Below are 144,179 nucleotides of genomic sequence, written 5' to 3'. Positions count from 1 at the left end.
GCTGGAACAGACAGAGCGAGAGAAAGTGAGAGAGTAAATAAAAAACATAATAAGAGTGAAGATAGTCAGTCCTGATTGCATTTTTGCTTCACTTCATTTCATGAGCATGATCTCTGTGCAGTCTCCGCAGAGTGTAATATTGGTCCAGCAGCCTAAAACACTGCACGTCACTATGGAAAATCTATTAAGCCCACAAAAACTAAAACAGCTCTACCTACCATTACGAATGTAATATATGCAAATAACACGCTTTAATTCCAGCCTCCCATTTGTATGTCTTCATTAAATGGTGATTGTTTTCTGCTGTCTCATGGTTCAAGCTTGATTAATTGATTGGTACTAATTCAGCAAAACATTAGAAAAATTATTCAGCCACCTCTGATGCAGCACAGCCAAAAAACACACAATGCACAATATGACAATACTGTGGCAGCTCTCTAATTATAAACAAGGATTTAATAAAAAAGGAAATGTAAATGAGCACCTACTTATGTCCGGCCATTCTTTCAATATTTTATTCACTCATTTAATGACATCTTTTTTTTCACCATGCTTCTTATTTTCTTTTTTTGCTTCCTTGTACATTAAAGTTTTTATCCTTAACACTGTCATTTCCGCATGTTGGCGTTCTACATTTCTGCAAACTACTGCTTTGTAAGTGGTGTAGTGGAGGGTAGAAGCAGGTAGACGGGGCATAGCCACCTTCAGCCAAAAAAACATTGGACTACATAGTAGAATATACACATTTCTACCTCACTAATCTACCTATCTGACTGGTAGTACACCCACTTCAGCAACTACTACAATAATGTTGTATATAATAATGTACTTAATACAATGGATCTTTACAAAAGAACTGCAGTTAACCAACACGTGCTCAGTCCGAACTCGTCACATGGTGCTGCTCTTTCAGGACCTTCCACGTCGACCTATAATGTTTCAATTATCCTTGTGCACCAGCGCTTTACGCTCTTGGACACCACCTAAAGCATATGGTGGGACGCTGTCATGGTGGGATGACGCAGTTAATGGCAACTAAAACTCAGGTGACAACAACATGATGACTTACTAAAAAACAACCACATCCATCATGCCCTGCTACTTCTAAAGTTAAAGTCATATACTTCTTCACATTAGAAACACTAATATGATGCATATGAAACATACAAATGTAACACATTTGTGGTTTGGAAAAACGTACAATGTCAACATTTCAATTTTTTCTTGTGACTGGGCTGGGTTTTGTTACTATTTATCCTCAGCATATTTAGTAAAACCAATTAAAAGTTTATACATTCAATTATGACATCTGTATTAGTTTTGCATTTAGTGGCAAACATTTTGCATAGTACACCGGAAAATATTTTTATTTATAATTTGATCTGTTGACCATCTTTACTAAAACCATCTTTACTAAAACCTTCTCAGCCCTCAGTTTATTTGCACTGTAACTGTAACTGTAAACAGCAGTTTTATCTGCTCTATAAATCTTTGTGTTCCCGGTGGTCAATACACTGAATTCTCGGACATTTATTATTAAACAAGCAATTGATTCTACCATCAGTAACCACAGGTTATCATGCCAAACCCACCAGCCAATCCAGCTTTAATGAAAGACAATTTAATTCTTCATTAAAATGACAAGAGCTTTTGCTCCTCAACATGTTCTACTGTTTGTTTGTTTGTTTGTTTTTTTGGCTTTATGTCACACAAGAGTTGCAAATGCCAGTGTGTTTAGCTCAACGTCAGTCTGCTGTGAACTCCAGGGTAAAAGAAACTCATACCCTTATTGTGTGCATGGGGGACGTTGAGAAACATCGGTCACAAACGAAGGACAGAAGGTCCAAGTCTAGAAGACATCACCTGCCACTCCATCCTGTCAAAAGAAAACATCCTTTGCTTTACTCTTGGAGGTCTGTAAACACTTACAAATAAATGCAATTTAAAAAGCAAATGTCTCTCCCGAGACAACACTAACATGAAAGGATTAGTTTCAAGTTTCAAGTTATTTGAATTATTTGCACAACAATTACAGGGAAACAGTCATTGGCAAAGAAAATCCACAGATCTCAATCTCCCTCAAACAATGCTCATTTAAATATGTATCAAAAGAAAAACAGCAAGTAACAATAAGGAGCTCTTTTTGCACTTTTATTCTGAAAGAGGTACAGATTTATTTTATTCAGTGTATTCTGTCTTGTTTTCTTTTACTTGAAATGTAAGCCTAAGAGAACTAAGAGTTCTTTAGTGAGGATTAATATCATTTTTGGTACATATTGCTATTTGTTTTCCATACAAGTGCAATTTGTATTGCTGTTACAAGTATGTTACTTTGAAAGTTGATAAAAAAATATTGTTGAAATGAAATGGGAATGTATATTGTTTGTTTTATTGGCAGAACACATTTGGGACATCATGGGGTTTGGACTTTTGCTAGGAGAAAATGTTAGAAACTAGGGGCCTTTGAAATTTAATTGAATACCCACTGGTGTAGGATATCTCGTTGCCATTAGTGATCAGGCGATGAAAGTCATATCGTCAGCAAACTTTATGATGGTGCTGGTGCTGTGGGTGGCCATGCAGTCGTGTGTATAAAGGGACATAATGAGACGTGGATAAATAATAAAGTTTAAAGTTAAAGTTATCTGCTGTTAAAGCAGGTGAGCAGGCAATGAAAGGGTGTTATTTTTAGTATAATGCATCAAACAGATCAGTTTAACATTTGACTGAAAGTCGACATCTGTTGAGCTTTTCTCTCAGCCTTGGCAAAAATTCACAGATACTTTCTGAGCCTTTTTTTTCTCACCCAAGTGTAATTCCCTCTCCATTTTTGTTTGCTTGAGTGACATTTGCTTTAACAACCACCTCTCTTATCACCAAACACATCAGATGGAGAGAGGGACATGTTCAATGAGTCTCGCTTTGATTTCAGTTCCGTCCTGTTCGTTTGATTCCCTCACTCAGCCTCTCCAGACAATAAAGATGGGAGAGACGGCTGACATTTGTCCACAGAGCTCCTGCCATACTGAAGAGCAGGTGTACGGCACTGTGCAAAAACAGAAGGGTACCTTCAAATACAACTCCCAAAACCTCCAGACCAGATAGTTTGGCGATAAATGTTTAAAACGAGGTCTTGTTGGAAGAAAGCCATGCATACTCGTCGCACAAGATCTCTCTCTCAAGAAATCTTTTCTACAGATAGAGCTGTCAAGGAAATTATTCAAAGTAAAATAAGAAAAACAGCGAGGCAACCTTTACTACAGCATGATGAGCAGAATTTTGATCATTCACAGAGGGAAACCAGACAGACAAACAGCCTCTGTAGGTCATATAGATCACTGCCGTGGCACAAAAATATATCATTAAGTCAAATCATGTTTGATAGCAAAGTGCACAATCCTAAACTGAACTGAAGCCTATAGAACAGTGGCACTCAACCTGCAAGCCAAATATGGCCCCTAGAGTGGCCCCTCAATTAAAAATATTCACACTGGGAATTGTTTTGTGCTTTTAATACACATAAGATGCCAGAGTGCAAAAACAGTATCAAAATAGACCTTTTTTATGAAAAAAGTGCCAGTGGAAGATCCCCCCACAGAGGTTCTGGCTAAGCCCCTAATGTGCTAAAATCCCAAAATGTACCAAAATCCCAGAAAGATCCTAAAATCATCCTAATTGTCCTAAAATCCTAGAAACATTCTAAACCCTAGAAATGTCCTTAAATCTGAGAAATGTCCTAAAATCCGAGAAATATGCTTAAAATCCTAGAATCATTATAAAATCTGAGAAATGTCCCAAAATCCTAGAAATGTCCCAAAATCCTAGAAGCATCTGCAAATCCTAGAAAGATTATAAAATCCTAGAAATGTCCTTAACTCCCAGAGATGTCCTTAAATCCTGGAAATTACCTAAAATCTTACAAATATTCTACAGTCTTAGACACATTCCTAAAATCCTGATGATGTCCTAAAATCCTAGAAACCTTCTCAAATCAAGGAAATTTTCTAAAACCTTAGAACACCCTAAAATCCTACAAAGACCCTTAAATCCTAGATATGTCCTAAAATCCTAGACACATGTATGGGGCTGATTGCCCCTGGCCTTATGTCATTTTGCTAATTGTCCCACAAGCAAAGCAAGTTGAGTATTTCTGCTATAGAATAATATCCTCATCAGATCGCTTTCATGAAAGAGCAAGAAATGTCCAAGAACATCCTGGTGCGAGGCAAAGCCACCCCAATGAGGCACCAAATGACGGTTTCATTTTTCAAACCACAGCCACAGCAACGCTTCCACATATGGAGGGTGGAGGCTGGGGGGCTGGGGGTAGGAGGAGAGTGTTATTGTATGTTATTTTTCCCTTTGAAGTACTGCGATTGCCTTTCAATTAAACTCCAATGTTATCAGTGCATTGCAGCACATTTATTCCTAATGAGCTGCGACTACTTTGGATTTACAGGGCAAATGTGGGAATTTCATTGGCGGAGGGAACCAATTAAGATGATATGTGATAGAAGGCTGGCTTTAAAAGGCCTGATGAAAAACATTGTGATTGTCAAACCCAAAACTCCAGTGTGGCTGCGCAACCTCCGTGATTGGTTGTTAAGGTTGAGAAGAGAGACTAGAGTCCATTTGAAGTTTCCTCTGCACAGCGATGACTTCCCCTCCCAATATTATTATATCGGTCAGACACTGCGAGGGGTTTTGCCTGAGCTGATCTTCTGTTATTAAAACATGAAAGCCCAAAGATCATCCTCCAAAGCTGTAAAGACCAGCAGAGCTTTGTTTGAGTCCGTCAGCCTTCAGACATCTGCTGAGGTGACAGGAGCCAATCTGGGTCAGCCCCACTGAAGTTACATAAAATGGTAATATTCTAACACTTATATATATATAACAATAAAAAAAACCCTGACAATTAAAATTTGGTTGTAAAAATATTACATTTTATTTTTAAGGGAGGTTTTCAAACAAAGCACTCAGTCTACGGTACCTCTTTACTATTTACTTATTACTAATTCATAAACCTAATATTTTTCCCTTGCTTCTTTATTCTAAAACCCATCCCTGTACATTGTCACAAAAGCTTGAGGTCAAAGTAAATTTGACTTTTCAAAAGAGAACATTTCATGAATAGCTAATTGTCAATAATATGTACAAATCCCATGTTAACTAGTGCATTATCAGCGAGGACAGCATGTTAAGACTACGTTGCTATCCTACTTGGATCTTTGTCAGGTCAAAATGTTTGAAAAGATGAAACCACACCTGTATCTATACATATGCACACCGATAGGCTGATGAGCTCTGTGGTGGCAGCAATTAAATAACAATTTATTAGATAAATTATTATTAAAGGAAAGAAAAACAGTGATGTCAAGGCCAGATTACGCCTACGATTATTGATGTCTCAATTGATAAAAACATTATATCAAGATTCTTTATATCAAAATACTTTATATTAAAATCCATCAAACATCATTAGAAACATATGTATGTGCAAATCCCATGTCAAATAGATCAGCTTACAATCTGTAATCACAAGTAAAATATTGCATTGTGAGTTTGACTATCTGAAATGTTTGATTAAGTTTGACCATCTGGAATGATCAAAGACAAATATTCAGTGTGTTCACGTACAACATGGCAACTGTCAGATGGTATGACAGGATGTTTGTTTTTGCATGCGCCTCGTCTTGACACAGTCTGGGCCCAGATGTTACATCATGGACTGAAATTTTGTGAGCTCAAGAGTTATGATTTGAACCGAGTCACTGTTGCCAACATTGCGAGAAGCTGGAGAAGCTGCTGTCCGGCTACACCTGAGGAAGAATAATGTTGTGAAGCTGAGAAAGAGAGCTCTGTGTGAGAAATGCCTAGCAACTGTTTGCCTCCTCCCTGACTGCCCCTATCTCTCCACGTGATTAATGCCAGCTATGTGCTGTGTGCAGTCACCGCTCACTGCCTCTCAGGCAGCCACAATTGGTTAGCGACAAAATAGAGATCTAAAAAAGGTGAACGCATAAAAAACAGATGTTGTTCTTCCCTGTAGATGTAGAAAGTAACACTGAAGTCTCATACTTGGTAGCTGAATATGTTCACTCTCCAGGGTAAAGTTCAAGCATTGACCCAAAGCTGGATGTGTTTAAAATAATTATATGAAGAAAATAGTCTCAAAACTGATGTAACGGACAGCGTGTAAGGAATGATGGAGACAAAACTTCAGTTGATTTGGGATAACTGGACACCTGGGATCCCAAACTACATCACAGTCCCATTTAAGCCAGACATAGAGGGGCAAATGTTACATTAGGACCTCATTAGCGGACAGAACGGGGCAGTCAGAGAAGTCAGCTGCCTGCCTCATTACAGAGGTCAAGCCAAGCTTCAGGAGTGTGCGTACATGTGTGTGTGTTGTTGTCGCCTGCCTCCACACATCAACATGATGCGTGCGCTGATCTGTGAAGGAGGTAAGTAATCCAAGTGTGGCAGGCATGCACATAAAGGCTGGCGAATAGATCATAGCCATTACCTCGATTGATTATTCACTGGGGTCTGACAGGCCGACGGACAATCTGTCACGAGGTGCTTCATCTTGAGCGCTTCCACAACTAACAAAACTTTGTAAACCTAATGTGCCCAGAGCTGAAAGCCTCACCTTGCGTCCGTATTCTATAATAATGAGCACACAGAGTGGGATCCTAGGTGTTAGCTTCATGCATGTCTGGAGGCATGTCACGGGCGCCCACAGAGTTTCTTCAGCCAGCCCCTGTCAATACGTTGCTGTCCAGGTAAATGAAACCAATTAGGAGCCCCCCTGCACCTCCAGTCTGGGGCTAATTAAGTCCACACAGCAGAGGTGGATGACTTGCTTTTTAGAGAGACAGACAGGGAAATAGTTACACTGGTGAAAATCCTCCATTGTTTGAGATGCACTAAAATAACCTCATTAACTGGGTACCTGCAAAATAGAATTGAATTGCGTTTTGTAAGATCTCAACATAATTTTATTTTAAACATTCAAAAAATTAACTAACCCTATCAACAGAGTGTATAGAAATGACACTTTTGACGTTATGTCGAACATACATTTGTGCTGTATTTCACAGATGTCCTCTGCTAAGCAGCCAGGGAAAGGCCGTCCCTTTTGCAATAATACATCCTGGCCTGAGAGGCAACAGTGAGTCACTGTAGCATTTTTTGTACTGCTAGACATGATGAACAAGTTGAGCCAGTTGGAGCATAGAGTCAACAGACAGCATGTAAGTCACAGTCTCAGTGAATTAGTTAGGTGCAAAAAACAGAGCAAGAAGCTCCAGGAAAACTACCGTTATCCCCATCACCTGGAAAGAAGTAACATTTCACGGCAAAGAAAAGATGTGATGTAAGAAGAAGCAAAACTAGAGTAAATATTGCTGTGGCTTTGCAATGCTGGAGACAGCTCTTGGACAGTAAAAAGATGCAGTATGATGCTGAACTTATGATACTTTTGGCAGTAAACACAGTGATGTCTTGGTAAGAAACAACTGCTTTTCTTGGCACTATCCTGGCTGGAAACGCAGCAGTGTCTCTGTAAAAAAAAAACCAACCACTTTTCATGGCAATATCCCTAGTGGAAATGCAACAACAGGTCACTAAAAGACATCCATGTTGAAAACATGGCAATAATTTACTAAAGACAACCTGCTTTGTTGTTTGTTGGTTTTGCACAGTGGTCTGCAGCTTGGCAGATGTCTTACCAAAGTGACACATTGTCCACCATCCCCTCCACATTTTGATAACAAGGGGTGCTCCAACATAATTTTTTAAACATTTATATTATGTGCATGAAACACACAAATGTAACATTTCCGTGGTTTTCAGAAAAGAACCTTACAAACATTTTCTTTGGCGGCTTTGCTGTTTATGGAATATAAAAGTTGAAGATGCACCACAGCATTTCTGATCAGACTCTGGTTTGAAGCCAGAAATGTAAAGTGCTTTCATAAACGTAATATAAATTCAGTCAGTACTGAGTAATACTGCCTGACATTTGAAAAAGTTGCAGTCTTTTACTTTAGGAATCTTGCAGTAGACGAGAAGAAATTACACATTAGTCATTCCGTATGATGGGAAAAAACTGCAGTAATAAAAGCTTCATCTTAACGTGGGAATTTTTCAATAAACTGAGGTTTACATGCAAATTCCGGTAGTTCCATCTCCTAGAAATTAAGATTGCATATTTTTAAACTGTTTTCATGATTATGTTGGGATTAGAACGTAATCACTATCTGCTATAGACAACAAAAGCACTTTGGTTAAGGCTAGGGAAAATTGCCCTTTCGGTTAAGTGTAAATAAAAAGGTAACAGTAAATTTTTCTATTTAATTATTATAGCATGCTGAGCATGTTGGCTCTCAGATTTCAACATCTGTCTTCTTCTACCACCCTTGTGTTTCTGAGGTTGCTCTCTAAAGATGTGTTTGGTTCCTATCATACCACACGGCAGCTCTCATGGAGAGGGACCTGCAGTTTTTCCAGTTTCACTGTGAGCTGGAGATCAAAAAGCTGTCTTGTTACCTGGAAAGTGAACAAAGAAAAAAAACCCTCAACATTTGAAAAATGTTTAAAACATGTGACTGCAAAGCTGTGGATATAGAGTAAAAATAATTCATTCAAGATTACTTCAACATTCATTCTGAGGTGTTTTCATACCTCTGGGCTTCAACATTTGCATATCTAGTTGGTGAATAGAACATTTGTTTCCATGTTTAATCTGTTGTCCCAGCATTTAGACGTTCCTGTAGTCTACAAGAGAAACATGAGGACATGGCATGATGGGAATAAGTAATCCCATCTATTCAAAGTAGAAATAGCTTGTGATTTCAATCTCTGCCTTAAGGTGTTTAATTCACCTTTATCTCCAACAGATGTTACAGAGTGGCTGCAGGGTCTTTAAAAAGTATTACAAAGTGGTAAATCAATTTACCCACAATTAGGTTCCTTTAAAAGTAAGAAAAAGTCTCATATTCTTATGTATTGCATGTTATGGCTTGTTTTTATCATGAATAATTGTCCAAACAGGTTGTATGCTAAAGTTTGAGTGAATTACATAATTGCGTTGGCATGCAGCAGGATTCTGTATCGTTTATTTTTGGTGTCCTGCTAGATTTGACGGCATCTAAAAAAGACAAAAGATTGCTGCTCAATAACTTAATGCAAAGGTACCTTAACGTCCGGATGCTATGTGACTGTCCCCAGCCAATGGGTAAATGCAAGATTTCGGGCAAATGATTATTATTTAAGTTATGGCTACATGGTAACCCTAAATTTGCAAAACTATTATAAGCTGCTTCATAATATTCTTGTCTCAATGTTGTGGTTAAGCCATGGATGGGATCAGGTACATAAGCACTTGGTTATGTCAGGGAAAGATAATGGGTTCGGTTGACACATCAAACTTGAAGTTTTGCGGGGGTGTTTTTGCAAATCTGGGGTTACCATCTAGACACAAACCAAATGTTTGTAGGACAAGGAACCGCTGTGGTTCAGACTCCTTGGGCCCTTTTGTGGAAATAATAATGAGGTGTCATTTTACTGTTCTTTTGTTGAGCCATGGCTTGCAAAGGCCAAGGGTTTAGGAGAAATAGTTTATTTTTAAAGGCAGCTGTAAAACATGACTATTAAATAAATATTAATATTGGATTCTGTTTCAACAAAACTGCCATTCAAACAAATGAAGTGAGCCACACAAAATACTGTTGAGAAAGGTTATGTTCCAAGGCTCGACTTTTAATATTAATGTTTTTACTAATGTCAGTTTTACTTTGGCTCTAGTATTGTTTGTTCAAAGTATGACCTCATATCCTTTCAACCCTATTCTATCACCTCATGTATTCCTCAGAAGGAAAATAGCCATTCAATAATAAACATTCATAACCTGATTGAAAAAAATTTCACAATTTGTTGTTGTTTGAGAGAAGCAAGACTCAAGAATCTTCAGGTCAAATTTAGTAAAAGGCATCATCTACTGAATATTTAGTGCAAAAAAGCTCTGCCCTCAAATCGGACATGTGTGTCAACAAGGCCATACGAATTGATCCAACATTCAATCTCATTTCAGCTCAGTTTATCTGGGTTATGAGCTGCCTGATGTATCTGAAGTATCTTCAGCTGTCTGCAATTTAATGCTGGATTGGTAGCATATACCAAAATTATGTGAGGTTGTTTGTTTAAACAGCTCCTGGCAGTTTTAGGTTGTCTGATAATGAGAGCCATGAGACTCAATCATACAGCCCACATGCAGGCTGGAACTAAATGAAACGCTACATACAGATGCGCACGTGGGCTCAGCACAAGTGACTGACAAAATGCACATCTTTTATCAGCTTTTAATTCAAAGTTTATACAAAATTTAATGTTATGTAGTTATTTATAATAAGCTGAGTGTCTTGTCATGCATTGTGAATACAGGACAAGTCTCAAAGTTTCTCTCCTGGCATTGAATAAACCCGTAACAATTCATCTCTGTTCCTCGAAACTACATATTAAGTTCTTTCCATGAAATAATCTCTTCATGGCTTTAAAATGGCTTCAGTGAAACGCTACACCTTTGCCTCATTTAGTATGCAGTGATCTAATAACATGCAAATAAATCCATACCTCTATTTTCACCGGGTGTCTGCCTGCAGCTTGAGCACACCTGCTCACCTTCAGCTCTTCTCATCAATCTGTACAATGTTAGAAACATAACGGTGATAAATAACATGAGCCTTCGGCTTGACTAAATTATCAAAGTGCTGATAATGTGTTGCTAATGTTAGATTAACCTTGTTATTGATTGCAAACTCTGACAAATTGAAGTGAATGTGAAACTTGGCCAGCAAAATACCAATCCCTAGCTTCTTGCATACCTCTTGTTTAGTGAGTTGACAAGATTGTCATGTGACATATAAAACCCTAGCTGTCAGAATCTGTATTTTTTTTAAGTGTCATTGGTACACTGCTGTTCCAAGGCTGAAATACACAGCCATGGCGTTGACTGCTTACTTGCCTCATGATATGACCTGCAGCATACAAAAAAACACCACGTGGACCCACTCATTCTCATCCAAACTCGTCAAATATCGCTGCTTGGTCAGTAACATCCACATTTGTGTCTGTTGCTGATGTTCCAGGATGGCATGTCGGTTTACTCTTGTTGAATGCATTCAGTCTTTTTTAAAATACATTTTAGTTTTCACAGGAAAAGTACAATTTAAGCTCATTAGATTTATACAATATTTTTCAAAATAAACTTGCAACATCGGTAAAACACCTCCTATTGATGTTTATTTTCTCAACATTCAAATGGAGCAAACGGCAAGCTCTCGGGTGAAAGTCCACGGTTTGTTGGACCCATCTACCTCCCTTCCCTCCTGCTCTGTGGGGACGCTCTAGCTCCTTATAGAATGTAGTTACAGGCCAGACTGTTTTCTTCCTAAAGTAACCAGATACCAATGCTTGTGAAATGCCTTTGGCATAAGATCCTGTGCCAAAAGCTGCCTTTTGTATATGTATGATTAGCTGCTTGACATTGTCAGCTGAAAACTATCGTGGTAGCATGATGCGCAGACAGTCAGCATCACATGACAGAACCTGTCATGTCCACATAACACACCAGTGGATGGCGTCAGGTTGAAACACTGCTAGTAACAACATAATACAAGTACCATGGAGGTCCGAGGGGTGTTGGATGGATCCATCATACTCCGGATTTCTTGTGATTTGTGAGTTTTGTTTTTTTTTTTCAATTTACATCACGGTAGCAGCATCCTAGAATGTAAACAGCAGGTGCAGAAGGATATCTAGAGCATAATATGTAGACGTGGAGGTTCACTGCTAAGAGGCAAAATATGATACTTGGGAAGAGAACATGTTGTACCGGCAGCCTTTGCTCTTCGGTGTCTCACGCTGAAATCGCTCACCAAGTGGTAAGATTTGACAAGTTGGAAATGCGAACAGGCTCTATGGACATAATAACAAGTTCAAAAAATTGACTTTTACTGGAGGAGGTCTTTAACTTCCTTTTATTTACCTTTATAGCACACTGAAACCTTAAATTCATAGTACCACTTTAAATGAAGGGCTAATGATGCAAATAAAGTTTTGTTCATTATTGTATTATGCTCCACCTATGTACCTGCATAGCCCCATAAAGACATTTAATTCACTCATACAGTAGTTACATGGTTATTTTATGATTATGTCTGGCTATAAAAGCTCTAAGATTAACCTTGCTTCGGCCCATGTGCATCCAAAGCTCTGCACAGACTATTAAGTTTGGCTGACACTGTTTGTGTTGTAATTGAGGTGTGGTGTAGCACAGAACTGGAGGGGGGACATGTTCCACCGTCCCCTAGATACTCTCCATACCTTTAATTAGCATCTCCCTGCTTATAATGACACATGATGTTAATACAGCTCAGTCAAGGTGCTGCTTGTTTCCTGGGGGAAATCATCAACTGCTAATTAACTTAATGCCCGAAATACACTTATATTTCTCATCATCAGCACATTAGGTGTGGATACACACAGGGACAGTGGACTTATAATCCCCTTTAAGCAGGTGAGGGGAGGGCAGAAAGTAAAAAGGGCCTCTGATTTGATCAAACCCCAGAGAGAATAGAGTGGGGAGAAGTGCCATCATCAGTTAAAAGCAAGTTTGGGAGAAAGTCATGGAGTGAGTTGTTAAGACTTTCTGGGCCAAAAGGCAAATTGAAAGTAGAGAATGGGGACAGATTAAATGCCAGTGTCTCTCAGGGTGGTTGTTAGTGAGTGAGGAAGTGCAACATTTCCTCTTTGCTGAGGGATGAATAGGCTAAACAGAAAGTGCGTACACAACGTTCACAACAACACAGGTTTTATCAATAACCATTGAGCCATATTGCTTTAACAGCTATGACAGTAGATTTGCACTCGTCCTGCTATTCTGAAACAGCCACAATAGTCTTATTTTACTTGATGAATATATAGATGAATGCCACTGAATTTTGTTAATCCAATTTCCTGCAACAAGGAACATCCTCTTGTTTTAGCATCTATTTGAAGTATATGAAACTTAGACATACGGATGAATCTGGAGCCTCTCTGTGGCTTTTAGATTGAGACAAAAACAAGGCGTGACAGAATAAAGATCACTTTTATCTCAAAAGCTGCCTTTGCCAGAGCTTTTGGCGTAAGTGCGCCATGCCAAATGGCTGCTTTCGCATGCGCATGGAACGCCACAGGACCGCATCAGCTGGGAATGCTGCTGGACAAGATGGGTCACGGTTCTATTATATGCCAGCAGATGGCCTGGCACATTTACATAATATGCGCATGGGCAGCGTGGCTTTAAAATGCAGCTGGACAGAACTTATTGCATGCGCATGAAATTTAGAGTCACCAATCAACCTGACTTGCATGTCTTTGGACCGTGGGAGGAAGCCGGAGACCCCGGAGGGAACCCCCTCAGACATGGGGAGAACATGCAAACTCTGCACAGAAGGGCTCCCATCCACGGACCGATCCATGTTCCATCCCTGGTTTGAACTAGGGACCCTCTTGCTGTGAGGCAACAGTGCTAACCACGAAGCCACTGTGCCACCCCGCAGAAGGATATCTAGAGTGTATTATGTAAATGTGGAAGTCCACTGCAGAGGAGCCTTCTTGAAGGTGTGTCTTCAACTGATGATGCGCTCATTTTTATGAACCAACTAAATGTTTTTCTGTCCACCTTGATGGTTTTATTGTTCTCATGCCAAGTTGTCACATATATCGCGCTTTGTCAGTGGACTTTTGCTTCTCCAAATTATGCTCAAAGTATCCTCCTGAATCTGCTGTTGGCATTCTGGGATGCTGCAATAAATACCAGGGTGTCAACAAAAGCACATGGTTGGGATTTGTCTACAATGGCTCAGATGGTTAAGTTTAGGCAACAAGGGCAGGTGGTTAGATTGAGGAAAAAACATCATAATTTCGCTCTACATTCATAAGGGAAGCAAACACTTGACTCCGAGTGAAAGTCAGGGGTTTGTACCACAGAAGGTTCTGTCCAGCTGTTTTATAAAGTGACGCTGTCCGGCTTCGTATTATACTGCTGCAAAATGTGGCTTTTGGCATCGGTATATTACTCTGATTTCACTGACAAAGCAGTGGTATTTGGCGACCTGGGAATGAGAATGGGCTGGTAAGGCGTACTTTGTCTCAGTTCCAAAGATGGTCCTTCAAGGCACAAGTCGACACTGGGCACAATTTGGCACTGTTAATGAAATGCAAATCAATGCTGCATGGTTCGACTTGGCACGGCCAAAGGTGCCAGTGAAAAAGCCATATGGGACCTCAGAGCAAGTGCCCTTTTTGCCCAGTTAGAAATCCAGTGTCATTCATCCTTTGTTATGATCTGTGGTCATCAAGATACATTGGAAATCATTATAAATATTTGTTATTTAATCAACAAAGTTGTCACCTTGAGCAGGGCAACAGTCTGGGGTGGATGAGTACACTATATGCAAGCTTGGACTTAAAATAACTTATAGTGGACTATAGTGGACTTAAAACGAGCAAAGAATGCTAGATTTTAAGATGTCCGGACAGCATTCAAGAGCCATCAGCAAAAAAAAAATCCTCTCCTCTCTCCAGAAATCTAGATGTTTTCCCTCTACTGATGTCCAGCTACTTTTTCTTCCTCTTCTTTCCACCTACTTCACACAGCCCTCTCTCTCACACCCCACCCCCAGCCCATCTCCTCTTCTCTCTGTGGACCAGCAACCCCCCCCAACCCTGCTGCATCCCCAGCAGAATGAGGCTTGTCAGAAGAGATCAGAATGACTCACCTCAGGAGGACGAACGCTCACATCATCGACCCAGACGCAGCCGGGGATTCTGGGTGTCCATCAATGGCTCAGCCTCCACACTGAGAAAACAGCACAGGCATTTACTTATTAATATGTATAGGCCTCTGTGCCTGTTTACTGCTGCACCCGCACATCAGCCTCTCAGTGCCCTGTACATATCACAGCAGCTGTCTAAATGATGATTTAATATAATTATTACCAATGATACTGGCTAATCTCCTGATTCACTAATGTCTCCGGGGATAAGGGCTAATTTGGAAATGGTTGGAGGTTGGTGACGCTGGGAAACATGAAGGCGTGGATCTTGGCTCATCTGTGATTATTCTGTTGTAGATGGCTGAAGATTAAAAGGGCATCTACAGATGGATCATTAAAGTACACATTCCAGTCTAATCACACACAAGCTGAAACACTGATTTGTTAATACGCCTATATGAAATGCAAGCACTCTCTAATTAAGGACAATATGGGAGCAGACGGCAATTAAAGACTTATTTATAACTCAAATAACAGTGTTTTGAGCATTCAGTTGTTTACACCTTTAGTATTGGTGAAATGCAACTTTTAGAGTGGTTAAGATATGGTTCTGTTTTCAAAATAAAAATATACTGGTTGAGGTTTGGTCTCTGTGGATAAATTTTAATTCACAGCCAAGGCCGACTGTTGGTCTGAGACTGGAGGTGAATCTGAGCTTTGCACACCTACTCACCTCCCTGACCTCCATACTCTCACTTTTCCCTGCTGTGCTATGAGCATAACACTACCTCTGCTTTGGCACTAAATGTTGGCATTGGGCAGAGTGTCCCACATGAACTATCCCCAAAAAATACTGGGCTTGTTTCCAGTGCTCTATATTCCCTCCATGTCATTTATTTCAAACTGAAATGTGTTACCTTCCCATTGAAACAGACTGCAGGGCTCTGCGCTCTCTCAGTCCCACATAGAATAAAATATAAAAATGCCTTTTTAAAACATCATTTTTGTTAAAACATCTGCAGTAGTGCAGACATCAAAATTAACTATGTATTTAAAGGGTCTCTGTATGAAATTCAGAGGGGTATGCATTGTTTGGATATGGTTCTCAACATTGAGGTAGCCAGGCTGTTCCCATGTATTGTAAATGTGTTGTCCCTACAACCTTTCAGAGATGCTTGGATTACAATGCACACAATGGGAGTGTGACTTGATTATCTGTTCAGGGTGCCACTACAACACTATATCTTCACATAGCAAAGAGTGGTTTGCTGTTATATTCATGCCCTGAATGTCACATAAAGAACCCTTACCTGCACTTGAATCAGTGTGTATGTTTGAAAACAGATCTACAGAGAACATTAGATATGTTTTGGTGAACTAAAATGGGATTGACAGAATCTACCACTTAGATATGCAATGGCTTAGTCAAGGGGTTCTTTTCACTAAGATTTGATACTGACCATTTTTTTTCTTTTTTTATTATTTAGAGCAATAGAAAGGTTTGAGCCTTGAACAGAGCAACCCTGAGTGATTGGCAGACCTCCCTTTCTCAGTTGATCTCAATGGCCATCAGAACATATTGAAAAAAAAGCTTGGCTTTTGTTGCAAATGTACGCACACATGAAATTGTGAAGCTCTGACTTTTTGAGGCCAATCAGTGACAGCAACTCTGTGGGATATTATCTTCCGTTTCCCAAATGCCAACATTTCTGTGAAAATGAGGAAATGTGTGACTGCTCACAAAACTTTTTTTTAACCAGTGCTTTCAAGATTTGGCTGCCATTGAGAAGGACATGAACCTGTTGTCAGAGCCTTTCTCTGCTGATGTGGAAGGAGGAGGATGTGCACATGGAGCTTATTGAAATGTAATGTGGTGATGTTCTTTGAAGTCTCAGCCATCAGACTTCTACAGGGGTTTGGAAAAGTCCAGATTTCTCCAGATGAGGCCCAATGCCAAAAGGATACTGAGTTATTTTGACTCTATATGTGTGTGAACATTTTTTTCTGTTGACAGACTTACGCCTGACCTGACAGCAGTTCTGAAGTCCAAGGCCCAGCAGCATGGGTCCCATAGGAGTGATATTTTCTGCTAAGTGAAATTTAATCGTGATAAAATCATTTGCTGATTTGAGTGTACAGCAGTCATTAGATGAAAAGCCTCATGGCCCAGGACAACATACGTTCTCTATATTGCACCTGGTATGACAGCCCTGCCTTATATCCTGTACAATGGGCTGCTCGACATTCATCTGTGATGGGCTTCATCATTTAATTTTTACACTGATCATTGATTTGTCAGATCTAAGAGAGCCACACTTGCCATGAGCGAAGAAAAATAAAAAGAAAGAATCTCTAAAAGCACTTTGGTGTAAGAGGCAGAGGATGCGTGAGTGAACCTGACTGACCAAACAGTGAAACAAGTCATGCATTGAACATTTGACACAACTAAAATAAGAACCTACTGACGAGCACGTTGACCCATGGCTTCAGTCTGCATCAACAACAGATAAAGAGGCTGCAAGTAGCGACCCAGACACAAAAAGAGAAAGAAATTGAGGAGAAGTTTAGAGTCTTTGTGTACACAGCCCAGTTGCCCGAAGAGAATGTTAGCATTGTATGTTTCTGGATATGTTATATTTATATCGACATTTCTGAAGTTATGTCATAAAGGAGCTGACTTAGTCTTCTGGAGATGGACAGGGTGTTGGGTGATGCACCTACCAACCTGTAGACCACTGTTTGACACCAACAACCAACCAAACCAGTTGGGTTTTAGCAAGTCATCATTGCGTTTCCAGCGGCTTTTTAACCACCAAGCAATGGGTTCTTTTTGGGGACCTGTCACTGTTTTTCCACCGAGGAATTGTGCCGTGAAAAGAAGCTGATTCCAGCCATGATAGTACCATGACAAAGCAATTGTTTTGACTGAGACATTGCTGTATTTCCAGTCGAGATAGTGCCATGAAAACCAGTTATTTTTTCTGAGACATCACTTCATTTCTTGACGGGTTAGTGCTATTAAATGTAATTTAAAGTTGTTTTTTTACACAGACATTTCTGTGTTTCTTGCCAGAATAGTGCCACAAAAAGTGATTGTTTTTACTAAGGCATTGATATGTTTCCATGGGATTGTACCATGAGAAGCGTTTTTATTTATTTATTTATTTTTAATTAACTGCAACATGACTGCATTTCCAGCTGGGATTGTTCCAGTATGACAAAAAGCAGCTGTTTTTTTTAGCAAGATATCGTTGGGTTTTCAGCCAGGATAGTTCCATGGAAAATGATTGTTTTTACAAAAACATCACTGAGTTTCCAACAGGATTTCCAACCTTTTCCAAACCTTAAACAAACTATTGTTGTGTCTAAACCTAACCACAGTTTAGAATTTTATATTGAGGCTCTTACATGTATGTGAGGTTAACAACAACAACTGATCCTCAAAAATGTGCATTATATTTTTTCTCACCTTGTAAATATGACAAGGAAGTCTTCCTATGTTTACTTGTTTGGCTAATTTGGGGTTATCCAACACTGAACCACACTGCCATCTTAACATCCCAATAAACACGATAACCTAAAAGCAGCTGCACCTCACAACAACACAAATCCAGCAAATCGCAGAGGAGCTGCTTAGTCATGACCTGTCTTGCAGTAACTGCGACGAGGCCAGAGGCCATGTGACTCTTGTGAGGCTGCAGTCAAACTCGGTGCTCATCAGCTGAGTAATCACTAACACAGAACAGTAAGCTGGGCCAACACTCCTCCTCAGTGCAAACTTGTAAGACGCTGCAATCAGCACTTGACATCAGAGACACTTGGTTTGGCGGGTTCAGCCCCGCTTCGAAGCTTTTTCCACTGCCAGGTTTTAAATGGTGACCAAAAACATAATGCAATGGTGTCAGCTTGCCTTCAGATTGATTTCAATTTTTTATTGATAACTTATAAAACTTTATAGGCCTCAACCTCCAGATTTTTTTGAAAACTGGTTTTACCCCTTCTTCGTTCCACACAAGTGCAGTTTAAAAGAAAAACAAAACTCTAAATTGAAAATGCAGAAACATACTTGCATTGTCAAGAGCATGACAAATCAACATGTTTGGCTTTTTGGCTTTAGAATTAAGGTGACATAACCCTAATTCTAAAGCCATGAAAATAAGACAGAGAAGATGAACCCTCTAAAAATTATTACTATTGCTATTATGGCTATTACTGGAAGACTCCCTGTAGAAGTGACCTTCGTAGTGCACTACGACACCTCTGTTCCTCAATATAGTGCAAAAGTAACTGTACATTATGTATAACCATGAAAAAAATTGTGTTAGCAAGGTCAGAGACAGCACCAATTTGGCCACATCTTCCACTGCGCGAAATGTCACCTGTGACACCTTTGTGAGGCCTCACAATGGAGATAACAACTTACACTCTGACAAACCCCCAGGAAGTGCGCTGCGTCTCGCCAACAGATGTGCATAACAACCAAGCACGATGTTATAACTTCATGGTCAGTCATGTGATGCCATTAGGCTCAAAAATACTTTTTGTCTTTGACTGACATTGAGATACTTGTAAATGAGGAGCTATATTTTTTTGAGTGTTATAACTACCGCTCAGTCACTTGTTTCACTATCAGGATTTAGTCCATTGTGGTCATGGGGTGTGAGTGGTGGTGATCTCCACAGATCACGGTGAGAAAAACTGTTTTCTGCTTTAAATCTCTTTCATAAACCCATTTTTGCAAATTTTGTGTGAATGAGTGATTTGATAATGATTTTACTCCCTGGGCATATCTTACTTCACCTTTTTTTATGTTGTAATTCTTTTCGATTTTTCTGTTTTAGTCGCTTCTGCTACCTGACAGTTTTACTACTTTGTGTTTTGTAAAGCAATAACCTTGCTTTTGAAATTGCAATATAAACAAAGTGTATAAAAATAATAATATTAATTATTATTATTATTGACATTACATGGCATTTCCCTAGCTGTTTACATAACAATAAAGATTGGCACATAGACAGATGTCATTGATGGTATTTTAAAAAGTTGTTCTGTATTGAATAACTGCAATAAAACCTAAATGTGCCTGTAGGGTAGATTTCAAATATTTATATCCAATTTTATGTGAACATTACAAAAACACTGGTCTTGAGGTATAAAATCGAAAAGCCTTAAGTTCTGCTCAGATATGTATTAAATCTAATATATATTCAGGAGCACATATTAAACCTATGGGTGGTACATGCGTGCGGCTCTTAAGGTGTCATTTACATATTTTGCTTAATATCAAGCCCTAGGTGAAGTGACAGATGTATTGCTGAGTGACTGATTAGACTGTGGGCATGAAGTGAGACAGCTCTCTCCCATTAGAATTAACTAATAGAAGAAACAAGTTTAAAATGTAAGGGATTAATTAGGGTCATATAAGGTTAAATTCTCATTTTCCTTAATTCATATTAAACAGACTGTTTTTGTTTCTCATTTTTTCGACCTTCTGCTCGCATAATACAGTATATAAAGAACATGGAAAAAGTAGCAAAGTCACATCTATCTCAACTTGGAGATTCAGAAACATTACAATGAAGATTTGTTTTAATGTTGTTTGTCCATAACCATCACTGTTAATCCTTTGAAACATGAAAAAATTTGATTTCTTAAAAAAACACAAATTTAAAAAACAGAGAGAATGTCAATGAAATTAAATGAAACAACGAATGAAACAAGACATGTCCCAAAAAATTGAAAGAAATTACTAAAAGGTACCTGAAAATAAGCACAAAAAAAGAAAAAAAAAGAAAAAAAATGGCCCCCCAAAATTCCTCAAAATTGAAAAAAAGTCCATAATTTTACAAAATACAAATATAGTTTTGTTAAAAATGTCCCCTGTTTTTCTGATTATTTTTTCTTGTTTTCCATCCCCTTTTAAAAACAAATTTTTAGGTAATTTTTTGTCATCTTTTCCATTCCCTTTGCTATTTTTTACACTTCCGGAGGGTTAAATAGCTTCTGAATGCAGTGCAAGAAAATTATGTTAAGCCAGGTTTCAAAGGGTTGAAGTAATGATGCAGTTGCTGACATGTTTTTTTTCTTCACACAGGAGATTTGTGTCATTGTCAGACTGATGTAACTCCTCGTTAAGACGTCGGGTTTATGGTCAACATGTAAATACCTTGAAACATGCCTCGAAACCATGCACTAGAAATCTAAAAGCAATGTATTCAAGATTTTGCCCCCTTTTTTTGCTGAGGATCTACTTTGTTTTTGCTTCTCCTGTGGTTTTCTAATAGTTGTGTTTAATTAGACTCTGAGGGAGTTGGAGCTGTGTTGTGATTTGGTCTTCTGTCACTGTGGTGAGGCAGTAGTGGTATTCTCCAGGGCAGAGAGGGGGGGTGTTATTTTATGTCAGCTGGAGGAGATGAATGCCTCCTCTCCAGCCATGCATGCCAACAGCCGTTGTTTCAGACCATTGATAAACGATCCTCTCTTCTCCGGGTGCAACCCCCCCCCCCCCCCCCCCCACCAGCCTCTCCGTTTCCCCCCAAAACCTTGCGACTCTCAGCCTCTCTGAGGAGCCCATCATGTAGATTCATGAGAGAATGGTGCCCATGCAGTATATGATGCCACACTTACTTTTGCATACAATCATTTGCTGGACATATTAGTACTTGTATAGTTGAGTGCTTGCTCCAGCTTTGCTCGTAAGGCCTGAAAATTTCAAATTTCATGGACATGTTGGTTTTTGAAATTGAGGATGGACGCATGAGTGGCGACCACTAGCAGTGCTTTTATGTTGGATGTTGTATTGTTAGGTGGATTGTGGATTTCCTGACATGAAAGCCCAAGGGGGTCAGGGTTAATGGTGCCTTACCACAGCAGTGTTTATCTTCCACTGGAGCAACACAAGAACCCATTTCACACATGCACTGCAAACCTGAAATAATTTAGACTTCGCTCAATAGAGCTAAATGAGAGAATGCAAATTCCGAATCAGAGCAATTTGACACTGAACGTACTTCAAGCTGCAAGCTTCCTAGTATGTGTTAGGGCTCAGTGTTTTTTTTTTCCATTGTCTTTTTTTCTGTTTTTTCCCCCCTCTCTATCATGTGGATGTGTCTGTCCATTGTCTGTTCTGTCTCTGTAATTTAAGCAATATTTTCAAAATGTCGGTAAAACACAATTGCAAGATGAATGCATTTTCATTGAGTGATGTTATGCAACCTCTCTTCTCGCAATAACATTCCAAGAAGCATGAGGATGGACGTTCAAAATATTAGCTGGTTTATTTCTATTGCAGCCACCACTTTAGCTGTTATTATTTCCAATCGAAGGTAAGTGTGTTATGCGAGCAATAATGAAAAGAAGAGCCCCTTTTAAGTGGGAGCAGCCAAATCTGAGGGATTTCTGGGAGGCCATATACCACAATATCACAGAGGAATTGTGGATTCAAAACTTCTGGATGATCAGCTGAACTTTGGAAGAGTTATGCGATGCAAAAACACCTCTTGTGACACCTGCTGCATCATGCCCAAGGGAGCCAGTTACTACCGACAACTCAAAGCCATAGCACCATGTGACCTACAACAGCAAAAAAAAAATAGTGTTTCCACTGCAGTTGTGCAAAATATTGCTTTTTCAAATCATCTGAAATACCACCTCATGCGAGCATAAAAACTCTTTTGCGATAAATGGGATTTTTTTTCCCAAAATTGACATAATTTTATGTGGTATGTTTTATATTCCCAGTTTTTAATTTGCACAATTTGAGAGTTGATGGAAACCCTTGTGTGTGTGTGTGTGTGTGTGTGTGTGTGTGTGTGTGTGTGTGTGTGTATTGTTTGTCTGGAGCTGGGCGGAGTCGTGGAGTTTGGCATGCTGATTATTCACACTTGCAGGTTATCACTCACCTGCTGCTGATCATGCAATCAAGCCACCTATTGCAGGATAAAAGGAGCGGCTCATTCCTGCACTCTCCTCCAGATTGTCTGTTATCGGTCAGTGGTACACTACCAGGTTCTCTTTTTGTTCTTACGCTCCTTTTGGTTGGTTTAATTATAACCAAAATTCTCTGTGTGCCTGGAATTCTGTCAGCAGCTCATCTCCAGCCTTACCTGTTTGCCCTCAACTCTGTCCAGCTCCCCCTGCTGCCGACTCTGCGCTCCTCTGTCCTCCTAAAAACCTGCACACAACCTGCAACCCCTAAAAATACCCCAGAATTACTTACCTGAATTTCCCCCTCCTCCTGCAAAGAACTTTCAGCCCTATTCCTACTCTCTTGAACACAGTGCTGGAAATCTGTCAACAATGAATCCCTGCAATGCAGAAAAACCCTGCTCAACCAAGCCCTTAACCCCCTCCAGAAACTCAGACTGAGTCAATTCTTATCTTATTTAATAAATCACTTCTTGTTGCAAATTACCTGTTGTTTCTGTGTCTCTGTCTGCACTGTCGTCCAGCTGAAGAAGCTAACTCTTTTTAAGCAGAAGGTCCAAGTAATGTCCGATTAAGCCAACGTGAGAACAGAGCAAGTAATTGTAGGTATGTGAGTGACAGCTCACACAAAACTGAAAGAAAGCAAACATCCGAGTGTGAAGAAGAATCATTCAATCAAATTTTAGTCTTATAGCACCTAACTCTGTTAAAGTGCTTTACAGTTTGAAGAAACAAAAACAAGATCATAAATGGATCCTAAAAGTGAGAATAAATATAAACCATAAAATTATGATAGCGAGACACTACATTAAAGCTGGATTAAAAAAGGTTATTAGTGTACATTTAAAAGTATCAGTAATTCCAGCTCCTCTCAGATCCTCCGGCAGGCTGTACCAGCATATGGAGCGTAATGGCTAAAAGCAGAATCACCATGTTTTAGTTCTGCTCTGTGGAAGAGCTAAAAAGAAGAGTTGGAGGATCTGAGGGGCTTCATAAACTAAAAGCATCTCTGAAATGTGATATTCCAAGGCCATGCAGTGACTTATAAACTAATAAAATAATTTTAAAGTCAATGCGAAAACTTGCTGGAAGCCAGTTTAAGTTTTTAAAAAAGGCGTAATGTGTGCTGTCTTTCTGGTCTCAGTCAGAATTTGTGTTGTAAAATTCAGAATTAGTTATAGCTGATTAACTATATTCTTCAGTAGACCAGAGAGGAGAGCGTTACAGGTTATAATAGTTGTTGGCTAGTTATAATAGCGTGCAGCAGTTTCTCCGTGTTGCTCAGAGAGAAACGGCCCTGCTTTGGAAATATGATTTAAATGATAAAATGCTGTTTTTGTAATATAGTGTATGTGTGATTTAAATCAGCATCCTGTCAGACTCCTAGATTTCTTGCTTCTTGGCTCAGGTTTAGAAGAAGGGTCATTTACGCAAATATGGCAACAACGTGTTACTGGAGAGATGACGAGATTCAGGAACTTCCTTTGATTAAGGGAAATTATAAGACAAATTCAATTCAGCATGAGACTTTGTTGGTTGTGAACAAATTATGAACTGGCCACATGACAGCGGTGTAATCTATCCTATATGTCCTGCCTTTTGCCTGCTCTGCCCAGGTGCCACCCTACCCCTAAACCAAACACAGTGTTTCCAGTAGGTGAGACCCCGTCTGACACAGTCTCCTGTTGGGTGCTACATGTGTGAAAGGGAAACTCTCGACAATCTCTGTCCTCACCTGATTTTCTGGACATTGTCCAGAGTTAGTTGGTTAGTTGGGAAAACTTTACTGTACTGTACATCCTCCATACCGATGACTGTAGGGGTCAGTATAGTGAAAGACATATTCTTATATTTGACGACAATACTGTGGTTTTTACACTGGTATGATGATTAGTTTTTTTAAGCTGAATACCACTAAAACAAAAGACAAGGCCATTTGTTTGAGAGGATACAAGCTTAACTTTGACCTGAACATTGTGGCAATTTATGAGAAAGACTAGTATAGACTGCATTACCCATGAAAGTTTAATGTCTTTGATGCTGACTATAAATTAATGGTGCTATTTTCTAGACCCTTCATTAGTCAGTTTTGACCTTTTCACAAGGTTCCTGGTATGGCAACCTGAAAGTCAAAAAAAGACTGACAAACAATGTAAAGGTGGCCAGCAAGACCAGCAAGCAAAGTGCAATAAATAAAAAATTCCTTAGTGCAACTTTCGTGCTTAATTTGCACAAAAGCTACTTGCTGCCTTGCACTTGTGCACTTTTTGCTCACACATTGGACCAAAGCACATCATCTTATCTAGTCCTGTTTTTTTAAATTGTTTCCTTCTTTTTACAGACTTCATTGTCTTAATGCTATGTTTTTACTATCATTGTTTATATGTGCTCTGCTGCAAGCTAAATTCCCCCAGTGGGACAATAATGAACTGACCTAAACTGAACTGTAATATGTAAATCCCCTCAAACCTTAAAGCTGCTGTACTGCAAGACTAATGAGGGAGTTGGGGAACAGGTGAGCAGAAGGTCAGGTGATGGGAATAATGGGGAAAGGGCTACTGCAGGGCAGGGGGAAGTGGCTAGATGTGGGAGTCAGGTGACCAAGAAAGATCTTGATGCATTTGGTGGACAGGTGTGCTGAATCCAAATGTCTAGACTTCCTTGCACTCTCTTAGACACTGTTAGTACATTCCCAGGAAGGGGCTTGCCAAATCCACAATTCAGGGGCATAAAAACTCCAGCAGCACTTGTGGTATTGAACACAACTAAATTAAAAGAGCAATGCATCTTTAGATAATCCTGATGACGGCCACAAGCCAAACGCAAACTAAAGTTGTTTCAGATTTGTACAAGATTGCTGGAGTTTTTACACCTTTTATTGAACTCCCTTCTCAATGCACCTTTAAAGTAGTTAAAGTCGCTCCAGAAACCCTAACTCTGTTTCTACAAATCCACAGCACATCCAGGCCACAAGAAGCCTTAAGCAAATGTTATTTTGATTTCCATTAAGTCCACCTGGAGTTTTGGCCTGTTCTCATTCCAAAGTCATTCAGCAGATCCCAATGCCAAAACGCAGCCGGAAACGACCGGACAGGACTCTTCTGCCAGTACCAATGTAATATAAGGAGCACGAAGGTGATGGATCCATCAAACCCAGGACTTTCATGTGTGAGTCTGGATTTGCTTCCTGTCTGAATATAATGTTTTTTTTCCCAAACCTTACCAATGAAGCTCTTTTGCCTAATCATAACCATCCATGTCAGCATGTACGTTGGTTGCCATGTGCTTCTGGTTCCCCAACAATACCACATGTAGCATAATCCCATCATGTGCACATCAATAGCAAATGCAAAAGGATACCTATAGAGTGCGGATGTCCACTGCAAAGAAGCAATATGTGACGATAAGAACGTATTAGGTGTGCAGATTTCACCAGACTTTACTAGTTTAATTACCCTCAATTTATTGCTATATAAATGTGATTTCTTTTTTTAAAATTGCCAACTAAACATAACAAAACATTATGAAACATTATGAATGTAGGAGCTATCACCACCTCCCTGATAGTAGTTGTTGCTTGAGCGTTTCCACAGCAGCAAGTGATGGATGGCATCCCTGGATGGATGGACATGCAATAGATGTTGCATGTACAGAAAAACCAACATAATGAAATTACAGTATTGACATGGCTAAATGAAGGATGGATCTCAGAGGATTATGGTATGCATTTGCATCAGACGAAACCTCTCACCTACAAGATTTAAGTGTTTCGGATGTGGTTATACAGCCACAGGCAGCTGAGTGCCTCCTCTCTTTAAACAAAATACTTTCTGTACATCTCCAAAAGTGAGCAGCATGGGGAGACGGCTGTGTGTGTTTGTCTTTTTATGCATCTGCTATAAATTATGACTGTCCTGGGTCCATAATCTGACAACCAATGTAACTAGAGTAGATAAAAGGTATCAAACTTGAATGAAGGGCTGTATATTATTAGTAAAATTACCGATCAGAGGATTATTGTGCTACATGTACTGACAAATCAGACACTCCCTGCAGAGCGCACAGTTCAACCACTGATGTGTTCCCACATTTAAACTTTTTATGGGCTAAACTAAATCCTTAGAGGAGAAAAGACTGTGTGTAGTTGTGGGGGCAGGCAGATCACTTTGTCAAACTGGGAACAATCAGTTTCCAGTGCTTCTGATTAAAAGACAGCTCCTCTCATCTGAAGTGGCACTTTGCATAGTTCAGTTTCAACCGTGTCATTTAGACAAAAGAAGTCAAAAAGAAGTAATGTGGTATCTCTCTCAATGAGTTCTTTCAAGTTGCCAAAAGTAATGATGAGATTTATTGCAATATTTCGCTGATGTCTAAAAAGAAATACGATCATTCTCTAGAAATATATGGTTGTGATGAGACTAAGGGCTCTGATTTATGATATTTACCACTATGATTTATGACCTTTAAACTGTCCTGTTTGTTCATGACAAACAACTAAAATCCATCTATCCATCTGTTTATCTATCTGCAAATCTATAGACATCATGAATTAAATGTAATGATGATTTCCTAATTTTACTAAGGATAACGAGCTCATGTACTTTATCATTGCATATCTGTACACCCGGATAACTGAGGGAATACTGGTTGTGTCCTGTTTTGTAAAACTGAATGTGAAGCTGATTGACCTATCTTATATGAATGAATTTGGGAATTAAATTTATAGAACTTGCAAAAGGGTGATTGTGTAAAAGAAGGTAAGAACATGTATTCATATAAAACACACATATCCAATGAATATTTTTTGCATATTTCAAGAAAATTTTCAGTTTCCTAAACATGGGAGAAAATGTTAAGTTTCCTGAATAGCAAAGATAAAGAAATAATTAACTAGCGATCTCCAGATACCAGTATTAAAAAAAATATTGCAAGCACAGCCTTTCTGCATCTGCTTGCAACATACAGTGAATTTTTATCAACTTTATATGCATGCTTTATTTAAGTGACTCCAAATTTCACTTGTGTTGTAGTCTGAACACCACTTTAAAGTGATTCCTTTCAGAGAGACATCTGAAAATGTGAACATCTGGATGTGCTTCTCCTGGGATTTACACTCATTCACAGATAGAACCAAAAGCGAACCTTTGGTCCATCAGGACAAAAAAATACTGTCTATTACCAACTCCAGACAGTGAGAACTCCTTTTAAGTGAATATTGTTCTCACTGCCGCTTGGAAAAGAAAGAACCAATTTGTACGGTAAGTGGAGCTGGTTCTCGTGTCAAACCTCTCATATTCACTGCACCCTTACAGCTCTCCACTATCTGCAGTTGTCCAAAAAATCAATCTCTGAACTCAGTTTACAGCACCTGCTCAAAAATATCTCCCACTGACTAAAAAATAGGCACATTTTAGGGAAGATGTTCTTGTGTGGCGCTTTTTGCATATTAAAAAGTAAAATGAGAATGTGATTGAACTGGATTTTAATTCATGAAAAGGAGAGCAGTGTCACTATTTTTTATTGTCTGATGCTTTGCAAAAAAAAAAAAGTGCTTGAGTAGAGAAAAATGTTGCTTAGCATAACTATAAAAAGGCATTCGGTGTATTTGGAGGAATACACATTTACAAATACACATGCGGGTGTGTTTGCCACCTTCAGGCGTCCCCTGATGATGCTCAACCACAGTCCCTGTTGAAAAAAAACCTAAGATGTGCTTTAAATAGGCTCCAGCCCCCGTTTTTTTCCATAATGTACTTAAATCACAATTTCTTCCATAGCTTTCTTCCTTTATTCCCCATTCTTACTTACATACTTCCCTTCAGGAGTACCTTTGAAATCCCAGTTTCACTGTTTCTCCGTGGGGCTCCATGTCCAGAGCGCCCACATTGTTTGCACTGAACCTCAGTTAATTGGCGCTCAAAGTCATCTGGTGTAATTCATCACCTTTTCTTCCCTTCAGCCCCATTCTGTGCTTTTCTTCTTCACTTTTTAATCGTAATGAGCCAATTTGTTAGAGCGCTATGTGGGTTAAACTTACACTATTAACTTATGAAATAGTTATCATAATAAAAAAGGAAAAAGCATAATCACAACATAAAAGCACCTCCACGTGGGACTAATTTTACCTGAATATACAATTATTTGTAAGAACTGCAGAGAACATTTCCACGCATGGGAATTAATTCCATCTGCAATTTATAAAATACCAATGCAAATTCCTTCTTAGCTCTTGGTAAACACTGGATGCTCTGATGAGACAAATCCAGAGAGAGTTAAACTTGAATTGTTCACTTTTTTTTCCTCGTCTAGACGCATCATTTCTATCTACCTGGAGAAGAGAAGCAGGGTTGGAGTCTCGGGAGGAATCTAAGCTTTTAATGCTTTTTTAAACAAACTCCAGAGTTTTGTTTTGTTAACTCTGAAGGCAGTGCCATCTTTTAAAAAAAAACGATGGCACTGCCTTATAATTATAATTATATATAATATATGATATAATTATCAAGCGGCAATGTATTTCTTGAAACTCAAAAGTTTAGGGGTGGATTAAAAATAAGTTCTTAAAAGATTGCAAGAACAACCTAAAGGAATCCTAAACATCATCAAGAGTCATTAGAGCCACCTGTGGATACATAACACATCCTAAATGATCGCTAGAACCACCTAAATATCTTTAAGCTTTGCCCGAAATACCCAATGATGTTCATCCTTTTTATACTAAACAAAAATTTAAATGCAACACATTTGTTTTTGCTACAATTTTACACAGGTTTAACTTTTTTTTAAATGTAATGCACTCAGTAGATAGATATAATTCTCATAAATGTGTTAAAATCTGTGTGAGTGTTCACTTCTCCTTTTCCAAGATAATCCATCCACTTCACAGGTGTGGCTTATCAAGATGCTGATTGTGACCATCACAAGGTGTGCCTTGTGATGGTCACAGTGAAAGGCCACTTTAAAAGGTGCAGTTTGATTACACAACACAATGCTGCACATGCCTCAACTTCTGAGTGAGTGTGCCTTACTCAGCCTGCTGCCAGCCCTGAGTAAGAGTATTTATATATACTGTTAAAATTTGATTTTTAATGATACAATCAGTTTTTAGTGCATCTGATGATTATGTTCACTTCATATTAGTCTCTGGAGGTTTTCCACACGCTATTTACTGAAGATACTTCAGAGATTGATGATAGTTTGAGTCGCAATGACAAATACAATTATAGATTATATATGTAATGTTTTTCAAAAGATCATTTTATTCATTGATAAGATTTAATTAGTCATGAAAAATAGATACTCTTAGATGTTTTGTTAAAACACGTTGAAAATTGGAATCAAATAAAAATATTGTAACGTATTGGGATCTCATCAAAAATAATAATAATTATAAAATTTATATATGCATATATTTCAACTACAAATCAGTTAATGCATTTACAAACTTGCATTTCACCAGCAGACAATGGACACTGTATCCAAGGGTCTGCACTTAAACTTGGATACCAGAAAAGGAGGAAGAAAAAAAAGCGGGTCCCGGAAAAAGAGCTTTAAACCCAAATAATAAGGTAATGACCAACTCTTTTTTTTTCAGCTACGAAAGCTGCTCTAAGCCGAGGTGAAAGATAAATGATATTACAGATAGCATTATTAGCCAAGATGTTGGTGGATATGAATAAAGCAGATTTGAGGAGGATCCATTCACTGGACCTCTTTAAGGTCCATGCTGTTTCTGTGGGCAGACCTGCATATTTGCACCCATCATTCATACTTTGGGTGGTTGACCTTGACCTTGTCGAGAGCCGTCTGAGAATGGTAAATTGGGAAATTTCGATGATACCCGAGTTGCTGAGTTGTGATGTTTGTGTAATGTTTCAGGGCAGCAGAAATGATGGAATTCATGGAAACAGTGTCAACCATTCACAGCAAAATATTATAGATTTTGCTTTTTGTTTCTATTCATGCACATTTTAGTGTACATTGTAGTTTAGTAAGATATTCTATACATGGCTGGCTGGCAATTTGTAGTTTGGTCCTAAAAACATTCTGAGAATTTACAATGCAATGTTTTAGTGATGTTTTCAGCAGCAAGTTCTCTCTTAGTTCCCAGACTGTTCTTCTTAAAATATAGGGTTTCTGTGGACAGACCTGCATATTTGCACCCATTAGTCATACTTTGAGTGGTTGGTCTTGACTTCATTGTGAGCCATCTAAGACGCTATGACAGTTTTCAAACGTCTGATTTCAGTGTAGCTAAAAACAAGATGTGTATGTATCTGAAGCACCTCGGAGACGAGAGAAGTATCCAATAAGAGCACATCAGGACGGCAGGATGGGGAAGGATGGAGGCAGTGGACCATTTTCTCCAGTCACAGATCTCCTCAGCTGGAATAATCGGAGTCTGAGATCAGTTGTGTTATACAGCAATCCAGAGACTCTAAATGTCTTGTATTCTGCACTGGCTTTAATGCAACTTCCTCGAGCATTTCTTCAGTTGTGTTCGGTGTCCGACAGCTTGTCCTATAGGAAAACTTTGCTCTTAACAAAAGCAGACCATCATGTCTTGGTAAGGTTGACATGGTTGAACACTCTGCTCCAGGGAGAGCCAACAACTCTCAGCACCATTATTGAGCCTTGCAAGTCATCTGGAATACACGGACAGAGAGTCAGCGTAAGGGTAAAAGCTTCATGAAACTGCAGCTCCATTAATTGCTGCTTCCTGCTCAGTGCATCCTGTAGTTTATAGATGGACAAATCAGCTGTTTGTTTGTCCAGCCTCTCCATGAACTGTTATGTGAGATAGCAAAGAGCGCAATGGGACATAAGGGCCTCATGCAAGAAAAATGTACAAACAAATGTTCTCAGTTTTGTTCATATCCTTGATGTTTTTCTTATTTTGTTTCCCCCATTGATTTTTCTAATTTACCAGTGTTTGATTATCTTTTTTGCTTCTTTGGTAAAAGAAAATTTTACGAGTGGTTGAGAGCACTCTTGCCAAGATTAGAGAAAAACGTCTCGTTTCTACAGGCCACAAATTATTTCCCAACACAAAGAAACATAACTTTGAGTAACACTGCATGAACAACATTGTTACAATTATACTGTTAAGTACTAAAAATGTGCCACAGAAAACCCATTCAAACTACAGTTTTTGATCCCACAGTCATCAAAGCATAAAAACATGCATTGTACTATTTTTCGGTGTCACTCTGGGGTTTTGGTACTGTCACATCCATTGTCATATCCTAGGCTGTCATAATTACCAAAAATCTACTTTGCATGTAGTTTATTGGAAATTTGTGGGGGTTTTTTTTTCTTTTTTTCTAAAAACATGGTGGCATCATGACAAAAACCTGGCATTTAAAAACCTGAAAATTAATGAATATTTCATAATTATGATTCGGACTGATGTTGGTTGAAATAATAACTCAATTTAAGTAGAAAACTGTATAATATTTTTTATAGCCTGACTTTGAAAAGTGTATTTTGTATGCAGAGTACTGAACTGTTGCTGCATGAAGCCCCTTGTTGTCTATTGATCTACAATTAAAGTTTCTCCTCATGGTTTCATAGGTTTCACTGGCCGGGATCCTAAATAGCAAACCCATCCATCAGTTCCTCTCCTTTCTTTACATTTACTTTCACATCAGCACAGGGAGGACTTGTCCCAACAGATGCAGCATTTGATTAAATACTGAACTACAACATTTGTCAGTGAGCTTTTGCGTCAGAGCTGTTTAATTTTTCAGTTCCATGTGTTTAAAGTTGGAGGAATCACAAGCAACAAAGCACATAGGAGGCACACCCATGCCGAGGTGGATGACATGATGAGTGAGTGTAGCTGCTGCAGCATTTCAGTATGCCAGCAAGTCATCATCACGAACACAACTCTTTAAAAGACAGTCGGTGTAAAGACTGAGATGGGGTGCAGATGTACTCCTTGGGTACACGCTTTTTGCAGCATGCTTCGTCGGTGATGTTAACACTGAGGAAAGTGAGAGAAGCACTCAACAGTTATCTTTTTGTATGACAATTTTGGTTTCATTGGCTTAGCACCCTTGATTATTTATAGTAAAACTTAAGTGATTGGGGTTAATTGGGTCAGTCTGGCTTCATTGGACCGTGATCTCTGATGTGCACTGGAGTGCGATGCAGTCGTGATGAGGAGAAGCACCTCCGAGTCTGAGGTCATAGCTCTCTCCTGGGACAGGAGGTATAAACAGTGATGTTGCTAGGTGAGCTTCCTCGGATGCATTGAAATACATCTGATGCATTAAAATACCAAATTAAAAAATCATCTGTTTGCAATTAACAAATGCAATTGCAAATAACTGAGTTCTATTTTTTTCATTTTTAAGTCTCTGTTGTTTTTTTGTCTTTGTTTTTCTATCATTTTGACTGTTCTTCTATTTAACAATTTTGATTTTTTTCTTTTTTTTCTTTTAAAGATTTCGGTGTTTTTTTCTATTTTTTAAATTAATTCAAATATTTTTCTTTTTTAAATAATTTTGAGGTTTTGGGGATTCAATTTGTTGTCTTATAGTTTTGTATTTTTTGGATGTGGATGTTGTTTTTCTTTTGTTTTCTTTTATTTTTTTTCTTGGGGGAGGTCTGCTTTGGGTACTTTTACTTTTAATACTTTGACTATTATACCTACTTATTTTTAACTTAAGTACCAATTTTAAGGCAAGACTTTTATTTGTAACACAATATTTTAACAGGGTGATATTAGTACTTTTACTCAAGTAAAGGATCTAGTACTTCTCCCACCACTGCTAACAACACCGAAAGTGAGCAAGAATCAGACGAGTGCTCTCGTGTACCATTTAGGTGTCTCTGATGTGGAACAATTGAACACAATTTAACAACAGTATTTCCTGACCCATTCAAAAATACCTTTCATCCTCCTCATTTCAAACCCAGAGCACAAATGAAGCCAGATTTCTTGTTTCCGCCGCCTATCTGCTCCTTGCGGGATTAGCTGTGCTATCATGCAGGTCCATGTTGAGGGGACACAGCCATAAGATGAATTTCTAATCTTGTCCATGCATAAATTCTCTTATCTATGACCTGTCACTCCGCTGCTCACCTACCAAACAAACCCCCAATGTCAGATTAGATTTCTATGTGTGCGGGGGAAAGAGAAGCCAAACAGTCCGACTGTCAGAGCTTGTGTAGGAGGATTCATGTGGCCATCATTTATGTTTTTCTTTGCCAGCAGTTTTGTCCTGTAGCCGAGTCTCTCAGGTAAGAGACGGTCTCCAGGCTCTCAGACAGACTGCTGGCATGGCTTCATTACCCAGGAAAAACTTGCAGCCAACTTCATTAAATGAGAGCGGCTAAACCAAATGCATATTTTACATGTTGATGTATCAACTGTAATGCTCATCTGCAGACAGTCTAATATTTTACTCTTCAATTATTAAGGTGCAGCGGTGTAAAGTGAGCCGCCATCAGTCTTCGACCTGTGTTGTCGTAATCCAAGAGGTCATTAGCATCTCGCTTTCATAGCAGCTATGTGATTTTAGCTGTTATTGATCGTTTTTAGTAATAGCTTTCCAAAGCTGGTGGCCAGAGCGTGTTCAATTTCATATTAATTTCACCATCTATATCACCGAGCCACATTTGTGCATGTTCATTAGCATTCTGATTAAATTAAACACACATTTTCATACCCCTGTAAGTAAATGGTTAAGCATAAAGCCGCTTTTTAATTTCACACAAATGCACAAATACATAGGCTGCAAATAAAACAAAATTTAAACAAGAAAGAATATCAATTTCATGCAAAATCCTAATTCTGCCAGAAATGTAAACAAGTTAAAGGTATGTCATAAACAGGCTAATGGTAATGTGCAAGCACAGCTGAAAAGAGCAGAGCTGAAAGGAGGTCGCAGCCACCTCAGCACTGTGTCTCCGCTGTCCATCTCTCCACATGAGGTAGATGACTTGCAGAGTCTGATAGCCACAGGAAGAGAGAATCTCCTATGGCGTTCTGTGGTGCAACATGGTGGTAAGAATCTGCCCCTGAAGGTGCTCCTGTGTGTGACCAACATGCTCTCACTCCAAACTCGTCAAATACAAGCTCAGTCAGTGGACCTGTGCCTGTTAAACTAAACTATGATGCTCTAGGTACCCCTCTAGCGTCAATTTTAAATGCATCATTGTCATTTCCAGCACATTCTTGTCCAAAGTCATTACACATCGCCGCTCTGTCAGTGGACTTCTGCGTCTACATATTATGCTCTAGGTATCCTCCTGCATCTGCTGTTGGCGTTCAAGGATGTTGCAAAAGTCTATTGTATGTTTGACCCATACACCGCCCCTGCCTCCCACCCTACATGGACTCCCTTATCTTTCTGCTGCATTATTGCCACAGTTTACATTGGAGTTAGTCAAGGGTCTGGAGTGTCTCATACAGACACTGTGGGGTGCTTTAGAGGCTGTGTCCACCAAAGTGTTTTTTTTGTTGTTGTTTTTTTTCGTACTCTGCAATAGGAGCACCATGTATTTATGCCACGCAATGAATGCTGGAAGCATGACGAGGCACTGGGCATGAATTCTGGGCATGAGTGCTGTCAGTTGGGCTTTTTTTTCTGATCACCCAGAGTTTGGGCGTCTCATACAGACACTGTAGGGTGCCTTAGGGGCCCTGTCCACCAGAGTGTTTGTTTTTTTAATGCTTTGTAATAGGAGGGCCACATATTTATGCTGGAAAGGAATGCTGGAAGCATGACGAGGTGCTGAGCATGAATTCTGGACATGAGTGCGGCTGGTTGGGCTTTTTTTTAATGTTTTTTCTGAGCACCCAGAGGTGAAAAATGTTTAACTTTGGAGAAAAACACTGCACTTATCACTGTCACTTCAATACTGCAAAGACAAACAGTCATTGAGGCTCATTGTCCATGATGGTCCACAGTTTGCACACATCATAATCTCTGACACCACCACAAAATAATCAAGCAATAATCAAGTTGTCCAAGCACACGACGGCAAAGACGATGGTATTGGCTACAACAGACTGGTACATCCTTTGTATGGAGTATATATACTGTAGACATCGAATGACCTGAGACTCTGTAGAAAGTTGGAGGCATTCCTTGTGGATATTTTACCATCATTTTGAGTGTAATGTCACCGTAAATCACAACCTCGCTTTTTATGATTCCCTGTGGAATCTGGTGCATGCCGGTGTATTATCTGGACCATGCAAAGAACCACCTCTGATAGGCTCAGAGGCACCTTTTGGACACTTTTCACCCAGCTAGACGATCTTAATCATACTGACTTTCAGGGCTATCCTCTCCACAAATCACACTCACCTGCAAGACAGACGGATAGGACAGAACAGATTTGCTAAACAGATGGGGTAGAACATTAATATCTTTAAAACCCAAGTGATGTGCTTAAACTCAACACCACATGCACCAATTATTGTACATGGTTACTCTCTCGTTTATGTTGAGAACTTAACTTTTGGGAAGTTTCCTTAGTAAGGACAATGTGTGCATGCTTGTCACAATCTTTTGGTAAGACAAGATCTCATATGAGAACCTGTACAAAAACAAACTGAAATGTGGTGCTGGAAACTAAACATTGATGGCCCTGGTAGTTTGAACATGTCCTCAGAATAGAGTGTTCCTAAAGCAACCTTGAAATGGACTCTACCTGGAAAGAGAAAAAAAGGGACATCAAAAACATCCGTGTGAGGGGGACTGTGACCTCGGAACTGAAAATCTCACTTGGGGCGAGGCACAATATAGGAATGACTAGGACTGATTGAGTCTGCAGAAAGTAGAATCAGCTGGAGCCCTTCCTGTACACATTCAAATGCAGTTCACAACAGTGGAACCTTGATTTCCTAAAATGCAAGTCAATAGTGTTATTTTTCATTAGACTCTCACTTCCTGGTAATTAAATTTCAGCACTAGTTGATCCCATCACCAGCACCACCAGTCCTGTTTTCATGTCATGTTGTCGTGTCGTACGCATGCAACAGATTCTGTCTCTTTAACAAAGAGAAACTGTTCCTGTCAAAACAGAAGTGAATTTTGAAAAGAAACAATGCATTAACATTATAAATTGACACGGCATCACCAATCTGCAACAACAGATCACGGGGGATACTGGCGCCTCATATTTAGACATTAATTGTACCAACCAAGCAATGATATTGAGTTGGGATGAGAATGTGTTGCCATTCCAGTATAAGATGCTGGAAAACCAAGATGTAACCAGTACCAGTCCAAACCCGGTTAGCTGTTGATACCAGATGACAACAAAGCATTACACTGTATTTTGTGCCTACAAACACTGTTGCAGCCTGTCCATGGATAGGAGTTGGACAAGGCTGTCTCTATGACTGCTTTGGTGAGACACAACAAATGACTGCTGACGCTTTGAGCAACCATATAAAATTTTGAGGTTGCTAAGGTTACTTTGACTTTCAGTTTTCCAAGTTTCCATTAAAATTCTGACTTTTTAGCACAAATGGAAAGCACCATATTTTCATCACTGTCGAAAGTAAACTGGTTGTAATGTCTACAATCATATCCTCCTTTAAATTGGAAACAGAGAAAATGTTTGATTGAGAGTAAAGACAATTACAAGACCAATTGAGAAAGGTGTGACATGAGTAATGGGAAACAGATAATGGAAGCATTTCAGGCAGTAAGGCTGAGAGGACTTTTTCCTTTTTACTACCTCTATTTGAGAAAAGGACACTCTGCCTGAAAGTTACAACTTCACATTTGCCAGGTGACCCAGTTTGATCTGTACAAAATTAGCTCACTTATAGCTCAGTGCATGAACCCCTCTTCAACTCAACGCTCCTTTTGTGATTTTTTTTACCCGCAGATACTCATGCATGTCCGCCACTCCCTGCCTCCCTCTCTCTCACACAAACACACACACTTCTTCTCTCAACCATTCTCCACACATATACAGACACTATTGAATTCAGTTTGATGTAGATTATGATTCTGCTGACAAACAGAGCGGGAGGATCGAATTTATGATTATAGTGAGAATATTTTATCACACCTCCTCAGCGATTTAAGATGCCAGACTCTTACATTTCCTATTCTGTATCATTCACCACCTGGACAGTGCTGTGTGCGACAGAAAACATCACTTTTAATTGACACTTTCCTCAAATAGCTTAACAGAATTCAAATAACAACAATTTAAATTAAAAAGCAATTTAACCTAGGCAGGCATGCATCAAGAATGTATGTTGAATGCCATTAAATGCATGAACGACACCCCAGCAGCAGATCATCCTTTTCAGAAAATTAAGAAGCTTGGCATTTCGTTTCATTCCTCATGGGTCCTTACTGTTCACTTAAAGTAAGAAGATGTGCACAGGAGCTGCGACAAGTTAAGATCAAGTCATTCTTTTTAGAAAATCACACGCTGCTGATGGGAGCGCCAGTGAAGGGAAGATTAGTTGACAAAGTCTTTTCTGTCTCTATCTGCGACATGTCTGCCTCGGTCACCGGCTGAGGGGGGAGGAGGAATTGGGGGAGTATTTCACAGATTTACAAATCCCTGATGTCTGTCTGTCTCCTGAGTGCCTGAGTGGAGCCTTTTATCAACTATTTCTGCTTTTCAATGTGTCCTAAAGGAACAATTCCAACCAAAATGCGTGCTATTAAACCAGCCTTAAAGTTTAAAGCCACGCTAGCAGCTCTGTGAGGCTGCAATTAAGCACAGTGATGCTATCATGCCAGAGCTGCCAACTTTTGGTGCCTGGTTAGAATGAGATTGTTATGCCATGGGCTTAATCACCCGTACTTAATCACGTGCATATTTCGAATCTCTTTACCACATGGGATTAAAAAGTAGCCTATACCGCTCACATATGTGGCGAGATAAGGAAAAAAGTCATCAAATACTGCCGTTTTTGCTGTGATTTTGGCATAACTTGCCGGAAACTAAAAGCCACCTTTCATGTCTGCATGGTACCCTGCTGGACGGCATCAGCTGAAAATGCAGCTGGACTGAATCATTTGAGGTGTTATTATGTGCAGTCAGATGGGTGGATGGTACATGCTACGGCAGCATGATATGTGGATAGGTGGTGTCAGAACGCGCCCGAAGGTAACCTGTTGTATACGCATGATACACCGCTGAACTGCATCAGGTTGCAATGCTGCTAGTAATGACGTAATGTAAGGAGCATGAAGGTCCTTATAGGGCAGGCGGGAGAGGCTGTGGATGGATCGAACAGATGGGACTCAAACATGGACTCCCATATTAAAGTCCAGGATTTGCCGGCATGTGATGTTTTCTTTTCTTACACCTTCCCGTGTGCCTCTTTGCCTAAACATAACCATCCGTGTAATCCCACTATGTGCTGTTGTTGACATCCCAGTAACAGCATCCCAGAACGTCAACAGCAGATGCAGAAGGATACCTAGAGTGTAATATGTAGACGCAGAAGTCGCCCTGTTGCCTAATCCTGACCATCGTGATGGTCTGTGTTTGTGGTCATGTGCTGCTGTTGTGTAAACACTGCGTGCATTTGTTGACATCACGGTGTCGACATCCCAGAGCAGCTAACACAGAAGGATACCTAAAATATCATAAGTAGATGCAGACGGTCACTAACAGAGCAACATCATGCGTCAAGTTAGGATAAGAACATATTGCCGAAGCATGAAGCAAGATGTGCAGATTCACAGTCTGAAGGGATGCAGGATACACAGGGTGGTCACAAGGCACATGTGAACACATTGTTAAAAGCAAGTATATCAGTGCTTTACATGAAAAACATCACTAAGTAACTGCAATTAACGATCAGAGACTAACTTTATGTAATAGTGCGCTGTCTGTCTTTAAGCTCTGTGCTGTGTTTTTATGAAACATAATAAGAAGTCTAAAAAGAGATGTAATAAAATATACCAAAGCATTCCTCATTTACTTTGGGTGCGTCAGAAATGAAAGTGATTAACAGAACAAAAGAATCAGAATCAATTTAATAGATGGCTGCATCTCCAGGATTCATCCTCGGCATCTGCCAATGCATTCAGACTTTCCAACTCAAGTCAACTCAAACTGAGAGGGTTTGTTAGCTCATTATATCTAATGACTGACAATCTGCTGTACATATTCTATAATTGGTATTGCTTCCTCTCAGAATTATGCTTAGTAATTTTGCTCAGCTCGTCTGGAAACCAGTGGGAAAGTATCTTGGCATGTCTGTGTGTGATTATTGCCAACTTTTATTCTGAAATGACTCACTCAGTGCTCATTCTTATGGGCGGTGGTGTATTAAATCTAAGGTATGTAAATCAAGGGAATTTCATGGGTAGCATGCAACACATATTTTTTAAAATCTATGTATGAAAGATGAAAAGTCATTTTCTGATGTCACTTCAGGTTGCATTGTTTTCTCTGCATTTTGAGTACTGCAGTTGCTTGTTTGCACATTAAGCCTTCACCATATATTTCATCTGGCATTCATGAATGATTCACTCATTTCATCCTGGCAAACAATGTGTTGCTGAAAAGGCGAGCTGGAGCTGAAACATGTCTGTATTTCACCATGAAGACAGGGGCGATGCTGACTGTTTTCTGTGCTGTTTAAATCCTGGTCCCTGAGCTTAAGTACAGTGACTCATAATGATAATGATATTAGTGCTGTATTTTCTTTAACAATTTTACAAAGTGCTGCAATTATGTCCCGTATTGATCAGCGTGGTGAATGCTGAGTAAAAAGAAATTGAGCCATAGTGTTCAATTAGCATATTGCACAACATGCAGGAGTATATTTAAGCACTGCACTGTTCTGAGCATCTGATTGGAATCTACTTAGTAAGCACTGAATCCCAAATAGATTCTGCTTTCATGCACAGAGGCATTTCCATGTCACTTGAGACTGAATCCAAAGAAATTACTGCCATTACTTTGATATTTCCATTTTTTTTTTTTTACTATGCACAAAAACTTGTAACCTACACCATTAAATTAATTTGCCTCGCTACATTTAAATTTGAATGATTTGAACTTTTAAAAAAAACAACAACAACATTTAAAAGACAAAATTAGTGTGAAAGCGATGATCTATTTTAATGGTTTTCACCTACAGGATTACACTGTGGTCTCTGTTGTAAAAAGACAATTAAAGTGGTCGTTTCATCAAACACCTTACCTTTCTTTCTGTCTTTTTCCCACCTTCAAAAGAAAGAAAGCGCTTTGCATCACTGTCAGAGAACATATGCAGGCTTAAAGACACCCCGTCATCTGTATTTATTTTAGTGCCAGGCGTTTTGCAAATTGAAGCTGACATAATAAGGACATGCTCGCTAGTTAACGAAAAGTATGGAGGTGCACTGTGAGGAGAGAAGGATGAAGAGATGATTATCCATGCGTATCATCATCATCATCGGATCTCAGCTAATTGACTGGTGTTTCTGAAGGCCACTGACTTGTCAAGCAGATCACGTGTGACAGAGTATTTTGACAAGACTTCCAAAAATGCTGAGCAGGTCTTCAGGATGAAGGGAAGGCCAGTTTTCCATTGAACGACAGTTTGATTGACTTTGTGACATTCTGCAATTTTTGTTTTGGTTCTTGAGGTTTTTTGTGCGAGTTGTTTCTGTAGATGAGATCTGAGACTGTAGAAAATAATCAAGGCCAAGGTCAACTTTATTGTCCCTGAGGGGCAATTTGTGTTACAGCCGGCAGAGAATAAAAGAAAGTAACAGCTCCAACTGCAGAATACACACGATGAAAATGTAAGGACTGAAAAAAATCCATGATGTGATGAGGCCAATGGTAGTGGGGACAAATGAATTCTTACATCTCATACTCTTGCATCTTGGCAAGATATATCTGCAACCAGATGGCAGCAGCTTGTATACTATGAACAGGGGGGTGGCAAGGATAGACCGAGCTTTCCTCGTGGCCCTGGCTCTGTATAAGAGTGAGAGGTCGTTCATACTTTTTCTGTCAATCTTGCAACACATCTTCATGATATGTCCCTGTCTGTTCTTGTTTTTCAAGGTTGACCCAAACCGGCAGATAAAAGAGAAAGTATAGACAGATTCAACTGGGATGCTGCAACTGATGTTGGGATGTTAACCAAGGCACATGGTTAGGATTGTGAAATAAAAGTGAGGGTGATTCAGTTAAGCAAAAAAAATTTAAAAAGACCTGTCACAGTTTGGTTCAACATTCATTCTACTTCCATACTGAAAATCCAGGGTTTGTTGGATCCATCCACTGCCGCTTCCGCCTGCCATATAGGGACCCTCCAGCCCCTTTTATTACAGGAGCGTGACAACCTGATGCTGTCTAGCATTGTATCTCGTGGGCACAACAGGCTCCGTCCAGCTGTGTAACAAAATGACACCACCCGACAGAGTATCATATCGACGCAAAAGGTAGCTTTTGGCTGGGAAACAGTAGTACCATACAGGACAACAAGGCCCTGCAAAGAGTTGTTCGCTCTATCCTGTCTGAAGAATGTTTACACAAGGCGCTGCAAAAATAAGGCCAGGAAAATCAGTAAAGACTTCATCCACTAAGCCTTTTCTCTCCGTTGAGTTTGGGCAGAGGCATAGCGAGGCCCTGCAAAGAACCTAGAACTGAAGGAGCCTCATGGATGAGAGGCGATACGTCTTTAAGAAACCCAAGTCCAGTGACCTATGATATAGCACCTAGAACTCTACAAAGGAGAGTGCTCGCTTTGTTTGTGTGCACGCCCACAAGCATCTTTTGTAGCAGTAAAGATAGCACAGCAATAATAATCAAAAGAATTCTCCAGATCTTTCAAGGCAACATAAACACACTGACCAAAGACTCATGCTTAGTCTGTGAGATGGGAAAATGTGCTTTCTAGAGAAGTTCTCCACCCTCCATACTGCAACTAATGGGCTATTAAAGTGACACTCTCACACCCCTAATCAACCCTGCAGCTACTCGCTCCATGCTGGAGGTTTCAGGCTTCATTGCTGATATTGTGTCGAAGTCTGTTCTGAATACTGTTGCATATTAGACAGTTATTGGCTTAGAAATTGAGATCTACCCAAACAAGCTAGTTCAGATGCATCAAACGTTCTTAACCATCCAAATCTGCATTTAACCAGGTGTGCTCAATGATGAATCCCACTCAGTGATAAGTCACCAATTAGCACAGGAAATGCCCTCTAAACAGTATAAGGGGGTATAAGACATGGCACCAAAAAAGGCTGTAAGAGGAAGAATTGACTTAGGCCCACTGTTAAATAAACTTAAACAAAGTAAATGTGATTTTAGCTAAATTCAGTGAAGTATTGAAAGTAAAAATACGCATGCAAAAAGGTGTAAATTAATTTCACAAATCAAAAACTAAAAGGAAATGCAACAAGTCCTCAAATGTACTGTATGAGAAGCTGGAACCATGAAATGTGTTTTGCATGAAAAAATCTTAACTAGTATAGTTAATAATTAGTTATCAAATAACTATAGTGGAGAAGAAATTCAGCATATCCCTCTGAAGTGTTGTCGTGTAGAGGTGGAAAGTGGCATGAGATTAACTACCTAAGTAATATTAAAGTTTCTCAGATTTATACTTAAGTCGTACTTGAGTAAGTGTACTTAGTTACATTCCAGCACTGGTCAGCAGAGGGATGCACAGTAACTGAAATCACAGTAACTGGGATTAATGGAACAAGTATAGTAATATTTTATATTACTAAATTTTATAATATTTTTTTATTTTAATTACTCTAAAACACAATCAAAATGTTATTAAATGTGATTAATGCATTTTAAATGTTCCTCAAATGTCAAATTTATTTTTCCTTGCACTGAGAAACTATTTGTGGTTTGTGAATAAAGATGTCTTTGTCTTATCTTGATATGAGTACTCTGGACTACTGGTAAAATGTTCTCTTACCTAAAATAGTAGCAAAAATAAGAAAACGTTTATGAATCTCAAACATCATTGGGTACTAACAAAATAACAACAAATCGTGGATACAAGCAAAAATAAGAGAAAATCAGTTTGTATATTGTTTCTTGCATGAGGCCCATTGACTAGTGTCTCGAGTAGTGACAAATTTATCACGGATACCAGCCAGTAAAGACGAGGTCTGACATTTTAGATACCGTACAAAGACATTTTTGAGTGGAGGAGATCTTTAAATAAAAATCACATGAATATGTAACTAGCTGTAAATAGAACCGCAGTCAAGTCACTGTGGGACAGCAGACACGTCTCTTCACTTTCAGTCTTTGAGGTGGCGACATCGACTGCACATCAAACTGAAACCTAACTTCCTGCCAGCTCTGATTTACTCCAGTCCCTGAGATGCCACTAGAAATGTCCCTAGTTTGCATAATGAAAGGAACATCTAAATAATAATTATCTTAATAAAAATGCTAATCGGCTGTGTGTGTAATCAGACATACTGCTCTGCAACAACCAGCTCATTTTGAACTTTGGAGAGCCTTTCAATCCTCTCCACACAACACGAGCACACTCTCGGTGTGATTTGTTGATTGTCCAATCAGAGCACAAGTACGTCTGAATGCACACCGGGTATTATGGCTGACAGTGTGCTAGTTTGCAGTGCAAGCCGTGGAATTATAGTTTGTTGAGATGATCCATTCACAGAGAGGAGAAGAGATTTGTTTACATGATGCAGCCCTCCTGTACAAATGTTTAGTTTAGTTGGGTTTGAAAGCAACACTTTCCAAATCCCAACCTCGCAATCCTCTGTCAAACAGAGTGCAGAGCAGATGTGCTGGTGCCAATACTTTGGTTTATGGATGTAAAAATGATGTATGTTATATACGCATATATACAGATTGGCATAAACTTTACAGATCCTGAGTTAAAGTGTCACATCACCCAAATTGCTATATTACATTTTTTAATTGGAGATTTCTGCCTTCAGCCCATTTTGACAAAGTTCAGTGGTCCAGTGTATAAATATTTAATATACGGTTTTATATTTAGGGGCTATCGTCTATGATAATACATGGTTATATTGGGGGGCATTCCCTATTTCCTACCTCTCCCCCCGTGCCCATCTTTTAACTTGACCTTCATTTTGATCTCGACCACTTGTTAGGATTCTTGCATTTTGCCATGTCAACACAAACACACAGACTCACAAAGTGAAAACAATACCAGACATCCCAACATTTTTGTAGCTGGTAAATTTATCATAAAAAATGTCATATAAAATATAGTGAATGATAAACCTATTTGCCTTTATATAGCAACTTGTATATTCCTTGTGTGGAAATTTTACACTATTTTCCACATGCAGCCATTAACACCAACCTGTTCTCAGTCTGAAGTTGTCAAATTTGCAGCTTTGTTTGTCTTTCAGCATCAGACACTGACACCAAAGGACACCTTTCATTAAATAATGATCGACCGTCAGATGGCCAGACAGCACTTGGCGCAGCAGTATGATATGCAATACAATGCTCAATGGCTTTAGGTTGATTGCCGGTAACAAAACCAAAATAAGGAGCTGGAAGGTCCCTATATTGCAGGTAGACTGGTCCAACAAACCCCCATCAAAACTGATCAGTCAAGTAACATTACTTTTACACGTTAAAAATGTTATATCACATTCCTTTTAAATGAGTATATTCATTTTTTGCATTTAAAGTAATGTCTTTTCTCTTAGCAGTGTAGCAAAGCTCAAATTGACTCTTAATTGCTTGATGTGACTGTGCAGCCAGAAAAGAATGAAGCGTTCTCCCTCTAACTTTATGTCTCAGTGACACAAACATCTCATGCATCGTCAATCAGAGTCTGCTCTTGGTGTGCTTGAGTTAATGGGGAAATATTGGGTTATGTTTTACAGCACTGCAGACATGTTCTTTTTGTATGGATGGAAATGCACACAAACCCAAAGTACTGCAGACTTTTAGTTTCGGTGCATGTATGTGATGAAAAGCTTTTGAGAAAAACAACTTTGTTTCAGACATCAGACAGCTAATGGAGGTACTTATGTCGCTAAGCCTGAGGCGAAACTGCATGGGCCAATTTTTAGAATTATGTTATTTAACCTCTAAAACACAGACAGCAGAGAATTGTAGCTGAGTAAGAGAAGGAATTTATTCAAGTTGGCCAGTCTATGGAAATGAAAGGGCAATAAATAAGAGGTTGCTGTAGGGGAGCATGACCGTAAAATAAATTCAAGTATTTGATGAGGTTATTTTGATAGCTGAAAAGAGACAGAATCAGCTGCTAAAATCCCAAAAAGAAAATTTGATATGTGAGGCAAATTGTGGAAAAAAAAAAAAAGGGAACCCCTATCGAGACACTGAGGGGAAACAGCAATGAAGAAACGAGATGATCAAGGCAGATCAGAGCAGGTTGTAAATGTGAGGTAGAGGAAGATAGGTAAGACAGAAAAATGATCAAAATAAACCAGGAACCATGAGGAGAAGATAAAAGCAAAGACTGAAGTACGGCTTCTTGATTCATGGCAGGAGACAAAGCTTTGATTTGGAATAGTCTCCACCTATTACCACCTGGTACGTCATTGATTGCCTTATTTTTACGTCCAAGATTCTTTATAGGAGCACGTTATGATTTCACATATAAAATGCATACAATTTTGAAATAATGAGCAAACATGCAGCACAGAGCAACAAGACCTTCAGATGACAGGACAGCTCTCTAAAGTCACACAGCTCAGGTAAGGTTTCATTAAGGTTAAGATGGGGTTCAAGGTCTGGTTGTAAAGCTACTGAAAAAAAACACAATTTGCATGTAGCCTGAGAGGTTTGACTGGTGTCAAAAACAAAGATAGCTGCAGCTCATGATGCCTTTGGTGTTTGTGTGTGTGTGTGTGTGTGTGTGTGTGTGTGTGTGTGTGTGTGTGTGTGGTACACCTAAAGGAATGTGACCACATTTACATGAGATTTGAGTGATTTTGTGCCAATTATTTGGGTCAATTTGCATGTTTATATTTGCTTTAAACAAAGAAAATTAATTTCAAACAGAAGCCACATCCAGTAATACTGCTGAAGTTAAACTAACATTTATTATGTGACTATAGTATGGTTGCAGTGGGGCGGAACGTTTGTGTTTGCTCCTGTTGCTCTGGGGGGGGTCGACGAGAGAGCACCCCTCCCGCTGCTTCCTCAGAGGTAATTTGGAGGGAAACGGATCGCACCTTGCTCTCACTGCTCCTGCTTTTACCTGCTTCATACAGGTTGGTAAATTGTCAAACCCTAACTGTCTTGTTAAGAAAGCTAAGCTTAACTTTTGTGACCGTTTGTTTAGAGTTGAATGTGTGTGTGAGACGACTCTTTAATGAGTTAACGAGCGAGAGAAAAGTCGGATTTACCGGAGTTTTCAGTGATGACGTCATACGACGCATGTGATTATCGCGATGTTACAGTGGCAGAGGTAACGTGTGAAGGGCTCCTGCGCGCTAAATGTTTGGCTAACTGTGTTCATTCTGACGAGTTTTAATGCATATGTACAGTTCACAGTAAAGCCTGTCTGTAATGTTGAATATAGTCGTTGTTTGGAGAGTTTCTGTCAAAAGAAATGGTTAACATGTGACACAGCACTTTCGGATCAATATGCCTTACAGGTCTGTGAAAAGCTTAATGTCAGGGATGACACATATAAAGGAGCAATTCGCCTTATTTTGATTTGCACTAAATATGAACAAGAGTGTTGATACCAGCTGTATACTGTGAGCAAGAGTGATTTATTTACTCATGTTGGTTGAAATGGATGCCAATTGAAATGTGTTTACAATAACAGGGACTGGTTACCGGGGAAAAATGTGTGTTTTATGGAAACTGAATGTTGTGAGAAATGGACTCTACTTACCTCAATAGGAACCTAAATGTAACACAAGAACTGAGATGATTGATTAGAAATGTTTGTGTATATGATTTGAATTTGTTAATTAAAATAGCCAGAGAGGCAATTTGGAGGGAAACAGATCGCACCTTGTCCTCATTGCTCCTGCTTTTACCTGCTTCATACAGGTCATATAATTGTTACTGTGGTCTTCATTCCTGAGATGCGTAACATGTGCATCAGCTGAGTGCAAGCAGTCTTCAGATTTATGGAAGTTTGGCAGAGGGAGTGCATTATTATGTAAATCCAACGTGACATAAAAGCATTATTGGACTTATCACATCGACAGGAAGTTCCACACCAGTTGCCATAAAAATGTTTTGGCATTGTATTCCTGCAAAACACGATTACTTTATGAATATGTTACATTTGCACATAGAAAAAAAATAAAATAAGTTATCAGCAATCAGAAAGCCCAAAGCTACATTTTGCATTTTTCACATCGAGTCGGCACATGGTTGCCGTGAGTCATACTTTCTCCGCTGGAGTTGGTCAAGCTTCAACCACAACACTTGACCAACATCTGTTGAGTCTCCACATGTGTATATTTAGCAGATGGCAAACACAGTCAATTTTTCAGTTTTATTTATTTATTTTTTTAACCTTTTTTCCACTTGCCTGAGTAGACACCCAGATGACATCAGGAGAACATCCCCAAAGGCTAATTGAAACCACAATTTTGAATAATCAGGAGGATTTTAGTATATAGTCTGATATTTATCCAGTTTATTGAAATCTTAATGTAAAACATAAAGTATACATACTGTAATAAATTATGACAAGAGGCCAAAAAAAGTACAGGCTTTGACTCTTCTGCCTCTGTTTCAGGGCATTGTAATCATCCTGATGTCATTTGTGTTAGAAAGGTGTAATTCAGAAATAAAACTCAAAGCTCACTTGAATTGGACACACAGTAATATTTAATTAGCACTTATGTTTGTGTTTAGAATTGTAAGTACAGCCACAAATAAACCTATAAAGACGGAAAAGTCATATCCTCCAAAGCTCATGTTGTGTAATATTGACGGGAGGAAACTTATAGGAGAGGCTCGGACTTTTGGAGTTTGTCGTAATGCAATACTTACATGCCTTTCACCTTGAAAGATTTTTGTCATTATTTCGGCTGTGAAGGGTGATCAGACAGAGCTCTTTCTCTTCGAGCGATGGTGATGATCCAACAGTCTGAGTTCGACAAATCAGATGCACCCGAGATTCTTCCATGTGAAATCAGTACAAAAGCTACTGATAATTTCCTGTTTTGGGGAATTAAGAAAAAGCTGGTTTGATCCAACTCAACAGCTTTTTGCATGTAATGACCTTTTGGATGGATTTCAGTTTGGCCTCAGATTGCATCATCTGCATGCTGATTCACGTGAAACATTGATTCTGGTGGTGCCTGATTTTTTTTGCGGTCTTTCAACCATGAATTCTTATTTAGTCCTGGAAATAATGACTGTGTTCAGATTACATGGTATACTGCTCATTTTCTGATCTTTTTGCAGAGACTGTTCATGTTTGAAGTCAGCACATATTGCCGCTTTATCAGTGGACTTTGTGTCTACATAGTACACTCCAGGTATCCACCTGTCTCTGCTGTTGACGTTCCCGGATGTCGCAACCAACACCGGGATGTCAACAAAAGCACATGGTTAGGATTAGGTGATACCATGTGGTTTTGTCAACAAAAGCATGTGACAACCAATGCCAGGATGTTAACATAAGCATATGGTTAGCCTTAAGCTACAAAGGCCCTGGTGGTTAAAAAGGTTAAGAGGCACGTGTTTTGATTTAGGAAAAACACAATTGCTTAGCTTAAGATTCATACAGGAAACAAAGATGGCCTCCCAAGTAAAAATCCGGGGTTAGTTGGACCCATCACCCCTCGTGGTGTGTGTCTCAAACTGACGCAGCCTAACGCTGTCATATGGCCATGTGTCCACAACACGTGTCTTACTGCAGGGCCAGGTGCCGTATGGCTGACTGGCGGCGTATCATAACACCATGAAAGTTTCTGTTGAGACACGTTACAAACTGATTGCTTTTGGCGTCGGTACCTTACACTCTGACAAACCTGGGAAATGCTCCTGAGTCATTTTTTGACATTTAATTTGGGTCATATTGGAAGGTGCTGACATTTACCTCAGAATGAAGACTTTCTTTATGCATTACTAAAGAACGCTATGATTCAAAGAAGCAGTTAGTAAACTGAGCAGTTACCTCTAGAATTTAAATATTCATCACCTTTATGAATGGAAAGCAACAGGTTACATAAACAAGCAGCACCAAATATTAGTTAGTGCCTTGATGTGGTCATGTTTCTGATGCATGACAGTAGGATGTGGTATATGTGCTTTTTGTCAAAGACAGTTGTGTTTATGTTACTGCTCATCTTGTTTGTTTGTGCTCTTGAATAATTCAGTGCCTTTGATTTTATTGTTTAAATTCTGATTACCCCCAGTGATTGAAATCCCTCCCCTCAATTCTTTAAAGGTTATCATCTGAAAAAAAAAACCTTGTTGATGATTCGCATGTCTGTTTGATGCTGCTGATGTCGCAGGAGAGCAAACCGCTGCTACTCCCTTTAAACTAATGAATATGGATTTTAATTATTTTTTCAATTTCAGTTTTGAGTTATTATGCCTCGCTGTAATTATCTGTATACACCCTGCTGCTCTGCACACATCTTTCCCTCAACATGGAGATGCAGGCGCTATCTTTATTCATTTATGTATTCTTCCCCTTTGTTTTTTTACCCTTACTGACAAATATTTGTTTGTGAGTAAGAGAAAAAAAACAGGTCTTTACAGGTCTTTGATCATACATCTACAACACTTTTCCGGTATTTAGCGATGAAAAAAGATGCTGGGACAGGCAGTGATTGGCCTTTGGGCCATGGTACTCAGACTCTGCAGGAAGCGTCTACGATAAAATAAATTATTTATTATTTGTGACGCTATTGAATACACAGAACTCACTTCCCTCTTGCTTTCATTTTCACAGACTTGAAAAGGCATGATTAATTGCTTAACAGAACCAGGATGTCATTCATAGTGAATGAGTCGCATGATGACAAGTGCAACAAAATACAGCAGTTCAGTGATGATTAACTTGTAATGATCAAACAGTCAGGAAGTCAGGATGCAGTCGGTGGAGGAAAATGTACAAATGATTAGATGGCCCACATAGCACCAACAGCAGATTAAAGTTAGAGGTTGCACAGATTAGTCAACTAGTTGGCTTAATGGAGCTTTCAGCATGATGTTGACTCATCGTTGACCACGCAATGAGAACACGACCAACATGGCAACTGCAGAGAAAACAACAGATTGAAAAGCCAGATGAATCATCACCGCAAACCAACACCTGGGGTTCAAGTGTGTGGAAATTCTGCACATTGTTGAAAAATTGGTGTGCTATTTTGAGAGGCCTTCACCTTTGCCCTGCATTATGTTAGGTGGCTCTTACCTTTTTAATGTTCCTGACTCCTGTGGAAAACAATCTGGACAAAAAGTTACACAACATTATTTTGCAGCGGTGTGGTTATACATGATTCTGTGTGAGGTGGGACATATACACTAGATAAAGCTGAGTGAATGTAATTTTTTCCAGCTGTGACAATGTTCCAGCTGTGCAATACCAAAAGCCACCTTTCATGACTGCATGAATTACCACTGGACAGTGTCAGCTGAGAATGTGGGCAGACAGAACTGATATGCCGGCAAACGGTTGCACAGCACCAGCTGCATGGGCATGAAACGCCACAGGATGTCAGGTTGAAACACTGTTGGTTATGACATAATATAAGAAGTGCAAGGGTGTCTAGGTGGGCAGGAGCGATGGTTGATGGGTCCAACAAACCCCAAACTTTCATGCAAGAGTCTGGTGTTCCTTTCCTTTCTGAATGTCGTGGTCTTTTTTAAAACGGCTTACCATGTGCCTCATTCCCTTAATCCTAACCGTCTTTGCTCTTGTTGAGTATAAACAGCAGATGCAGAAGGATACCAAAAATGTATCATGTAGACACAAAGGTCCACTGCAAAATATGACAAACTGCAAAGCAGCAACATGTGACAGCTTTGGATGAGAACGTGTTGGAAATACTTTATTGAGGATGAAGCAAACACTACTGGTGCAGGTGGCACCTTCTGTAGTGGGAACTACCAATGAAGCAGTTTTGAATATTTAAGTATTTATTTGTCTGTCTGTTTGTCTGTGGACAGATTTTGTCAACATGATGAAGTTACAGCTGTACAAGATGATTTTACAAAACTGTGATCTTAACTACTAACTGTAGTTAAGATCACAGTTTAATTTCAAAAGTGGTTGTGATCCAAGTAACTGAACCATACCTAGGGGGTATAAGAAAATAAGGAAAGGGCTAATTGCCCCTTACTTTATTGTGGCTAGAGTGATTCCAACTCAAGATGATCCATAGTACTCTGTCAGATTTATGTATAGGTATATTTTCCAGTACGGACAACTGGGGCTCATCAAGTTATTCTTTTACTCATCTAGGTGAAGACTGACCTGAAGTAAATCAGCATTGTCAGCAGGATCCCAACAGACCAAACAGTACCAAGTCCAACAAGAATTACATTCTATTGATTTATCTTACCCTATGTTTGTAGAGGAAGAGAAAAAGTATATTAAATTGAATATTTGACATAACCCAGAGTGTAAGGGAGGGCCCCGCAGCCTCCACAACATGCAGCTGGAAGATGAGGGAGAGTTGCCTGCAGCTACAGGTGGCTCAGCTGAATGAAATGAGCCAGGCAGCCTGTCAAGTATTTGAAAAACTCCTAAATTGTTAGTTTTGGGTGATTATTTGCAGAGTAATTTTCTAAAATACCTACATGACTGACACGCTGACCGAAGAAATATTACTAGCCAGTGATGGTGGAAAAGCCAGGTTTAGGAGAGATTTTGAGCAGTGGTTTGGGCCACACTATGCATCCTAAATGGGAAAACTGGTCAGTCCTCCACAGCAGCAGGAAGTTCATATAAATTCTGCTGTATTGCTACACCCCCAATATGGCCTGATACCCATCTTTTCCTAAGTTATCTAAAAGCTATTCTCTCCAGCCACAAATACACCTGACAAGCATTCACCCTGCCCTTGTTGATGGTCTCATCTTTTCGCACAAAAAAAACAAAATAAACAGGACGATAAAGCAAAAACTTTAGCAGGACTCTGATAGCCAGTAGGCTCACAGGAAACTTCTTGCAGTGAGGGTTTTTTTTTTTTTTTTCCCCGATCTTGCCTTTTAAATGAGAGTTGTTGCACATCAAGGTGTTTTTGTTGCTTGCAGCCTGGGTTTCATGCTGTATTGTGCTATTCTGTATTGTACTTGGCATATGCCAAACAAAAATATTCAACTCAGTTTGTTTTTCTTGTGCAATAGCGGACACGACCCCATGTGAGATGCATATTACGTCAGTCAGACTGTCAGCCAGCATGCAAATCCATCAGTATGCAGGTTTCTGTCGGGGTTTATTTCTAAATATGTTGCAGTTAACTCAACTTTCATTACATAATTGTTGACTCTGGAAAATCAGAGGTCGTGTAACTCCTAATTAAAGCTGATTTTAATGACATAATTGAGACACCGTTGAGCCTTCTATTGTAATTCAGATTTGATTTGGATCTGCTGCATGTGTTAATTAACTGTGCAAACAATTCAGACAGGTTAATAATGAAATGCTGAACTTGTGCCTTCATTTCTCGCATAAAAGGAAATGACAACTGTCCCAAAGTGAAATGTTGTTTCCAATGAAAAAATCACAGCCTGCTAACTTAAGGAATTGCAATAAAGTTTAAACCAACTGGGCTCTGTGGGGTTGTGTTGTTGGCAGGCAACAGCAGATCCAAATATCAGCAGGTTAAAGGCTAATACAAGAGTATAGACTCACTCAGAGCTCACTAAATGAGTTCATCTCAGCCTTTGACCTGTGCTGTATTATACAGTCCAGCAACATTTTGCAGTAAAACTCCATTCCTCTTCGTCTGGGCGGCTGCTGTTTGCCAACATGCTCCTTCAAAACAAGTTTGTGTTTCTTTTTTTAAAGAAAACCGATATGTGAAGCTTGAAGCTGAATTACTCAATCTATTATTGAGAATACAACCCGCAACACAGATATTTCTACAATACAGACCTAAAAACAACACACGGGAGGGTGTACAAAATATCAGGAACAGCTTACAATATGATGCAATCTGGTGCAATGGTGAAGCTAATAGTATGTCCACATTTTCATCCCTTGTTTTAAATATTGTTGCTCCTGCTGTTTCGTCTACATGTGTACAAAAATATGCAGCTTTTACACAGTGTGAATGGGAAACAACAATTAACATTTCACTTAGGATGTATTTACTGCAGTTAATTTGAATGCATAATATTCTAGAGTATTGTCTGGGACATTTTTAATTTCACTGTAACAGCTACGATATGTTCTATTTAATCAGTATGATTAGTTTGATGTAAAATGAGCCATTTTTGCTTTTTAAAACATGAAAACTTAAAAATTGAGAGCTAAAAACAAAGAAAATTTATCAGGACGCACAATGTCTTGCGGTCGGCATGTCAAACACAACTGGTACGATGATGTAAGTGACTCAAATAGCCTATTCTCAGATGCATTACACAAGTGACAACCAAAGTAAACAAACATTTGAGTCACTCCACTGGCCTGGGCCCTCGGGCCACGCTGCAGATTGGCTGACACTTTCTTTGATAAAAGGCTCCCTTTGAATTCAAAGCTAGTGCCATGGAAATTGGCATCACAAACTTCTCCAGGTGCCGGTAAATTATGGAGCTCTAAAAGGATTTTAGGCTCTTGTTCAAAGGGGAGTAAAACAAATAAAAATAGATGGGAACAAAAGAAATATAACACTCTTAAAATGCTGGGCTGTTGCTGGATAGTGCCGCGGCCTGAGAAGAGCCAAGTGGCATTTCTTTTAATTTGGACCTGTATCATGATCTTTGCAAACATGTGTCATGACATTTGAGTGATGCAACTGGGTTGAATGATGAGTCATTCATATGTCATGTGCAGCTGACATTTGGTGCATGTCCTTACAGATATATGATGGATTTAAAGGCAAATGGGCATATCTATATAATTGCTGTATATGTGCTGTGTATTTTGCCTTTATTTAAGCATTTATAGGTTGTACTTTTTTGAATGAATCATAACTTATCTTTATGTTAGTTAAATATAAATTGATAAGACACTATAAACTGGTTCTGCTATTTGCTTTCAAGGTGTATTTGTCTCCACCTGAGGAAACTCTGAGGAAACAGAGCTTAGCTTTGAGATGTCAGTCAGTGCACACAGTTTACTATTGAAGGGAGCACAAAATAACACAAAATGACCATATATGTCTGCAGGGGACTAATAGCATTGGAGATCAATACCAATCACTCTGTAATTACCCAGCCAGCTGCTGGGATTTTGGAAGCACACTCCCCTTGATTTTTTCTGAGGAAGAACAATGGGTCACTGTGGCATCCAAACACACTTTGTACCAAAGCTAACAATGCTAATAATAACCAGCTGTTAGCAGTGCATATTCACTGGTTTTATGTCACATTTCTGTGATCTCTGAGTCATTCTTTGGTCAAAATTCAGCTTGAAGATACCAGCAAATGTATAAAGATTGATTGATAGATATTCATAAAAGTGATAAATCACTGTATTTAATATCTTTAACATTCCGATATGGACTAAGGAGTGTAGAAAATACAGACTACATAACAACTCCTCAAAAGTAAAGCCAAAGCATCTTGATTGCCTCCAAGTGGCTGGCTGCAGTATAAGTCATAAAATGGGCTGTGATGTCATGATTGACAGCTGTGTGAGCCAATCAGTGCACGACTGCATCGGATAACTGTATGGTGGGAACTCGATACAGCGGTTCCAGTTCCCGATAACTACTGCACAGACTTTGGCTCCAAAAAGCACAAGATGGCAGCGGCCTGGATATTTTGGTTTCATTTTTGTAAAGCATAGACTGTAAAAAAAAATGGATGACACAATGAGACACAATGATGGTGAACCCTCATTTTCAATGGCACATACAACATTCAACTCAAAACAATGATCAAAACAGGAGAATACAAGGCTTTCATGATATTAAAAAAGAAATAATGATAATAAACAAGTACATCTAAAAACAATGACAGTCACAATCACTGAGATCACATATTAAACCTTTTAATTCTCCCAGTTAAAGAGGACAGCCTAAAATTTTGCTGAAGTGCATCGGGACTAGGTCGAGGTGAGTACATGCACATCTTGAAATTTATATGTAATTAATCCCATTGTTGAGAAAAAGGCTTCATATTTCCATCACTGGTCAACATAGCTGCCAGTGTTTGCAGGTGGGAACCCAATGAGGGATTACTTGTCAGTAGTGATTCCTGCACGGAGCTGGAATCAGTGGTGACAAGGACTGCAGGGGTAAATACTCATTCCAAAATTAGGGAGAAAAGGAAGCAAAAACAAACCTGAAAGGAATATTTTAACCACTGTGTAGAAGAATTGATCATTAAAAAGGGAAATTATGTCAATAAAATGTCTATTTAAAACAATTGAGTCAAATAATAGAAAGTTGTAGAGTTATAAAGTATATTTCGTTGTGAGACAGATCCCGCTGTGGTATTGAGCTAAGCTTCTTTGGTGAAGGGAGGGGGGGTTGTTGTTGTTGTGTTTTGTTTTTTTTTTATTGCTTGAGCATAGAACCTGGTGTAGTGCATGTAAGGATAAAACCATCGCCACTTTAGATGCTGAAATGAGGGACGCATTCGCTGCACAGGTGTAAGGTATTTGAATCCAATAATTGCTGCGGTGTCCGACAGGTGCACAGAAGAGCCGTCATGACTTTGAGCAGAGAGGAGCGGCACGCAGCATGAGCGTCCCCATCTGGAAAAGAAGACCCTTTTTAAACAAATGTAAAGCCTGGTTTTGTTTTAACTGACTATAAGTGGGAGGATGGCCTTTTAAAGCGGACTGTGTGAAGGAATTAACCCTTGGATGAGTGGATTTAAATTGTGCAATGGACTAATTTGTTCTGGTTGTAGCCCCAAGAGCCGAGAGTCAGGAGGTGGCCAACCTGTCTGGAGCATCAAGCTGCTGGAGGAAGAAACTGAGTGTGAACATATGTACATCTGCAGACTACAACCAACCCGAACTCTGGCTGACTTGGAGCACTTGCTGAAATGAAGTCAGTCTCATTCATTCTGTGGTAAGCAACTTGCACTTCATCACATATTTGTTGATGTAAATGTCATTCGGTACTTATAGAACCTATTTTTATAGTTGACATATAGATCCGGAGGCTGAGCTTCCCTTCTGCTACCATGGGTCGAAACAGCGTTTAGCTAGCCAGTGGGATACACACACACACACACACACACACACACACACACACACACACACACATTCATTTTATTACGTATACTAGTAAGGTTCAAGTTTATTTCTCAAGCACACTTTATGTAGTCAATATAATATCTACTTCAATACTTTTTGGAACAAAAAGCTCACTTTTTAGTTCATAAAAGTATATAGAAGTATACTTGAAGTGTAAGAGTAGTAATCTTTGAGTACTAGCACTAGTTTACATTACTCTGTCTAAGGACACATGGATGTTATGTGCCTAACAACACACTGAGGCAAACTATGATTTGTAATTATGTGATTTATTTTACTGACATCTACGTTTTATTTTGTACTGCAAATGCACTAGGAACTCTAATAAAAGTTAAATTATAAGTATTAGTATATACTTCAAGCCCACTGTTACTATGAAAGTATACTGTCTCAGTGACAGTTTTCTTAATATGTTATTTGATATGTTTCAGTCATAAATTCATAATGGTAAAATTGTATGATAAAAATATGTCTCAAAGATACTTTGAAATGTTTTCTTACAAAAATGTATTGCTTTCATTGTCTTATTTAATGAAGAGAGTAACACTACCCCTGTGCAGTTCATAGCCTTTTTTTAACTTCTTTTTTCTTGTACTTTTTGTGCCATGTGTTGTTAAGTTGTTATTTGCCTCTCCTCATGTTTTGAAAAGAATTAAAACCAATTTTCTCAGGTTTCAAAAGGTTAAAATACTAATGTCTTTTGTTTGTTAAACTCTAGTGTTTGTAAGTTGTCATTATCATTCAGAAAAGCATACTTTATTATATGGTTCATAATTCATCACCCATGATCAGAGCTGAATGTGCCTTGTCCCATTTTACTGTAAGATGAAGCATCCGTAACGGGCCAAGGTCACAACCGACTTTATTTGCATCACTTCAAGGAAAACATAACATAATGCAGCTGAACCAAAACACTGTCAGATATTTCAAAGCAGATTCATCCAGTTCAAAATAAATTGGCTGCTCAAGGTTGAGTCAGGTAAATAAAATAACCCCTTTAAAAAGAAACTGTCCCTGAACGTGAAAGAAGCAAGTTTATCAGCTAAACCTTAATGAATAAAGGAAATGGTGTTAATGTATGAATGTAGCATGTGCTCTTTGGATGGAAGGCCGCTGCTTTGAGAATCCTTGCGAGATGTAAATCAGTAAAACTTTTATCTTTTTATCAAACACTGTTTCAGTCAGAGACACTTATTGCAAAGAATTGACCATTTCATCAAACCACTCATGAAATGCTTATTCAGTTTGATTAAATAGGAAATGCTCTGCTCTTTGATGGAATACTCAATGAATCTGCAGCATCGAGAATTCTAGTAACTAAACCCTCCCAAACACGTGAAGATGATGGGACTGGTTTTAATGGTGCATCTTGGGTGCATGGTGGGTTTCTCCTGGTGAATCTGCTATTTTGGTTCATGTATGTGCAGCAGTGCAAAGTGCAAAAGAACTGGATGTGAGGTGATTAATAAATACACTGTCTGCCAGTCACCTCGCTGGTCTCATAGCTTCACACAGTGAAGCATGAAAACAGTGACTCAACAAACAGAATCATATTGTTGTCTGGTCGGAGCAGAGTGCTGTCAACACACAGCACTGCGGCCGAAGGCAGATTTCTTTTTCTCAATGACAAAAGAAATAGATCATAGAGAATAGTTTGGTGAAGCAAATGATATGATTGCAAACATCTGACTATGGCCCCGATCAGAGAGAGGACATTTTAGTGGCCTGGAGCACCTTTTTTGTCTTTGTTTTCAATGAGAGTTTTTTTCTTGTTGCTTTTGCATTTCTGAGCACCTTTTTTACACTTATAAAATTTTAACTTACAGTAGAAAAATTGTGCCCTTTTTGCCCCAATGTCCAATCAGATAAATGCAGATTTCTGCCTTGTGTAGTGGCAATGACAACAAATTTTAGCTTATATGGTTTGTGTAAAGCTAAGTGAGCTAACTTAAACTTAAAGTTGCAAGGCATATCTGAAAAAATTGTCGCCTCAGCTGCCTTCTAGCATTTTACAAACCATAATTAGATCCAACGATTCACAGCAGATTGTTAAACCGTCCCAGGCTCATTAAATAAGCCTTAAACTGACTTCTTAGGGTCTTGTGTATCAACGCATTTTTCATTCCAACTTGTCAAATATATCACCGCTTGGTCAGCACCATTTAAGTCTGCCTATGATGCACTAAATACCCTCCTGCATCTGTTGTTGACACTGGGGGGCAGCATGTCAAATCATACCTGTGAAATGCATTGTGATTGTGTCTTTTCAAAATATATCTCAGTTTTCACATGAAAAGTAACATTTCTGCTCGTTACATACATGCAATCTTCTTTAAAATACACTTACACCGGTAAAGCAGGTCGTATTTACGTTTATTTCCTTGTGCAACCAAAGCACATGGTTAGGTTTAGAAAAAAACAATTATGGTTTGGCTCAACATTCATACAGTGAACAAACAGAAGGCTCCCAGGTAAAAATCTGGGGTTTGTTGGACCAATACAGCGTCCCTCCCGCTCGCCCCTGGACTTTTCAGCTCTTTATATTGTGCTGTCAATGGCAACATTTCTAGATGACACTGCTCGCCAGCATATACTGTCGTGAAAGGTGGCAGAAGTATTTGACTACTTTGGAATTTGACTTCCTTTGAATGAGAACAGACTGAAAAGGCAGGCTTCAACAAAAAAAGCTGTGCGGTGCACCTTGTGGTTTGCAAGCTATGTTTTTGTAGGAATGCCCTGAAAACCTTGAGTCAGTTTCGAAAAAAAGTAAAACATTGGTGAGACAAAATGAGACAAATATATGCACCGGAATTAATAAGCTCCAGTAATCTAACATTTCCCACAAAATCACCCAAAACAGCCCATTCTCATATAAAAGTTATCAAACAGTACTGCTTTTGCAGTGCTTTCCGTGTAAGATCCTGACACAAAAAACCACCTCTCGTGTCCACATGTTGTGCACTTGGATGGTTTCAGCAGGGAATGTAGCCAGACAGTACTGTTAGTGACATTATATGCCCTCAGATGGCACCTGGATGAAATATGGCATGACTACATGACATTGAAATGCTGCTGGTATTGATATAAAATATATAGTGGACTTTCATGTGGGAATCCAGTGTTTGCTTCCCATCTGAATGTGAGTTTTTTCTCTTCACCTTAACACATGTATTCTTCCCCTAAACCTAACCATCCATGCCAGCATGTGCATTTGTTGACGTTCTGGCGTTGGTTGCCATGTGCTTGTTTTACCTAAACATAGTGAGGCTTTGGTGAAATCATGGTAGCTGCATCCTAGAACGTAAACAGCAGACGCGGAAGGATACCTAGAGCATAATATATAGACATGGAAATCTGTCAGCAGCATGTGACAAGTTGGGTTGAGAACATGTTGGAAAATCTGTAGCACCTTAAATTATATCGTCACTGACAGTGTTTATAACTGGTAACATCCGGCAACATCATAGACCACCACAAAAGGTGCATTTGTGCATCTGTGTCTGATACCAAAAAAAAAATAGATAAAATGCAAAAGTCCACTGCAAAGTGGCAACATGTGATGCTGTGGGAAGAAAACGTGTTGCACATCTGTGTGATATACTGCAAGATGGCATCAGGTTGAAACACTGTCAGTTACAATGTTATATAAGGAGTCTGAAGGTCCCTATAGGGCGGGCCAGAAGGACAGTGGATGGATTGAACAAACGCCATTTCTTTTTTCCACACTTTACTAGGTCCCGGCATTGGTTGCTATGTGCTTTTGATGCCTAAACATAGTGCTGGATTAATCATGCTTTTGTTGACATCAGGATTCTTAGATGGTGATATGTAGATGAAGAAGTTAATTGCTAAGCAGCAATATGTAACAACTCGGAATAAGAACTTGTTGTACAGAATTACAGTCAAGTACTCTGATATGTGTACAGGTGTGTGAGGTTATTCTGGTGTTGTGTTTTATTAAGTACAGGAGTTATCGTGGTTACCGCGCTATAAACAGCAGTCCACATTTTACCGTCATACAGCAACCTTTTCTTTTTTGCAGCTTGCATTATTTCACCGGGCTGTTACAAAATAAGAATATAAACAAACATTATTTCCTGAATGAGAGGTCAGTTCTAGTGACTTTCTTCTTAATGTGGCAACATGTTGAATCAACTTGTGATTGCTCTTGTTAAGGTTTAATCAGTTTGAAGCGAAGGATGCAGTGAAAACATGTCAATTAGTGCCCGAAAGCAAATGAGTTTTGCCCAGACTGAGCTTTGCATGTGTTGTTGATGTTAATTAGTGAATCCTCTGTGTACTTTTTTGGTTTTTGGTTATTGCCATGTGTAGTAGCAGTGGTGAAGGCCTTATGAAAGCTGTCAGCAGACTTGAGGACATGAAAATAAACATAAGTAGACACTGTAGCAGCAAGAGGTGAAATGAAGGTCTGTAGTAAGAAAAGCTAGCCTTGCAAAGATCAACACTTTCAAGAGTAAAACCAGAGGAGAGAACAATATCCAGAGTGTGTCCTTTTAGGTGAGTCCTCAACTGACTGCGCAAGGTTAAAGGATTCCACATAGTCAAAGAGGAACCAGAGGGGAACTGTACAAGTGTGTTAAAATCAGATGTGAGTGTGTGTCCCAGCTTAATTTGAGTCTGAAGTCATGCAGTTTATTGCTTTTATGTGCAGTTTGCAGCTCCTGCAGGTGAATTTATGAAACTGTGTGGGTTTCATTTAGCGAGGTTAAACAGGGCAAACACATCTGTGTTAATCGTGTTAGATGGGTTTGGAAATGTGATACAATCCTGCAGCAATAACGCAGACAGAAAAGCCTTTTGGACAGAAATTATCTCAGTGTTCATGGGAACACACACACATGCACAAGAGATGATTGTATGAAACCGTTTTCTCCCAAAAGCCTCATAAAGAGATAAAAATTACATAGTTATTTCCAGAGGCATATTTTAATGAGTGGGTAAGAATCAGTGAGCATAGAGATAGCTGTGAATCACATTTTTAAAATGCTCCTCTTTCACCTTTATTCCAAAGGCTGCATTTCTTTTTTTTAAAAGTCTTGCCAGGATGAAGCAATATTATTTTTAAAGGCTGTGAAAAAAGCCATATTCTCTGTTACTTGATATAGTCAGAGGCCTCCAAAGATATTTCGCCGGGTGGTGCAAGGACTCTAAAAAACTTGGATGACGAAGGATCAGGATCAGCTTTTGCTTCATTTTATCCACCAAAGTAAAAAAATGGCATAAAAATAAATCTCAATAGACATAATTAAAGTCCATGTAATGTTGCATAGTGATAGAGACATGTTATCGATTTTGGCTAAAGGGATGGGCATACAACTTTAAATGGCTATAGTGGGTTTTTATTTGACTGCCGAATTTTTTTTAATACAAAAAAAACAACAACTTTTCTTTAAAAACAAATTGGCCTTTTTAAAAATGTTGGAAATTTTAAAAGATTTCTTTATTTTTTTGGTTTTTACAAATTTTTGGTGATTTTAACAAAAACATTCCTTTAAAAATCACAGAAAAATACATTATTTATCTGAGCCAGAAACTGTAAAAACAGAAGTTATTGCTGGATTTTTAAATTTCTGATTATTAAACAGGTTAGTGAAACAAAATTCCATGATTTATCCAAAAAGTGCATGTTCATTTTAGTTTTCAAAACCTTTTCCATGCCTGGAAATTGCTATTTGCACATTCTATGACTTTTCCAGGTTTTTCAAGACCGTAGAAACCCTTGTATAATAATGCTACTGGTGATGACAGCTTTCTTTAAATGACGCATTTCTTCACCTTCACTATATGTGCTCAGGTAGAGGGAACAGTGTTTGAGAAGCTGCAGCAGTGACGGGAGAGGAAAATGTTCCTCTCTCTTCCAGTCCTCATCTACACAATTTACCTGACTCAATAGACATGTTAAATATGGATGCCGCTCACATTTACGCAAACTCATCTCCGCTGCTGTGACTGAAGTCGAGGCAGTGAGGATTAAAGACATTTCTGCTCCTCCCCACTCTTGTTATTCTTGCATCACTCAAGAATCTAACACTGTTTGGGGGTGAGTGAGAGAGATGTGACCAGGGTCACAGTCCAGATAGGAAATTGAATTGGGAATGAGTTTTGAAAAATTGTATCTTCTGTGTGGCAATTTGGGCACTCCACTTGGAAATGGTCTCTCAAGTACCAGAAGAGACATGTGACATTCCACTCGGTTTTAAGTTTTCTGAAAAGATGTCTTCATTGCATTTGTGACCAGATGGGATGATGACCTCATAGCATCATTGGGTACCATACAGTACTGTTGTAAATTCTTTCAAAATACCTTGATGTTTTAGCAACAATATTGAATATTTTGTTAATATTTTTTGAGCTCTTACATGATTTTTTTGTGTAAATGTTGCTGCAGAAACCAATTCATTTGCTCAGACACCTGTGTTTCATGCTCCATGGGTGCAAATTCATTTGAATTGCATTTTTGCTGCTGCTGCAGGCGTGGCTTTGCCTGAATGCCCATGGAAATGGTAAAATTTGGCAGGAGTTCTTATCATACGTTATCAGTTGCTATGTTAGAGACTGGTAACAATCACATCAGTTTGTTTCATCCCCTTTGGCACTTGCAACTGTGAATAGCACTAAAAACAGTAGTCAAGTATCTGCAACAGTGCCAGGTGCTAAAAAAAAAGAGAAATTAAAGGTCTTTGGTACAATACATCTACCAGTTAATCATGTTGACTTTGATAGGCTCCAACTGCAGGCTCATTTTTGTGTTTTATTGTGCAAGCAACAGGGCACTACAGGACCCACTAGCAAATATGCAAACAGGTTACAGGTCTTACTTATGTCAGGTAAATTTAAGCTGGCGGAGAGCGTGATGATTTTCTTTTCTGTCATTCCCTGATGAAAAACACAACGGGAGAAGATATATTTGACTCACTCAATGATTTAATTGTGCACCATAGGCTGGAAAAAATGCATTGACATTTGCACAGACAACAGATTCTCATCCCAAGTCGTCTCATATTGCTGCTTTTCAGTGGACGTCCACGTCAACAGTAGATGCAAAACAGAATATGTAGATGCACAAGTCCACTGACAAAGCAGTGATATGTGACGACTTAGGATAAGAAGGTGTTGTTTCAGTGTTGTTAATGCTTTGAATATCTTGCTTCAAGAAAAAGCCCTCACAGTCTTTGCCTCAAGATGGAGTTATAGTGTGTCCATCTCGATCGCCAGCAATTCGCCAGGAATTCAACTGTTTTCCAACACAAGTAGATTTTCTTCTCATTGCCAAAGAGGAGCTGGATGGCGACGCGGCTTCAGCCTTCAAGGAATATCTGAAAGTCCTTCACTGGGAGTTGGGAAGATATTTCCCTGAATAAGATGCAGGCTTTGAGTGAATCGGAAGTTTTGGGGACAAAGCACATATCGAACACATCAGTTCTGAGCATCCACCAAGAGAGGCTGTCAGCCTTGTGGACATCACATCAGATGGGACTCTGAAGACAACCTTCAGAGGGAAATGTTTGACAGACTTTTGGGTCCACATCCAACCTGAACATCCAGAGCTGGCTGGCTCTGCTCAGAAAGTGTTGCTGCCTTTTCCAACCACCTACTTCCACACTTGTTGGTCTGACAACAAAACAACACAACCAGATCAATGTGGACCCCGATATGAGACTAAAACTCTCCAGTTTGGATTCAGACGTTGCTTTGCTGATGTCTCAAGATAAGAATTCCTCTCATTCAAATGGCAACAGAGACAATGATGAGAAGAAATGTCCAGCGAATTGCAATAAATTAGTGAAAAGTGACTAGAAAATTACCTGAAAATTAGTTTGGGCCATTTCTTCTTATGTTGTTTATTAATTTTCCACAAGTTTTTTTTAATTAAAGGAATCAATTCGCCCAAGTTTCAACGGGTTAAGTCAGACCTCTTGGAGAGAGGTAGACGCAGGCAGCTGTTGCCTCGTGTTATTTATGCAGAGACAGAGGGATTATTAATAGAAGCAGACTGTAATGTACAGAAGTGACAGACGTTTTAACTGTTCGATGACTCATTGTGTCCCCATGATTACTTTTTTGAAACGAGCCAGTTTGACTTTCTCATGCTTGGACTGTAAAGATGTGCACAACAGCACTGAAGTTTGTGTTGTTATTTTTGTAAAGATCTGGAGATTAAATTAGGGACACCTGTGATTCTGGACGGCATAATCAAGATGTGACAATTTGCACTTCTAAATTTAGAGACTGCAGAAGGAACACATAACTTCAAATGTCTGAACTGTATTTAATCAGCTGAACAGAGAGGCCTTCATACAGCGTGCAAACTGTTATGAATGGAGGATGCTCATAAGAAACAGATATTCATCTTTATTGTGCTTTCCTGGCATCAGAGCCATAATCAGAATAAAGTGTTATTTAGGAATATACCACTTAGGCAGTGCAAAGCAGCATTTTAGCTCACAATAACAGAACCCCACAGGTTTGTTGTCTGACAATTTGGCAAGGCAGAAAAGGGAGTAAAAAAACAGAGAATTGTATTAGCTGTGGGAAAATGCACCATACAAAATAACTGATTTAATAATCTAAAATTACCAACTTATATGTTTCTTATTGTTTTTTTTCTTTTTTTAAAAAAAGCAGCATTACTAGTTATCTTGGGGAATATGTGAGCGTGTCAGATTTGAGCTGCCTCTCCGCCACTCCAGTGTGACTCGGAGTTCATCTGTGTGGAGAGAGCTGAAGTGGCATCCTGGATGTGATCCTCCCCAGTCATCATGCCTCTAATGGGGACAGCCAGGTGCAAACAGCATGTAATCCTGTTTGTCAGCCCTGGTGTCTCTCTTTTTCCCTTCCCTCCTATTTGGCATGCAATCTGCATTGGAAGTGTGGAATTGAAAAAGCCGCAGCCTCAGGCAGTCACAGGTGGAGGCAAGGGAGAAAGTGAGGGAAGAAAGCAAGTGACAGAACGACAGAGGATGAGAATGGAAGATGCAGTGGGGGGATTTATGTGTTAATTCCCTCTTCCTGGGTGTGCTATTTCTCAGTTATCCTTTACTTAGCCAATGGCAATAGCCAATAAAGGCCCACTAAACTGGCACAAAGAGAGGGTATGTGAGAGGGTTATACCTTACCCATGTGCAAGGCCTCTCAAACACACTTTACTTTATTTACTGGTTTCTTTATTTACTGGCTCAAGTTGCTGAAGTGTAAGCATTGTTAGAAAAATGTGTAGTATATGCAGACAAGAGATAATATTGACAAACAGCCTTTATGTAAGTGTGACAATATTATCTTGCAGAACTGTTATTGTTACTCTATATGTTGAGATGTCAGCAGCTGAAATGTGAGAAACTGATTCTTCTTTCGCCATTAGAAAGAGAAAAACCTGTACATCTGACTGGCTTTGTATGTGAAATAGAGTAGAGAAATGATAAATGGTGGCACAACATACAGGACACTAAATGCTTAGGACATTCAAGGACCCTTATGCCATGAATTGGTACTACTACACAGACTGCACTTCAGAGTTTGAGTGCTGCACAGTTTAAAAACCAGGAGAGTAAACCACCACCTTCTCATTTCATATATCGCTGCTTTGTCAATTGACTTTTGCAACCACATATTACGCTCTCGGTATCCTCCTGTGTCTGCTGTTGACATTATGGGATGCTGCAACCAATGGCGATGTGAACAAAAGCACATGGTTAGGTTTATGGTGTTCAGGTTTGATAAAAATTTCATGGTTTGGCTCTGCATTTATACGGAAAGCAACACCGGGCTCCCAGATGAAAGTCCGGGATTTGTTGGACCCACCTGCCCTGTAGGCCCCCTCCAGCTCCTTATATTACCTCACTACTGGCAATGTTTCAACCTGACACATCCAGCAGTGTGTCATATGGCGGCAATAGGTTCTGTCCAGCTGCGTTATCAGCTGACACTGCCTCTCTGTGTATCATACTGCCTGGCGTAACAGTAAGATACAAAACATTGGCTATAAGACCAGAAAAATAGGACAATTAAGAGTCTACTAGGAAATTTGGTGATAAAAAACACAGATAATGACTGGAAGTAGACCACTTTACAACGGGTGCCTATATATATATATATTTATATATGTAGATATTTATATAAGTGGTATCCTTGAGGTATCCTTCTGCATCTACTGTTGATGTACAGAAGTGTATGGTCAGGATTAGGCAACAAAGGCACAAGCGTTTAGGTTTAGGCAACTAAAGCATGGGGTTAGGTTTTGCAGAAAACATCATGGTTTGTCTTGGCACAAATATGTCTCAACCTTGTGCCGTCCAGCAGCATAACATATGGCCGCAACAGGTTCTGTCCGACGGCTTTATTAATTGACGTCACCCGTCCACATATTATACTGCTGCACCTGCTGTACCAGCTGCTGTCTGGCTGACCAGCGTTGTGTATTATACCACTGCAAATGGTTTCGTCCAGCCATGTTACAAACCAACACCTTCAAGTGGTGAAACTTTGCGCTCCAAAAGGGGACTTTTGGCATTAGTATCTTATGCCAAAATCACTGTTTAAGTGGCGGTATTTGACATCTTCTGAGTGAGAACAGTCTGGATATACTCATGTACACCTGTCTCCCTTTCATGTCTGCATGAGGTTGCATGCTCTGACGCGATAATGCACATGATAATTATCCTCGATGTTGTGCCGTGATAAATCCAAATGCCTCAAGAAACACAAACATGTATCTGACAGTGAAGCGCCCGTATCTCCTCAGCAATACACATCATTGTGCTGCGCTGTTTTTCAGTAGCACAGACTTGATATGCAGGGAAAGTGGCTCAGCTGCGTGTCACACAAAGCACAGCTAGCCAGGCTAGCACTGGCTTCAGAGTCAACCACAAGGGTCCAGATTTCTTGGGGGTTAGAAAGGGATAAAGAGAGCAGGGCTGAATGTGGCCTGCTTTTTCCTCTCCATGCCCGAGGCCTTGTGCGACACATACATGAATAAATCAACGCCAGGAAAGAGGACACACACTGAGACTGTGGGGTGCCACAGTTTTAGGGGCTCTGAGCTCCATGTAATCCTTTTTATCCATACACAAATCACCCCCACCCATTTTCGCTCCCTCCCTGACACACTTTAGGAATTTATGGTGACATTGCCTCTCATGGGAAGTACCAGAGCAGCAACAGTGTCGGGTCAGACTCAAGGTTTTATAAGAGGATTAGGGACTGCCTTTGATAACATGTGCATTGTTTGTGAGCTATTATTCACCATTTCTATACATACAGCCACTTCAGTTTTATGTGCACCTGATTTTTTTGGTCATAGTCTAGTATTTGAAGTTTCCTCTGAATTTAACCATGTATCCTCGTGTAATTGTGTTTTGTAAAGGTTCAGACATTTTTTCGATTTTTAAGAAAATTCCCTGAACATTAGATATCAGAGGAGATAGGAGGGCATGTCCCTTAAAATTAAGAAAAAGAGACATGGCCAATGTTTTTAACACAAAGGATAAAAAGAAATTTGAACTTACTTTGCAATTTCGGGATCACAATAGAGTTTTATTACTTGCACCAAAGACAAATCCTTTACCCTGATAATCTTGAGAGACACGTCAGAGTAAATTCTGACCAATGTTAACTTATGGTATTAAACCACCTGTATGATGTGCAGAGGTGGTCAGGCAGACTACACAGATCAGGGACGTCAATAACCATGATGTCAAGCATCATGTCAGCCATTTCCAAACCAGGGAGAAAAGGCATAAAAAACAACTTGTTTGTCTTACCGTCCAAGCTTCACAAAGCATCCTTGACCCAGAATCAGTTTTCTTCTACATGACATACTTTTTCTTTTTTTTCATCTATCATTCAAGTCATTATCAGGCTGATATTGTGTATTCTGATCCCAGTAATACATTAAGATCCTGAACAGAAGTAGGTGAGAACAGAGGATAAATGATTAAATGGATTCTTCATATAGCCTCTAAATCAATGTTCAGCTTAGTGACAATTGGCAGTACATGTAGGTCACCACTGTGTGCACAATATGAATATGATTAGCTGGCCAGGGTTTGGATCACAGTGTGTCTCAGCCCATTTGCCAGTATGTTACATTTGTGCGATTCATACATGTGATGTAGTTCAGATTATATGTACTGTGTATGAACGGAGTTTCTCATCAGGAGTCATGACAACAAGGTTAGATGTCTGCCAAGCAGCAGGTCACATCATTTCCAGTTTGAGACTAACAAATTAGAGACTTTTTAACCACAGGCCAGGTCATTTAGCTTGAGCAACAAAACTGGGTATTTTTTAATAGGAGGTTGTGACATTTCCTGCCATGTTTGTAGCAAAAAATGCGGGTATTTTTTATCAACATGTCGTGAGATTTCCAGCTGTGTCTGTAGCGTCAAACTGGGTATTTTTTAATGACAGGATGTGTCTTTTTCAGACCTGTTTGTTGCAACATTAGCAGAAATACTTTTGAGGAGAGGTCAAAACATTTTCAGTTGTGTTTGTAGTGACAAAATCAGGCACTTTTCAATGAGAGGTCGAGTCATTTCCAGGAGTGTGTGTACAGCCTGTAGTTGTTCCAACAAAATTGGGTATTTTTTAATGAGAGTTCAGGGAATTTCTAGCCATGGTTGTAGCGACATTTTTAATATAAAGTTTGAACATTTTCAGCTGTGTTTGTGGCAACAAAAGGGAGGTTGTTTTTTTAACGAGAGGTCAGGACATTTCCATTCATGTTTAAAGTGACAAAACTGGGTATTATTTAATGAGAAGTGAGAACATTTCTAGCTTTGTTTGTTGTGGCAAAAGTGGCCATATTTCTGGCTGTGTTTTAGCAATAAAAGCAGGTCATTTTTAATAGGAGGTCAGGACATTTTGAGCTGTGTTTGTAGAAACAAAATTGGGTATTTTTTATGAAGTTGGGTCATTTCCAGACATGTTTGTAGCAACAAAAGCAGATCTTTTGAGCCAACAGATGATGTTTTTCTAAAACTGATCAAGTGGTTTGATCCTAAACCGAACCAAACATTAACCTTAGTTAAAAAAAAATAAGTAGTTTAAAAAAAATCGAAATACATTTTCAACATGTATGCTACATATGAAACATAGAAATATAGCATATGTTTGATTTGCATGTTTTGGTGCGCAACATTTATTCTGGCACCTGGGCCACAGCCCGCGTCCCTAAAGAGAAAGAGAGCCTGCACCCCAAGTGCTGATGAAAGCTAACAATCCAGAGGGGTTTTGGTATGTGCTTGTCCTGTAGGGTTAATAGTCTGTGCAGAGCCTCGTTGTGGGCTGGAGCTCTTCCCACCTCAGCTCTTTTATTCTATTGTTGGATTTAATTGTCTCCGTGTGTTCTCATGCCAGCAATCTTTTTCTTCTGTGTCCAACCAGGTGCTCACTCCCCCTCTTGTACTTCACTTGATGTGTGTGTCGTGTGTCCTTGTGTGTTTCTGCATGTGTGTACGTGCGCAATTGTGTGGCCCGACACAGACCTTTCTCAGGAGAAATTGCCAAATTATGTTGCGAGGTCCCAGAGCTGCCTGGGCCAATCTACATGCCATTGTGTCAGGATTGGTAGTGAGTGTGTAGAGTGTTGTTCCTCAGCCTTTATGCTCCATTTGAGGGACACATACTTTTGGCCGCAGATTCTCCCATGCTCAGTGCAGTGTGTTAATATTTCTTTTTGCAGAAGCAGAATAAGTCAGGAATGCATCAGTTCAGTTGAGACAAACGGGAGCTCTGCCCCTCGGTTAACAATTTCACTATCTGCATTTTTTTCAAGTGTTGTCTGGTGCTTGAAGACATGTTAAATCCTAATTTGCAAAACAAGTAAAGCTCTGGGTCCTATTGCGATTGTTGGCAGCAAGATTAAATTTAAACTGCTGTGCTGCGTTCGATAATTGACAGCTGCTAACTATAACCTGGAGAAGCTTCAAAGATATGACCTATATGTCATATTTCATAACATGTTTGTAAAACCTGCTTCACTGACTGATGAAAGTCTTCATATTTCTATATTATAAAAGGTTTTGAAATGGAGGAAGGTGCATTGTATGTGAAAGAAAGTACTGAAGCCCTGCTTTTCTATCTGAGCCAGCGATATCGCTTTTATTCATTGTATTGACTTTTCTGCAGTCCTCCTGCCTCTGTCTGTCTTTAATTATTAATTTCAGGGCATTTGTTATTGTATTCACTGGGAGTCTTCAGCCTTTCCCTCCTCAGCTCCATGGAAATTGAATCTCCTCTCTGGTGTGGCGCTAATGCAGGCAGTTCAGTTCCTAATGGATTGAGTGCATATTGAACGCTTCAGTTGCTCCTCGGGGTAGGTGCAGCTTAGTGAAGGAATTAGCCCAGCGCCTTGAAAGATGAGAGGGGAAAATAGTGCCCAAATAGAAAAGCTCCATCTTTGTTCCTCCCAATATTCCTTTCTCTATTTTCTTTGGCAATCTCCATCGCTCCACGCCTCTCTTTCCTCATTCCTTTATCATCACAGCCTTTGAGAAACTTTACTACGCCAGCCACTTGCCACTCAGGTTTAAGGTTGAACTAGAATGACCATAACTGGCTCGTAAGACTTCATTACGCTATACCCGTGGGGCATATAGCAGACGTCAGGGTATACCTTACCAAACCTGTTCCGGGCAGCAAAATGTTGTGTGTAGGTCTGATTCAAAACATAAAATATCCATTGTAAAAATCTAAAAAGTTGGTTTTACTCAACCACTTGAGACCTAAGGAAATTGGCTTAATGTCTTTCTAAAACTTAGGTAAGGAGCAATGAGCAACTTCACAAAAAAATGAAACAAAAGAAAAATCAAAAGAAAAGACACAAAAAAAAGGAAATGACATGAAAAAATGCTGAAAATTAATGAGAATTCTGTAATATAAGTTTAAACGTATATTTATAATAATAATAAGATATCTTTTTTGGGTTATTTTACCCTAGCATCTTTAAAAGAGCCGAGTTTCTCATTGCCTTTTTATTTATTTATTCATTTTTTAACCATATTTTAGAAAGGCAGCAAACTAATTTGCTCAGATTTTGAAGATTTAAGGTGCAGCACAAGAAAATCGATGTCGATCCAGGTTGCAAAGCGTTAAAAAAAAAATTGAGGAAACAAGTCGCCTTGAAAATGTAAGTAAATATAACTATTCACCTTCATTTATGTTTACTTTATATCTAATTGCTAAGTTTCTGTAAAATTCAGTTATTTTTCTTGATTTTGTTAAGTTGTTGCAATTATATTGTTCAGTTAAATCAATATTAAGTTTTAGCAGCTTTAGTTAATCAAGTTTATTGCGCTATATATCTGTATTCTGCAGGTTGCAAATCAGTCTATATTTGTGTATTTAACGCAGCTGATCCCATTTTAGTTTGAAAACTCGACACTTGTTTTTTGTATGGATGCACAGAAATGGGGAACTTAAGAAACAGTGGCAGACACCCCTATTTGATTTAGTCCTCAGCAAATCATATTTGCTTTGCAACAACTTTTTTCTTTTTTCTGCATACACAGTTCCACCTCATTGTTGCTCCAAGCAAAGAAATCTCCTACTTTTCACCACCTCAGTTGTGTTTTTCTGTATGTAGGGAACCAACTGAAGTGCAGACAATTGGCTTCCTGTTTATGCTGATACGCCAACATGCCCAGTGTACATTAATCATCATGTGGTTTTTGTTTTCAGGTGTTTTAATACGGATGGAGATTTTTTTGTATTAGTGTGGATGTAGCCTTATGGTTTTGAAGAACAAATTCTGAATCCATTCTTGGGTTAAGAGACATTATTCTAAAACAGTTTGTGATTTTGAGAAATAACACCTCTTCTCTGACCTGTTACTATTTGTTTGAGCTGTTAGTGGAAAGCAGTTTCTATCACCAGGCCATCGGCAACAGGGTCATTGCACCACTAATTGCAATGATAGCATTTTAAAGTTAGATATAGTATTTCTTACTACAGACATATTTTTATTCTGCATTTTGATTTGTGGTTGAAAGTTACTTCACGACTGCTAGAATTAGACTATTAATATTCTTATTATATATGTATTATATAATATATTTTATTTATATTTTGGCTCAGTTCACCTACGGAGCCATCTGTATTGGCTCCAAAACAGTTCTTTGCTGGGTCAGTTTGTTCTGTTTTTGTCTAAATATTGCAATATTTTTGCATCATTTTTTTTTTGGCTGTGCAGACGCTTACAAAGTATGCACAATTTTCAATTCCCTCTAAAAATGTAAAACTTAGCCGCCTAACACCTCCTTTGTGTCGACTGAAAACAAAATGAAAGCAGCGCTTCGGATGCCAGCTCATTGCTCACCTCGAAAAGCGCTCAATGGCATTATTGGCTTATGCACAAAGAGCCCAACACATTTTCCAGGGCAACATCTTCATCATATTTGTGCATCATCCAATATTTTCTTTTCATCTCGGACCTCTGCTCGGTCTGAAACCTTGCCTCAGGCGCCGGCTCTTACCCCAGGCACTCGTTCTATGGAAGAAAGGATAATCAAGAGAATCATTTCACCTCATTAATATTCAAATTTATGTAAGGTACATATTTGAGATTTCTATTATGCACATAGGTCTTTAGTTAATTGTCTTTAGATATGTGTGTGTACACTGACAGATGCTGCCATAACAACATCTGGCATGGAAGATGGATTACAAATACCAATAGAGCACTGATACTGCAACAACTTTTCTTCACTAGTGTGCTGAGAACATTTTCAGTTAAAACAACTTATCTAAAAAGATGCCAATTTGAAACGGTCTGTCAATTGAAACTAAAATAAATAAAATATGCTCCTAGTTTTCCTTTTGTAGTGGAGCAGCTGCTGCTCATCCTTTCTTCTAATCAGAGTTTCAGTCCATCTTTTCTTTTTTTTTAATAGAAAGCCAAATCTAGCTTTAAATTAAGTAATTACCTGTCAGAAAAAAACTACCAAATCTGCATCACTTTGTTCTGACAGCCGGATCTTCCACATATACAACATCCCTCTATGTTTATGAATCCATCGAGCTCACCCCCTCTTTCAAAGAAGCGTCAATTTTCAGACTTTGACTCTCAGATGTGGGACTAAAATATTGATAAGTTGTTGATGGTATTTCTCTCTATGTGTAAGATTGCTTCCCGAAATATGCTTTTCCTTAAGTCAATGGATTGAAGAGTGACATGTTTTTTGGAACTTTTTAGTTAGTTTGAATTAGGTGTGCAGAAATGTTTTCATTTTTCACTCGCTTGGCCTTTATGGCCTCGTTTCCACCAAGTAGTCTAGTTCAGTTCAGTTCAGTAATCATTTTTTTTCCATTTTTATTGTGAGAAGTTGTGGATGGTACCAGTGAAATCGCTCCTTACGATCCCCATCTATCATCACCCCTCTGTTTGGTTGCCTAGCACCCTGATGTGGTACTAAAAGGTGGAGCTAGAAACATTGTAGTCTGTTTAGTGGTCAGTAGAGAACCGTAACTCTCGCTCAGGTTTGTGGCTTGTTTTGAAGCTTCAGTAACCACTGTTCATACCTTAGTAAAATATGACTATAAAATGATCATTTCAGCCTCTGGCAGCAACTGTAGACTAAGAAAAAAATCATTTAAATCACTGTGCCAACTGCCAGTAACTTTTCAGGATAAATGCTTACTTATTGTTACATGTTACTCAATGTATGATTTGATGACGTGAATCCATCAACACATCTAAAATTTTAATTTTACAATTCTAATTAGTCCATCCGTTTTTATTGTATTTCTTGGATGAAATACACTTAGTAATGAGTTGATCTTCAAGTGTTTAAAAAATCTATTTTGATTTTGACCAGATTATGTGAACTGCATATATTGTAATTCTCACTTGGAGAAAAGACAATTGTCAGAGTATCGTTTCTGTGCAATCTGGCATTACTAAATGGCTGCTGTTGGCTGAGAAGGACTCAAAGCAACTCAATATCCCATCCAGAGAGACTCTCACTCCAGCCTGCTCTTTTTTGTTCTGGAAATGTTGACATGCAGCCCGGCTCTGTGACGATAAATGAGGTGCAGTTAGCTTCTTGTATCACCTGTGATAAGGAAGTACAGTGAGAGCTGAAACAGAGAGTGACAACAATCACACCACCTACATTTGAGAGACTGTCCATGGTGAAAATGCTAAACCGATCGAGGTCCCAGGTACGTGTCCATAGGGATATAAGAATTCTGAGTGGAAACAGGATTTATGAGGAGGTCATGCTTGTGGCAGTAATCAGAGTTAAAAAAAAAAGCCTAAGGTGTAGCGAGTAAAATAGACATACTGTTGCTCACCACTGATGTAGTCCCTTCCAGTTTGCAGTGTCATCCAGTGTGCAGAGGCTGTGTCCCGCAGCAGCAGCTGACCTGCGTCCCTTTCTGCATGTCACCCCCCCCCCCCCGTCATCATTTAGCCATCCTATAATAAAGAAAGAAAGAAGCCCCCCAAAAGATCTTGAAAAAAAAAACAAAGGGCTCGATGGGGTGAGAGCAGAAGTCAAAGACATGACTCTCACATTGCTTCCCAGGTTTTCCAGGTGAAAGAAGACTTTGTGTGTTAGGAAGAGGATGGCATCCTCCACTTGGCTTGTAAGCAAACTGAAGCGGGTCCATAAAAGCAGTTAGTGGGGCCCTCAGGTGCTGCAGAACCAGCCTCTCATAGGTCTTGCTGACGTGACTGAAGTGCCATAGCTCTGTAGTCACTGACAGAGCTTGGGTATTCTTTCCTGGGCACTGTGACAATACAGGAGGTCTTCCAAAGTTCAGACACTTTCCTCAACTTTAAGGACTTTTTGGAGAGGTGATGGAAAGCTGCTGCAAGCTCCCCAGCACACACTTTAAATAACCTGGGATTTATGTTGTCACACGCACGAGATTCGTTTATTCTGAGCCTCAGCCTCATATAGAGACTATAGAGAATATGTTAAATGAGATGTCATTGAGTGTCTGTGAAGATTGCCACCTATCAGTGTTCTCGAGAAGCTAAATTTTCTCCAGCAGCCAGACAGAGATCAAATTAATTTACAACTCACAAAAGCTGTGCATGGAGCTGCTCTGTTGCCAGCAGGAAGTGTTGTTATGTTTCTGCAAACCATAATTACAAATCTCATCAGTGTTTCTAAAGTGACGTAGTGTATGAACTAACTTTGTCATAAGGCGGAAGGGATGGTGGTCACTTACGTTGCACCTAAGCTGCAAATCACTTTTTCTGACCGTCATACAGTCAGCCATACAGACCCTAACCCAGCTGTATGATAGGCCACTGGACATCAGGTTGAAATGCTACTGGTAACAACATGTTATAAGAAGCGCAAAGGTCCTCATAGACAAGGGGGGCGGTGGATGGGTCAACAAACCCTGGACTTTCACCCAGGAGCCCGGCATTTGCTTCCTGCATGATGTGTTTTTTTCTAACCCTAACTACAGGCTTCTGTTGCCTTAAATCTAACCACTAGTGCCTTTGTAGCCTACTCCTAACAATGCACTTTTGTTGACGTCCCGCCGTTGGTTGCCATGTGCTTTTGTTGGCTTATCCTAATAATGTGCTTTTGTTGGCATGTTTGTGTTGGTTGCAGCATCCTAAAATGTCACCAGCAGACACAGGTGGATGTCTAGAGAGTAATATGTTGTGACGACTTGGCGTGAGAACGTGTTGGTTAACTACAGCTTTGTTTGAATGTGGAAAGTTTTACTGTATTTGCTACATAATAACATGCAAAGGTAACATAAACCGTGGTTTGCAGAAATGTACAATGCCAGCATTTCTGAGAACATGAGAACGTTTTCAAATGTTTTGACGTTAGTCTGAGCATGGGTCAAATCTCCTTAACTCCTTTAGGTCTGTCATCAGAAATACACACCTTTGCCATCTATAGCCATGCTAGCAGTTCTTACTTCTGCATCGTATTTACTCCTCAGACACAGCAGCCGAGGAGCTCCAACTGTCAAGCAGCTCTCTCCAGCTGGATGTTTGTCCTCCACGTCTAGATCAGCTCTGACAAGACGTAGCTGCTCTCTTTCCCCAACAAATTCTGCCCTCTGTAAGACCTCTCTATCAGCACTGTCAACAGTGTGCTGCCCCCCGCTCACACTGCCATGAATCTCACTGCAATGCAGGACAACTAACTGGCATGAACGGCCTACATCCCAGGCACACAGCAGAAATAATACCCAGCTCAAATTTATGTTGTCATGACGCCCCATTAACACATGCAGTCTAAAATCAGACACAGTTTTATTCACAGGGGACTAATCTCAACGCAGTCGCAAGAAGAAAGTCGGCATTGTACGTTTCTGCAAAGCATAGATATGTTACATTTGTATGTATCATATCAACGTTTCTAAAGGGATTCATCTGAACTGACTTTGTTATCAGGAGAAGGGGGGGGTGGTGGATGATGTGACACCTGAGCGAGACGCCTGCCAAGCCATAAACCACTGTTTGACACCATCAAACAACAAAACTGGCTGTATTTTAGCATGTCATTGCTTTAAATCCAGCAGCCTTTTAGCCACCAAATGTGGATGTTTTTTAGCGACCCGTCGGGAGTATTTACCCCAGAAATAGTATCAAAAAAGTGACTGTTTTTTGCAGAGATATTGCTACATTGCTTTGTTTCCAGCCAGAATTACACAAACAAACAGATATTTTAAGCCAAACATGGCCTTTTCCTTACTTTTGGTGGTTTTTGTGCCTAGGCCAATCCACTCATTAATCACAGCATTATCAAAATAGAAAGTTTCACCATATCAGCTACAAAATACAAATGTAAAATACAAATGTTATGTATCTGTGGTTTGCAGAAACGTAGCGCTGAGATTTATCTTGGCATTTGGGTTGCTATTCTTACTAGTGTGGTAATACACTAGATTCGGGATTGGCAACACTGGGCACATGTTCCCACCTTTAGCTGTAGCTTAATAACTGGTACATTAGCAATAAGTATGGCAGAGAGATTTTTGAAATACTTAAGTGCTGGGTTTCCCACAGATTCCTTTATTTGTGGCACCTGCCACAACAATAAATAAATTTTATTTATGTATTTATTTTTTGCAGTTTGCAGTTTGCAGAATATTTCTTTCCAAGTTGCTCAGTATGTTTTTTTTCCCTTGTGTTTGAAAGAAATCACACCAAATTTTCGAGGTTTGAATGATAGTGGAAGGAGTCTGAATGCAGCACAAAAAAACTGATGTTGATTTAGGTTTTTAAAGGGTTAATCATGCGGGATCTAAAAGTTGCTTTCACTCCCTCTTCAGCAGCTGCTTTTCTCATCTGCTGATCTGATCAATAAAAATGATCAATTATCCACACCGTGAGTCAAAACTCAAACTCAAAAACTGATGAAGAATTCAGCCAGCACTACGTTCACAGACGCACAGACACACACACATTAAAAAAAAAGAAAGTCTGAAACTTTAGCATTGCACTTGATGACAGCGTGGATATCAATGCAATCCTCGCTGCATCTTAAAACCAATGCCTCAAACACCAAAAGGTGAGGACATTTTAGGACACATTTAAAAATAGCACTTGATATCAAAAAGGTTGTCGACCCCTGTACCATGTTTGTGACTGCACATGATAAAAGTTTTAATACTCTGAACCACGGCTTATGTCTGGTCAAACAGAGAACTGAGGTGAAATAATTTGGGATGTGTTGTCATGGAAGCGTCTGCACTGATGTTGACCTTCTTTACATCTGATTCATTGTGAATCAGTACAAATGGATGGTGGGTAACTGCAGAGAAGAATCCTAATTAAAATAGCCGGAGCCATTAGTGGATGTCATTTAGCCCTTTAAAACAGACCTCCCGCGGATGGCCATAGAAGATCGCTGTTGCTTGATTCTGTTTAAGAAAATCTAAAATAAGAACCATCACAGCCAGAGCGTTTATTTCTTTTTGTAGCAAAAAGCTGAGGCTTCTGTCTTTTATCCATTATTATGCCATTGCCTTATGTTACCTTACCTTGTGTGCCGTGAAAATGTGGTATTTCGTCGTGATTACGCTGTAATTTCCCCATAATGGCCACTGAGATTGTTGTTTGCTCAGTCCTGTATACATCAATCTAAAATAAAAACTTTAAAAGCTTGAGCATTAATTCCTTTTGCAACAGAAAGCCAGGACATCTGTTCTCCCCACTGTCACATTGTACGCTGGTAATGACATTATTGAGATTCCTGCAGTGCCAAAAAAATGTACAGTGGTGCCAGTGGAGTGACTGTTTAAACTATCACAACACAACTATTGCACAAAAAAACTATGATAACACAATTTCACTCTGCTCATAACAATTTGCATATTTTAAAAACAAAATAATGTACTTTATAGTTGAACCCAAAGGGTCTGTTTGGCACATTTTACACTCTATAGGCTCTTTCTTTTCATTCTTAAATCTACTTTGCATGTAGTATAATGATAATAATTCATTGTTCGCATTTTTTTTTCATACGAAACACAGTGGCATCATGACAAAAAGAAAAACTGGCATTTAAAGGGTTAAAATTCTGAAAATGAATGGAAACTAAAATAAATTAATTATTAGGATTAATGTTGGATAAAAATTCTCAATGAAATTAATAAATAATATTAATGTATAGAATTTTGTAGAGCTTGATTTTGAAAAGCAGATTTTGTGTGCAGAGCGATACATGTTTACATAATAAATCAGCATCTAAGAGTTAAATCACTAATTAGAAAAAAAGTCAGATCTTTTTCTAACACAATTTCAGTACTTTTATAACTTGTTATGGTTTATTGACTTATATAATTATTTAGCTTATATTGTATAGATTTTAGGGATGTGGAACATCTGAAGATTTGAGACATTACATCACAATAAGAAAAATACCAATGTAGGCACTGGTGAACCATTTCTATTGCAGAGTTCAAAGGGTTGAAACAGACAATGTAGCTAGTACAAATCTTTACTGGAATATATCCCAATTATCTATTTAATAGCTCCTTTAAAAACAGAGTTTACAAAGTGCCTTGACAAACAAAGCAACTCAGAAATGGGATACATAGACAGTGATACAAAAACACAAAGCCAAACAGTCCTATTGATCACAAATGAGAAGAAAATAGGGTAGAGTTAAGGTAAAATAATACCAGAGGACAAATAATGGTGCAGATGCAGGATGTGTAACATCAATATAAATAAATACAAAGAAATAGATCCCAAAAAACAGCAACAGAAACAATAAAAGCAATCAATCAAGAAATTGAAAAAAAATAGATACAATGTAAATTGAAAAGGTAAAATAAACAAAAAATAACAGAGAAACGGAGAAATAACATACCGTTTTTTGTGTTAATTCTCTTAAAGCGAATCTTCAGCATTACCTCAGTTTTATTGTAGTATATTGTCACATTCTTCAGTGTCTTAACACTGGTAACAACTGCAGACAAGCTTTGGTACACAGACTATTTTCTCTAAAAAACTGGGATTGGGTGAAGGAAGAACTCATGACGGGACAAAGAAATAGCTTGAACTGCAAAATGCCAAATACAAGGTCAGACTAAATAAATCCCACCTCCTCTGCTTACCGTCCTGGCAGAAAATCGTAGCTCCTTCCACACTTATAAATATTGATATCCTGAAATAATACTGCACAATGGGCTTTCATCTATAACTTAAGGGCTGCAGGAAGTTTATGGCTCATGGAGAAGCATTCTGTCACAGAATATAGGTTAGGATCATTGGAAATTCCTTTTCATGTCTGCACACAATTCGACAATTTAAGCAAGTTGGAGGTTTTTGAATAATGACTGTCAGCGGTGAATATAATCGAGCTTTGCTTCGATTTACTATGACTTCACTTTTCTTGAAGCTTAACCCTTTGAAACCTGGACTGACATCAGTTTTCTTGTGCTGCGTTCAGACGACTTTTATTAAGACACCTTTAATCCTCTGAAACCTGAGAAAATTGTTAGATTTTTTTTAAAACATGAAAAAAAAACCATAATAAGCAACTTGGCAAGAAATGTCCCATGAATTGCAAAAAAAAGAAAAACAAAGGAAAATGTGACAAAGAAATGACCTGAAAATTATCTGGGATTAACTATTAGATATTATAAGAAGAAATAATAGATACTATTAGGGGAAAAAAACAACTAGGAAAATGTCCAGAAAACTTTATAATTCTTATAATTATATAATCATTCTCATTTTTTAAAAAAAAAAACTTTTTTCCTTTCTTGTCTTTTTTTCTTTTCTTATTTGTTTGTTTACTTGTAACTTTTGACTAATTTATTGTTGCATTTTGGGCCATTTCTTGTTAAGTGTCTTGTTGGCTTCTGTCCGTGTTTTTAAAAGAAATCAAGCCAAAGTGCTCGGGTTTTTAAGGGTTAAACCCTGTAAACCCAAACAAGTTGGTTTCACTTACTTTGAAAAAAAGGAAATTATTATTTGGAAAAAAGGCAATGAGCAACTTGGCAAGGAAAAATGTCCTGCACTTTGCAGGACATTTTTAAAAGGTGACAAGAAAACAAGAGAAAGAGAGAGAGAGAGAGAGAGAGAAAATTACCAAAAAAAGTAGGTGGGGCAATCCAGAAAATGGTGTTTATTTGATTATTATAATAATGTAATCAAAATTATATCAATATTAAACAATGCTCGGCATTTTTTCAGGTTATTTCCTTGTTTTATTTGTTTGTTGTTTTTTTTTTTTACTTTTATATTTCTTGCACATTGTTTAGTTTTATATAACTTTATCTAATTTCTTGACAGTATTTAGGGTAATTTCTTGTAAAGTTACTCATTGTTTTCTGCTTCTGTTCTTGAAAGGAAACGTTTCAAAGGGTTAAAGCCAAAAGCACAATTTTTTTCATCACTGTTGGTCTTTGTAATGCTCGTTTTTGGCCTTGCAGAGTCACTCAAACAAGTCGTTCAACAGCAAAGTTCATATTCCAAAAAGCTTTCCAAAAGTGTTATTTGACATCTATGAAACATTTAATGTCTCTAAAATATAGGGCATCCAATCTGCGCTTCACTTTAATCTTCATTCTTTTGACTTTGTGCAATCAGTCCTTCAGGGAGGCTATCTCATTTGAGACGCACATGAAATGGCTTTAAATGATGTAATGAAAAAAATGTCTGATTTGGGGTAAGCTCCCAAATACTTCCAGCAGCAGTAAATCAAATTGGCCATCTCGCTATCTTTAAATAGAATCCACGACTCTGGGCAGCATTATCCCCAATTATCTGCTGCAACAAGAAAAGGCAGCGATGTCTCCAGATTCAAAATGTCTCTGTCGGTGCATTTACATCCATCTGTCCTTCCAGGCAGCTGTGGAGGCTCGGCAGATACGGCGGGCTTGAAGGCGAGAGGAGGGAATACCAGAGATGTGGACACATACTCAATATGTGTCAGAGGCTGGAGGACACTTTCTAATGGGAGCAGAAGGAAGCTGAGAGGAAGCGGGATGGGGAGAGAGGGGGCTGCCAGCCTGCCCGCAGGGCCTCTGGAAGAGATGAAGGAGTAAGAGGAGAAGGAGGGAGGAAGGCTGGAATGCTGAGGAACTGTGAAGCAGCACTATACATCCACAGAGGAGACAGATGGACGAGCCAGTCGCCTCGAGTTGTGGCTGGGAGGAGGACAGCGAGGAACGGAGACACAGAATCACACCATTAGCAGATATGATTGCCTGATATTCATGAATAATGTGTGTACGCGTGTGTGCGCGCATATCATTTCTGCCTGACGATCGAGGCACTCCAGCCAAAAGTGCTTTGTTTGCTTAATTAAATGAGTCACAGCACATGAGCGATTGAGGATAAGCCTTTCAATTTGGTGGTAAAGAGCTTACAGTAGTTCTTCCAAAGCTTTGCCGCGCCTGTCTGAATACTAAAGCAACTATAACTCTCAAATCATTGGGCTCATTTTCTTATCTAATGATGCCCCAACATCCAGAAAGTACTGTTGCTAATTCTTGTCTGTGGTTTGTAGGGATGGAAATGAAGTCAGTGTAGGTAGTGCGTTGTGGTGTTGCGAAAGTCACGATATTCCGACCTCCTACTAGAAGAAGTACCTGAAAACCACTTAAAGTCCAAGTTCCTACTTGTGAAGTCAAATCCATGTACCCCGACTTCAGCGGTCTGACACAACAATGGCAGCATCCACGGAGGCCATGAGGTCACGGAGGTCAAGGCAACATAAATGTGCATGTATTTAATTCAAATAATACATCTACTATCAGAGAGTAAAACCTGTTCTGCATGCAAACTGATGGTATAATATATCACTAATGTTAATATGTAGATGTTTACCTTAAACAATCTCTGAACCTGATCTTTTCCATACAAAAGTTAATCTGAAAAGACTGATTTGTTATGCTTTTCACAATAAGAGATAACTTTATGTAACAGCCCTCTGACAGAACAAATACACAAAAGCCAGCGATAAGACTCAAACTCACAACCTTCACAATGTAAATAATTTTCTTTACCAGCTGAGCTACCTGCATCACAAGCTATGTGACAGACGTTTCATTTTTTAATTTCACCTCCATTTAAGTTTTGTATAAAGCCTTAAAAAGATTTTTTTTTATTTGAGTGAATCCTAAAAGAGGGACTTGAACCCCTTAATTTTAATTTTGCATATATATATTTTGTTGCTGTTTTACCATTTAAAATGCCTCAAGTTTCTGGGGGCTTTACAACAGATTTGAGCATATTTAGAGGATAACACAAAAATGTTTTAGGAATTCTGATTGCTTATCAACTCCATTTAATTTTTCAGAATTGTAATTCAAATCTTGTCTCCCTTTTAATGGATTTTCTGCATGGTTTAAGGTGTAACAGAAGCAAAAAATGAACTTGTAAGGAGGGGCTTGAACCCAAAACCTTCTGCATTCAGGGTAAGTTCCTAATTAACTTAACCATCTCACTTGCCTATAATACCGAAATACTCACACATAACAGTCATGGTACCTTGTCAGCGTGAACACGTTTTAGTATGAATATGTTTTAGTTCCAACAGCTTTCAGTGTGCTAACTTTATTTCCTTTTTTTAAATTGCATTCTGAGTTCAGGCTCTCAGCAGCTTTTATTGTCTTCATCACACAGACTGCTTCGTCAGGCTCATTCAAGACAGGCTTTTTGCAATAAGAGACACCTGTGAAGGCTGTCAAAGGGAAGATTTAAACTCACAACCTTCAGAGTATGGAAAAGATTCTCTACCAGTTCAACTCTCAGGTTAGTGTGATACAAAATTCATTTTTTAATATGTGAATTCTATTTGTTGCCTAACATCTGTGGAGCTTTACAGCAGGTTTAAGGTCATTTAATGGATAAATAATTATGTTACAATCTATTAAGCATTTTTGATATTTCATCTCTTCCAATAATTTTAAAAGTCATTAAAAACAGTGTCTTTTGAATATTAATTTTTGACAATCCTATATTTCCTATTAAAATGGTTTGTGTGCATGTTTTAATGGGTAACAGATGGAAAAGACAAACTGTAATGGAGGAACTTGCACCCACAACTATAAAATTATGGGACAATGTCTCCACCAACTGAGCTGAGAGGACTTATTGATCAGTGGTGACTCTTATGAATAAGAACAGTCAGTGTGAACAGGTTTCACTCTGAATTACTTTCACTGTGATCATCTTTCAGTGTCATCATGTTTCAATGTGGAAACTTTGTTTCTCTGCAGGTTGATGAAGGTGAAGTTTCTGCAGCTTCAGTCTGATCTTCTTTCTTTCCCTGAGTCTTCCTTTCATTTGGCGCTGAAGATGGTCCAGAGGATAACAACACAGACTGGTGACGCGGCGTCCCGGGTCCAAATCCTGGCTGAGGTATGCCACACGGGAATGTATGTGATGAATGAATGAGAGCTCCAATCAACAACAACTAAAGAAGCAACAAAAAAATTCAAACTTTGCAGTCACAAAAGACATCTGTGGCTATTTCTCGTCGATTTCAACTTGCGAATTTCCATCAACAACAGGAGGAGGATTCAAGAGAGAAGATACAGAGAATTTGTAACTATAACTGAGCCCTGGGAGTTAGTTAAACTAGCTAGATTTTTTGTTTTGTTTTTGTTATCACTTTTAATGTTTTAGTGGCTTATAGGCTGTTTAACTAACTCTGTGGTTGATATAACTTTAACCGTAATTAAAAATTGAAAATGAAAGTTTTCTTTCAAAACCATGGCAAGGCAGTAATCGGCAATTTAAAAAGAAATGAAGCAAAATTAGCAAGAAATTGAATTTTAAAGAATAAAAAAGTATAAGAAAATCACTGGAAAATTATAATTAAAAATAAAAAAAATAATAAAGGCAAAGGTGTTACAAATGTCAGAATAATTCTGTATCATAATTTTGAATGTATAATTCTAATTATCATTAATATAGTGTCCCCTAGTTTGTTTGCGTTTTTTATTTCGTTTTTTTACTGAACATTTTTCTAAAACTACTAATTTCTTCGAAGTATGGAACATTTTTTTAAAGAAAGTGCACCAACTTGCTCTGTGTTCAAAGATTTAAATACTTGTGAAAAGAGTCTGAAAGCACCGCAGAAAAGTGATGTCACTCCAGGTGTCGAAGGGTTAACTTTCCCCAAACCTTAAGAAAGTAATTTAGTGTTGCCACACACTTCTGTGAGTCTGACTCTTCTTATGACTTCAGTTTTTTTGTTGTTTTTTTCGTCTTAATTTGATCATATCACTGAAGGGTATATACATGTTTTTTTCTCTTTCCTTTGATATTTCAACCCCCTCTTGTGTCATCTTATTATCACAATTATTTTGCAGCGAGTGCGAAAAAAAACATTATATCTCTTACTGTGCATACAGAGGCCTCATCAAACGTTGATGTGTGTTTAATGAAGGGTTGCATAGCTTTGGCTTCTGCCTCTCCACGTGCATGGGCAAATTAAGCCAACTAATGATCTGCTGTTAACGCTCTGTTTTATTTCCATCCAATTATTTAAGCACACCCAATTAACTTGATGAATTGTACTAATTAATGGCTATTGCTTGTATGTGGCTTTTGTACGTTCAGGTTCGGGGGAAACGTTCTGTGCCAAATTCTACCATGTTTCCAAACAATAGCCGCATCGTTCCTGCAGTGTCGTGATGGGTAGGAGACTTGTCGCAATGAAGAGTTTGGCACGCCAAACAGCAGATTTGCACATGTATCGGAAGCCTGAGTCGGTCCCTCGTTTCCTTGATTTAATTATGACCCACCCATCTGAACAAATAAAGTGACTATTAGTCGATTGGCAGAGGTCGCAGGATCAGTGGGGAGTTGTGTGCAAGATCCAATGTGATTTTGAAAAAGGAATTCCCGCTGGAAGCCTTGGCAGGCGCAGTCATTTGGCATATCTGACAGAGGCTTCCATTGGCTGTGGTGCAATGTGCATGCTGGTTCAGACTGTTAATGAAAACACTGTGCCTTGGGCCTCTGTGCAGCCTGATGGAGGATATTGTTGTCTTTCCAATGAGACTAAACATTGGATTGGTACGGTAATATCTGCCTGTTGCATTTTCTCCACACATAACAGGCACCTGGATTCAGCAGTAAGAGGGCTGTTTTTCCAGCTAATATCAGTATATGAATGCACAGTGTGAAAAGAAAGGGATTTATGCACAGTGGGGAGAAACGCTTCCAAAGGTAGCATAATTTTAGTTACTTACAGGGGTGAATTATCAGATATAGATTTGAAGTCTTTTTGGTCATTTTGGGTCTCTCTGTGATAGTTCCTTTGCATCTTTTTGTGGTTATTTTTGTGTCTCTATGAGGTAATTTTGTATCTGTTTTGGTAGTTTTGTGTCTCCTTGTGGTTGTTTTGCCCCTTTTGTAGTTATTTTGTGCTTTTTTGCAATTCCTTTTCATCTCTTTGTGATAATTTTTCTGTCTCTTTATGTTAATTTTGTGCCTCTTTGGTCATTTTGCAGTTCCTTTGCATCTCTTTGTGGTCATCTTTTACCCTTTTTGAAGTTTTCCTATTTAGGTAATTTTGTGCATCTTTGGGGACATTTTCTGTCTTTTTGTAGTCATTTTGTGACTATTTGTGGTTGTTTTGCCCCTTTTGTAGTTATTTTGTGTCTCTTGCAGTTCATTAGCATCTCTTTGGGTCCCTTTTTTGTTCCTTTGAGATTATTTTGTGCCTTACGGAGGTAATTGTGTGTATCTTTGAGGTAATTGTGTGTCGTTTTGGTCATTTTGTGCCTCTTCACAGTTGCTTTTTATCTGTTTGTGGTCATTCTGTGTCTCTTTGACATCATTTTGTGTCTTCACAAGATGATTTTGAGCATTTTCAGGGTAACTGTATCTCTCCTTTTTGATCATTTTGCCACTCTGGGGTAAATGTGTGTCTTTTTGGTCATTTTGTGTCTCTTTTCAGTTCCTTTGCATCTCGTTGTGGTCATTTTATGGCTCTTTGGGGTAATTTTGTGTCTCTTTGAGGTCATTTGTGACTCCTTGTAGATATGTAATGTCTCTTTGCACCTTTGCATCTCTTTGCGGTCATTGTATCTCTGAGATAATTTTGTGTCTTACTGAGGTAAATTTGTGTCTCTTTGTGCCCCGTAGACCCGTTCAGAAATCCATATATGTTTATCTATATATTTTATTATTTCATCAGTACTTTTAATTCTATAAGATCCAAAAGTGGATGTCAAATTTGAAAATGATTTTCACCTTTCATGTCACTCGTTTTATGAAGTGTATAGATTCGTAATTCAGATATATATTTCATAGGAGGCCTGCTGTCATGAAGTGGACGCAATCACTGAACATAAATGGGCCACTTAACTTAATCCATCAAGATGAATACATTGAGGATGAAATGCTTCCAGCAATGAAATATGTGGAGGGCATCGGGAGCACACAATTTCACTTTTGACAGCACATTTAAGATCAGATATTTTTGCAAGCAGAACTAAGGAGGAGAATTTGAATGGAGGGTTTCACTTTTGTCAGAGCTCTTTTCCATCAACGTCTCTCTGCTTTTACTTCAGAAAAAGATGTGTTCTCTTCTCATATTTTACCATTGTAAAAAATTTCCCGTTGAAGTCAAGATGACTGTCATTTTTAAGAGAAGGTAAGCAGCATACAATGTACATTTTACACATATCATGATTATTTTTCACACCCAGTTGAACAATGATGTTGCATACGGAGCATACTACTGCATAAGGCAGTCTGTTGCTCATATATTATATATATTGTTTGTGGAGAATACAACGAGAGCCTGAGAGGATTGCCTTTGATACAGTTTTGATCAAAGTTTCTCAGTCTGAATGAAAGCTAATTTGGTTCTTTGTTCAAGCGCAGCCAAAATAAAGCTTCTCTCTCTCTCTCTCTCTCTCTCTCTCTCTCTCTCTCTCTCTCTGCATACATTATCTTAAAATAGAAATTGTGTTTTTATTTCAGAAATCCTCACATAAACATTGTCAGTAATAGTATGTTTGCAGATCAGGATCCATCTCCAGTGACAGTTTATGATATATATTTTAGTTTGCTTTCACTTGTTGCATCAAGGAGCCTTGAAAGGCAAACGAGGTGGCAGCACTCCTGATGTATGATATTCACCACCTGGGTTTGAAAAATATTGTTATCTCAAAATGCCAGAGGCCAACTAGGAATCCCAATCACTCAGAGAAATGGATGCACCTGTCAACAATTTAGAAAGAGGCTGAAATGAATGAACGCAATCACTCAGGAAATTAGACAACTTAAGTAAATGGGACTAAAGTGGGTTGAGCATTCGGAGATTCAGTTGTGTGTGTGTGTGTGTGTGTGTGTGTGTGTGTGTGTGTGTGTGTGTGTGTGTGTGGCATCAAAAGGGAGATGTGATTCTGATACAGTGTAATGGAGAAATATGAAAAAATGACTATTTGTTCTGACAGTGTTGTCTGTTACTGTATGCATTTTTAACTGCACAACTGAGAATGATCACATGCTCTTCACCTTTCACCATTGCAAACTACAGAGCCTGCACTACTTTTGTAAAAGGATTTGCAAACAGCAGAAGTAGGAGTATGAGAATTTGTTGGCATATGTTTGTGTCAAAACAGTGGTTTTTATACATAAAAAAAGTGTGAACGAGAAGCACACATGTTGAAAAGTTCAGTAGTTTATATTTGTTTTCGTGTTTTCCATTAGTTCACACTGCCAGCTTGTGTGTTATCATGATTACGCCCTCTTTAAAATATCAATTAATTCTGCCTCACTAATCAGCTCCCAGAGCAATACTATATACAGAGTCAGCGAGCTGGTGTTCAGCGTGTGAGTGCCATCTAGTGTTCATAAAAAACTATGAAAGAGCTGATCTGGACAGAAGGAGTCTTTCCATGTTTCCAAGTACACTGTTAAAAAAAGACAAATGAAAAACCATGAAATAAAGTAAAAGTCTGTTTTTAAAAACATTTTTAAATACACAGACAAATGCTAATATACAGTAAGGCGTTCATATTGTCACACAAATGAGATTCAGTCAAAACCTATGTAAATTAATCCATCTGGAAATTGTCTTCTAATGGCAGAAATAACATTGTTAAGGGCTTTTAAATATGCCTGCAGACAACTGCCTATAAGCTGTGTAATGGTGTTACCCGGGGATACGGACACAATATCTAAAGTTAAACTTGAAAGTTTGACTATTAACAAAAATGTACCAGCGTTAATAATGATATGAACACGTGTTAAATAAAATTACTCAGAAACAGTTTCAATAATGTCTCCCACTGACTATGTATCTACAAATGAATAATTTTTGCCTGCAGTGTTTGAAAGTTGAAATTTGGAAAGGCAACTTTACAGGATTATATAAATTTAAAGGCAATGACAGCTGAGTTAACACACCTAACACTCAGTATTAGATGACCTATACTAGTTGAGCTAGAGCCTGATATGTGATGAAAAACTTACCAGTATTGAGATGTGAAATTGATTGGTTTAAATAATAATAGCAACGTACATAATGCATGTCTTCTGCTCTTTGGTACTGTTGTTTGGATATAGTGACAGTTTCAATAAATATAAGTTTATTTTTAGAAAAGTTTCCAACTACAGCTTTTACACAACCGGGATTGGTTATTTTCTCCACATGCAGCCTCAACAACACAAAAGCATCTCAAAAAATAGTGCTCTTCATTTAAAATTTCACCTCAAGTCATCATGACCTGCCCGCCACATCTAAATTGGCACAATTGTGTCTGCAGGAACAGGGAACAACAGCCAGTGATCTGAGTGAACACTTCCTAAAGCAGAGGCAGATTATAGGCCCCACCAGAAAAGGATCAGCAGAAAGCCATTATGAAGCTGTGGGGTTCTTCATTATCCAAAAGCTCACCCCTGTCCCATTATAACAGATTGGTTTCGATGGAGATTGCACTTCTATTTGAGGCCACAGGGAGCTGGACTGTGGACATTGATTATCCATGCTGGTTGATTAAGCAGTAATTAGAAATTATTTCACAAAAATGTCATTCCACATTTATTGCTGTGGCATTTATAAGGGAGTGGAGATGAAGTCACTTAGTGGGAATGAAAACCAAGGCAGACATGGAGTGAAGGTGTCTCATAGCGGGGAGGTTGTGCTTTTTAATTTTAACTAAGAAGAAAGTGTTGAGAGCTGCAGAGCTGGTAGGAAGACTTTTTTTATAAGTTAACTATAGCTTCCATGCAGTCCTCACTGGATAGTTCACAGCATCGCAAGTATCAAGGGACTTGTTCTCATGTTTGATTTGTTTATACATCTATTCAAATTCAAGCTTTGTCGAGAGTTACCTGTATTCACAAAGAATGGCTATTTAATAAAAACTAAAAAAAAAAAAAAAAGGTGCGATACGCCACAGGACAGCGTCAGCTGAAAACGCAGACAAATAGAACTGATTATGGTTTTATTATTCACTGCTGGACAGCCAGACACATTCAGATTTCAGTATTTGACTTCTGACATTTTGACTTAAGTTGTCAGAGCGATTGACAAGATTGACGGCGGGATGGCCGGATGGACCGAGACATGGCAGTATGATATGCGGATGGGCGGTGTCAGGTTGAACACAGCCAGTAACAGCAAAAATGAGGAGAACAAAGGAAGGGTGAGGGGGCAGTGTATGGATTACCTAAACCTGACCATCCGTGCCAGCACGTGCTTTTGTTGACGTTCAGGTGTTGATTGCTATGTGCTTATGTTGCTTAAACACATGCCCAGCGTTATCCCACCATGTGCTTTTGTTGACGTCAAGGTAGCAGCATTGTCAACAGCAGATGCAGGATACCTACCTACAGCGTAATATGTAGACACAGAATTCCAATATGTGCAATATGTGACAATTTGGGATGAGAACATGTTGACCATATCGTATAGTATTGTATAGTCACATGGAGTCCAAACAACTCCATGCATTAAAATCAATGCATGTAAAAAGATTCCCATAAACAACAAGTCAAGTATTGATTTACACAGATATTGATGTCTATAGTTAATATTTCATTTGTAAAATTACATCCAACATATTCCTGGTGAATGATTTTCACCGACCCACATCCTTCTCCTAAGAAAGACCTTTATGGCTGCTAACTGCTGTGTCAGTCCAAGCTTGGTTGAACCCATGCATAATCATGCAAATGACAAATGAAAAGCCCTGCCAAGATTGCCTTCCAGCCGCACAAAAACCCTCTTCACGGCAGAGCCAACCTTCAAAGAATGCACATCTTTACACTTTGTGTTCCCTGTACAATAATCCAGGCCTTGCCCATCGTTCAGACACACTGTCATTTTCCATTTCACCCACATAGGCCTGAGTTTATAAAGAATTTTCAAACATTTTTTGTGGTTTTCCCTCTCCAGCTGCACAGGCTGTGTAGACATAGTTGATCACAGTTTACAAAGGGTATGAGTAGACTCCAGATTTGTTCCATATAGAAGTATTTCTGTATCCTGGGTTGTTTGGATATCCCATAGTATAATGTTATAACTTAATCTGTAAAATATCTAAAATATGTTTTTGATAAAACATTTGTGGCCAGTAATAGGCAATAGGTTCACCAAGAGATTGACATGATTGACAGTTGCATTAGACTCCTCCACTCTCATTAGTTGTTTTCATTTAGGTGCGGTGCTTGTAAATGCCAAAAGAAACCCTAGGAGGAATTGGGATCTTGATGTTCCTTATATAATGTTGTTACCGGCAGTGTTTCACACATACTATAGCCAGCGGCGTCTCATGCAGACGCAACATGTTCCATCCAGCCACATTCTCATTTGACGTTGCCTGGCGCGTGCTGTCTGGCAACATATCATACAGCCGTGAATGGTGGCTTTTGGTGTCAGGATCCTACGCCAAAATCACTGTAAAAGTGACAGTATTTTACGACTTTGGAATGAGAATCGGCTCGCGATACATGGATAAATTACATTTTTTACATTTTTATCATGACATAGTTCTGATTACATGTGATATGTAAGCTATCTTTGACATCAGCAAGTGGTTGAGATGCTGCTGTTGGCATGATATAGGCAAAACAGCTGCCAAGCTACAAATCACTACTTGAGACCAACAAACAACAAAATCATGCTTTTTTAATGAGACACTGCAGCCTCTACAGCTGTTCTAGTGCCACCAGAACTAATCCTTACCCTAACCTAATCCTTCTTCCTAAACCCAAAACATCTCTTTCTAACCATAACCCAGGGGTTTTTGTGTTGGAAGATAACCACATGTTAACTGCAACATTGTTGAAACATAATTTCAGTGTATCCACTATCTCACACAAATGGTACATATCTATGGTTTGCAGAAACGTAGGCCTACAATGCCAACATTTATGCTGGTGTTTGAATGTGCTTTGTGATTTGGACATCTGATTTTCAAAGGTTTTTTTTCTTTTAAACAAATCTTATTTAACTGTGTATATACCGTGTAAAAGAGTTACACTGTTAGCAGGTAGAAGTGTTTTCAGAAACAAACCCAAAATGGAGAAAACTGGCAAAAAAAAAGAATCATAATCTTCACCTAGATGATTTTTGAGAAACAGAGCCTTTTGTGTCATGCAGAGACACGTCTGAAAAAGAGAATGAGAGGGTAGAATTATCTATTCACCCTAAGTTTAAAAAAAAAAAAAACCTTTTTGCATACAGAAATTGTTTTCAAAGATGTGGCTCCACATTTTGCTATTGTGCCTTATTCTGAAACCAACCTAGTGCATCTCTGCTTTTCCCTGTATCCCCGTGGAATAAAAAATGAATGAACACTATGACCACATTGAAGTGTCTTGCAGTGGTTTAGCTCACTGTCCATTTGAATTAGCCTAAGCTCTCAGAGGTAGCGTCTGTTCCCAAAGAAAATTCAAATTGCATTTTACAGTGTGGGCTGTTGATCCACATTGCGCCAGGCTTCAAAGTGCAACAAAAGAAATGGGGTGAAAAATCATATACAAAGAAAGCTGTTCAGAAATTTCCCTGCATCGGCCCTTTTCTCATGCAAAGAAGCCTCCTCCTAACATGGAAGATATCCTTGCAGAGACAGCACTCTGTGATATTGTACCCAGGGAGGCGTGTTAATCATTTTCATTTCAAACATAGATATTACCCATTCAGACTGATACACGATGCTACATCTTTTGGAGGAGTGACAGGTCGAGTTGTTTCATTTCAATCACTTAATTTTAGAGGATGTTTGTTAATGAAAAGCTTTTCTGTAGCTTTTTGTGTGTTTTCAATTTAGGATGGCATTTCTGAGTTTGAAATCCAGTGATAAAGGTTATTTCTGACATCTGACTGCACCAAAATGTCTCCCTAAACCAGAGAAGCTGTTAAGTTATTAAAGTTTTGTTAATAGAGATGTTTTTTTAAATGCCATAGAAATCTAGTGAGCAAGAAAAAGGACATTTAAATTGAATATTTTTTTAAAGCAGACTTGCAAGCAATGAAGGAAGGAGCCTCAGTCTGTGGCATTTAGGGTTGACTAAAAAAAAAACAGCAAGAGAAAAACTATATATGTGTATGTATATGTGTATATTTATATATATACAGAAGCGCCCTGCAGAAGCATTGCACCTCAGTGTGCAAAACACAGCAGTTCAGCGAGGTTGCCGTCACACATGCTCATGCATGTAGTCTGTTCTAGGCATTAGGTATCCTTCCAACTTGGATCCTATTTTGCCATGTTTTTAAGTCAAAGTGACTAACAGATACAACAGTTTTAGACCAGTATTTAGTGACAGCACTACACTCTGTCATGGCGAAACAAGCCGCAATGTAATCACAAAGGGCATTTGTGCATTGGCACTTTACGTCAACTGAAAATGTCTGCTTTTGCCAGCAACTGGTTTCGAATTATTATTAGCAGTGCCTGACAAGTTTACTGCCTTTTTGTTACCTGAATTTACGGTTGAGTTATGCAAAGATTGACCCCTGTACAGTTGAACAGAAATTAGTTAAAGACACCTAAACTGTTTTTCCTACTAGACTGAAAACATGTTTGTTTCTGCTGTAAAGTTGGGCATTTTATTTTATGGGGATTGACATGCTGTTGGAGCCAGCCTCAAGTGGCCATTAAAGGTAGTGCAGTTTTTGACACCTCCGTGTTGGCTCCAATTTTCAGCCCCGGAGGTTGCTGCTTGGTTTGACATCTGACAAGACAACAGCTGCTATGTAGGGCAAGAATAATAGATTAATACAAACATCTAAACAATACAACAGAATAGAGAAGCAGCCCACAACAATAACAAAAAATCACATCAAATGGCCTGATCTATTTTTAATTATGTTGTGCATAATTGCTGGGAGATGATTTACGATTACACACAGTGCACAAAGTCACACACACACATTTTAAACTGTGAACACAGAGCAGCAAACTATAACAAAAAAATCTTTCAATTATGTCAGATCTTCACATAGAAACAGGCTGAAAGCCATTACTCTTATTACCTTTATGCACACAACAATCACACCATAGTTCTCGGCTTTGCTGGACTGTCATTATTACTTCTTGCTTTAGGCGTGAAACCAAAAGTGAACAGTTTGAGAGAGTGAATGTGGGTGAAGCTTACGAGAAGGAAGAAGAAGAAGAAGAAGAAGAAGAGTGACAATTCAGTGGAGACTTTGGTAGCTTTTCAATTTGATTTTTGAAAGTAAATTCAGTATTGTATCACTTGCTCTCTGTTTTTCCACGTTTCTGTGTCTAAGTGACTTATGAGGACAACAATGTGAGAGATTAGACCAGTATTGAACAAGACTGTCACAGCCGACAGGTTCAAAACAGGCTGCAATGTAACGTTATTGGGCAATGGGGCTCAGTCAATTTACGTGCATCCTGGTGCATGAAGCAAGGTCATTTGTGGGCCTTTAATTTGCGGGATTATTTACTGCCACTTTGTCAAATGTTTTGGTGTAAGATGTCGATGCCAAAAGCCACCTTTCATGTCAGTATGATATGCTGCCGGGCGGGGTCGGTTTATAAGGCTGCCATTTGGCACCTAGTGTGGCAGTATGCTATACAGACAGGGAGCGTCAATAAACAGAATCTGTTGCGGCCGTTTGATACACCACTGGATTGTGTGAGGTTGAAACGCTGCCAGTAAGAATGTAATACAAAGAACTGGAAGGTCCCTAAAAGGTGTACCGAAGGTTGGTGTTCACTTCCTGTCTGAATGGGATGGATTTTTTTACACCTAACAATGTGCCCTTTTTTGCCTAAACCTAACCATCCATGACTTTGTTACTTAATCCCAAGCATGTGCTTTTGCTGACATCTCGCCGTTGGTTTCCATACGCTTTTGTTAACTCAACACAGCCACATGCTTTTGTAGAGTAATCCTACCATGTGCTTTTGTTGACATTCCAGCGCCAGTAGTGGCATCCTGAAATTTCAACATCAGACGCAGGACACCTTGAGCGTAATATGACACCAAAGTCCACTGACATAGCAGCAATATGTAATTACTAGGGATGAGAAGGTGTTGGGCATGCAGAAGAATGAATTATGGGTTGAGTTTATTCCCAACAACTCCAATAAACACTTTCAAAATATTAGATCATAAACAGTTTCAGTCTATCTAATTCTATTTGTTTAGTACTTTGTGCCATCCTAGAGAAAATCATAAACCTACAGACATCCATCTGTGCATTCAGATTTCTTATTGTCACACATGCCTTGTTTCTTGTTTGATACTCTGAAACTTCCTGAAGTGAAGTCGTCCAGGACTCATTCAGAAATGTTTGTGACATTTAAGGGCCATCCAGTTGGTTCATAATAACACTCACTGTTGTTTCTTCAAATGTCGACAGCTACGAGGACCACTGTAGCCACTGAAATGAAAATGAGTGAGCTTCACGGTGAAGAGGCTTTTCCTCCCAAGAATCCAATTACTCCCAATTAGACTGGAGTACCTGTAATTCCTCCCGGGTGGCGATGAGCCAGAGATGCCTCTGAGAGAGTTGTTAACTGTGATATACTCTCATTTAGTTGATTGGGGCACCACGGGGACTGGTGCAGACGAGGAGAGAAGACAGCAGCGGGGAGAATAAATAGAAGCTAGGTAAAGCAGAAAAAGGGGAGGGTGAGAGGCGAATGTGTGAGGAAGCGTGATAGCACTATAGATTTGTAGTTCAGCTCTGGAGGGCTGGCAGTTCCATCCCGACTGGTCTAATCTCATCCATATTAATGTGTTTAGTAGTTTTGCTATAAGCAGGGCAGGAAGGCAGCAGCGGCAGCAGTGAAGACACCGCTTACTGACATCTCATCTTTCTGGGGAAGCCAGCTGGGCTTTGTTTCTCATCTGCTTACACAGGTGTGGGTGTGCATGGCCATCAATGCGCCCAAGTTGTCCTCATTCAATATTCAAGTGTTCCAGCTTGTAAAGAATGAGGAACAATGGGTTCAATTAAAAGTAAAGCTCCAAACAAGTTCATAAATTCAGCAATGTGGAAGAAGTTGGTTTTATGCCACTTTAGAAACCTGAGGATTAAAAATAATGTATGCAAACACAAATTGGCTATTTATACACATCTGTTCATGGAGTGCATTAAACACAGTCTGAAGGAGTACTGCAAGAAGAATAACTGCAGTTAGACTTTACTCAAGTCGAAGTAAGCTGAGGTCCAAAAAAAGTTACTTTTCTGAATATTTTAACAGGTTGTTTTGTTTTTTTAAAACAAAAAATCATAAATATTTAGTGCCTGCTTCAAAAAATGTCCCTTGAGAAATTCAGTGGTTAGACATCTTGGCACAGTCCTCTCACATTTGGGGATGTTTCTGTCTGGTTCATATCAGCAGTCTTGCAACGGCTCAGAGCTGGAGGGTTTACTGTGTATCACAGAAGGTGTCTGCACATCAACACTCTTGCATTCCAAAAAAAGAGAAACACAAGTAAAAAGGGTAAAATATTTTTGAGATTGCCCAAACAGACAGATGTATTGGAAGTACTCAAAAAATAACAGTTTCTGTTCAAAGGACAATAGCTAATATCCTTCCCTGACAGCTGGTCCAAAAATGGTCCTGTGATTACCAATGACGTTAAAATTCCTCATTATTCAGCATCTAAAAACTTTCACTTATTGCATCCCACGTGTCATTTTACTGTACAAATCCATCTGAAAATTTCAAATAAATTTGCAGCTTGCACATTTTTCCCCTTCAGGGTTAACGTTGAGATGATTTTATTTCACGTGTGTTTATGCATGACTCAGAAAAGCACTGACCCTCACCACGTGCATGCTGAACAGGACTCAGGTCTAATATGTAAAGCAGCCTTTGACAGGTGTCAGTCAAATCTGCTTTTGATCATATGCCATCCTCTTTACCATACAGTGGACAGTCAGGACATGTCAGCCTGTCCGGTCACATTTTGGCTGACAGGCTTCTCATCTTAAACAGTGCTGAATGTCATGAAGAGAGAAGTCATTCAAATTTGTCCGGTCAGTTCATTTAGATGAAACACTTAAAGACAACAAACGTGGACCAAAGTACATCCAGAACTGATTTAAAATAAAGCATAAGCAATTTAATTCTATAAATCTGAGCAAACTGGCCTAATTTCTTTCGAAGGCATGGGAAGATGTTGCAAATTACAAGTTACATGAAACTTACAAAAAAAGACAAGACAAATGTTTAAAAAAGGTTAAAAAAAAAAAAAAACAAGAAGAATGTTTTATTATTATTATTATTATTATTATTATTATTACTATTGATATTAATATTAATAATACTTTTCTAGATATTTTTACCTATTATTTCATTATTATCCTTTACTTTCTCTTCTCATGTAGCAAAAGACAACTGATTCCAGGTTTCAAAGGGTTAATGGATATTGATTGTTCCAAATCTTTTAGCTGAGTTTAGTAAATAATTAATTTTTATTTTATATATTTTTACTTTTATTTTATTATATATCTTATCTTGCATCAGTGGAGAAAGCTTTTCATTATGAAATTATTTTTTTAACTTATGTTTTCTCAGAATATTTTATTTATACATTTAGTATCAATATTTTGCAGCTTGCCAAAAATGTTTAATAACAAAGTTTTCTCATTATATTGATTTAAAAAATACAAAAAATAAAATAAAAAAATAAAACTTAACCCAGTAGTAGGACTCTGCCTTGGATCTTTGTGTGTAATATGGATAAACAAGTCTGAGAAGACAAGTAAAAGTTTGACATCATCGTATAAAATACATTAATATGGTATTATATGACAGGGAAAGATCTAAAGGTTAGAGAACAAATATCACCTGTTAAAATGTTTTGTACTCCAACGTCGGTGTTGTTTCTTATCTTATTTGAGGATTTGTTGTATCAGAGCTGGTGTAGGTTGTATTACTGTACTGGGTTGCAGTATATTGCAAGGTGTTTCTGTAACATATCCACCACCTATGGACCGATACGCCTGAATTATTTACTGCCGTGCATCAGTTATGCAACATAAGTTTGGTACTGACTGCTGGATCATACAGCGGTTAGATGAGCTGTGGTTTTACAAAAACTGCTGCTTGGATTTTGATGCTTGTCTCATATGGTGCAATTGCTTGAAGCAGCCAAAAAACACATAGAAAGACCAGTATTTTAGCAGGATTTCTCATATATGATAAACCAAGTAAAGGTCTCTGCATCAAGGCAAAATTTGTGTATAAAAACTAAATTTGAATACTTTTACTTCACAATTAATTTCTCCATTAAGAAAACACTTTATATGAAGCAGGTGCACTTCTTTTATTATTTTTAATGTCTGGATTATACAGATTATAAAAAGCATTCCTTCCAGCCCTGGCCAGAGTCCATGTCAGAGTCCAAGGCTACACTGAAAACCTCTGAAGGATCCTAATCAGCATTACTTTATTATTGTCCACAAGGGGACATTCCTCTCCTCAACACTGTAAACATTACACAACAATAAAACAGTGATTGAACATTAATGTGCTCAGGGTGACATCTAGTGGCTTTCTTAAGAAACAGCAGTAGAAAACAAAGGAAAGATGCAGAGGCTTTTGGATGTTAATTCATTGTGCGAGGTAAATAAACAGAGTGGTTATTGCCTGCGTCTTATTTCAAACTCCAAGTGCAGAGATGTGTTTATTCACCCAGCACAATACAAAACAAAGAAAGAAATTAAACCCTTAAGTGGCATTTTAGCTATATGTTATGCAGTTTTTACCGAGCACATGTCCCAAGACACTTGAGTTAACCCTTTGAACATCAGTTTTCTTGTGCTGCATTCAGACCCTTTTCACATGCATTTAAACCTTTGACACTTAAGCAAATCTGTTTGTTTGTTTTTTTTTCTTAAAAGATGGCTAAAAAGGCAATGACAAACTTGACAACAGATGTCCCATAAATTGCAAGAAATTAGGAAAAGAAAATGGCCTGAACATTTGTGAGATTTTTAAAGAGGGAAATTATTAGGAATTATTATAAATATTACAGCAATGGATAATAATTAAAAATTAGGGAAAAATGTCCAGAAAACTATACTATTATTAGTAGTGGTAGCAGTAGCAGTAGTAGTACACTATTAAGTTTTTGTTTATTTATTATTTTTGGGGGGGTTGTTTGTTTTACTTTTTTTGTTTGTTACATTTTTTTTTTCCTTTTTTTATTTTATTTTATTTAGTTTTTTTTTTCAGATTATTTTCTTGTAACTGGTAATTTATAACTTCTCCCCGTGTTTTTGAAAGAAATCCAGCTAATTTACTCAGATTTCGAGAGTTCATTAAAAACTGAGTTAAGTGATGGTGATGAGTCTGCATACAGATGAAAAGCTGGCCTTCTGCTGTGATCAGAGCAACCTGGAGCTGAATACACTTAAAACTGTGGAGATGACACTCAGGATTTTTACATGCACAGTTTAGTGGAGCTACGGTCATAGCTCGATTAGGCCATTTAATTGGATCACTGTCCTTGTCCCAGCATACAAGGTACAAGGTTGATTTATTAGTCATTTTTTAAAAGTAAATAAATGTAAACGTACATAAACATAGTTTAAAAAATTTAATAAAAAATGTATCCTTAAATCCTGCTATGTCTTTTGGATACGAAGGAGGAGTTAAGAGTCCCGCAGTCTGGGGAAAGAAGCTGTTCTGTAGTCTGGTGGTTTTGCAGCAGATACTTCTGTATCTTTCTCCCTGAATGCAGCAGGCTGAACAGACTGTGTGTGGGGTGGCTGCTGTCTTTCAGTATCCTTTGGGCTCTGTGCAGACACCTCACTTCTGTAGATGGGAACCAGTGATGGTCTGTGCAGTTTTAATCACCCGCTATAGAGCCTTCCTGTTCTGGGCTGTGCATGAACCATGCTAGTCGGTGATGTTTCAGTCAGTATGCTTTCTATTGCTCCTCTGTAGAAGTAAATCAGGATCTTGCTGTGGAATCCCCGTAATAAGTGGAGCTTTTGCTGTGCTTTTTTAACCTGGGTGGTGATGGTAGATAGATACGTTCTCAGTGATGGTAGCTGTTCACCTGCTCCACCTCGGCTCCACTGATGCAGACAGGAGTGTGGGTCTTTGCCTTCTTCTTTCTCAAATCAACAATCAGCTCCTTGGTTTTGCTGACGTTGAGCAGCAGGTTGATCTGTGTGCACCACTGCAAAACTGTTGACATCCTCCCGGTATGAACTCTTAATGATGGTGGTGCATTCACAGGGTGTGAATCACACTGAATGTTGGACATCCACTGTCTGGGAAATGGTGGATCCCAGCAACCTGAAGGTTTTCACAGCAGACACAATGTTCTGTATAGTGATCCGTAAGTGTTGGAGGTCTTTCGTTGACACTATCAGGAAAAAAGCCCAGTGTAGTACTACATATGTCAAATGCTGGTGTGATGTTTACTTTCTGCAGCTTTGTTGTCCTTGTTTTAATCTCTATGTCTTTTTCTGTATGTAGATGGGGAGCAACAAAAAATCCTTGTATGTCCACATGAGCCAAAACCTAATTGTGATTGTGTGGGAACAGAAAGTGTGTCGCTGGGAGAGCCAGCGTGTTTCTCCTCGGGGTGAGACTCCTGGCTCTAACAAGGTGCCAGGCGGCACAGAGGAGTGTGCTGGAGCCTGAAGTGTGCTGAGAAGGTGTGATGATGAGGGGGAGCAGTTTGCCAACACCTCCCCAAATGAAGGCAGAGGTGTGAGGAGCAGGCAGGAGTCAGAGTGCAACCGAGGGTCGCTATAAGGTCAGAACTTCAACTGAGGCCACAAACATGTGGCGAAAGTTAAAGTGTTGGTCTGTGCTAAATGCCAAATGATAACAGAGTGCATTTTTGCCACAATTTGGTAGGAGTGGGGCATGAATATATGACTAATTAAACAAACTCTGCTTGATCTTAGCTGGTTTAGATAATTTGAATTGTCTCATCAACAAGCTTTGTCCCTTTTTAAAATGTATTTTCTTATTCAGATACAGTATGCCTATTTTTATGTCTGACAGCTAGATGGGTAAAAATAGTAATTTAAGTGTTTTAGTGGTGTGTGTGTGTGTGTGTGTGTGTGTTGAGTTTGAGGAGTGTTACTCCCAACACCTCCACACATGAGAGCTGCAGTGTGTGAGGAGTCCTCGCTGCTCCATCCAGCAGCACCTCACCTAAAAGGCCATCTCAAGGTACAACGTGCTGCGAACAATAAACGGACACACGTTTCCTCCGTTTCACACAGGGTTTCACAGGGTCACTAAAAGGCTGCAGAAAAGTCAGACTGAGACTCAAATGTACCTTTTTGTGCAGAAATATTTCTGACTCTGCAGATGTTAGAAACTCAAGTGAGCTCGCTGCTGTTTGAAAAAGACAAACAGATTTTTATCTAAGTGGCACAAAGGTTGCATTAAATTTTAGTCATGTGATAAATTTAATTCAAAGATGTAATGTGAAATGTCTCGACAGTAAAGCAGCCCTTTCTCATGTAGTATAGCAATAAAACAGGATGACGTAACTTACATTTAGACGAAAAATCTACAATTCTCGTTGCTTGTGAGCGTTACTGAAAGGATGGAGATATGCCGTAACAAGTTTTTTCAGTTTTTTTCAGTTGGCCGCAGATCACTGTTTGAGACCAACAAGCAATAAAATCTGTAGTTTTTTCAGCGAGTTATCGCTGCATTTCCAGTAGCTTTTAGCTACTGAATTAAAGTGTTTTTGGTGACACAATGCTGTGTTTCTACCACAGGTATTGTGCTGGGTGCCACGAATTCCTGTTGCTTTTTTCCGAGACTTTGCTGTGTTTCCCGGCAGGATAATGCCATGAACACCTGTTGTTTTTTAGCCAGTCATCACTGCCTTTCCAGCGGCTTCTTAGCTGCCAAACTTGGGTGTTTTTTAGTGAACTGTTGCTGTGTTTCCACTGGGTTTGTACCCAGTAAAGACATTGTTTTACACAAAGACATCATTGCATTTTCTGCTAGAACACTGCCATGAAAAGTGGTTGTTTTTCGTAAAGACATAGTTTGTTTTCCTGATTAGATACTGCCATGAAAGAGTGACATTTTCGCATTTCCTGTCAGGACAGTGCAATGAAAAGCAGTTGTTTTTTACAAACATTGCTTTGTTTCTTGCTGCTTTAGTGTCACCAAAACCGTCATTTATCACTGTGTGTACGGCAGCTTTTAGCCACGAAACATTTTTTTTTTTAAAGACCTTTGCTATGTTTCTGTTGTGATAGTTTCATTAAATACTGTTGTTTTTTTACACAGACATCACTGCATTCCCGCCAGGATTGTGGGACCAAAACAATTTATTTTAAGCCCAAACATGATGTTTTCATAACCATAACCATTTTTTGTGCCCAAGCCACATGTTGATGACAGAACTGTTGAAACACAACATATCAGCTACATAATAACGTACAAATGTAATGTATCTATGGTTTGCAGAAACGTACAATCTAACATTAATTCTGGCAATTGGGATTTTTTTTTGACTCAGCTTGTTTTACTGTAATTGTTTTAGGCTAAAGAAAATGTGAGATTTATCCAGTCTCCACTAGAATAACATTGATACCTTGTGGTCATGTTTCTTTTTTCTTTTTTTTTTAACGAAATAAACATATTTAGTCTGCTGAATGAATAAAAAAATGTTAACGTAAACAATAATAATAATAATAATAATAACAATAATAATAATGTGGGAAAACTTCAGGGCCTCGTTATTGCGCTCATTTGCGCTCTGTCTCTGATTTAGGTCAAAATCCAGAACAACAGAAGTATTTAACAAGTTAAAAATCACCATATTATGAATTGGGCAAAAAGTCAATTGCTCTTGAAAAGCATTCCTTGTTTGATAATTTCCATAAAGATGTGTTTTCTATGAGTTTGACTCTGAGGATGAACTATAAGATATCACATCACCCTCACTAAGCAGAGAGTATGTACACAAGACAAAAGAGCAGTTGGTCACTAATTAGCAGCATTCCTCGCTCCGGGGGAGAGCGGAGGGGAGGAGGCGCTGTCTGTGCTGTCAGCAAATGTGAAAACAGTGGGGGTACACACACACACACACACACACACACACACACACACACACACACACACACACACACACATACACAGAGAGAGATAAGGGGGGAGTAAACAAGTGTGCCATTCCTTGTTTATCCTCGGCTCCGCTGTGGAGAGCAGAGCATTTGGATGAATGGACAAAACTTTTGTGCTAAGAACTGCTGCTGGTGTCCAATTTGGTGCAGAGTCAAAGAGTGGTCGTGACCCCTGACAGGTCGGAGGGGGGAGAAGTTAGAGAATGCAAAATTTCAGACAAAGACTGAGGAAAAATGAGACTAAAGAGTTCTCACTAAACATGCGTAAAAAAAATCCCTGTTTCTCAATTAATTTTATCTATTTATTTATTTTTTTACAACAGGTACACAATCATTTTGTAGTCATGATACAAGACAAGAGAACATTTGCACTATTTATTTCATATTTTATTCATTATAGTTGCAGTTAGTTAATGAGCTGGTTGCACATCTGTTAAACAACAAACAAACTGAACAGATTTTGGGTTCATGATGTTGCTGCCATGTGGATCAAAGCTTTGCTGATATTTAGTTGCCTGAATTTTTTTTCATTCAACATTTCTGCCCCATAATATCTTCAGATGATTAAGCCTCAGTTTACAATTTACAGCTTTATTCTTTCTATTATAAGAGGCTTTCATCAGCTCACATCACTATATATAAACTGTGATGCAATAGTAACTGTGCAGTTCTCAGTTTCATCTGCAAAATTGTACGTCATGCAGACTGACTTGACGCCCTTTACATTATTTCATTATTCATTATTTCAACTGTACAATACTCTTTTATTTAATTCTTACCTATTCTACTTTTCCATTTATATTTAGCACACTTCTAGTATGATGCAAATATTTGTATGTATTTGTTAAATTTCTTATGTACATATTTGTATTTATTTCAAAAACTTGTATTTCTGATAAAACTTACCTTTTTCTTATATTTTTTTTCTTATTTACATTTTTGTGTGTTTTACTTATTTTTTCCTTAATGTTTTTTTCTTATATTTGTATTTTTCCTGTTATTTTTATTTTTATATTTGTACAAAGTGTGTTATTCAGCATAATGCTCCACTTTTCTTGCATGCTCATTATTTTTATTTCTATTTCTTTTTTTCTGTATTCATGTATGTGGTATAAGAACGACTGTAATGTCTCCTGATTTCCCAAGGGGAAAATACTGATGATGATTTATGACAAGCATTTAACTTCTGGTTTTGAAAGCAGAGAAAAGCAAAACTAGGCTACAAAAAATAAATTAATTTGACTGATAAATGTTTCATAAAAAAAAAAAAAAAAACACGCACACAAAAAAAGTTGCTTGGCTCCAAACTGTGCCTGCTGTTAATCAGAAATGTTCATCACCTTCTAGTGGGCCCTATTGGTAGGTCATGTCTTCTTGTTATTTGCTATTATTACATCTTTTCGATTAAGGTCTATGTAATTCCAATATTAAATCCATTATAGCGTTCGTGTCTTCTTTAAAATCAGATCTTTGTGTTTCCATGCAGATAAAATCCCTCTTCATTAGCAGATGCTTGGACTGAAGGAGCACGTATTTGTGCACACTGTTACCTCTATTATATCAGTCCTGCTTGACCCATCATCATCATCATCATCTGGCCCATTTGTGCCTTTTGCACCAGTTTGCTCCACTCTGCTTCCCAGCGGGGCTCCTGCCGGCCCCTGACAGCTTTGTTTATCCCAAACAAAAGAGCCATTAGGGCACATTAGGGGCCGATGAGGATCCTCACACCCGCTGTAATGGGCTGCACACGCCGTCAGTGCTGCACTTAAGTGTCTTCAAAAATCTTAGCGTAACCCTTTGAAACCTGGAACGACATCACTGACACAAGTATTTAAACCTTTGAAACCTGAGCAAATTGGGGTGGTTTTGTTTTGTTTTGGGTTTTTTTTGGGGCAATGGGCAACTTGGCAAGAAATGTCCGGCAAACTGAAAGAAATTAGTAGATTTTATAACTTATTTTTTTGAAAGTTAGGAAAAAATGTCCAGGGAACTAAAATTGTAATTGAAAATTTTTTTTAGAATTATTTTAATTTGTAATCTTTTTTTCACGTCATTTTATTGTTTTATTTGTTTCTGCTGTTTTTTTGTCTTATTTATTTTCTGTTATTTTTTTGTGCTAAGTGTCTGAAAATGTTCTCGTACTTTTTTCTAATTTCTTGCAAATTTTCCTTTTTTTTTATTAAGTCGCTCACTACCTTCTTCGGTTTTTCAAAGAACTGAAGCCAGTTTTCCCAAGTTTCAAAGGGTTAAAAAATATATACATATATATGTATATATTGCAGGCATAAAAGTGTCAAATTGTAATCCATAATATTGCAAAGTAGAGTTATTTCAAAAATCTGAATATTTTAGTTGCGATAAGAGAAGGAACAATCCGATACATGTGATTTTTTTTTTATATACAGATGTTTTTATCCAGCACATCGTGAATTTGATTAAAGTCACACTGATAAACTTTAATGAGACAATGAAGGTGAAAAAGCACACGATTAATGCTATGTATGTAAGCTATTTTGGTGTTTGCTGCCCTGTAATGATCTGTCACCCCTGCAGCTCGTCTCTGCTCTCACTGATGAGCAGTTTGGTGTGAGGCCTCCTCCTCTCAGCGGGGTGGTGAGAAATCTCAAACCATGAGGTTGTCTGTAAAAACAACGAGGAGAAAAGTTAGACACCATCTGTGAGAAAGGCAGCAGGGAGCAACAGTAAACTAATTAACAAGAGAAAATTAGATTGAGATTAGAACAACAACCATCCCTCAACATCCACAGCACAAGTCCCGAAATTTAACTCTTTAAGACCTGGATTGACATCAGTTTTTTGTGTTGTGTTCAGAATCATTTAAACCTCTGAAAGCTGAGAAAACTGGTTTAATATTTTCAAACTGAAAGAGGAAGTAGTAAAAGGTAACAAAGAAATGAAAAGAAAGATATGATAAATAGCTGGGTGAGATGATTAGATATTATTTTATGTGTTGAAAACTACATGAATAACTCTTATAATTGTATTTTTTAAATTATACCAAAAAAAGTATTTTCTTGCACACCTGTGTTTTATTATTGCTTATTTTCAGGTAATTTTCTTGTAACTCTTTTTACTAATTTCTTGCTCTTTTTTGGGACATTTCTCTAGAAAATATCCAGAAAATTATGTGTATTTGTTTTACTCTAAATTATCATACAGAAAAAAAGATAAACAAATAGCACTTATTTTCTTGTTTTTGTTTGTTTTTTTCATTTCCCTTTTCTTTTATTTTCAATACATTTTCTTGTAACATCTTAATAATTTCTTGCTTTTTTTTTAGCGTCATCTCTTATTAAGCTGCTCTTGACCTTCTTTCCATGTTTCTGAGAGAAATCGAGCCAATTTCTTGATCAATGGGTTAATGGATTAATAAATGCATCACAATTTGGGGGGATTTTAGTGGATTATCTGCATGGTTTAGCGGGTAACAGAAGAAAAAGATAGATGTATGTTTTAAGAAGTTACTTCTTCAAAACACTATCAGCTTTTGTCAAGTTAGAACAGATTTCCTCCTCTGAGACGTTTTGATGAATTCAGGCTCTGATCAGCTCTGAGCGTCTTTATCAAACAGATTGATTTGTTTGGCTCATTTAAGACAGAATAAAAGACATCTTTACAAACAGCCCTTGACAGAAGGAAAGGACAAAACGCAAAAGAGGGACTTGAACTCACAACCTTCAAAATATAAAACCATTTTTCAACCAGCCAAGTTATAAAAACCACAAAATATGTGACTATTTTTCAAAATAAAATTACAGATTCAGGTCGGTTGGTTGGTTGTAATTTCTGGGGGTTCACAGCAGGTTCAGGTTATTTTGATGGATTAAAAAAATATGCTACAATCTATGAAAGACTTTTGATTGTTTTTCTGTTGGGCTTTTTAAATGATTACCTGCGAGGTTTAAAGAAAACAGAAAAAGGTGTAAATGAGAGACTTGAACAAACAATATCCTAATCGAAGGATCGTTTCTTTACCAACTAAACTACTACGTCTGAGTACTGCAGGAAGTTAATTGGACAAAAATTAGACATTGTCAGGTTGTGAGTTCAAGTCTTCCTGTGTTTTTAGGGTTTTAAGTAAAACCCTCAGAGAGCCGTCAGAAAAGTCTCTCTGACTGTGAAAAATAAATGTTTAACTTATTTCATCACCTTGATATAACTTTTTTAAGCCCTTAAAAGAATATAATGTACCGTACTTAGTTTGAGTGAAATGTAAAGGAGGGACTTGAACCCCAAACCTCCTAATCATAAGACAAGTGCTGCACAAACTAAGCTATCCAGAATGAACATTAGGAGGAGACTCTCACATACAGGTTAAAGGAGTCAGATTCGGCTTCGTGTCGACAGACTGCTTCGTTAGGCTGATTCAAGACAGGCTTCTCACCATAAGAGACACCTGTGAGGGTTTGCAGAAGAAAAAGACAAAAAACACAAATAAGATTTGAACTCACAACCTTCAGAGAATGGAAAATATTCTCTACCAACTGAAATCTCAGGTCGGTGTGACACAAAATCAACTTTTTTAACATGGAAATTCAGTTTCTTCGTGGAGCTTTACAGCAGGTTTAAGGTCATTTAATAGATAAATAATTATGTTACAATCTATTAAGCAGTTTTGATCAGTTATCTCTTCCATATAAGTTTTTAAAGCTCTTTAAAAGAAATGTTTTGTTGGATATTAATTTTAGCCAATCCTATATTTCCTGTTAAAAGTTTTAAATAGTTTGACTGCATGTTTTAATGGGTAACAGGAGAAAAAGACACTGAAATGGAGGGATTTGAACCTTCAACTTTATGATTATGGGACAATGTCTCTACCAACTGAGCTGAGAGGACTTATTGATCAGTGGTGACTCGTATTAATGAGAACAGTTTGTCAGTGTGAACAGGTTTCACTCTGAATTAGTTTCACTGTGATCATCTTTCACTGTCAACATGTTTCAGTGTGGAAACTTTGTTTCTCTGCAGGTTGATGAAGGTGAAGTTTCTGCAGCTTCAGTTTGATCTTCTTTCTCTCTCTGAATCTTCCATTCATCGATGCCAAAGATGGTCCGGAGGATAAAAACACCAACTGATGACACACCGTTCCCGGTTCAATTCCCAGTTAAGGTATGCCACACAGGAGTAAATGTGATGAATGAATGAGAGCTCTAATAAACAACAACTAAAAACTTCAAACCTTACGATCACAAGAACCATTCGTTGCGATTTCTCGTCGATTTCAACTTGCAAATGTCTGAATTTCCAACAACAGGAGAAGGATACAAGGATTCAAGAGAGAAGAGAGAGAACGTGTTACTATAACTGAGCCCTGAGGGTTGAGCTCGCTAGATAAACCAGCTAGCTTGACGGGCAAAGTGAGTTTTTAAATTTTGTTGTTGTTGTTGGTTTTGTTATCACTTTAAAGCATTAGCGAGTATTATAGAATGCATAAAGGTTTATTACAGTGGCCACACTCCATTATAAGGTAAGGTTTAAGTAGAGTTTTTTTGTTTGTCTGTTTTGTTTGTTTTTTATCAAAGCCTTGGATACGTCAATGATTTGCAGCAACGTTGACTGCAACAGTGCACCTGGTTAAAAAAAAAAATTAAAAATTTAAAAGCATGCATTTTCTCCATATGTTAACTATGAAAAAAATTAATAATTTTGTTTTTTAAATTGAAAAATTACAACACTGGGTGGAAAATAGTAAAAATTACAAATTCAGTTTTTTATTTTTATTTTAATGGGCAAATTCTTTATCCATAAACAAAAATGTTTAGGTTCACAACACTATTTCCATCTTTTCTTCATTGATTTCAACTCAAAGCTGTTGCTCTTATAAATAACAAAAAAGCAGTCTATCACAAAAACTTACTTGGCGAAACTCCAGATGTGACATGAATATAAATTATTTCTGTTTGCTTTTGTTTCTGTCCATGTTCATTCTTTTATTTATTCATTTTTATTTTAAGATTTTTATTGATTTATATATTGATATTATGATTATTTATTATTATTTATCATGTTCTGTGTAGAATGCCAATTGTCTGTGCTGTCACATATGATTGCGTTATTGTTTATCTGGCATATTTTGAACATATTTTTTTGTCAAATGAATCTGTGAAAAAAAAAATCCAAGGCAAAAGCCCAAAATGAAAACCCAGAAATAATACAATGCAAGTTGTTATGTTTTGATGGCTGTGGGATCAAAAATTGCAGTACCACTTTTATTTGCACAGTGTATTTTAGACTGCAAATTCCAAGATTAAACAAAAATACACGATCCTGCCAAAAATCCGTGCATGTACATGCATGAACACAAACAAAATTACCAAAATAAAATGCAGAATGTAAAGTGCATAAAATGCTGCAAACAGTCCCATAAGGGTCAGTGGAGAAGATAGTCAACAATGAGTCCATCATTTGCAGTTTGGTAACATTTGTCACGCAGCAGGACTGTGCCCTTCTTCCAAACTGCAGCACGCACGCGCACACACTTACAAACACACACACACACACACACACACACACACACACACCCCTCCTCCCAGCGCCAGGGCTTTATAAACCCCTGCAGTCGTCTCTCTCTTTCACAGCACCTTTAGTCTATCGTGTGCACCAGCTGCTATAGTCCAGTCTTGCTCAAAAGGGAGCTGCATTCCTCCGACGAGCCTGCGTACGCTTTTTTAACAAAAAAAAAATCCAAAAATATTTGGGTTAATTTCCCTCCAGTGGCAGAAGAAAAGATGAGCTCCGCCTGCCTGGTCCTCCAGCAGCCGTCCTTCAGCGCTGCACCGCGGTGGTCGAGCCCGCTGACGGTGAGCAGCAGCTCGGACACGAACGGCAGGTAGGCACCGGTCACCGACTGCGTTTTAACGTCAAAATGTAAATTATGGTGGACAGATTACAAACAGGAAACTGTTAGCTGATGATATCGTGAACATATTAGCTGAGACATAAAACGGCCACTAATTTTAGCTGCTGTATGTTAGCTTAAAGGTAGTTTTAATCACTGTACGTTACAGCGGCTGCTTTTGTAATGAGTTCACTGACGCACATTAAAATACACGTTTATTTGCTCGATAGCAATTTAACAGATAACAGTTAAATCCTACATTTTGTGTCAAAGAAGTGTTTTCTAGGTAAAGCAAATAATTGCTAAGCTAACTCTAGATTAACCAGAGTCTGAATGGTTGCTAGGCGACAAGAGCAGCTAACGTCCATATTTAGATGCTAAATAAATAAAGCAAAACAAACTATTTTTCCTCAACAAAAACTCAGTTTATCAGAACTTAAAGTCAAACCTAGGTATTTTATGGTTACCTAGAAAATTGTTTTTCCTAAATTACTTTATCAGGGGTATTTTTCTTTTTTCTTTTGGTCTCTTTTTTGTGCTTTTTAGCTACCTAAAAGAGGATATCAGAATAGAAATATAGGACTATATGATGTGGTATGGTGAGGATAGTGCTCAAACAAAATCCATCTTGAGTGTGTTTTTTAATTTGTCTGTCTGGTGGAGTCTTTTTAAGTCTTTGATTAGTGCTCCTAAGCAAAATGTCTCTAAGTTATCTAAATTTTACTTGATTGTATAAAAAAAAAGGTAATTTGCCGTATATAATGTTGAAAGTTTCAGTTTTGACATTTAAACCAAGTTTTATGTTCGAGTTTGTTATATTCTAAATATTGACTGAAAGATTTTCATTTTTATTGTAAATGGGTATTGGTTTCAAATACCAGTTATCAGTGTCATTAACTATTAACAGTCTGTATCGGCCCTGAAAAACCAATATTTTTACTTTTAATACTTAAACACATTTTCCCTCCTGTTGCTTGCTTTTACTTAAGTGACATTTTCAACACAGGACTCTTATTAGTATTTTTGCAGTGTGATATTAGTACTTTTACTTAAATAAAGGGTTCGATTAATTTCTCCACCTCTGGAAACATCAAGGTGTGCAACTAGATAGAAAACATGTCTAATTTACCGTTTGTTTTTATTCAAAGCTTTTACAGTAGCCTAGGATCAGTTTGACTGTATTTAATAACTCAAAATATTCAGGAAGTTTTAGAATGTAATGAACTTTATATTTCTCCTTCGTAGCACCCAGACGCCCCTGTGGAGACCTTGGTTATCCAGCAACACGGATGGAGAGCGATGCCCACGGAGCAAGCTGTCCTGTGTAAGTTACATTTGATTTAGGATCACAGATTCACTTAAAATTTGTGTTTTGTTTATCAGTCTTGGTTCTCAGAAATATCAAAAACCTTTATATGCAACCCCACCTTGACCGATCCCTACCTTAACCTGATTTTGGCAATCCATATATCATAGATATTTTTGGATTTGAGCCATATTTGCGCGTTACCGTTATCTTAAACTTTTTATATTTGCACTCTTTCCACCTTTGAACTGCTGCACAGCAATTTAACTTTGGATAAATAAAGTTTTATCTCAGATATATCGAGGGACAAAATCTCTGACAGCAAACAAAACAAAATTTCTTATGATGTGTATGTGGTCGGGGCTCTCATGTGTGCATTCAGGCAGTTAAGGAAGTCAATCATGTTGAATTCATCAATAGCTGCTGGGCAGCAGAGCGTAGAGAAGGTGTCAGCATCAAGTCGTTTCCCCTCTGAGGTCACCGTCAAATCCACCTCAGCCCTGCATGAAGAAAGACAGCCCTTTCATTGATTTGAATGGAGCCAGTGCATCGACGCTGCAGGCAGGGGTGTAGACACACAGGGGGCTCCTGGCCTGCACGCCTCAGAAACACATTTAGTCCCACATGGCAGCGATAAGGCTGCAGTTTAACTCTTTGAAGTCTGGATAGACATCAGTTATTCCTGTGCTGCATTCAGAGGCCTTTCACAAGTATTTGATCCTTTGAAACCTGATCAGAAAGGGTTAATTCTCTTCAAAAACATGGGGAAGGGCGACAAGCAAATTACAAGAAATTGGTAAAAGGTGACAAGAAAACAAACTTAGTATTGTTACCTTTTTGAGGGCATTTTTTGACCCTTAATTTATTTATTCATTCATTTTGTCTTTCTTTGTTTATTTTTATAGCTTGCAGGACTTTTCTTGCCAATATTTTAAAAAGGAGGGAGTGAGAGAGATTAGAAAATTCGCAAAAAAGGGGGGAAAAAATGGCCACATACTATATTTGCAATTATTAAAAACAAAATATAGGAAAAAAATTAATTTGTAATTTTAGGGTTATTTCCCTTCTTGTTTTTGTTTGTTTTGTTTTGTTTTTTTTAACTTTTTGCTAAATTTCGGGTAATTTTCTTGTAATTTTCCCTTTCTTTTTCTTATTTGTTTTTATTAATTTATAGCTCATTTTGGGGTCTTTTTTTGTCCATGTGTTTTAAAGAAATCAAGCCTATTTGCTTAGGTTTCATAGGGTGCAAGTAAATAGAAGAAAAATAGAAGAAGACTTCTACCAAAACCTCATCACCTCTTGACAGTTTACAATCATCCCAAATTTAATTTGCAAAGAGGTCTGAGTGAGCAAAACACCAGCGTGGCTAGAAGAGTAGCTGCTCATTTCATTTTAAGATTTATAGATGACACTTAAATAGAGGAGACATTCATTGTGACACATAAACAGGCTCATAGCTGTAAGGCTGTCGTCTTCGCTGGCAGGAAGCTAACACGCGCCGGGTGACACCCGGGTGGGAAATTAACACCAGTCTGCTGCCAAATGACGCTTCACTCTCACCATCAGCTGCACTGACACGTGACCAAAAGGCTCATATCATCTTTTCTTTTCTGACATTTTGCAGGATGAAATTCTTGTTGTTTTCTTTTAAAATTAGTATTTTTTATTTTATTTTATCAGTTTGACCAGACTATAGCGATAGAAAGGCACCACTCCCCTAAAAGCAGCATTGCTTCCTGCTTGTTTGGGGGAAAGATGCCAAAATGAACACCTCAGGGGAGAGACTGGCTGAGGGGGAAATTCCCACAGTCCCTCAGGAGAGCACACACCTCGTTACAGAGCCGCTCCCTTCACACGCTGAGCGACGTGCCAGCTCACCGCTGCCTCAGCCTGTGATGTGTTAACACTTTGTTGGCCATCTGATTGCCATATGAGAGGTTAACAGTCCCGTTTTTTAGGCTGTTTTAGTGTTTCAAGTACAGCACGCTGGCAGCTAGAGGTCTTTCTACAGGTCACAGTTGGGTTTGCCTGATGTGCAGAGTCGGGGTGATGGAGGGAGTGTGAAAGAAAATGTGTGACTGTAGTTAATTCTTCTTTGTCACTTTTTTGTTTTAAACCAAATCACTCAGCACTAACAGATTTTTATTTTATTTTTTTGCCACTAGGGGGCAACAGAAACAAGTTGTGACATATCAACACCAGTGATTATAACAATTATGATCGATTAATCGATTATGATCAGTCATAAAAAATTTAATCAAACGTAATGCTGTTATAATATATATACAATATGTTGCTGTGAGCTTTGATTTATGAAAAAACACATTTAGTATTGTATGGAAAAAAAAATCATGTTTTTTCAAATATTGATTAATTGATTGATAAATTTACCAGTTAATCGATTATAAAAAGTGCTGTTGCAGAGCAGTTGGTTTTGGGTCCACCTGATGAATGCAAGTCCAGTGCACTCACCTCCTTTTTCTCTGACTTCTGCAGCCGTACTCCAGACCCACAGTGCCAGGCTGCTTTTCATCAGATGGCAAACCGCAGGCCTTCCAGCACCCTGTCAGGTCAGTGTCCTCTCTGTTTTTACACGTCTCACATATGGACTTCTGTAGGCGCAGAATCATGCATTAAATCCACATTGGAGAGTGTAGTTTGACTCCTCTGGAATTTGAGCAATGCAGCAAAAGCTATTTCTTTATATTTAACCCTATGAGATCTGAGGGAAGTGGCTTCAGTTCTTTCTTTCTTGTACTTGTATTTTTTTGGGTAGACTAATTTATAACAAAACGTCATATTTCTCTAAACTCTTGTGGTTTTTATGCTTAAATCATCATTTGTAAAGTAACTTAAGTTGTCAGATAAATGTGGTGAAGTAAAAACTGCAATATTTCCCTCTGGACTTTAGTGAAGTAAAAGTTTAAAGCGGCATGAGAAGGAAGTACTCTAATAAAGTACAAGTACCTCAGATTTGTACTTGAGTAAATGTACTTAGTTACAATCCAGCACTGAATGAAACTTGCACCTGAATGTTAACATGATCTCGATGTTTCTCTCTTAAACAGGCTTTTCTGGCCTAAATCCAAGTCATTCGACTATCTGTACAGCGACGGAGAGGCTTTGCTGAGGAACTTCCCCGTTCAGGCAACCATCAGCTTTTATGAAGACTCTGACAGTGAAGATGAGGATGATGAGGACTGGGAGGAGGACGGCGACTCTGAGGAGTGCCTCAAACAGCCGTCTCATTTCACCTCCTACAACTGAGCGTCACAGAGCATCTCTGTCTTCCTGTGAAACAGCCGGAGAGACGACTGTTTGCATTTTGCCTGCAAAAAACGTTTATACACACTTAGATTGATTAACCCTTCAAAACCTGGACTGATCACTTTTCTTGTGCTGCTTTCAGACGCCTTTCACAAGCACTTAAACCTTTGAACCGAGAGCATATTAGTTTCTTTCATTAACATGTGGGGAAAAAGGCAATGAGCAACTTACTAAGAAATGTTCCACAAATTGCAAGAAATTAGTAGATTTAGACTTTTTTTAATTTTTGATTTTTTTTTAAAAGCTAGGGAAAAATGTTGAATTAAAAAGAAAAAAAGTGGGGCATAAAAGTTACATTATTATCATGATTCTATATTTTAAATTATATTAAACATTTTTGAAAATATTTTTATCACCATTGGTTTTTTTATTTTTTTGTTTTATTGTTTTTGGTGCCAATTTCCAGGTAATTTTCTAGTATTTTTTATTAATTTCTCACTCATTTTTGGGTAATTCTTCTAAGACTGCTCATTGCCTTGTTTCCTTTTTTTTTTTAAAGAAATCAAGCCAATTTGCTAATGTTTCAGAGGGTTAAACTGCATTTTTAAAGGTGCACGGGACATTTTACAGATTAGGATAAATCAGCAATGTAGGACAAACAAACAACAGAAGTCACAGGAGAGACAAAATATTTCATTTATTTTAAAAATCAGCATGATTGTGTTTTTAGATTGTGTCTGCCTGCGTACCTCCCTAACAGGTGTGACCACTAAGGGACTCATGTCACGTTACTCACATAGACAGGTAGATAATTCAGAAACGCCACAACAAACAGAGATTTTAAAACGAATGCATACAATCCCGAGTCCTGCTGTCTGTTTTCTCGGCAAGCTCTCTGTAGCTGAGTGGTTTCACATCGCCTGTTGTCTGTACTGCACAGTGGTGCAGTGGTATGCAGTATCTGCCTCATAATGTTGTTGTTTTTTCTCAGTGTGTATGGTGAGAGAGGAAAGCCAAGCATCATGTTCTCCCATATTGGGATATTTGTTACGTTAAAAAGTCAATCTCAGGGTCTGATCCTTGCCAGTGTATATATATAGAAAGAACATTTCTAACTTATGTTGTACATAACTTGTACATAAACACATGTTTACATCGACTTATTTTTTTATACATTTATGCATTATCAGTCTCATTTTGTACTGTCCAAACACTGTCCAAGCTGAGGTTGTATTTAAAAAAAAGTTTTGGGGGAATAAAGAATGTTTTTCCTCAATTGTTTTTACTGTTATCTGTATGCGGACTTGTTGTCAATGTTTTTTAACCATTATTATCTCTCTGTAAAAGCTTTTGATGTGCATGTGCTGCTTCTGATTAGCTTGAGGGAGCAAAGGACCGCTGAGATTAAAGACAAAGACAAGTGGGGGAAAAAAGGGAAGGTGAGAGGGAGATGGTAAATTATGGGTGCAAAACAAAATGATAGAGAAGACAGATGAAACTGCAGAGTAAAGAAACTGCCAGTTAAGGAGAAACTAGTGGAAAAATCCACATTTAACTAGAAATGAAAAAGGATAATAGCACTGTCTCTTTTAAGGGGTCCTGTATCAAAATATACTCTTAAAGTTTGACTAATACATATATCTCAATAACTATAATGACTTGATAGTTTTAGGTAGTGTCTTCCTGGAAACACCTAACATTGACCCACTGCAGCAATGTGTCCATGAAGCCGCCAGGTGGCAGCACAGGCAGCAGTTTCTTCTTTTGTGTATATTAATATTGTCCCTGTCATATCAGGTCATGTAGTTGTTTTTTTCTCTCAGTGCAAATGCCAATACATATTTGCATTTAATAGAAAAACTGCAAACAAAGTAAGGTAGTACTAGTTCTACATTGCAAAGAGTAGTTTGCTCAGCCACATAAACCTTTTGAAACGTGAGCAAATGTTCTTACAAAAACATGGGTGGAAGGCAAAGAGCAATTTAACAAGTGAACATAAAAACAAAAAAAGCAAGAAATTGTTTAAGTTACTTTTGCTTTTTTAAAGCTCTCTGTCTCTCTTTACTTTTATTTTTCAGTTTGTTTTCATGTCTCCCTTTTTACCAGTTTCTTGCAATTTGGTTATTGCTTTTCTGTCATATTTCTGAGGAGAATTAAACCTATTTGCTAAGGTTTCAAAGGTAAAGGTAGTTAGTTTAATTTAAACACACTGAGGACATTTTAAACTCTGTAGTACTTCAGCACAACATGAGGTCTATACATGTTTATTTTTCAGTTTTAATGATCCTGTAACTATTAGTATATCATAATTATGTTTGCTTGAAGGGGCACACTTCCTTTTGTGAGGTGATACAGTTAGTGGGTGAGTTCTGTTTAAATGAAATAGTTCCTATATGAAACTGCTCACAACAAGGTTATGACTTTTGGAAAGAGAAATTCCTGTTGAGGTTTTTTTTTTTTTTTTTTTTAAATTTTTTGTTCACATTTTTTTTCAGTTTTTTTCTTTTTTCTTTTTTTTTTTTGGTGCTATCTAGTTCCATTACATGGGAGAGACAGCAAACATCTCTCCAACAATCCAATACTAGAAAGGAAAACAAGCCAGTGAAAAAAACTATATTTATAATTATCAGAATTATATAAGTCTTGATTGCTTTGTTTGTTTTTACTTTCTTTTCTTCTGTAAAAATAGGGGGAAATGTCCAGTATAGTATTGTATTTTGTTTTTAGTTCATTGTTGTTTTTAACTTTTCTTTTCTTGCTAATAAATAAATAAATAAATAATTTTCATGCATTTTTCTTGTAACTTTTTACTCTTTTTAAAAAAAAAAAATCTTAATTTTTAGATCATTTTTTCTTCCCATGTTTTTTGAAAGAAATCAAGCCCGTTTGCTCTGGTTTCAGAGCATTAAATAAAAGTGACTTGACTTCCTTTGACAACACATATTAGTTTTTCACAAAAATGACAGACTCGTCCGCATATTTTCATACTTTATTTATTGTAAAAGATGCTTCAAAATCAAATGAAATTTATGTAAAAGCCCCAAAACTCACAGTTGGTTGTTTGCATGAAACCAAAAATCTTGTTGTTTACATCTGAACACACTGAGAGGGACAAACACAGCAGTGGCCTACAGAACTGACAGGCAGATGTTCTGAACACTGGCTGTCAATTCATAGGTCATCACCTTGTGTCCCATCGCTTTGCAGCTAAAATTCAAAATAAAAATGACTTTTCATGACATGACGAGCTCTGCTGCGGCCTCTCGGGAGGCTTCGTGTTGTGCTTGGCGGCTCTCTGCAGGTAACAGCACCTCCACTGGAACACACAAAGCTTCCACATGGAGTTGCTGTTACATCCAGCGAGCACCAGAAGGCTCATCACCAACGTAGCTCCTCCAAGTCAAGTCACAGATGCACAAAACTCCTCCAGAGTCTTTATGGGGAAATACCTGAGATAAAAGCAAGAAAGAGAGAGCAGAGAGGGCCAAGGAGAACTCCGGATCTGGACTTAGAGGCAGTTGCTTTAGTACGTGAGGTGTCTCCACTTGACTTTGACCCGGCAGCGTCCTCCTCCCAGTTTTATTGCCCTCAAGTAGACAACATCATTGCTCACGCTCGTCCAACAGCACGGCCAAAGGGCCAAGGCCTGTATAGATAACACAGATTTTATGGTTGCTGTCAACACGAGGCCACTTTTCAATATGTGAATATATGGGTGTGTCTGACCTATGTACCTGCAGGCGCTGCATTTCCTGCTCGCACTGATATTTGTCTTCATAATTACTTATAGATTAGCTTCATAGTTTGTCAATATTCTATCGAGTTATTTCTGAAATCCTGTTTTTCAAACTGCCTTGCTCGGTTGAGGAGAACTTTGCCTTGCAGTAAAACTCTGCACAGAAAAAAAACAGAACAATAAAGCAATTAAATGATTAGCAGCTCTGTTGGACCATTTTCGCTCCTGCTTGGCTGCTTTTTATTCTGTTGAATAGACCAATTAGACTGCATCCATCGCTTTCTGCTTCTAGTTTGAGGACAGAAACGTTAAATAGAAAATTTCCACAATTACAGTTTTATTCAATAACTTTAAAAAGAGCAAAAAGCAGAATTTAGTCAAGATTTTCAGCCTATTTAAATAAGAGCTGTATATGCACAGTGTCATTTCTATGTAGTAAAAAATTGCTAAAATATTTTATTTCCCTTGATTTACCTTCTGCTGTTGTCAGGAATCATTTTCATAAAGAAAATAATTGGATTTGTCTGTGTATATTTATTTAATCTTGCAAATTTCACCTAGGGTTTAGTTTTTGTACTCACCTGTTAGATGCATGGGCCCGGTGGCTTTCACAGTTCGAGGCCAAAGGTTTGAAGAGCAGCAGCGGCAGGGTGTTGTGACACGGCGAGCCAGGCCAGAGCGGCACAAGCGAGACACAGAAAAGAAAGAAACAGGAGCCCAAGACTACATAAAGACACAGCAGGTGACAGGGACAGTGGAACGGCAGCTTAAAAAGAGGAGCATTTCAGTGTCAGGAATGACGGGGAAAGCGCTGGCAGCGAAGCAGAGCAGCCAGTTTAAGAGATCAGGAGTTGGTGGAAGGTTAATTATTACACTTGCAGTCAATATTTAACAGGCCCAGCGCCCTGCCCCTCAGTCCAACATCCTGATTCCACATGGACTGACACAGAGGGCAGGGCCACAGTCAAGCACATCTCTTTTGTCCCCTGCACAAAATATGTATTTAACACCTCACATGGCCTACAGAAAGAAAAAAAAAGGTATCCACTGCAATATGTGCTTTTTCTGAGTCTTTGGAAACCTTGAACTCAGTTAGAGCTACCATTTTATTGGACCTTTTTCATATTAATTAAGATTCATTTTGTGAAATAAACTCCTTTGAGCCACCTATCGATCAATATTTTTCCAATACAAAATAAGAAAACAGCTACTCCCTCCCCGGCATGACACAAGCTGCAGCATCATGTGCTGCACGTGAGCCCATTTACTGTTACATTTCTCACATACACACACCTTTTCAGCAGATATGAAACCCGGGGCTATGAAGCAATAGCTCAGGAGGAAGCAAAAGACTGTGGGCTGTTAGTCACGCAGCGAGAGTGAATGACAGCACAATAAAAGGCCGATTGAATGGCGTGTTAAAGATTGAGAGAGAGGACGTGGGTGTAGAGCGCACGTTTTAATTTATGTTATTTTATTTATTATGTGAAAAATAATAATTATAGCGAACACAGAGCATATTAAGTTGTGGTGAATGACCCTGAATGATATCTGATGTGTAATTCTTTAACTTTAGGACACTGTAAAGTGACTCATGGCATGTGACACAAACTACTGGTAATAAACTGTTGTAAAATAACATTTTCACTTAACAATCAATAGCCAGCAAAACTGTTGGAGCGTAGCACCAAATTCTGGGCCCTCAACAGTCTATGTGGGCCCCTGCCCTTTCTTCATCCATGTCTCATTCTAAAGCACCATTTGATTTGTTTTCCTTTTCTCTTTTCCATTCCTTTCTTTCTTTTCGTTTTTTTGGGGGGGAAAAAGACACAAGCTTGTTCTCATTCCATACCGTCGCTTTCGCAGTGCTTTTGGCATAAGATCCTGACGCCAAAACCCAACCACATTTTTGCGACTTGTACTACGGCATTTTTAGTCATGCTATACTATGACTTTTTTTTTACATTTAACAAAACAAAGGCATTTTGGGGCACTATCCCTGGAGGAAAAACAGCAACGGGTCATTAAAATACATTCATGTTTGGTGGCAATAAAGCTGCTGGAAACAGTGATAACTCGGTGAAAAAAACAACTGGTTTTCTTGTTTGAAGGTCTTGAACAGGGATCTGTGGTCATCTAACACAATGATATGTATAAAATGCACAAATGTAACATTATTTACAGAAATGTACATTTTCTTCCGGCGACTGGCAATTTAAAATATTGTTTTACTCTGGATTTCTGAATCTGAATTATCTACACATATATTATTTTAACACCTTTCCTCTGTGATCTGTTTGAGAGGGAAAGATGGTATCTGTTGACCTAACGGGCAGAAGTTAAATGAACAGATTCATAATGAAACAAAAACTGTATCGGCAGGAGAGGCTGATGTCGTCATGTAGAGGAGGTTTTTCCTGTTTGAAGGTCCTCACTACGCAACTACAACAAAAACTCCTTAAATGTTCTTTAAAAAGTTTAGTATTTTGTGAAATATAGAGTTTTTCTTCTAAGTAGTGGCATTTCTTGCATGTTCTGCCTCCTCTTTTATTCATGCACTTGTGCTATCTTATCTGAGAAGCTGAAGGGATTGGTACGGCAGAGTGCAGAGTCCAGTGTCTCTCAGAGAGAGAATATGTGCACAGCATTAATCTGCCACACAGATAAAGTCCTTTGTTGCTCCTTTGAATCCACGCTGCCTCGGGTCATAAGAAATGTCTGCTGCAATTTAGATCAGATAACGACATCAATCTGCTGAGCATGAAATTATCCTGTGCACAAGGTCACATGCAGGCCTCAAATCTCAGTGCACCAACTTCTCATTTCAGAAATGATTGACTCCATTAGGGCTGATGTTCTTTTAATGGAGACGCTCTATTCGGTTTCTGCAGCCCAGTCGCAAGAAGAGAATGTACATTTCTGCAAACCATGACTTACATTTGTACATGTCATACGTATCATATGCAACGTAGTATATGAGCTGACTTTGACTGGATTTAGTCTCGATGCTCAGTTTGTCCATAATAACAGTCAGATGTGAGAAATCCACGGTTTGCAGAGATGTAAAATGTCAACATTTGTGCTGCAATTGGGTTGTTTTTAAGATTTCACTTTGCTTATTTAACATAAAGAAAAATCATATATCGTGTCTGAAGATGACGCATATCTATGTTTAAATGTGTACTGAGTTTTGATGAGTAGGTTTTACATACTTTGCTCTTTTCCTCCCAGTCTCGCTGGACTTTGGTCCAGTCTGCTAAACTTCACTGAGGAGCTGCGATCAAAAGAAAAAAACGCAGAAATGTGTGAGAGTTTTCAAAGATCTTATGACTGATGTCCAGTTTTCAAGCCTTTCCACTTCATAAAGCCAGGCCTCAGATGTCTGATGACTAATGTTTCTCACTTGAAAAGCAAACTGTTTTTCTTTTTTTTTCTTTCATTTTTCTAACATTTAGTCAAGAGAAATCCATCATATTTTGATAACCCGCTTCTTCATTATTTCAAATACCTGATGGTGCCAACATCATCAGGTAGTGCACCTGCAGTGTAAACATGAGAAAAAGGCCTGAAAATATATTTTCTCAATCAGCTTCTTGCTTTGAGGAATAGGGCTGTACATGATCGTGATATTTTCTGCCAAAGTTGAAACAGTTTCAGCTATTTCATTTGACTGATTTCTCTCTCTTTGCGTCTTCGGCGTGCAGAGCTCAGTTGGGAAAAGATGATGTCACACACAGTTGTGTTCAAACCTGCGTTTGAATCAAATCCAATACTGTTGAGTTGTTTGATGTTTGTCAGTCTGATTAAACCGAACCCACACATTCCTGATGACGCAGATACTGTTACAGCACTTAAAGTTTTTCTGCGTATTTTGATGTGTGATTTTTTCGTAAATACTCAATGTGTTCGAAAAAAAGATATTAAAACATGTTTTTTTAGGCCTTTAACACGGACCTAGAGTATTTGTGCATGCCCCATTTTGGATTCACATCATTTCTGTCCATCAGTGTTCATCCTGCAGAGCTCTTTGTATCCTTATCATGCACATAAAGATGACCATAATGTTATAAAGATTTACAGTTTAGACATTTATACTTCAGTAGCACGCAGTGCACTGTATGGATGACTGACATTAGTTTACAGACTGGCGTAGTTTTATTAGTTAGTTTACATATATACATATATATGGGTCATGCGGATCTGTTTGTGTTGTTTGGTGTACAGCAAATTCTAATATTTAAGCCTATTTAACAAAAAACAGACATTTGGTGAGTTTTAGTACACAGCCTGCCAGTATCCAGGGCTGCATATTTGCACAATTTGTAAATGAAAACAGTGACTCATAATTACAAACTTCTGTAGATGTCTTTGACTTAATAGGTCAATGAGGACACTTTACATTAATTATCTGGATTTTGATTTGATTTAATTTGTATTGAACATGTAAAAAAATAAAATAAAATAGAGAAATTATTATACAAACAAGCAGACAGACAAAACAAATAATAATAATATTTACCAACAATGAAAAACATAAAGCAAAAGAAATGGACAAACACAAGATTTAAAAAATTATTTTAATTAAATTATGTACACATATGCTTTATTTTTAGTATTTGATTTTAGTTATTTGAACTCTTTTTTCATCTGTCTGCAAAATAAGTAAATCTAGCTGGGGGAAAAAACCTCACACTTGCAGTTCTGAGATGAAATAAAAGAAGCAGGAGCAGAACCAAAATTGAATCCGTGAGGATCAAGACTTCATCTCTTCTCTTCTCAAAGATCTTATCCTCAGCGCTCAAGTTGGAGTTTTAATTTCAAGGTCCTCCTGACACATAGTGGAGATAATAAAATGTGGGAAAGTTTGAGTCTTAATAAAACCTTGTGGTGAGGACACCTCGACACTGTCAAACTGGAGTGAGTGTTAGATACAGAGGCTCAGTGATGATCTATGTGCTTACACACAGAACCGAATTCTTCGACTGAAACATCCACTGAGAAATAACGTGGATTTCCATTTAGCCTTAGAAGATGTATTCTGACCTCTGTTGGTGACCAGAATGCATTGCAGCAGCAGCCTCAGTGGATTTTTTGTCACAGTCAGCCACATTTTCATATTCAGGGTTCCTATGTTTTTTTCCAAAGTCAGATTCAAGCACCATTCAAGCTTTTCCAGCCTCTTACAGCTGTGGTCAGTTACACATGGCACACATCACCTTTCATTTTTAGAATATGTGCATATGTCTCATTTATTGACCTGACACACAAAAAGCCACACCCCAACTGTTCGCTCTGCTCTCATTGATTTAGTGAAGGCCGGTCATTTTTGATGCTTAGGACAAGTAGAATATACAGAAATATATTCTCTATTAATCAGTGAACCAAATTGATATGTTTTGTCTCCATAAGACCCGGGCTTGCAGGGTTAACCTGTCTCACTGGCTGTCATGACTTGAAAGCTATACTTACAAAAAACTGCCACAATTTTACGAGAGTGGCGGCACTAAGTTAATAACTGTTGTTACCTGACAGAGTCAATCCCCTTATTACACCGAGGACAATTAGAAAAATACCCCTCAATTCCCAGATGGCCAATATGAGGCATGAGGCAGAGTGAAGAGAGAGTGACTGATGGCTGCTGCCACACAGAAAGCAAAACAAAGCGCTATTGTTTGAACAGACAGTTTGTTCATCGATTTTTCTGATATTGCGCAATTAGATTTTGTGAACAAAAACAGTGAAACAATTTTCCCAAAAAAGACAAGAATAACATATCACAGATTAAAGCAACAAAATGAATCCACAGGACGAGGCTGCGTGAGGAGAGCTAGCAGAGAAAACAGGCACTTTGAGATGAAAAGGGGAGAGATTTGATCAGGCGCTGGGGCTCCCTCCATGAATGCAGAAAATATTCATCAGATCTCAGACAGAGGGATAAGAGGGGGAAGGAGAGGTCACCTCCATCTGACGAGAATCACTCACTCAGCCATGAGAGCGGAGGAGGCTCTGTTTGGGATTTTAGAAATGGTTTAAGGAAGAAAGGGAGAACGAGTTGCAAAGGCAGGGACCCTCACATAGACAGAGAGCGAGGGAAACCCATCCAATGACAGACGACAGTAAACAGCAACATGGTCTGGCACTTAGTGTTTGTCAGTGTTAATACAGAGATAATATCAATATAAAATTTAAAAAATCAAAAAAATCAGAACATATTGACATGATACAAAGTATGGGTATAATTCACATCAAAAATAAAAGGTATTTTTGTAAATAGAATGTCATCGAATGTAATATAATATAATATAATATAACTCCTCCTATACTCCTCCTTTGACTCCTCTACCTTGTCCCTAACATAATCTATAATATAATGTTATGTTACATTATATTATATTATATTATATTATATTATATTATATTATATTATATTATATTATATTATATTATATTATATTATATTATATTATATTATATTATATTATATTATGTAAATACAAAGGCCAGAATTAGTGTTTTTGTTTACTGTATTTTTTCTTTATTCCTGTAGAGGGCAGTAACGCTACCGAGTTGCATTGACTCTGCCATAAAAGCACCCGTAGAAGAAGAAGTAGGAGGCGGAGCCGCATGTTTGAAAGTGGCGGGCAGCAACAACACTCATCTCACACAAACTGCTGTAAGTACTCGGTTAAATAACCAAAATTATCTAAGTTAGCAGCAACAAGTATCATTCAGAGGTAGACGTGTTTAATATTACTGCTCGGCATTATCAACCAAAACCGCCGAATGCCGTTTTCGTGATATTTAAACGTTGGCACCGGAGGAAACGTGAAAAGGTACGTTAATGTCAACGTCTTGCTAATAACAGCAGCTAGCTAACGATAAACGGAAATTTAACATATCACCCGTCAGCTGGGACGAAGACGGCTTGTTTGACCGTCGATATTGTATTTAATTCAATAAAAAAGCGCCTTAATTTGCGTTTTAATACGAAATGTAATATTCGTTATAGACGTTATAGCTAACAGGTTTAACGATATGTGTGCTAAAGACAGATCGCTAACATTTACATCAGTTTCATCTTTTCGGGCCTAAAATTAAAATTTACATGATAAACTCTTTTTTAAAATCTGTCTGTAGGAAGGATTGACTTTAGGGTATAATGTCATCCTCAGACAGCCATGCCTTAAATAGATGGTGAATAATGGACCCTCTCATTAGACACCATGACAACAGTCATGGTGGAAATACTGAGACTTGGGGGTATTTTTTTCCGATTTACCACAGAAAGACAAAATTAAACAGATCTGGATGTAACGTCTCTTGTCCTGCACCCTGTGAGTGCCGGTGCCAATAGCATGCATAATGCAGAGAAACATCTCTTTTACATTACATTTACATTGGCTTTATTTATTTAAAAAACATGGGAGGCAGGCAATAAGCAACTCCTGAAGAACTTAGCAAAAGGTAAAAGAAAATAACCTGAAAATTAGAGGAAAAAAAGTGTTGTGATGCAGTTGTTTGATTATATCACCCAACAGTACTGTAACTACCCCTGGTTACCTGCACCACTTGTAACATCCTTCATTATTATTATTATATTTTTGTTTACATGGTGGTGTTTATTTGTTTATGTATATATCTGCATTTCTTTTTCAATTTATTTGTTTCAAAAGGTTAATATCAGGGTGTCTTCAGGTCCTTAAAATGTCTTAAATTAAATTTTTATAAATATTAGGCTTTAAAAGTCATTAAATTGTATTTTTTTTAAATTCGAGGTATAAACCCCCCCCCCCAAAAAATCATAGAAATCCTGTTACCCATGTTTTAATTTATTTTTGTCAAAATGAGCCAATCTCTTCTGCTTCAAAGTACACATTTCTTATACTAGACATCTTTAAACCTTCCACTGAAACATTTTTTTTTACTTTTACTTCATTCTTATAACATGAAAACCTACCTCTGCACAGGTCTGCGTGTATTCTATTTATTTTTACACTTAACTGCAATACTTTAATAAGAAAAAAGATTATTTGTGTAAAAATCAGTCTTATCAACATTTTTCTATCCATTCAAAATAGTTGATGACATGCTGTCCTGCCACATATTTTTATTCTTATTCTTATTACTAGGTCTATATTGGATTCTTGCATCATGACAAATGAGGATGATAAGGTGATCCCGGTGCGGGTTGCCTTGCGCTGTCGTCCGCTGGTACCTAAAGAAATCAACGAGGGATGTCAGTGCTGTCTCACTTTTGTGCCTGGAGAGCCACAGGTATGTGCTAAATGAAAATACTTTCAAAGTTATGTTTCTACCATGTTCTTTATATCCATTGTAGAGAATGTGTTTTACTCCCTACACTACGCTGTACGTGTAAACATATCTGAATTGTTTGTTTTCAGGTGATCGTTGGCACAGAGAAGGCGTTCACCTATGATTACGTATTCGATCCCACTACTGAACAAGAGGAGGTCTTCAATACGACTGTGTCCCCCTTATTGAGTGGACTTTTTAAAGGTAGTTACATCTTTTTTTCATAATTTTTTATTAAATTTAGAGAGAAAACTTTTGTTTGGAGGATAATAGTGCAGGTTGTTCAGCATAAAATTCATCAGGGTTTTTGCGGTGATGAAAAATCCAGAAAAGTCATGGAAATTGCTATTTGCAATTTCCACTTCTAGAAACATTTTGGAAAACTAAATATACCCTGAAAAATTTTGGAAAAGTCATGGAATTTTGTTTCACAAACCTGTTTACAATTGCATGATGTGTTCAAGGACCGTTGGAAATGTGAAAATATAATGATAACTTCTTTTGTTTTACATTTTCTTGCCGTGATCAATCATGTAATTTTTGGGTAATTTTTAAAGAAAACATGCCTTTAAAACTCTTTGATCTTCTGGGTTTGGAGTGTTTTCTAAATTAAAAAAAAATTTAAAAGGCAAAAAAAAAGGGGCCAACATTTTTTAAACATAACAGGGCTCAGGGGTTTGGAGGGCCTGTTTTCCTTAAAAATCTTCAATAAAACAAATAAAAAAGACAGCCGTAATGCCCCTTTGCTAAAGCCACAATAAAAAAACACACACATCCCTCCCCAGTGCTTAAAAAATTATTTAATATGCCTCCTTTATGCACCCCCGTCCCTGCTCATAAATGACAAACAGCTCTGAAGTTTTTTTGAAATGTTCACTTCTAATCTTGTTCTGAATGCATTATTTTTTATAATGATCGAAAGAAGCTATTATATAGTAACAAAAAAGAGAAGCAACATTGAGTATTGATTGTCGTTTCAGAGAGTGTATAATCTTTCTCATGGAAATTTATTGGTAAAAAGAATGTGTATGAACATTGATTTATGATTTATGATTTTGCTAGAAGACATTTCAGTGGGACCTTAACTCATTTATGGCTGCACATACATGAAAAATATAATAAACTTATTAAGATGTTAAATAATTCTAATGATAGTTTTTCTCTTCTTTCTTTTTTAAATCATCTTGCATCCTCACTAAATTGTTCTTTTTCTTAAGGCTACCATGCCACAGTTCTTGCATACGGACAGACGGGATCAGGAAAGACCTACTCCATGGGAGGAACATACACTTCAGCTCAAGAAAATGATCCGACAGTCGGAGTTATTCCTCGAGTCATCAGGATGATCTTTGAGGAGAGGGAGAAGAAGACAGACTGTGAATTTTGTCTGGCAGTGTCTTACCTGGAGGTCAGTAAACATGTTGTTTACACTACGTTTATAGATCCTGAAGAAATGTTTTTTGTTTCTCGGAGTTCAGCACATTTTTTTTCATGTTTAAAAACATTTAAACATTTCGATTGTAGATCTATAATGAAGACATATTGGACTTGCTGTCTGCATCTAAGGACAAACCTTCCCTAAGCATCAGAGAGGACCCTAAAGAGGGCATCAAGGTGAGTGACATTTTAAATACGTCATCAGAATTTACAGAATTTCGCCACGGTTGGGAAGAATACCGCACACATTGTTTGAAAACTCATGAAATTTGTAAAAAGAAAGTAATGTTCTGTGAAATGAAATAGTTACTGTAATCTTCCATTGACAACCTTCCACCGAATGAACCTTATTGACAAATTTAATATTTGTTGCTATTGATGTAACGTTGACCTAATATGTGTCAATATGTGACATTTTGTTTACTGTTACATACGTTTCTTTGGTTTCTCCTGGCGCTCTGCCACTCCTTTCATGTGTGCCAGCAAGCTGAACTTATGTTTAAATATAGGTTTAATCAGATATCTTCGGAAAATGCTGAGCAAGTGGGAAAAGAAAAAAACAATTATTAAGGGCCCTTGAAAAGTTTATCCATGAAAATGCGTTGGAACACGGATTTTGAAGCAGGTTGAAAATTGGCAGTGCTTCCCTTTAAATATATAGCTTTTTAGCTTTTGTTTAATTGAAAATATCCTGTTTTCCAGATTGTGGGTTTAACTGAGCGGCGGGTGTTCAATGCCCATGAGATGGTGGGCTGTCTGGAGGTTGGGAACTCTGCCCGCACCGTGGGTTCCACGGCGATGAACGCCGCCTCCTCACGCTCTCACGCCATCTTCACCATCACACTGGAGCAGCGCAGAGGGACAGACAAGTCAGTTCGCTGGCGTTTTCTCACACGATCACTTTGGCTAATATTAGTTCTCTTTGACCCATAACACTCTTAGTTCAGTCACATGCACACAAAATGCATTTTAATAATCAAACAGCGCCATCTTTTGTTGTGCTGCCTTCAGACGTCTTTCAAGAAACTGATCGAGGGTGATGAGAACAAACTGAAAATGAATGTAAAATATAAGATAGAAAAAAATATTAGAAAAGTATTTTTCAAAAAAAAGGGAAAATGACCAGAAAATATATATACGACTATCAGAATTATGTATGAAAAATATATATACGTTTTTATAATTATAATTTTTAACCATTTTTTCAGGTTACTTTCTTGTATTATTGCTTTACTTTCCTTTTTTTAAAACTAATTTTCACATAAGTTTCTTGTAATATTTTGTTTATTTTCTTGTTAAGCTTGCTCATTGCCTTTTTCCCATTCTTTTAATAGAAATCAAGCTGATTTACTAATGTTTCAAAGGGTTAACTGCACACCATCTTAACTGAATATTTTGTTATCTTTTGTCACAGAGCCGACTCTGTGGTTTCAAAGTTGCACCTTGTGGACCTGGCTGGTTCAGAAAGGCAGAAGAAAACCAAAGCAGAGGGAGACCGTTTAAAGGAAGGTAAAGTAGAACTGTTTTTTTTTTTTTTTTTTTAAATCTTAACTCAAATAAAGAAATATATTATAATATTTCTGTTTTTTCTCTTGATGATGTAAAAGCGCTCGTAATAACAGCATTTCTGTTTTGATGCTGTTCATTTTCATCTTCAGGCATCAGCATCAATCGTGGCCTTTTGTCTTTGGGTAACGTGATCAGTGCCTTGGGGGATGAAAGCAAGAAAAACACCTTTGTTCCTTACAGAGACTCCAAGCTCACCCGCCTGCTGCAAGGTAAGCTTTGATTTGGATGTTCAGAAGTAACTCGGTGGTCATTAGTCTCAGACACAGTCCTCACTTTGAGGACCTTCAAACACGAGCAAATTATGTTTGTAAAGCACACAGTATGCTGCGTCTCCTGGCTTTTATTGTGTATTTGGAAGATTTTCATTGTGCTCTGTTGATGGCACTGTTAACCGACAACGTGTAATATGTGTATGTGCTAAAGCTGATCTGCGTATAGCTTTATACAACTCCAGTCCAGAAAAAGTTGTGAGGCTGCATAAAATGTGAGCAAACATGGAATGCAGTGATTTGCAAGTACCTGTTTTTGCCAGTCTGTTTGGTTTTTTTTGGCATATGCAGCTGGTTTGCAGCAGAGATGGCTAATTTGTGAGTAAAGATGGCAAACACTAGCAGTTTTCTTATCCACAAAATGCCTGGGAAGTGCGTGTTTTTAGGCCTACTTCTTTTTAGAATACTTCAATAAAGTCATAATAATAGGGTAAAATATTATGGAAATGTGAACATTTGTTGCTAAATATATGTGTGAACCCTGATTGCATTCTGTTTTTATTAGTTTTACACAGCGTCCTGTTTTGGAATTGAAATTGAATTATTTTATTCATTAAATGCAAAACTGGCAGGTTAATGTGCATCAAAACAGGCAGGTGTTTAAAGCAGCAGCAATGTAAACACAGGTTTACTTTACTAAACACCTTTTGTGAATGATTATGTTTTTGCTTGTTTCTTCAGATTCTCTGGGAGGCAACAGCCACACTTTGATGATTGCGTGCGTCAGCCCTGCAGACTCAAACCTGGAGGAGACCATCAACACGCTGCGATATGCTGACAGAGCTCGCAAGATTAAAAACAAACCAATCGTCAATGTTGACCCCAGAGCTGCAGAAATGAACCGTCTGAAACAACAGGTACAGACGTTTTGGTCAGATAAGTTAAATGCAGTTCTTAGGAGTTAGAAATCTTTTTTTGCACAGCCTACTGATGTCATAGATTGGAAGTGCATAAAGTGTTTTATTACACATTGTAATTCTTCCTCTTAAAATGTAATAAATGTTCTAAAATGTCTTAATTTCCACGCTTAGGTTCAGGAGCTGCAGGTGATGCTCCTTCATGCCCGTGGAGGAGTCGCTCCGGTGCTCTCTGGGTAAGAAATAAAATCCCCCAAATAAGTCCCACCAGGATGTCTGTTAAATGCACCCAGGGCACGCGTTACCCAAAACAAAAGGGCCATAGCGGTTACTCAGTCTCTCTGTTACAGTCCAGAGTCAGCGGAGAACGTGAATAAGCTGTTGGAAAGGAATCGCGCTCTGCAGCACGAGAACAATAAGCTGAGCAGAGAGCTGAGCGAGGCAGCTGGACAGACTGCGCTCATGTTTGAGAAGATCATCATGGTGAGCCAGACTGTGACAACATTCACTAATCTGCCCTCTAGAGCCATTGTTGAAAACTGATGAAAAAACTGTTACTGTGAGTCATGATGTTTGTGAGCACTGAGGGGTATAAACAAAGCTAAGACAGCCTGAACTGACTTTAAAATAAAACATGAACTGGTAAAAATCTAAATTTTATATAAAATAGTTTAATATAGTCCATTGCAGGGGTATTCAACGTTTCTAGGACTTAAAGGCATTCCTTAGATTTTAGACTGTTAAAGGACTTTTCTAGGTTGTTTCTCGGATTTTAGGTCATTACTTGTGTTCTAGGACATTTCTACGATTTTAGGACGTTTCTAAGATATTCTGAATTTTTTTGGGATTTGAAGACATTCCAAAGGTTCTAGGACATTTCTAAGATTTTTGGACATTTCTAGGACTTTAGGGTGTCCCTGAGATTTTAGGATCTTTGGACAGTCCCGAGATTTCAAGACATTTCTAAGGTTTTTGGATTCAGAACTTTTCTAAAATATTAGGGCATTTCTAAGATTCAAGACATTTCCATGTTTTTAGGGCGTTTCTAAGATTTTAGGATGTTTCTAGGACTTTTTTCATTTCATTGTTTTGCATCAATCATGTTCATCACCATCATGTGTTTGCTTTATTTTACAGACAGAACATGCAAATGAGAAACTGCAAAGCAGAATTGAACAACTGCGAAACCATGCAGCGTAAGTTTACAAAGTCAGGAGAGCTTCAGGGTGGCTCTGTGTCTAGACTAATAAATTGCACTACAGATAAGAGAAAAAAAAAATATTTTGAGTGAACTTTCCCTTTAAAAGGCACACAGACTATTGAAGCTACTTTTCCTGTCGACCTTTGCCACAATAATCATATTGAGCCACACTTTTGATTTATGTTTATATCAGATGTACAGTGGATCTTGAGAAAGTGTTGGAGACTCTGGAGGACCAGGAGCTGAAGGAGAACGTTGAGGTGATGAAGAACCTCCAAGACGTCATCATGGAGCTCAAGGTACACAAGTCATCTTACATTATAGTCCACCAAGAGACAGCCGTTTGTAGTAATGGTGAAACTTGCACTGGACATTTGACTAAATTGAGAAATATAAATTCAACTAATGTGACAGTTTTTTGTGTTGATTTTAGCAAGTAGAACACATTTAAATCCAGCGCTGCTGATTGGATGTTTATAACAGTGAATGTCAGGTTTAAAATTTGTCTGTTTTTGAAGAATGAGAGTGCAGGCATCGCTGCCTCCATCGATGCTATGGCTGCAGGAGAAGACGCAGCTGAGGTGTCTGGGAATGGCAGTAAAAATGGCACAGATGAATCCCCATCAGTAAGTTGAAACTTTTGTTCTCTTAATGATTACATTAAATGATGGTTTATATCAGAGATACCTAACAGAATTGTTTGTTTGTTTGTTTTTTGTTTTTTTTTTATCAAATGTAGTAACACATCTTTTCTTGTACAAACTAACTTTGAACCAAATGTGAATTAAATCCACCTCTTACAGATTACACAGGATGTCACTGGCATCGCTGGTAAGGACTCTCCGGAGGCCTTTACAACCCATCATGCACTGCGGCAGGCCCAGCTCTCCAAGGAACTGATCGAGCTGAACAAAGTGTTGAGCTTGAAGGAAGCTTTTGTGAAGAAAATGTGCCAGAATGACAACCAGCTGGATCCGATGCAATCAGAGCACCAGGTGAGATTTCGTATACATTTCTGACTCTTACAGTAATTTCAAGTAACTTAAGTTTCTGTTGTATAACCCACTTTAATGTTACACAGACTTGTATCGCTCTGCACACAAAATGCGTAAATAATACATTAGTATTATTTTGTACTTTCATTAAGTTATTTTTTTAACCAACATCAGTCCTAATCATAAATATCAAATATTCATTCATTTTCAGAATTGTAACCCTTTAAATGCCAGTTTTTATCATGATGCCACTATTTTGTTTGATTAAAAAAAAAACAAATATTTCAGTATATTACATACAAAGTAGATTTTTCTCTTATCACAGCATAGGATATGTCAATGATTAGCTGCAACACTGATTGTGACAGTGCACCTGTACCACATATTTTCTCCATTTCTCCAAATATGGTAAAAATGACATCATCAAGTGGAAAATAGTAAAAATTACAAATTCCAAGGCAAAAGCCCAGAATGACACCCATAAAAAATTACAATACATGTTTTTATGCTTTGGTGACTGTGGGATCAAAAATTGCATTTTGAGTGGGTTTCAATGACTCATTTCTTTGCAACAGTATGAATGTAACAGTTTTGTTCATACTGTGTATTTTAGACTTACTGTAGGAGCTTGCAAAAATTTATGCCAAACGCATGAACACTTCCAAAATTATCCGAAAAATGAACAATGAAAAGCGTGTAAAGTGTGCGTGTAAAAACAGGCCCTAAGGGTTAATTAGTTCGTTAATTTTTATCTGATTTTGTGTCATATTCCCATGATAAAACCTATGGTACAGGGCTCCCATGAGTGCTGTATTGGGTTAAATTTAAACGTAGCATTTTGTGTGATTATGTCAGTTCTGAGTTTTTAACCATTGAGAAATGATGGACACATTTTAATCCTCTCTGCATTTTGTCCCACAGAAAAATGTGCAAACTCTACAGACTGCAGTGGATTCTCTGCAGAAGGAGAAAGAGGACCTTGTTTTGGCACTTCAGTCTGCAAAGAAAGACACTAACCAGGCCAAGTACGAACTCTGAATATTCCTAATTTGTTTTGCCATAACCTCATAAACCTCGACTTTTTCCTTCCTGCGTCATCTGACATCTGACATCTGACACAACCCTCCTCTAGGCTCAGCGAACAGCGGAGGAAGAGACTTCAGGAGCTGGAGGGCCAACTTGTTGACATGAAGAAGAAGCTTCTCGAGCAGTCCAAGCTGCTGAAAATCAAAGAATCCTCCGTTCAAAAAGTCGGCAAGCTCATGAGTGAGATACAGGTGACCAGTGATGTTTCTGCTTTTATTAAGTTCCTTTTTTAAGTATTTTATGCTTTTGGGTTGTACGTCCCATTCTCGGAAACATGATATCTCAAGAACACCGTAAGGGAGTTTTGTCAAATTTAGCACAAACATCCACTTGGATTAAATGATAAACTGATTTCATTGTGGTGGTCATAGCTCAAGGTCATTGTGACTTTATCTGTCTCATTCTTGTGAAAGCAGTACCTCAAAAACACCATGAGGGATTTATTTTTCAAATTTGGCACAAACGTTCATTTGGACTCAATGATAAGCTGCTTAGATTTAGGTGGTCAAAGGTCAAAGTCACTGTGTCATGCATCTGTCTAGGTTTTGTAAACACAATATCTCATAATATCTTGAGGAAATGTCCTTAAATTTGACACAAATGTCCACTGTGTGTAAAGCACACACATTTTCGCAAACATGGATGTGAACTGCAGACTGCATATATTTATTTAGTCTACTCCATATTCCCTGTTATCATCTAGTATTTTCTTATAATATGCCTTCTTACTTGTCCTTATAATATGAGTTCAGATATTTTTATATTTATTTTTGCCTCTTTACTTTTCAGTCCTATGAAATCTCTGTAAAAGTGTATTTTTCTTTTTGCAGGCATTTTGTAATCTCGTTGTGATCCATTGGCAGTTAGTGTATTTTATTTTATATTTTCTGCTATATTCTTTAGGCGTAAATGTTCTTACTAATTTTTCATGTGCACTGCGAGTGTTTTTTTTTTGTTTTGTTTTGTTTTGGGTTTTTTTATGTGTGTTAATGGATTCCTCTGACCTCACCAGTTTGTATTCGGTTTGCTTGTCTGTTTACTTTCGTCTTTTTAAATTGACATGACATTACGAAACACCTTTGCAACACATCCACTTTTTTACATCACTTTTGGGAAATGTATGTTGCCAAATGTATGTTAATGTGCTCCAGTGAAGATGCACATAAATAGGTAGTATGTACATTTATTGGCTTAGTGTCTTGAGGTAGCCTGCTGAGGTTTTTCAGATATTATTGGATTTAAACAGCTAATCAGATTTCACATCCTGTTTCTCAGAAAACCAATCAGGCATGAGGATCTGATGTTTGTCAGACTTAATTTAATCAGATATTTGGAAGCTTAACTATTGTTAAAAAATTACTTTGCATTGGAGGGGAGTTGATCTGATGCCATAGACTGTGAGCACAAACAAAAGTGACTGAACTAAGTAGACCATTTTTTGGTCAAAAAGTCATCTCAGTATTTTTAAAAATTCACTGAGTTGGCATAGTGCATTGCTGATATTTAATACAACTTTTAACATGTAAGCTGTATTCTCCCAGGCTATGAAGACCCAGCGTACGCAGCTGATGAGGCAGATGAGGGAGGACTCTGAGAAATTCAGACAGTGGAAGAGCAAGAAGGACAGGGAGGTGATTCAGCTGAAGGAGAAGGTACGTTGAGATCAACTACAAGGAGAAAAAAGCATTTTAATCATGAATTCTTCAAATCTTGCTGCCAAATCATTTTTTCTTCACTTAATCTTTTAGTGTCTTTGGCTTCGTGAATCCCTAGTTTACTTATTTTTGTCTGTTTACAGGATCGTAAACGCCAGTATGAGCTGCTTAAACTTGAGAGGGATTTCCAGAAACAGGCCAATGTTCTGCGTCGTAAAACTGAGGAGGTGAGGCCCAGTTTGTTGTCTCTGCCATTTCATTTACTGCAAGTAGCAAGTAGGCTGGATATGATATTTCCAACATCTTTAAGGCAGTAAGTATGTACCGTATATTTTAAGTGTGTGTCTTTATTTGCACCATTCACGCCCCCTTTTTATGCCTTCGCACCGGCAATAGTAGCACCCTGTTTTTGGGTTGTATGTACATATGAACACCATGAGGTAATTTCTTCAAATGTGGCACAAACATCCTCTTAAACTCAACTATGAACTGATTAGATTTTGGTGGACATAGGTCAAAGTCACTGTGTCTTTGTCTGTCTCACTCTTGTCAACACAAAATCTCAAAAACACCTTGACGGTATTTTTCAAATTTGGCACAAACATTCACTCGCAAATTACATTATTTCCACTAACTGGATATTGTTTAAAGTGGCTTATTGTCCATGTTTCTCTGCAGGCTGCAGCTGCAAACAAGCGTTTGAAAGACGCCCTGCAGAAGAGAAGTGAGGTGGCCGACAAACGTAAAGATATCCATAACAGAGGAATGGAGGGAGCTGCTGCAAGAGTTAAAGTAATGTCCAGTAAACTATACTTATAATTATTTTATTGTATCTTTAAAATTATTTTATAGAGAGAAAATGAAAAAAAATCACCCTTTCTTGAGGTCCTTTCTTGTTGCTTTTTTCCCAATTAGTTTATTTATTTATTTTTGCTGATGTCCGAGTAATTTTTTTAGAACTTTTTTACTAATTTCTTGTATTTTTCCGGCTATTTCTTGCTAGGTTGCTTGTTGCCCCTTTTCCATATTTTTTTAAAGAAGTCAAGCCATTTTGCTAATGCATGAAAAGGTTAGCTCTGACTGTGTTTCTGTGATCAGACATGGCTTCTCAATGAAGTGGAGGTGATGGTGAGCACAGAGGAGGCCCGGCGCCACCTCAATGACCTGCTGGAGGACAGAAAGGTCTTGGCTCAGGAGATCACCCACCTCAAGCAGCAGATAGAAGCCGGAGACCGACCCGCTGCGAAAATCAGGGTGAGAGCTGATTCCTTTCTGCACAATAAATATGCACAAAGTTGAAAAACGAGTGAGACATCCGTTGCATCAGCAAAGTAGAAATGTTCCTAAGAGTAAGTCCTTTCCTCTGCGGCCTTCTTCCACGCAGCGCCGGACGCTGATCATCTCTGAGCTGGAGACCCAGGGGGCGCTGGAAACACCTCTGACCAAACAGGTGGAGAACCTGGAGACAGAGATGGGCCTCAGGTGAGTCTGACAAAGCAGCACAGGCACTTTTTAAATTAATCCCCATATTTGACCAGCATTAATCTCACTCTGTCTTCCCCAAGGAAGATTAGCCTCCTATCACTTTCTGAGCCGTTATTCTGCTCACCCACACAAAGTGATACACTCACGGTTTTTAAACAGCTATATGAGCTTTTATTTCATGTCATTGCTGTAAAGATTTCGACTCTCTGGAAGCAAAATGTGTATAAAGCAATGAGTTGATTGTTATGACTTTAAGATTTGCAGTTTGGTTTGTGCCTCAACAGAAACGCCCAAATAGCCGACCTTCAGCAGAAAGTTCTTGTTGCAGACGGCGAGGGACGTTTGAAGCAGCGCATCGATGGCATCACAAGCATAGTTGACGCCAAGTGTGCCCTGAGGGTCCTCATGTCTGAGGTACACAAATGCTAATTTTTTTGTTGTTGTTGTTGGTTATATTCACATTCACATCTGTGTGTTAATTTAGTAATTGTGCATACATTTTATGCTCTATTATTAACTTGTGTGTTTTTAATTTAATTTTTCTGGGTAATCTCATCTCATGTTACTCAGTGTTTTCATGTATTCATTTATTTTCTTTCGTCATCATCAAGGTCATATGAATGTTAGTAATACTGCATAAATTTGCTGCCATTCTTATTTCCCCCCCAAAAAAATCACTTTAAATATATTTTTCTTCGTAATTACTCTGTCTTTTTTGTCTGTAAGTTTGTTTGTTTTAAATCATTTTGTTTTTTTTATTCTGTTATTTATTATTATTATCATTATTTTCTATTTTCTTCACCTGTTATGTCATCGTGGTCATATGATGGCCCCCAATTTGTTTTTGCCACTAAATCGGTGGGGCCAAACCTTTGTTGCATGTTTTTAAGCCCTGACGAAGACCCTCAGTGTTGGAAACATGTTGGCTAATTTAATGATGCAGCCGAAAAATTAAAGGTTTTCTATATTTTTGAAGTGCCTGGATTGTCTCTCTGTGCATCACTCTTTTCCTTTTGTTGTTAGCTTTTGTCCGCTAAAACAGCCAGTGCCAAGCTGGAGAGCGAGCTCAAACAGGAAACTGGGAACGCACAAGATTTAAGGAGGATGTTGGCCGAAGAGAGAAATGTGATGTCAGCTATGGACATGGAGCATCAGCAGCAGCTGGTGGAACTGGAGCAGAGGCATCAAGAGAAGGTGCTCAAAGCTTTCAGTCTTATTCACACCAATTTGCATCCCACTGTGAAAACATACATATTTATGAAATGCTTCGTGCTACATTTTTGTTTTTTTGTGCAGGTCCTCTACCTCCTGAACCAGCTCCAGAGCAAACCTATATGTGAAGAGTCGGACAAAACAAAGCAAAACGATACGGAGAGTTCAAAGGAAAGGGAGCTTCTCCAGCGCCTCAAACTTCAGGTTCGTCTCCACTGGAGCTGAAGAGTGTTTGATCAGCATTTGACTCGGCACGTCTCCTTGTTTTTAGGAGAAACAAAAGGTGAATCACGTGGTTATTTGTAACATAATTTTAGGAGGAAGAGCTTGAAAAGCTTCGAGAGTTGAGTGAGCAGAACCAGACGCTGCTGGAGCAGACTGAACAATACAAACAGGTAACTTCATAACTTACTCCAACATTATTGGCCTCCTTTTTCTTCAGTATTTAATTAATGTTACGTTGAATTATAAATGCTGAATGCCGTACACTGTTTACCACACTGGTAAAAGCAGGAACCTAAGGTCAAGAGCTGTTGAAAATATAGGATTTTTAAACTTTAATTACTCCTTTTACTAAGAAGCAGCTCAACAAAACAGCTTACAGCAGCTTTAGATGATAAACACTTACTCCATGGTCACCAGTGGTTTCCTGAGGTACATAATAACAGCTGTTATTCAGCTATAGCTGACACATATTCATATCTACATAAATATCGAAGTTCTTTATGTAACAAACTCTGCTTTTTTGGCTAATATAGCACACACTGAGGATTTTGTTGTTCAGTGGACTACTTTACCATCAACACTGATTAAATCGCAGAAAAAAAATTTCCCTTTAAGCTTTGAATCATTATTTTCTCCCTCCACAGAAACTGTCATTGCTCCACCTGGCAAGTGGAAAGAAAATCTTCGTGCCAACAACAAACAATGATAGGAGCTCAGATGACTCGTTTGAATACATTCCCCCAAAGGTAAGTTATTCAGGGTTCCTGCAACTCCTTAAAAAGTCTTAGAAGACATTTAATTCATTAATCTAAATATAAGTTTAGATTAAAATCAGCTGTTTTTCAAAAGTCGTAAAAAGGCTAAGCTTGATTTTTTTCTGATGCATCATTGTACAGTCTCAAAATAACTGGTTACTTTTGAAGAATAAAAGGTAATTCCAGTAAATATTTATGGCAAAATTCTCCCTAATTTCAAGTAAATTGTGTCGGTTCATATTTACTTATTTATTCTTTTTTTTACCTTTAAATTTACTTATTTGGAAATTTTTACTTAAATTTAATTCTCATTGGTATTTAAAAGTCTTAAATATTGCAGATATTTAGTGTAATGTTTGTTTGTCAGGTCACTTATTGTCTGTTCAGTTCACAAAGTTGTACAGCCAAGAAACTGAAAGAGCCGCCTTTGATTTGACATGAAATTTATCTGTGTGTTGACATATCTTTGCTTGTGTCTCCGACACATCTCCGACATATACGACAGCCTAAAGGGAAGCGCTTCACCACAGCTAAACGTAGCCAACACACTGTGGCCATCAACATTGAAGAGCTGATGTCTCCCAGTGAGGAAGAGGAGGGGGGGGAGGAGGAGGAGGAGGAGGAATGGCGGCCTGAGAAACCCGAAAAGGGACGCAGAGTCTCAAAGAAACCAAAAGCAACTGGGGTAAGAGCGGGATTAAGACCAGGGTTGTCTACAGACAGGTCATTCGTGTATGAAACCATCTGCGTCTACATAGTTACAGTTCAAGAGTCATCAAAAAGTACACGTTGAGATAGAAATGTGTGTTTTTGGATCAGTATATTTGTGATGCTGATGAGTTTGTCTTCCTTCAGTGTGCGTGCAAAGGCCGCTGCAGCAACAAGCAGTGCAGGTGCCGCAAAGGAAAGACGACATGCGGAGAGAACTGCCAGTGTGATCATGAGAAGTGTCGAAATATGGACAACCAGGGACCTGCTGAGGTAAGTTATCTATCAGTAATTACAAAAAAAAACCAAATGAAGAATATATGCATTTTTCAACATTTTCAATTTTCTTTTTTCATGTTTGTTTATTTAGACTTTTGATTATCAATCTGTGCTGTAGGCTGTAAACTCGTGTTCGACATGATGACGTTCTATAGTCCCATTCAGCCACTTGTTAGCAACTCCCTTTTCAAAGACATAAAAGCTTCAAGTTCGCAAGTATTTACAGATGTATTTTTTTCTCGTAGAAGCCAAGGTAAAAGTCTCTTCAGCTTGTGTTAACCACAGACCTTATTTCAGGTTCAGGAGTGCTGTTACAATGAATTGTAATTTAAAAAAAAAAAAATCAGTGTTGCATGGCCTTCAGTGGATAACCGTCCATGTAATGTAATGCAACAGTACATTTATTTTCTGTAGCTGTTGATGTAATGTGGCTCTGATTTGCGTTGATGCATGACACGTAGGGTTTTGTTTACCATCACGGACGTCTTCATTTTCTCCCCACATCCTGTCTCTCATATGTTTACAGAACAAGTTCAGCGAGAAAAAAAATATCATGGGTCATTGAAAAGTTTAAACATTTTTTCCACAGAAATCTGTAGGAAACCTGAATGTGGAATTTATTATCACAGGCATGTTTTTCCTGTCCGAATTTCTTTTGGTAAAGATACTGGATTCTTTTATGACGATGCAGAACAATAAGCATTGTTTTCAGTTTGGGAGTTATTTTGTTTTAACTCATTTCAGGATGTAAGTCAGACAGAAAGTGTCTCCAGAGACTCTGTGACTCTTCAAGACCCCGCGTCTGTGAGTCCTGACAACACCACATTCTTCAAGCCGCCGTCGTGCACGCCCACCAAAAAGGTAAGCCGCCTCCTCCTGAACACTGTAGACGTTTGGCTCAAGACTAAAATCGGACCAGTTTATGATTCTGTTCATTCTTTCAGGGTTCGTGCGGTCATGAAAAACCTCTATTCACATTTTGGACTGCATAGTAATAATTACATTTATTATTTTTTTTAAATTAAATGTTGTAACATATGTCTGGGTTTTTTTTTAAACTGGAAAAGTCATGGAATTTACTCACAGCAGTTTCCCACCCTGGAAAAGAGTTGGAAAACTAAACATAAATAGATAAAATAAAAGTCATGAAATTTAGTTTCACAAACCTCAGTAACAACGTATGATGTATTCAGGGACTGTAAGAAACGTGAAAATCCAGCGATATTTTCTGTTTTTAAAGTTCCAAAACAATTTAAAGAAAAAAGAGCTTTTTTTCCTGTGCAGCATGTTTTCTTTTAAAATCACCAATAATTGGAAAATTAAAAATACTATGATAATTTCTGTTTATAGAGTTTCTGCCTGAGATAAATAGTGTCATTTGTGGTGATTTTTGAAGTTAGCGTGCCTTCCAAACCAGTGTCAGTGGTCGTTTCAGAGAATGCCTGAAAGTAATGGAAAAGTCCTGGAAATGTGTTGGTAAAAAAGTGTATGAACTCTGTTCATTATAAATGTGTATTTTGGCATTTAGTTTCACGCCTGCAACTTTAAAAGATATAATGCAGAGGTAACACCCGTGTACTAATATGCGCTATTTCAGGTGCTGAAAGAAATCGGCGACATGGGACATGCCACTCAAGACCTGAAGCTGGTCAGGAAACCTGTCCTGCCAGAGGACGAGGAGGAGGACGATGACGAGGAGGACAGAACGACAGTCAGCTTCCTCAAGAAGAAGAAACGAATCCTGACGAGTTTTCAGAACAGTTTTTTCTCCGGATGCACTCCGATCAGAGAGGAGTCGTAATCAGCACAGAGCAGGGTAGGGCTTTGTACTCTAGACGTCTGTGTGTGTTTGCTTCAGTGTTTTGTCCGTCTTTTTTCTATGTTTCTGAATTGTTTTGTGCTGTAACGTGAAAGTAGATGTCGATTTGCTGTTGACTTTGTTTTCTGTAGAGGGTAACACCCCGAGTAGCATCGAATCTTTTATTGGAATTCACAATGAGATGACGGAGAAGCCTGTAAATAAGATTTTAGTTTAACATGTTAGATATTTCCTAGCGCTGAATAAAGTCTTACAGTCTAATTTTTGTTTTTAAGAACGAACTGTTTTTCCTTTTTACCAGGGTTTCATATCAGCGTCATCAGAGGATATCAGTGGAAAATCACTTATTTAATCCATTAGTCTGTTAAAGAGCTGGATTTTGGGGGCAGATGCCAATACTGAAATTCCAAACTGACACATAGATGTACATAAAGTTCATTAGGAATTTTATAATTCTAATTTACTCTAAGCATATTGTTTCTGTATTGTGTTCTGTTGGAGATAAACTTTTTAAATTGTGCATATCATACAACATATAAGCCAATACCGATATATCTGGGAGGGGCCAATGTCGGCCGATAAACTTGACTAATCAATATATCAGTCAGACTTTATTCTGTCGAGACATTTTTACAAGTTTTAGTGGAAAGCCTCTTGGCCATTGATTTTTGAAAATGAAATCTGAAAAACTGCATTAATATTCTGCTCAACTAAATTTGTATTTGAGGTGGAGGTTACTTTTCCCTGTGTAGCGCACATATTTCAAACACTCAGACGAACAAAATAAACAGCAGTTCAGCAAAATAGCCGCATCATGTCTTTGGTATTTTTGTATAATGAAGTTTTCCCTTTGCTGCTTATTCTCCCGTTTATTTTTCTTTCCAATAATTTCTGCACAGCCCAAGTCCAGAACTTTATTATATTTAGATTTAGAAAAGGCTAGAAATGTCTTAAAATCCTAATCAATCCTAAAATACTAGGTATGTCCTAAAACACTAAAACTGTCTTAAAATCCAATAGAAACATCCAAAAATTCTAGAAACATGCATGGTGCTGCTGCTAGCAATACACTATTATCAGTCAATACAATATTTATCAGGCAATTAATCTGATGTTTACTGCCTGAACTAAAGTAGA

General features: G+C 38.3%; 2 protein-coding genes and 3 long non-coding RNA genes across 10 annotated transcripts; 4 read left to right on the top strand and 1 right to left on the bottom strand.

The window, feature by feature from the left end:
* The first annotated feature begins 29,721 nt into the window (after positions 1-29,721).
* On the top strand, positions 29,722-32,349 carry LOC148187207 (uncharacterized). Its single transcript, XR_015778947.1, has 3 exons — positions 29,722-29,800; positions 30,211-30,319; positions 31,000-32,349. It is a non-coding gene; the product is annotated as an uncharacterized LOC148187207 (long non-coding RNA).
* Positions 32,350-46,789: 14,440 nt separating this feature from the next.
* LOC148187206 (uncharacterized) lies at positions 46,790-84,196 on the top strand. 3 transcript variants are annotated; one of them, XR_015779007.1, is made up of 5 exons: positions 46,805-46,924; positions 56,448-56,540; positions 56,670-56,833; positions 82,322-83,895; positions 84,104-84,196. It is a non-coding gene; the product is annotated as an uncharacterized LOC148187206 (long non-coding RNA). The 3 variants fall into 3 exon arrangements; XR_015779005.1 differs by lacking the exon at positions 56,448-56,540 and having other exon boundaries at positions 46,790-46,924; XR_015779006.1 differs by lacking the exons at positions 46,805-46,924; positions 56,448-56,540 and adding an exon at positions 46,952-47,717.
* A 502-nt stretch (positions 84,197-84,698) lies between these two features.
* On the top strand, positions 84,699-116,715 carry LOC121953000 (protein ripply1). Of its 3 annotated transcripts, none has more exons than XM_088088847.1 (7): positions 84,699-84,841; positions 108,999-109,139; positions 109,285-109,387; positions 110,745-110,859; positions 112,114-112,192; positions 114,671-114,744; positions 115,243-116,715. In XM_088088847.1, coding segments are annotated over exons 3-7 (468 nt in total). In that variant the 5' UTR covers positions 84,699-84,841; positions 108,999-109,139; positions 109,285-109,386; the 3' UTR covers positions 115,442-116,715. The 3 variants fall into 3 exon arrangements, with proteins under 3 accessions (XP_087944973.1, XP_042355840.1, XP_042355841.1); XM_042499906.2 differs by lacking the exon at positions 84,699-84,841 and adding an exon at positions 108,371-108,526; XM_042499907.2 differs by lacking the exons at positions 84,699-84,841; positions 109,285-109,387 and adding an exon at positions 108,371-108,526.
* Positions 116,716-118,417: 1,702 nt separating this feature from the next.
* Positions 118,418-120,152, bottom strand: LOC148187205 (uncharacterized). The gene is made up of 2 exons (XR_015778923.1): positions 119,759-120,152; positions 118,418-119,087 (listed from the first exon to the last, which is right to left on the bottom strand). It is a non-coding gene; the product is annotated as an uncharacterized LOC148187205 (long non-coding RNA).
* Positions 120,153-125,748: 5,596 nt separating this feature from the next.
* Positions 125,749-143,848, top strand: kif4 (kinesin family member 4). 2 transcript variants are annotated; one of them, XM_042499994.2, is made up of 31 exons: positions 125,749-125,850; positions 127,307-127,451; positions 127,580-127,694; positions 128,708-128,898; positions 129,015-129,104; positions 129,630-129,796; positions 130,342-130,436; positions 130,586-130,705; positions 131,447-131,622; positions 131,797-131,858; positions 131,973-132,105; positions 132,760-132,818; positions 133,017-133,122; positions 133,342-133,449; positions 133,627-133,818; positions 134,740-134,843; positions 134,951-135,095; positions 136,446-136,556; positions 136,703-136,786; positions 137,238-137,351; positions 137,658-137,813; positions 137,944-138,041; positions 138,329-138,458; positions 139,068-139,238; positions 139,341-139,460; positions 139,574-139,651; positions 140,126-140,227; positions 140,742-140,921; positions 141,092-141,217; positions 141,968-142,084; positions 142,821-143,848. In XM_042499994.2, the coding sequence occupies exons 2-31, from the start codon at positions 127,329-127,331 to the stop codon at positions 143,022-143,024; spliced, it is 3,777 nt and encodes a 1,258-aa protein (XP_042355928.2). In that variant the 5' UTR covers positions 125,749-125,850; positions 127,307-127,328; the 3' UTR covers positions 143,025-143,848. The 2 variants fall into 2 exon arrangements, with proteins under 2 accessions (XP_042355928.2, XP_042355929.2); XM_042499995.2 differs by lacking the exon at positions 125,749-125,850 and adding an exon at positions 125,857-126,010.
* Positions 143,849-144,179: the final 331 nt, after the last annotated feature.

Source organism: Plectropomus leopardus, chromosome 15 (genome assembly GCF_026936395.1).
Source record: "Plectropomus leopardus strain MGB_pleo_1.0 chromosome 15, ASM2693639v1, whole genome shotgun sequence".
Classification (NCBI taxonomy): Eukaryota; Metazoa; Chordata; class Actinopteri; order Perciformes; family Serranidae; genus Plectropomus; species Plectropomus leopardus.
The sequence above is the reverse complement of the archived record's forward strand: the minus strand, read 5'-3'. Positions and strand labels throughout refer to the sequence as shown.

What these genes read in the sequence shown, in the direction of transcription:
- LOC121953000 (XM_088088847.1), top strand. An exon ending in CACGGAGCAAGCTGTCCTGT is followed by an intron (nt 112,193 to 114,670) that starts GTAAGTTACATT and finishes TGACTTCTGCAG; the next exon opens with CCGTACTCCAGACCCACAGT. An exon ending in GCCTTCCAGCACCCTGTCAG is followed by an intron (nt 114,745 to 115,242) that starts GTCAGTGTCCTC and finishes TCTCTTAAACAG; the next exon opens with GCTTTTCTGGCCTAAATCCA.
- kif4 (XM_042499994.2), top strand. Translation starts at nt 127,329, where the DNA reads ATGACAAATGAGGATGATAAGGTGATCCCGGTGCGGGTTGCCTTGCGC. An exon ending in TGCGTCGTAAAACTGAGGAG is followed by an intron (nt 136,787 to 137,237) that starts GTGAGGCCCAGT and finishes GTTTCTCTGCAG; the next exon opens with GCTGCAGCTGCAAACAAGCG. An exon ending in TGAGGGTCCTCATGTCTGAG is followed by an intron (nt 138,459 to 139,067) that starts GTACACAAATGC and finishes TTTTGTTGTTAG; the next exon opens with CTTTTGTCCGCTAAAACAGC.